The 124,342-nt window shown below is 41.3% G+C and overlaps 1 protein-coding gene across 1 annotated transcript; it reads right to left on the minus strand.

Moving 5' to 3' along the window:
• Window positions 1-202: 202 nt before the first annotated feature.
• Window positions 203-84,185, minus strand: LOC118771299 (double-stranded RNA-specific editase B2-like). The gene is made up of 10 exons (XM_036519253.1): window positions 84,136-84,185; window positions 33,492-33,578; window positions 31,316-32,217; window positions 17,050-17,164; window positions 9,223-9,391; window positions 7,927-8,081; window positions 6,395-6,563; window positions 2,771-2,952; window positions 1,516-1,703; window positions 203-379 (listed from the first exon to the last, which is right to left on the minus strand). The coding sequence occupies exons 2-10, from the start codon at window positions 33,565-33,567 to the stop codon at window positions 203-205; spliced, it is 2,133 nt and encodes a 710-aa protein (XP_036375146.1). The 5' UTR covers window positions 33,568-33,578; window positions 84,136-84,185.
• Between the last annotated feature and the right edge of the window lie 40,157 nt (window positions 84,186-124,342).

Below are 124,342 nucleotides of genomic sequence, written 5' to 3' on the forward strand. Positions count from 1 at the left end.
AGCATGACAGACACCCCTTACATCGTTTTCCCTTTTTTTTGGGTGGAGAAAGAGAGGGAAACCAGTGGTCCTTGGTGAGGAGGAATGGGCCGGCCCTGAAGATGACGGACCAATCAGGGAGAAGCCCTCGTCAGGAGAGTCAGTGGTCCACCGCCCCCCCTCCCCCCTCCCCCCTCCCCCCTCCCAATGCCCCCCCACACCCTCACACACACAGCAGGAACTGCTCCTGCTCGGGCGGCTTCTTCACCCAGGTCCCCAGCCCCGCCTCCTGCAGCGATCTGACCAATTGCTGCTTCACGCTTTGGTAGGTTCCCGCCGCCAGCTTGGCCTCGCAGTACATCGGCGGCATCTCCATGAGGCTTGGCGCTCTCACACCGAGCTGCGGAGGAGATGAAGGGAGGGGGGGGACGGGGGGGTGGGCGGGAGACAGAGCGGGGAAGAAACGAATGAGCCGGCACCAAAACGGGGCAACTTCAGCAGCTGCGTAATCGCCCCCATTCAAATTTCACCAGCAAATGAACACTCTCTCTCTCTGCTTCTGTGCATTTCCTCTGATGCAAAAAAAGAGGAAAAAGACGCAAAATGGGTGAGGGACAGAATGGAGTTTAGAATTACCGTGTTTATTCTTGCATGAGATACCCAGCACAGGGAGAAATGTCTGTGCGAAGCCATTCAGGCATTTTTCAAAATGACTGTGATTTTTGTAATGTCGCTCGGTTTCAACCAGTACCACTCGGAATAGCGATGATACGTTCTCCATACATTCCGAGACGGGAATTAAACCCCTTTATTTTGCTAATAGAATAAACCGTGAAAATAACAGGATTCAAGCTGTACCAGATGGAGACACAACGCTTGATGGTCTTGCATGCATTTGGAGATGGATCAGTCTTGCATTAAACACCGTATAATGTGTAATATTCAGCTTTGAATCTGGACTGGAGTACCTAACTGTCAGCACTGATGAGGTGCTAGGATGGGGTAAACTACAGTTGCGCAAGGATGACGGTAAACTATAATAATTATTAAGACTGAATAAACTACAGTAGTGTAAGGTCGGGGTAGACTATAGTGGTGCTAGGATTGGGGTAAACTATATCAGTACTAATGGGGTGAACTGAAGTTGTGCTAGCATTGGGTTAAGCTACAGCAGTACTAGGATGAAGGTAAACAAGGTAAACAAGTTTGGGCAATGCACAGACACATATGGACTGAATCTTGTACTAAGTTATCAGAGTTGGAAGAGCTACAGACACCACTTCTTTTGGTGATAATGATGCGGCTAAGTATAGAAGTTGAGACACCGTTCCACCTGGTGCCACAGCAGGGCACAGGATTATTATTACTTTAAGTGACAATGACATTCCTTTTAAGAAACACACTCCCGGACGGGATCTCGCCAGCAGCTACGGCGGGCTGGAGAAAAGAGCGTGACACGCAGAGGTCTCCTGCAGGGTCGTGGAGGCTCAGGGGGGCGGGTGGGGGTGACTCGGAGGCAGTGGCGGGGGGCCCCGCGCTCACCTTGTGGTAGATTCTCACCCAGCGGGCGAAGAGGGCGCGCTTGCAGAGCCGTGATGACCCCCCAGAGTCCTTCCTCCGCCCCGTGGCGGCGTTGAGGACCTCCAGCCCGCCGTCGCCCGCGGTCCAGTTGACGCCGAAGCTCGGGGACTTCCCCGCCTGCCGGCTGTCGCTGCCGCTGAGACCTGCGGAACACGGTGCGTCGCGGGGTCACATCCCGGGCCGAGGGAGAGGGCTCCTCTCCATCTAAACCACCATCACGCTGTGTCCAGCACACATCTGCAGTGGCTGCTTACTGCAATAACATCTCCGGACCGACCCCTGACCCCTGACCTTTTTATAACTTGTGCTGTTAATACCATATCAAAGGTATCAGTAACAACCAATAAACGTATTCAGGCAAAGAGACTGTGGGCCAGAATTTCTTCGTCTGTGTTTGTGTGCCAAGTCCACCCACAGACAGCAGTCAGTGCAAAGTCAACACAGACACATCCAATTAAGACTGGCACACATGCATCATACATTAAAGGAAGATGCGCTAGACTAATGTGGGCTTATTCGGGCTCATTATGAACAACAAAGTTATGCTTTTTTTCCAGTGTTTTGCACAGCATATCTTTATTTTTAATGCAATGATTAATTATTCTGGATATGTATGTAGATTACATTACATTACTGCCCCTTACCACTATGCCACGCTGCTGCTGTATATATGTAGACATGACACAGCAGTTGTACATTTACACATGTGAGTCACAGGGACTATTCAATGTGTCTTCAGTGGGGAGCCATTGAGTCAACTCACATCAACATAGCAGTCCCTGCTGTGCTTCCACTGCCTGGGAGATGGCCATACATCCCACCCTCCCTTTTACATTACATTACTACATTATTGGCATTTAGCACACACTCTTATCCAGAGTTACAATGTTATCAATTTATACATCTGGATATTTACTGAGGCAACTGTGGGTCAAGTACTTTGCCCTAGTGTACAGCAGCAGCGCCCCAGCGGGGAATCGAACAAGTCCTGTCCCTTAACCACTATTCCACATTGCCGCCCCCTTTTATAACTGCCTACGCTGGTCTTGTGTGCCGCTGGTATTGTGAAGAGTGTGTGCCAGCCCACTGCATGCAGAAGCCTCACCAGAACCAGCGGATTGACTGGCCCACCTCACACAGAGACAGAGGGACACTGATTAATTGTGACATCACAATGCATTAATTCTTCTATAACGGCTGTTAGCCTTACAGCTGAGGAGGGGTCGGTTCCGCCTGTAGGGCGCCGGCAGGTGGCCGACTCCCTCCAGCCGACGCGTCACCGTCCTGGCCAGGTGACCGGTGTGGCCGAGGCTGCCGATCGTCAGGCTGGACAGGTAAACGGGCTCCAGGAAGTGGGTGAGGAGAGAACCCTGGACACCGAGAACATTCCATCTGCGGGCAGAAGATGCAAGGACAGGTGTGACCCCAGGGAAAACCCGACAGTGCTGATGTTGATGATAATGACAACAGAAACTACATTAACACTGCTGCTACTGCTGCTGCTAATAATGCTTCTACTGTTAGGACATTATTTTCATTTTAGCAGACACTCTTGCCCAGAGTGACTTCCATACGTTATAATTTCATCAATTTATACAGTTGCCAATTGTGGGTTAAGTACCTTGCCCAAGGGTACAACAGCACTACCCTAGTGGGGAATCAAACCAACAACCTTTTCATTACTAACCCTCACCCCCTACCTCTACACCACACTGCTGCCCTTATTATTATTATCATTATGATTTAGTAGTAAGTGTTAATTTATTCAAGGATCCATTCATCATTCATTGTATCATTCAATCACTCATTCACTTATTCGTTGACTAATGGACTTACAAAGTGAAATTGGCAGTGAACGTGTTGCCAGTTGCTGAACCATTGTTATTTTGATGAATCAGTTTGACTATGACTACAGTAATTACTGTAGAATTGTGTCTTTCACACACCTCTCTGTTCACGATTAATTAGACGGCGTGACATCATTTCTCCTTCCCAGAGCAGCAGTCAGTCAGCACAGAACACTACCCCCCAAAGCCCCAAACGGTTCAAATAGAACCCCATCTATCAGGAGGGTGCTGTGCCCAAGGGCTCTGTTACAATTTCAGACGAAAAAAAAAAAGGCCCGGTTTTAATATATTCCCTTTCCTCCTAAAACGGCAACAATTCAGCCTGATGCACTAATTTCTCCGGGAGGCAGCCCCGCGAATGAGAAACATCTTTTAATCTCATGCAAGAGGAGACAGCCATCTGGCTGGTGTGAGAGTCCAAGCAGGGCGGTGGGACTGGGGCCCGCCCATCCCACAGTCAAGCCTGCGCACGCGGGCCAATGAAGTTATGTGTTCGTCTACAGAAGCCTGCAGCTGAACGCAGGGGATACTCCTCACACACAAGCACCCGGTGTAACGGTTTGCCTTTTCTTTGGCCGTGCCTCTTTAAGAGCTTTGACATGTTTGTTAAAAGAGTGATGAGGGAGTGTTCGGTAGCTGTGCTTTGTCCCCTTTTGTGGGGACATTGCTTGTTCATTTATCCCTGCATGGACAGTAATAACCGTGGCAGAACCTAGTGGGCCGTTCTTTTTGTAACTATGCTACTTTCTTTATTAAATCCTGAGGTGGACGGTCACTGCATGGATGTCTCATTGTTTCTTTTATTGTGTTCATGCCCATTTACAAGCTAGTTGAGTCCCACATTCTCTTAAGCCTCCTCACCTTACTGCCATTACCTGGGTGGTAGCGAGGAATCCTCAGCTAACAAGGACTGTCACACTGTGTTCATTAAGCATTTCACACGGTCAGGTGATTAGGTGTGCCCTCCTCCTGCTACTTGTAAAACAAGTTTTATTGTAGTTCATTATCGTAAAAATCTGTATCGAACCAAATGAGCTATCATTTCCTTAACAGATTATGGAGGCTTTCTCAGGTGGTCCAAAATATTAAACAACAGTGACAAATTTGGTGTCTGCCAACGGAACACATGTATGTGGAAACTCTGCCGTACGGATCTCTGGACCTCTGAGAGTGCCTGATTCAGAGACCCCAATTGAACTCGATCCAGGTCTAATTCACTTATTTACTGACTCACTTTGTCTGAATTTGTAATTTGGTCCTGGGCCAGAACCAATAAGGTGAGGTTAAACTAAGTAGGCTTATTTATTATTTGTTGATCCCATCTTTATTTTAGTAACTGTTTATTCAGCCTGGAGAAAACAGGTCACTACTCAACAACAGAATCATAAAATACCTCTGTTTCAGTCAGTAAAATGATTGCATCCCAGAAGTTCAGTGTGACCTATTCATACTTTGTCAGTTTTCAAATTATTTTAAAAATGTCAGTTAATGTCAAACGGTCCAAATGTGTCACAAAAATCTACAACCACATTTGGAAATTGACAATTCTTCAGCGCTGTCAGGGAAAAAAAAAATCCTAAATCAAACGAATGCAAAGCCCCAGGTTATTTGCTTCTCTCTCATCATAACTGATCAACTCCCCTTGAGAAATATTTCATAATCTGCTAATCGTTTTGGTAAGAAAGCAATATTGCTGGTGGCGATAAGGCTGGTTTGCTTTTTGCAGACACTGAAGGGCAGGATGCGTGTTGGAGTGATGGATGGTCGTGACACACTGTACACAGTTTAATCAATCGAGGATTTCTTATCTTCCTCATGCAATGACTCCACGGATGTAATCAATAGATGACTGACAGTCACAATCGCAGTGACCACCCCGTACCAACCAGACCCCCAACCGGTTCTGCACTGGACAGACATTTCTCCCACACAGAGCAAATACCAGACCGGTCCTCTTTGTCTAATCTTGCTTATAGTAGTGCAATATTTAAACGGAGGTCCCCTTTGACCACTCTTTAATAAAAGGTAAATCCTTTAATAAAGTTAAACCCTAAACCAATATATAGTGCTTCGCTCTCATCACCGAAATGCCAGAGTGCAGGGTCTGCTTTCTGACAAAAGTTTTCACAGAGAGTTTATCTAAAATGGGCTTCACCTCTGGATATGAAAGGGCCCCGGATTCCATCAAACTGCAGGGAAGCATGTTTTTGTGAGAAGCAAATTTTGGCACGTAATGTTTTATTTTTTGTTACCTTAAGCTGAGGTAAGAGTCACTGAAATGAATAAAAATGGACCAAAAAAGAAACACTTATAAAATGTTCAAATGTTCAAATCTAGGAATAAACTGACTAAACACTGTGGCCTAGGCGTTCCAGTCCCTTTTCATATATACACCATGGCTAAAATGCTGATTACAGGAAAATATTTTTTTCAAGTGATCTGAATCCTTGTTTTAAATTCATTTTCTCATTATTATGTGACTAATGTAAATCAAATTGGTCACAACAAAAAAATGGATCTATTATTTCCCAGGGTAGGAATGAGATATCTACGCTGTACTGTACCACGTGCTTAACACAACACAAGTAAACATTTCATCTCCTTATTGCAAAAATGCATTTTTCAAAAAAAAAAAAAAAAAAAACAGTAACTAAAATGTAGAAACATATAATCAAACCGAAGCAATGCAGAAAACATTGAAGAATGCCAGCTAGAAATATGGGCAGTAGTTTTTTTTTTTGCTGGAAATATCATGGAGGGCACAATTCAAAGCATGATGCTGCTCTGGTCACTATTATTAACAAATTCAGATCATGATCTCAGCACTCATTCACACTCCTGACTGGAGGAAGGCCTCTAATGATCTGGCTAAAAAAAAAAAAAAAAAAAAAAAAAAAACAAAAAACCACAGACAGACGGTCCTGAGGCTTCTCTCTCTGGCCAACGCTCAACCCCCACCCCCCCACCCCCCGAGCAGCTGAGCTCACCTGGCGATTTTGTCCGTGCAGGACATGGTGACGAGCTGCTCCCCCTGCAGCACCGCGTCCCACATTTGGGCGGTCCCGCGGGCGCGCACCCGCAGGGTGCCCTCCCCGGACTCGATCTTCGCCCGCAGGTGGCCGTGGAACCTCTTGGCGAGGCGCTGGTTCGGGCGCACTGAGAAGGGAACAAGGCCAGCGTGAGACCAGCCGAAACTCAGCGCTGCCCTTTAGCCATTATGAGATGTTATGTTATAATGAAGTTGGCTTGAAAAAGTTCTTAATATTTATTTTTCTTTTTATTCCATCCAATTTTCTGTTCACAACTCCTCCTACACCTGTTCAGCTACACTAACCAGACTAGCTAGCATGGAATGGCTTCTCTTGTGCTTTTGGTGTCAGCACCTCAAATTTTCAGGTATTCACAACTTTACTTTCCCCCTTCACTAACATGGATAGAATGTTGCAACACATGCGGACATCACAATGGGCCTGCTACAGCTGCCATAGATACAGACCATCAGTCAAACAAAAGTTAAGTAACTACTAGCTACTACCATAGTAGGGTTTTTTCGAGCCAACTTAAAGTTTGTCCTCAAACCTTCCTTTCTAGTTATCATTACAGTCAAGGCAGAGAGAGAGACAGAGAGAAAGACCTGTACAGAAGAGTGCAGCTTGCACCATCCCAATTGGATATATTCTAAAGTAGAAAAATTAGCTATACGGGGAGGGGAAGGAAAGCTAAGCTTGATGAGATAAATGAAAACAAAAGAAGACTCGTTTGAAACTACAACAGATAGATTTTGTAAACCGTTCACAGAGCTCCAAATTATTTGTATTCTGTTCTGTCTTCCCATGCTGTAACTACAAACCCAAGGAAAGTCAGTAATTGAAAGTCAGCAGGCAGGATTTCTGACCATTTCTTCTGTTGCTGTGGTCCTTCCTGATTCAATGAGGTCAAAATTAAGCCCTACGTTCTCCTCTAAAGTCTTACAGAAAAGGAAGGAAGGAAGGTATTATGGAACCATAATGCATAAGCAATTTTCTTATCTATGAAAGCTGAATGTCGAAAATTTGAAAGGTTTTACGAACCAACCCAAATGAAGTTCAAAGCTTTCCTGGGCAAAAGCCTTTTCTTTTATTCTACCAGGAAAAACTTAGCCATCAGCATAATGATACAGCACTGACATTAACAGAACAGAATTATCTGCCCCTACAAATATTTTGACAGGTGCCGAGAGAGAAAATTACTGCAATTCTAACTGAGAAAATCATACATTAAAAACACCACTAAAAAGCAGAGAGTGTTTTTCTTATCAACAAAGAATGAAAATACCATCTGTGTGGCGCACTTGCTCACAAGATTGAAAGGTTATTTTAAAATACTGTGTGAAAAGTGCTGATGTTGGACAGCCCTCAGCAACTATTACTGCTTAAAAGTCATAACGAGCGATCACGACAGGGACAGTAAATGTGTGTGTGTGTGTGTGTGTGTGTGTGCGTGTGGGGGGGGGGGCACCCAGGGGCAGGAGGTGTCTTACAGTCAGACGGGTGTTCGTAGGGGCAGTTGAGGCGGGCGTCTCCACAGGGCGATGTGCTGATGTACATATGGAACAGGACGTTGTCCCTTAGCCTGTACCCTGCCCCTTCCTTGCGCCGGACAAAGATGGATCTCTCCCAGTCCTCTGGTCGCTTGCTGCAGGCAAAGCATTTAATTAAAAAACGGGATAAAATAAAACAAATGAATATAACAAAAAGAATCAGAACAGTCCCAGAAGCCAGTAACAAAAGACTCCGCCCATATAGCCCTGTAATCCCAGTAGAATTCATTAACCCAGAGTTATATCAGAAAACATGGCGATCAACCATCGTGATGACATCACAAAGGCCACGTTGTTTGAAACATTACTGATGCCACTTTAAATAATGCACCGCTGCAGTGACTGTAATGTTGCGTGCGAATATGCAATTTCTTCAACATAAAATGGATGCACACTTCTGAAAATGGAATATTTGCTGAAATTAGTTAATTAAATTGAGTAGAAAGAGCGTTGTAGTCGAATCAAATGTGTTCTGTAACTCCTGCACTAATTAAATTCATGGTTATATTAGTGTTAATGGCTAAAAAAGCTTTTTGAAAAGCAATCTTCCATAAAAATGCATATACATACAGCCATTATAATAATGCAATACTCATGCAATTTGACACACACAGTGTTACTGAGTGCCAGCAGAGAGTAGACTTCAGAGGGTACAGAGAGTGATTTCTCAACACGTTCATGGCTCAGTCCATCAAATAATAAGTGCGAAACCATGCAAAAAAAACCCACGTTGAAACAGCCTGCAAAGATATCATATTACTCTCAAAAACATTATCCACAGAGCTATACACTTTACTCACACGTCGTGTACAAAACTGTAAGGACTAACACCGGTAGTTGTTTGCTGATATAAAATATGGCATACTGTGGTGTTATTCACAGTGAGTTATCTGCTCATTAACAGCAGATCTTTGGCATAAAGACTGATTTCAAACATGAGTTAGCACTGTGGGAAAGCAGGCGTGTCTTAAATATGCACAGACATGACATTAAAGGCAGTGGCTTGTATTGGTATTAAACTGCCATGTAAGATGCTCTGCTTACACCTAACAGACTACAGAAAATGAACAGTTTGTGAAGGCATTTAACATCACATTTGGTGGTCAGATGCATTGTTGCAAGGCATACTGGGAAAAAGAGCTTTTTTTCAGTTTTCAATTTCTCCTTTGTTCCGTAAATTTTGAGTGCCAACAAACCCAAGCATTTGTTTTCCATTATGAAATGTGCATGTATTACCTCAGAAACAGCTCCAGTTGAGAGTACAGGTAACGCACTAACGCCCTCCGAGCGATTATTTCTGCATGACTGTCATTGACAACGAGTCCCTGGTCACTGATGTATTCACCGTTGATGCATTTTGTACCAGTCGATAGTGCCACCACCTGAGCTTGTCTGATGTCCAAACCTGAAAAAAACACAAATGAAAACAAACACTGAAACAAGCACTGACAATTGCAGTGTGACATCATCATGACATCACTGCTCAACAGGTCAGTACCAACAGATGACTACACAGTCAGCTAGTTGCCAGATAAAGTAAATAGTTTAGAATACAGCTGAATAAATTTTAAATAAATTAAATAAAATTTAAAAAATTTTCAGTGTACAATTATTTCATAAATTAGCTTACAACAAATTACATTATGGTCATTTAACAGATGCTCTTATCCAGAGCAACTTACACGGGTTACAGTTTTTAATGTTATCCATTTACATAGCTGGATATTTGCTGAGACAATTCTGGGTTAAGCACCTTGCCCAAGAGTACAGCATCAGTGCTCCTGCGTGGAACCAAACCAGGAACCTTCCGGTTACAAGTCCTGATCTTTAACACTATGCTACACCGCTGTCCCAGTTGAAGAGATATGCATTTTATTTATTGTATATGGGCAGTGGATTAAAAAACAGAGCATGCCAGCGTGATCTGCATGATGCTCCGACAAGGCCTCCCGATTCACACGCTGCATTGGCAAATGTTACAGCGTGTGACATGGGCTCGCCTCTGACGTGTATTCCATCACCAGGCAACTTTAAGCTGAATGCAAAGCAGGCTGTGCCGCCAAATCTTTCAGAGCAAAGGTCAGGCAAACCCCTGGTGTGCTGCTGTTTGAATTTCCCACCATTTTGTTGGCATTCATTTGCCCCAAACAACCACTTACAAAGGATATTACTGTATAACTGGCCTACTAATTAAAAATGAGTGTAATTACTTTAAGTGAACATGACTAAAGCCCTCTCTGCCCCTTTACATGACTGCAGCTGCTAATTCACAGATATAACCACGCAAATGACAGCTACTCCTAAAACGAGCACCGTGCGTCATCTGAAGCATTATTTATGAAAATAAGCAGACATACAGAAGATTTATATTATCAAAACTGCCCCGTAGCTCATCCATGCTGTACTGATCGCTTATGCTCTGCACACCCTCATGGGTAAAGAGATTCTGAGATAGTGCTTCATGGAGTGCACTGTAAAGAAACAATAAAAAACTTGCAGCCATAACAGCTGGTGGAAAGGAATGAGAAATTGTGCTTTGCCAACAGAGACTGAACAATCTAGAGTTCTTGGATTAGAAGCAAAGAGATGTGCTCTCACTTTGCAGGTTTGTAGACGTCCTTACGAGACCTGATGCTTATGTAAGATATCATACATCCTGGATTTGCTCTTGCGAGGATGAGAAACCACAAAAACCCCCTGCTTACATTAGAAATTTCTCTTTCAAAACCATAACGGCAACAAAAGATGTTAAATAAAAAACAACTTGCTGTGTGGTAGATTTGTTGAAGAATTTAGGAGAACTTGGGAAGAAACTAAGTAGCAGATGCCCACAAATTGCAGTATAATCAGTAAAATATAAATACATGAAAATAAATAAATTAATAAATTGACATTTGAGGCTTCATATGATTCACCTTCACAGCAGTACCTCACTTGACAGAAAACAATGTAATGTAATCATATCCCTCCTCAGACATAATCCAGTACAGTACTGTGGATATCATTTTGAATTTTACAGCTGAGTGAAAACCATTGGTAGTATTTTCCATCGCCATGCACACAATGACACAGTATTGTTACCGTTTTGTCAGCTCTAATGGTATGTCTTCATTACATGTTTGTGAGGTGAGTGCTACTGGGAAACCTCAAGCAAACATGAAAATGTCATGTCTGCCACATGCTATGTTTTTAGAATGAATCAAAAACTTGACATTATATACTGATTCAGTAACATTCTGACAGAGAATAGCACGATTGTGTGAGTCTTCCTCAGCATGTTTAGCTGAGCTTTCTGTTCAAATTTGGAAAAAAAAATTGGATATATACAAGAGACAGAGTTCGGCATTTTGCTTGAGCCGGATGCACTGTGTAAGATATAAACTAGATGGTATCGAACGCAAGGCTGTGTCATCACTCTCCCCAAGCAAACCTAATAATGATGGTAGTATTGAGGTGGGGTCAAAGGCTAGCCCCTTAAAATCCTTCCTGGTTCCTTTCTCACACACTCTCAAGAAATCTGTCTGGAAAAATGGAAAAAAACCACAACAAAAACCTTGAGAAACCAGAATTTTCTAAAACATATTTGAGATGACTCACTGAGCATTGCACAGTGCTGTGTGTATGACACGATCTCCGAGAACAGTTATGAGTTTATAACATTTCTTGGCTCTCATTATCATCCCACACTTTGACTTAGGCTTTTCCTCTTTCTAAAGCCAAATCAGTTCTCTCCAGGTCTCCTAATCAAATGCTGAACATAATCAGTGCCTTGCTGATGAGTGGTTTACATTTACATTTAGTTGCTCAGCAGACACTCTTATCCAGAGTGATTAACATAAGTTAGACTTCTTCAATGTAACTCATAATGGTACAAAAGCAGTACCCATTCATGGAATCAAGCTGGCAACCTCTGGGTTATGAGCTCTGCTTAACACTGCACCACATCACTGCCCCGTTGCTGTGTAAACATACAATTAGAGCAGTATTAGACTAAACTGCCAATGTTATCCTAAAAAAAATACAATTACTATAGAAATGCAAAATTCCACTAAACACCTCCTCTCACACTCCAGAACATTGCAAATGATGTAAAATGGTCTGTAATGCTTCAGTCATACAGACCCACCATGTTCTTTGAGAGGAAATAACTACAACTAGAATAAATGCATCAAGCATTTGTTTGCACTTAGAGCTGGATAAAAGAAAGTGAACAGACACCCGTGATAGTATGGCAGGCCACCACAGCAGGTGATAATTGGACAAGAAGACACCAGAGTGACAGCTTGGCTGGTAGCATTTTGTGTTCCTTGCTGCCCCATGTATTCATCACCAGGCAACTTAACGCCCCCCCCCCGACATCACGTAAAATACCCAAAAACAACAAATACTTTTTCCTCTCAGCTACATAACCCCCCCCATACAGCTCAGGGGTTCTTTCTCAATAAATACATATGGAGCTCTGTACTTTTACACCACAAGGCAACAACACCCAGCTACCAGCCCCTACAGGCTCTACCCAGGCATCCTTTATACCTGGCCTTAACGAAGCCAGCAAGCCACACCTGGGCAGGTTGGCAATTAGCCTCAGCTGGGCAGGTGCCTGTTAGTGAGGCCACCACTGCCCCAGGTCCTAAAGCCTCCCAGGTTGGGGGAGACAGCCAGAAAAGCCAACAACAGCACAGAAAGAAATGATCCTGCCATATCCATTCCAGCATCACAACACCTTTAAGAGCACAACTGAAAATTTGCCTTTAAAGTTTAAATGCCATCTTCTACTCTAAATTATTATTTGAAATTATTATTTGAAATTATTTTTGAAAAGATCTAGCTAGAAACAGGTCAGAAAACACCCCGGCTTCAGAAAGTAAAAGTCCTGCCACGTATTTGTTCCACCCAAGCACTACACCAGCTGAATTTAATCAGCACAACTCTTCAGCCAGGTAGAGGAGCTAATCAGTGAAATCACCTTGTTTAGTGAATGGCTAGAACAAATACATGGTAGGACGTTTACTTTCCGAAGCTGGGGGTTTCCACCTCTGGTTTTTAGAAAACCTTGTACCAAACAAGGCAGAAAGAGGCCGGGCGAATTGGGAAACAGCAGCGTAAGCAGATAAGCCACATTAATACATATTAATATATATATAATACATTAATATGTGCACTTGCTGCTGATTTTATCTGAATAGGGACGGCCGAGACAAACACAACGAAAGTCACTTAGCCACGAGAAGTTATTCAAAATTTGCTTTAGAGAGCATTTGCAGCTAGTTCCCCCAGTCCAGTTGGGGACTGCGCACCAGAACGGATGAATTATTGAAAAGTTTGTTACAGTATACTGCACAGTGGCGCAGTGTACAAGCTAAATGAAATACGCCCGTGGAATTGATCCCATTGGTTTTCTGTCCTGCCAAGAATCAATGCCACCGTGCATTATTTTTTGTCAAACACTGATTACTTTAAAATGATTTCTGCGAAATAAACTCTTTGTCCTCTTTGTCCTTTTATGAAAATATTATTTATGATACGTGGACAATGCCAGTGTTTTACTTCAGGTTTAATTGTTTTTAACTATTCGGACACTGTTCTGTTTTCTTTCATTTCAGTCAGAGCAGATGTGCCATGGCTTATACTTGGAATAGATAAAAAGACACTGAAATTTACAGATTATGCGAACAAATGAACCCTGTTATATTTGCCTTACCCTTGCCATCCTACAGAATCAAAGATATACATCATAAAGATTAAGGGGAGTGCCAGCTTGTGATTTGAATTTATGAATCTGAGTGATAGTTACTGTACACAGTCAACAGAAACACAAATCACCCTGAGTTATACTCTTACCCTCAGTGCCACCGGAACTCTACCAACACAATCAATCAAAGGTGTGCCGCAGCTGTAATGCCTCAAAATGATTCCCAGAATTAATGAGACTGCCTTGCAACATGCATTCAAAATCATGCCCGCATCTAGAGTTATTTAGGCAGTATCCCATCAGGCTTTCGCACAGTGCGGCTGCAATCAGTGGAGAATTCTGTGATGATCAAAACGACTTCACAGCCTCGGTTTTTTTCTGTGATGATAAAAGTTACGACCACTTTAACACATATTCCACTTTGCTTCTTTTTTTCTCCGCAGTTCCACGAGCAAATTTAGACACATCTTGCGGTAGGAAGAGCGCGCAATCATTTCCCCGTGCTATCTTTCGCGAAACTGCCGTGGAAATCCCCTTTGTCCAGCATACATCAAAGGCGAGGTGTCTTCCTTGGGCTTTTAGAAGAAGAGTTACGGGAGGAAGAATATCCCACACACTGTGTTGACAGCCGAACTTCAACCAATTTAATGCATCACATTTGCCAAGGTTCGGGTCTAAAGGAGCTTCATCGGGGCCTGATTAGAGTGATATTTTACATCTGAAGCCATGGTTATAGAGAGGAGAAGAATGGTGCTCTGATACTGTTTCATGTGACAAATTCTTACATATCATTTACTGACTTTTTATGTAGTTCTCTAAACGCTGTTATACCATTAGAGTATTCACCTGTCTTAGACTGTACCCCATTTCTTGTGAGCTAGCAGAGTCCTGAAGCACTTTCAGCTACTAAAAGATTAATGCCACAATCATATTAATCATACATATGCTTAATTATCCAAATCACACAATCATCAACTACTGTTGCTCTAAAAAAAGTTTAAACACTGTAAGATTTTCTTGCCTGAGTCAGTTGTTGCAGACGCTAATGTCTTTTCACTAATGGTTGTTACCTTAAATGACCTCTATTAACACAATATATATTGAGGCTAGTAATTTCTGTAAATCACAAAGCTCTTTAAGTATTCTTAGGAAAATTGACTATTATCTCTCTCTACTGAGCACGAGAGTACAGTACATAGCTTGAGACATGGACCTCTTTCAGTGGAATCTCCCTACGACACAATGGCACCAGAAAATATACTGCCTCCTTTTTCGTTTGTGTTGTCCCTCCTGGACACGGCTCAATTTCCCTGTAGACTCTGATGCTCATTTTTGAATTCGTTTCAGTTGCAGGACGTGTCTAGCAGCTCAAATGTTCAGAAATACAATATGACACAGATGTTTTTATTGCATGTCTTGATGCACAAAATGCCGATATTCCTCTGATTAGACTATTACAAGATGAGGTTGTTCACTGTAATATGACTGTATAGACCACCCTTTTTCTCAATTATAGTAATGGAAATTTTCATTCTTCCATTTTATTTTTCTTTAGGCTTCAAAATACCTTGCTTGCTATAACAGAAATCATATTTCTTTGATACATGCATGCTGTCTATCCATGCATTTGCATATCAAAAAATGCAGAGCAGTAACACTTATGGATACAGCGAGGACAATGGACTCCTCTAAGGCATCACCAGTCACCACGGACCTCTAGTTAACAAGCTATCAATTGTGTACAATTACCAAATTCTTCTTCTACAGTTTTCTAATCACCCCAAAAAGATGAGCTTTGCCTTTGCCAGAGCTGGTCAAAAACAAATCAGGGAGTAACTGGCTATGAGGTGGAGAGATCAATCATGTACAGTGATCCAGTCCATTTCCACATATGATCATTACATTTCATGAACAACACCCCTGAACAGTTCTGATGAACACACAGGAGATCAGGGCCACGGAAAACACAACTAAGTCATCATCATTTTTAGAGTCATTCTTCTCTCTGTCTCTCTCTCTCTCTCTCTCCCCCTCTCTCTGCCTTTCTCTCTCTCCCTCTCTGTCTCTCTCTCTGTGTCTCTCCCCCTCTCTCTGCCTTTCTCTCTCCCTCTCTCTCTCTGTCTCTCTCTCTCTCTCCCCCTCTCTCTGCCTTTCTCTCTCTCCCCCTCTCTCTGCCTTTCTCTCTCTCTCTCTCTCTCTCTCTCCCCCTCTCTCTGTCTCTCTCTCTGAACTCACCTTCAATCCCACGCCTGTTTTACTCTTGCCATAACAAACTCACTCTGGGGATGAAAGTGTACCGTAACATATTTTTATTTTATTCAATTTCATCTGCTATGCTGTGTTTCACATTTGCTTTATAGATCTGCTATGTTGGGTGATTTTTTTCCCCCCCCCATGCACCGGTGCCTCACTCTGGTTAAATTGGATTATTTATGCCTCTTGGTTTCAGTCTGTTTTTGTTTCATGAAGAAAGCAAACTTCATCTAGCACCTAGCATTCAGCAACTTCGTCCAGGTCGAAACTGCTCTGCGCTCTACGATTGAGGGCGAATCGTACGGCTCGTATTTGTATTCTGACGGTGCACACAGAGGCTAGTAACGGGAACAAGGCCTCCTCTGTCTGCTGGCGAATTTCTGCGCCTGCTTGCTCGCCACAAATACTTGGGCAGACCGTGTCTGTGCATCCGCAGATAAGACACTTATTAATAAACAAACAAGCCAATCATAGGAGGCAGGCCAGAAAAAATGGATGAGATTAAGGCAGGCAGGATTTTATTGAAGGCAGAGTAGACGAACGAAGGCTCTCAGCCAATCCAAGTCAGACCTCCAAACTCCCTCCGGACACAGTGTATTCACAAGGCTATTGAGAAGAATCAAAAGGCGTCTAACTCCAAAGGGGCCGATTCTGAGCTACACTGCTGGGACAGTTTGTCCATAAAGCCTTACACTGATGGGCTGGATAAAAGGTACAAGTCATACACTTTGCTGCAGCCCCTTTACTTTTTGTAGCAAACAATATAAAGCCATGTCTCACTCTATTTTGACACTATGGTGTATGAAGGTGTACATTATATTGCATTACTGGCACTTAGCAGACACTTATCCAGAGCGAATCACATAGGTTACAATTTTTACATGTTATCCAGTTATACAGCTTGATATTTACTGAGGCAATTCTGGAGTAAGTACCTTGCCCAAGGGTACAGCGGCAGTCTCTCAGCCGGGAATCAAATCAGCAACCTTTCAGTTACGAGCCCTGCCCCTTACCACTATCCTACACCGTCACTCCTGTACAGAAATGCACTAGTCCTCTCTGTGCTACACTTGCTAAATAATTCGCTTTGGTGTAAAAGTCAATAAAATTTGCCGTACCTCTGGTCATTACGATTCCTGCCAAGACTTTGTGACGCGCATGCAAGGGAGAGCAGCTGTCTGCCAGCTCCTGGTATTTCTCTGTCACCAAGCGGAATACTGAACCTGCAAAGTCCTGCAAGACACAATCAGTTCTTTATTTCCTTTATTGAACATGGATGCGCAGAGTATTAATAAAAATACAATTTTTCAGTCTAGTCATAATTCATATATAGATCGCTAACCACCAAAATATTGTATTTCACACATATGAATATCAGTGCCGTGATGCAATGGTTGCGAGCTGTTGTTCAGCGTTCTACATAGGATAACTTGGTACTAGGAAGTATTCAGCATTAACATTTACACTTGGATGCCATTTCACAAACCCTTATTCGTTTATTTAGGCTCATGATGGAGTCACCTACTAATTTTTGCATGCTTAGATGGCAGTGTTTTCCACACCCACCTGAGAAACACATTAAGGGCAAAGCAGTTTATTTTTAAGTTTTTACTAAATATAAAGCAAAATATTGTTTCAGGTATGGTAAAAAGGAATAATTACATAGATTATCTAGTGTAAGTATAAACCCTCTTGGGGTAAAATTGCATCAGGACTGTCTCTTCAGTAGATATTTACTCATAATTCATTAACGTAATGCTGGGAATTCATGTCAAATGCCAATGTGCCTCTAAATAAAGTGAAGTAAGCATAATTCATTTAGATACATTATCCATTTGATGCAGGGTATTTATCTGTCAGAACTCACAGTAATGAAGACAAGATTTCTCAAGTGAGAACAAAGTCACCGGTGAGAATGGATTAGTGACATCCTTAAAACAATGGCCAAGCCTAGGTTTCACATGTGTAACATAATTCAAGTCAAAGTGATGTTCCTATAGCTACATGCTGACTCCATAACATATTTCACACACATGCGCGTGCACACACACGCACGCATACACATACACGTACATATACACACACACACACACACACACACACACACACACACACACACACACACTTCTATGCGTTGTAATAACCAGTGTAATAACCAATTTGTCCTTGGGTAGCCTTATGCAATCACAGACCATTCAACACTGCAATGACGGGCTGCTACTACATAGCCTGGGGGTCCCTTTCTATAGATTGAACAGCACACAACTTCAAGGACGCACCACACAGCAGGCAGTTTAAAAAACAATTACACTGCATACTGCCCCTGTGTAAGTCTCAGTAGAGCTGTGATTTATTTTCGCGGGGTTGCGATGGTGAGGACGTCCATAGCTCACGGCATGGTTAGAAATGTGGGGCCGAGGGGATGGGTTCACACCCATGGGTTTCTGTACCCAGAACAAGTTGGGGTCACATCTCATAATTCTGTGCAAACGATAATCAGTTATTAAGACAAAAAAATCATCAAAAATATTCATAACTTCAAAACTTCATAAACTATATCGAGCTTAAAAGCAAGTCCATCACATTTTGTATAAACACAAGCTTTGTTAAATGAAAATATACTCATTTTATAGACCTACCATACCATTTTATAGAGCACGTTGGATAATACTTTTTCTGTCGATATGATTAATTTATTACACATGACCGGCTGTGATATGCTTGGGTGACAAATTGGTAGCACTCAGAATATACTATTTATATGTTAAGATGCTATTTGTTACATCCTAATGTTATTTTTATAAAAATCTGTTGCTATTTTGATTCTATCATTTCAATCTAGATGACACAGATGTAAAAAATAGCATCTCAGGACACATGGCTGGTACCGCACAGCCTGAGCACTGCTGGTGTACCAGATGGTTTCTACCTTTTTTTGGGTTGTTATTCTCTGTTATGGTTAAGTGTCAGTCCAGAGTCACTGTTTTATTTGGTAGTTCTTACGGTTGGAGTTTAAATAGACAGGGTGAGCCACAGTGATCGCTGAGGTGTTACCCCGTCTGGGACAAGGCCCCCCTGATCAGCTTACACCAGCATTTTACATTTATTCATTTGGCAGAAGCTTTGATCAAAAAGCCACATAAGGAGTCAACAATATTAGAAACGCTGTTGTGTTATTGGCATTTAACAGACGCTCTTATCCAGAGTGATAAGTCAATTACAGTTTTTTACAATTTTATCCGTTTATACAGGCGGATATTTACTGGGGCAATTGTGGGTTAGTACCTTGCTGAAGGGTACAGAAGCAGTGCCCCCATGGGGAATCGAACCAGCAACCTTTCGGTTACAAATTTCCATAGTTGGCCAGCTGCACTCCTTTCCTCACCCACGTGAGCCTGTCAGGTGAAAGCCCCACTCCAGCCTGACGGAGTCCTGAGAGAAACCTCCACCTCTCGCTTAATCACCTCGGCGATGCTGGCTCTGCCCGTGTCTCGCCAGAGCCGTTCCGGCCCGGCATCCATCAAAGGCCGTAACGGCAGTGCCAAAAATGAGGCTGCTCTTCCTCTGGGGTGCCGAGCAGACAGGGCAGCTACCCGGTGGATGGGCAGAGAGAGGCCTGACACGCGTTTGACACCTCTACCCTACCGTCCTTCTCATTAGTGCATTTCTACATCATACCACAGTCACCCAGACAGAAACGCACTGCACTGACAAAAAAAAAATCCACAGGAAAATGATGAAATTGGCTTCCAAAGGGGCAGAAAATTAAAGAGAATTTCGGAAACGTTCAGAGGAGAGTTTCAAGAATTTGTAATGGTTAATAATTTAATTAATGTCTTTTTAAAAGGATGAAACAAGCTGTTGTTTTTGTACCTTAATAAGGCTGGGAGCACAGCCATTTGGGTGTTTTCCCTTTGGTTTTCTCTGTCTTTGCAGTATACTAAAATCAGGAAAGCATTTGGATATCTCTATGTGTGTGCATGTTATGATGAACATCTGATGTAAATATGATGAGTATAAGACTGCATGTAGCCTTACTGCAACAAAATGGTCTAATTAAGCTATGCGTTATAATCTGTTGGCAGACACACAGTATACGGTAATTCTTGATAACAAACAGCATTAAACAGACATTTTAAAACTACTGAGGGTGTGAGTTTGAGCTGCCTAGCCAGCTTTAAAATCTGCAAGATCAATTTTCATAATGCGCTAATCTGATACTGTAAGATAAAAACAGTTTACTTTTCACTGTTGAGCCAATCTTAGCTTTTCCCCCATTAATGCTTCCAGAATATCGGTTTGTGCATTTTCCTAAAGCTGTAGCAAAGATCAAAGCTTTTCTTCATGATTATTTTGGACAGTAGCCTCTCTAGCCATAAAAAACCCTCATTTTACTTGACAAATGAGGAGAAACAGCATAACTTCCAGCACAATGTGTGACATATGCCGGTATGTATTCCAGATGACTAAATTATGGAGGTAATTAATTCATAATTACTGTATGTAGTGATGAGTAATGAACTGCATTTATTGTTCCAGGGTAATTACATACATCCGCGGTACTCCAGTACATTTCAGCAACACGCTTATGAATGCAATCATGTTGCCTCATGTACAACTGCAATTTATTCACACCCCTGCTATCTTATCAGCGCTCTCCAGAGCTGTGATAACTGCCAAAAATGGGCCATTCCTTGTATTTATGTATGGAGCTATTTAGGAATTAAGCCTCCAGGTTTTAACAGTGCTTCGCCGGGCGCTGTATCTTCAGTTTTCCTCCTGGAGAACATACGGCTTTAAAAGCAATCATCTCAGTGTGCAGGCTTTGCCATGGAGGCATTTCAATATGTCAAAGTATGATATATGTCCTATTTACACAAACAAAGGAACAGAGGAAAATCTGGAAATGAAAGCTGTTTGAATTGGTTTTGAATGGATGCACTACAGTGGGAAAGGAACGGAATGTTGGAGCCTATTGAGGGCGGATTCTGGAATGATTTCATTAGAATACTGAATGATGGCCTTCCCCTGTAAACCAATCAGTTGTAAGTGTGCTGTTCTGTGTGATGTCAGCTGCACTACGTGGCTCAAAGCACTGGATTGCAGGCTCAGCAGTTTTATTTTAATCAGTGTAGACGTGTGGCTACACACCCTATACACACTTTTTCAGTTCTCCCTTTTCTCACCTGTGCTAACAAGACTTTAACTTCCAGTGCAAAAATGTTCTTCTGATTCTTTTTTTACTCAATACCCATTGACATGTAATATGCCCTTGAATGTTTTGGAATGGAGCCTTTAGGCCACAATCCATTTTGTGCTTCTTACATTTTTATTGTAAGTTATGTTGGTTTGGCTGCCAATCAGTTTTGACATTGCTTAAAAGTGACATGCATGCAGATTTGTAAGATTGACATGTAATCTTGTAACAACCAATAATGCAATAACTTTGGATAATGTAATAACTTATTTAGAATGCAATAAAATTTGCATTTATAATATATAGAGAGACAGATACTGACACATACTCACAAATGTGCGAACACACACACACACACACACACACACATAGACAATCATTTTTAACCCATTTTAGATAAGAATGTCTGCTAACTAAAGGCAAGAAAGAAAACACAATGAATAACAAAGCTAGATTCAATGTGTATCTGATACTACTAAACGCACAGAGAAAGAACCGAGAGAGTGTGTGCATATCTGCGGTGGACAACAATCGAAGCAGGCAATATAAATGCACTTAGTGTACCACAAATATCTAAACTAGAAATGTAAACTAAAGAGGAGGTGGACGTAAAGGTAACAGTGTAACATGGTGGGGGGGGGGGGGGGGGGTTCAAACTAGGCTTTAATAATTTTATAAACGTTACCTGCTTAAACTGGGGCGCATGTTAACCTGAGAGACCCACAGCGGGTCCAGTTTAGCCCAGCCACTTGGGTTATTAGAGGAGGGAACACAGGCACAAACGAGTGTGCGGCATAAATCACACAGATTGCAACCCTTGTCAGGCTTATTAATTAGCGATCAAATAAATACGTGGCATTACAGAAAAAAAGGTCATTTCAGTTATGCTGAGAACACATTTTTCCCTGCAGCTCCCGTGTCAAATTATAACTGCACACCGTACAGCAGCCAATGGGGTCACGGCCTCCACACTGAGAGCTCTGGATACACTGACTGCAGCATTAAATTGGTCACCTGTTTCTGGCCCAGTGAGGAGAACTTCCATGATTTATGGTGAATGCAACAACTTCACCAGTAAACAGCTGGATACTAATATAAATCGTTAAAGCTTGCATGGTTTGTCAGGGTCAAATTCTATGGCTGTCACAGTAAGCATGAAATACATCATGCGTTACATAGACACAGAGAGAGAAAGAGCCGAGAACAAATTCGAAGTCTAAATAGGACACCCTCTCAATAACCTTCATTATTTTCAAATACTGTATACAATGTTCAGGCACCATCACCCACAGAGGGGTTTGTCTGTCTTTCATCATTTTCTTTTATTTATTTCATAAACATAAAGCAGTAAAAAAAACAAAACTGTTTTTTTTTTTTTTATTTTGGACTTTTGGTCACACTGATTTTGGAATGACGCTGTGCTGTGCTCTTGCAACCGGAGATCAGATCAAGGATTTTGCCTGCATTTACCCCTTCAAATTAACCTTTAGCCGTACATAAAAAGAGCCAGCCCGCCCCCCCCCCCCCCCCCCTTTCCAAAAAAGGGGAGCTTAGTAATGTCTCAGATCCTGTAAAACACACAAGCTCGCGTTCATGCATTATGTATGACAGTCTGGAGAGAGAGAGGCCTTCAAAAAGCGGGACACGACCCCGCTGTAAAAGGTATCGGGCGGAGGCAGGAAATGAGAGAGCACACGCGGCGTTTTAACAAGCCACGCTGTCACTCTCAGAAAGCCGGGGCCTGCCTCCGCCTTTGCTCGCCGCGAGAGCCGCTTCCGAGACGGCTCATTAATCTCCTCATGATCCGGGAGGGCCTCCGTCCCCACCGACACGCTGGCCAGACAACGGGTCAGGTGATAACACCCACGATAGGCCCAGTCGCCCACGTCGGTGGGCCCGCTGTCACTGACTGTCCTTACTCCATCATATGGCACTGTCACTGACTGCTCTTCATACCAGCATGGATATGCAATGGGGACAACAGTGTGCTTCACTGAAAGAGAGCTGGTGGTTATTTCTTAGCATAAATCTTGGACTAGACCCTGCACTCCCACTGTACAGTAGATGCAGAAGACTGTCCGGTATCTTGCAAAAAAAAGTTATCAATTTACCAGTCATTTACGCACTGGTATAAAACATATTTCCAGTCTTGCCATAGACTGAAGGGAGGTGGACGTGACAGGAGCAACAATGATCTCGATAAAGAGTTAAACTCTCTTCCAAGACCCGCGCATATCTCATCAATTCAAATCTTAAAAGGTCTGCAGGTTTGAGTGGCAGCCTTCACATAAACAGAATCAACATGCTTCTGCACATACAAGGAATTTGACTCCGGTTCCAGTGTCCCTCTTGGTGCTTTCATGCAACGTCAAAGTGACAACCAGTGCAACAACAAATATCAGTATAAGGACAATATATTATATAATATAGTATATTAATTATACATATATAATATCAGGACAGTAGCGACACAGCAAACAACAACAGTGCAAGACACACACATGGAATAATGAATGAGGTTTGAGGATAAACAATGTATGAGTTTACTTAAGCTAAAAAGTAAAACTAATCAAAACAGACCTATACCTCATAGAATACCTCTCCTTTTCTTTGTTCATCTGTCAGACTAGCTTTGATATTGTTTTTTTTTTTTGCATTTTACAAAGAGGGTGAGGAGTAAATTGTTCAGTCCTTAACTACGAATCCTTCATAACCGATGCATGACTGATGCGCCACACTGCCTCATATTTAGGAGGCTGAAAAATCAAAGACAACGCTTTCCTAATGCCGGCAGACGATTCATTCCACCAGTGAATTTCGGGAGAGGGAGAACGAATGAGATTCAACAGCTGAGGAACAGCGAGACAGAAGAGGCAGTCGACCGGAAGGCGACGATTCCGACACGCGAGAGGGAGTTGCACAAAGAAACAACACGCCCGAAAATGAAGGAGAGAAGAATGATTAGCACAGCTGTAGGAACGGGTGTGTGGGTTTTTTTTTTGAGGGGGTTCGAGCAGCGGGGGGGATCCGATGGCGTGAGCCGAGCGGCGGAGTAATGGGAGAGACGCGAGACGGAGAGAAGGACAAGCCGAGCGGAAGATATCAAAGGAAACGCTCTCGAGTTCTGCAAATCGGCAGACGCCAAATCCCACTCGCTCCGAGCGCGTCTGAAGGGCTGTGAAGGACCGCATCTTCAACATCCCTGAGCTTATGAGGAAACGGGAGGCAGCCTCGGCAATACGCTACGCGCAGACTGAGGAGTATTCGCAACTGATGAGACGAGAGCATGGAGGCAGACATACTTTTGCCTGTTATTACTTTTCAAAAAAGTTCATACTCCCCCGCGCCCCCCGGTTGTCAGCACTTCACCTGCTATGCTGATTTATTTCATAATAAACAAATGATACAGTTTATGAAATCCAGGATCTATGACAGAAATAAGATGTGCTATTGGTAGCAAAGTCATGTTCAGATGGCTATCAAACCTTTCTGCTCATTTAGCACCTGGCAAAACATAGCTGGGTGCAACACACAACCAAGGTGTCCAGTGGCATTCAATGGGCCTTGGCTTCCTAAAGGCTTGCAGCAAGCCATCTATCATGGAATATTGATGCAGTTCCACTGCACTGCCACACCTGACATTAAGGTGTTTTTTTTTTTTTCCCCCCATTCAGCACAGCCAGTGAGGGATCGTGGTGAAAAGGCACGCTCCACACTGTTTGGAAAGCAGGGCCGGCCCTGGCGACTTCTCGTTTGAGCGGTTTGTCATCTCTGTTTTGCCTCTGCTCAGCGTTTATCGGGACCGAAGAGGACAGGTCAGCTTTTCCCAGCCGCGTTTCAAACATCCGTTGTCAGAAATGTCTCCTGCATATTAAATATGGCACTCTTGATACTGCTCAAAATTCGATTATTTACTGCTTCCATTGAGGAAAAAAAAACATATTCAGGAATTGTTTCAGGCCACAAAATAGTGGCTCCCAAAATAGCATGAGAACAAGAAAGCCTGTAAGTGGATTCTAAGAGACATTAAATGGCACGAGTACACTTATTGCCTTTATGTGTTGTCCACAAAAGGGAAAACTTTCATGGAAAATAGTGAAAAAAAAAAAAATAGATGCAATTTAAGTGTACTTGGATGTTCCAAACAAAGATTTGGGAGAAGAATTTTCAGACAATCCTTAAACAATTAACCAAACCAAAACAAACCAGTCCCACCCACAACTATAGAGATCCCACTCATCAATTCCTTTCCGTGTCAGCTGTTCACAGCACCCCTCCTCCGCCCCATCTCCGCCCTTTTCTTTTCCCCGATTATGATGTCCACACAGGGGGTCAACAAATTCGGCCCATGGCCAGGTGTGATCCCTTCTTCAGGCTCCAAGCCAAATAAAAACACCACTATAACCACATCACATGCAACCTCACGCTTTGATGGCTTTGTATGGAAGTTTATATCTACTGAATGAAAGCATGTTGCCAAAACAACATGGTTATTTTGTGAGCAATAAAACCACAAAACATATACTGTATTTTGTTTAAGCATGCATTACACTTTGACTGCATGTCTTATTTGGCATATTAGACACTTCTCCAAGAACTTTCTGTATCCCAGTAATATTTGAACTGGGACTGAGCCTCTCCTACCTCTCCTTAACTGTACTTAAATATTGAGCAGTACTGCCTCATTTTGCCCCCTTGCACATTCTGTACCTTTAGAAACAATTTTTCAGTCTAAGCCTTGCATTACTAGTTAAAAAACTTCTCCATGCTGCCATCATCAGCTCTCTGTGATACCTGGAAAACAAAACATGCATGATATGCCATTCCGTTTGGTGATTTCAGCCTTTGATTTTGTTAACTGATTTCCCTTGATTTCTCAAACCGTGTAAAACATACGCCAGCGCTGCAGAACAGCTTTAACAGCCTTAAAGGTCAAATAAGAGACGGTCCATTATGAGCCCAACCTTTTCATGAACAAATTGCTTCCCTGGAATGTGAAAACATTATTCTATGACTGGTAAGGAGAGAAAAAAAGAGATACTTCATCATCAATCGAACAATACAATGGAACTGCAGTTCTACTTCTCGAATCTGCTAAATGTCATTTCTTCTCTTGCCAAAAATGAATTAAAAAGAAACCATAGAGGATGTCCATATTTAGGTTCATAATATTTTCAGATACTAAGAGGACACTGAGGTGATAATTTATTCATGTACGGACCCAGTGCTATACAGGTCATTTTGAAATGATCCCACAGTCAGAATGCCCTGAATAACAGTCCCCCATGTCTGATTCTTACGCCACCTTGTTCACAACAAGCTTTTTCACACTGTTTCACCTCCTCATGAAATACACATAAGCTTGTTTCTGTAAGCTTGGGCTATCCTTATCCCAAAAAAAAAGAGGTGTTGATATCACCTGTATCTGCAAACGTCTGACAAGGTCACAGGTGATGGGGGTGTTAAGCAGTTTCCCCTCCAGCCTGATGTGGTTTTCGCATCTCCACATTCCGAAGTTCCACCTCTTTAAATCTGCACTTTAGAACTGTGCTCTCTCGCTAATTTTGCTGCTGTAATCTTAATTAATGAGTCTCGCCCAATGATAATGGAGAGGCTATTTATATTTTGACAGATTGGGAGTCAGAGATTAAAAAAGCAAAAACACCCTGCAAACGGCTTGCGGGCAGAGACTGGTCACCTTCATGTGTGTGAAATTGTTTTTAATGCAGATTTTTGAAATTACTCGGACCATGCTCTCTAAATCAAGACGACACCTGAGGTTTCGTATTTTGTTTTGTGGCGATGGGGGCTGAAAAATGCACAAATGCAAGGTGGGGGTGGGGCTGGGGGTGGGGGCGGGGGGGGGGGGGGGTTGTGGGGGGGGCAGCATCCCACACGCTCATGTTCAGTTCACTCAAGGTCTAGATAGAAAATTGAAGTAATGATAGAAACTCTATCTCCTTTGCCATTTATTGATATATTAACAGTAACCAAGGGGGGGAGGAGCCAATATGGAAAGGTCAGCTACCTCACACATTCTTATCAGTAATAACACTCAGTTCTGAAAATTTCCAGTCTGGAAAACCAAAAACACTCACAGCCCAAGGGAATCATTCTTCTCTTCTATATCTTCAGATGAAGTACAGTTTCTACCTTTAAAATGGATTTTGTCTTAGGCAGGTCATAGTTAAATGTTGGAGAGTTTATTGAAAGGCAGCTGGACTAGTTCTGTGAGATACCAAATCAAATAGAAACTCTTCAGCTGGAAGTACAAAGCATTTCTACCTTTTGTTAAGGTCTATTTAATAAGTGTGTGCTTGGAACTGTAATTTAAACTACTGTAATTATGCCCCTATGGTTAATTTTCAAATGCATACTTATTACTCTAATATTTCAGACATCCACCATAGATTCATTCTCCTACAGAACATACATATGGGTGGAATGTTGAATATTCATACGCTAGTTAAGCGATTTCACTGAGAGGACATACCCATTGGTCTCATTAATTGCCATATTAATTTTTCAGTTAACGCTGCATTGGATTTTTCAGTTGGAGTGACACACTGGGCAGTGGCCAGAGGGGTCTGGTAATGGACTTAATTTGGCTCTCCTCATTATCGTAGCACGTTCCGAAAGGAGAGGTGTGTGTCTGGAAAAGTTTGGACCAGAGGAGGAAAACGCTCCCTTCGGCTTGCAGGTGCAGCGTGTTCTGAGCGGGGCTATCTGCGTGTGTCATTATTTGGAGCTGGGTGGAGATGTGGGTGTGCGCGTTGCACAGGTGCGCGCAGTCAGCCCGAGGATCCAGATCTTTGTGTGGAAGAGGTAAAACGCTGGGTGTAAAAGCTATTGTTCGTTTCTGCCAGAGGAGGATCAAACTGGCGTAGCAAGCTTCACCCCAAGATACCCCACCAGAATTCTGCATTGCTGGACTGCTGGCTCTCAAAGTGCATCATTCCCGTTCTCTTTTCACCCCTCCCTCACTTCATTCTTTCTTTTACATCACTCCATTACTTTAAAGTCGTTTTCTCTGTTGACACTGGTTTTTGAGGAAAGTATTCATCCCTTCATGGAGTCTGATATGGTTTTTTTGGATAAGGGAACCAGGCTGCCACCCACGCCCTCTACTTTCTTTCTTGCAAGCTTGGTGTTTTGCCTTAGAAGTGGTGTTGAGCGGAGATGCGCCTGTAACCTACCAAGATGCGGCATTACCATTGTATCCTGGGTAAAATGCTTAAGTCACTTCCGCAAACATCCAGCTGTATTAAATCAAGTTGAATGAGCTTAGCAGACGCTACTACCCAGAGCGGCTTAGTGACAAAGCCCACAATAATTACACGTTATCCATTTAAACAGCTGGATATTTGCTGCGGGAAGTACCTCGCCCAAGGGTGCAACAGTATCGGCCCATCTGGGAATTGAACTGGCAATCTCCGGGTTATGGTGCCTGCCTCTCACCAGCCCTCCACACTACTGCCGTACTGCAGATGTATGAATGGGCAACATGTCAAATGCGAGTGATGTATGTCCTGTTGCTTACGAGTGTCTGCTATGCTAACAATGTACACAACGGAAATACCCCCCAGCTTTGTTAGGGATACTAAATAAAGTAAAATCAATTTTCTGGAATTACACCTAATCTGCATGATCTGTTGAAGAAGTCACTTAACCATATGTTAAAAAAACACCCCCCTCCCAAATCATAGAGAGCTGTTAATAACATAGCAGATTTAAGCAATGTGGCATCTGGTTGATAACACCTCAACTTCAACAGATGGGTGCAGTGAAAACTCCTTATAAAATCTGTTACATGCAGGGATGCATACAATTACAAGAAGGGAAGCAGCAATAATTAGCATATTTGTATTACAAGATGTATTTTCACATATACCATAAATATACTTGTAATATTACTGAATCCTGCTAATTTACCATTTAAGCTGATATTTTATTGCTCCTGCTTTTTAAACACTATGATCTCATGTTTACTTACTTCAGTCTCACTCATTTCTGTCATTCTGAGTATCACTTCCTGAATTATGAGATAAATTATTCTGAACAGAACTTATGACAGCTGTGTTTACAGAATAGCCTTTGGGGAAGGTGCAGATGCACACATGTACAGTAAATTCACACTGAAGGTAAGCGGTTGGTTAAATATTTCTGCAGAAGGGTGATGCCGTGCCCCCATATTGAAATTATCAGTGCAATACTTTCATCAAACTTATTGTCTCTTTTCATTTCGTTGTATCTGCCTGGCCTCAGTTATCTGGTGAATATAAGATGCCCAGAAGCAGTGGTTTCAGCTGTACTGTAGGTTGGGACTGAAATCCATCCAAATATGTTATACCTCTTCCACAGACATTCACATCAATCAAGCTAAATACTATATGTGCTAGTGCTGTTGTTGTGCTAGTGCTGTTGTTTATTTAAATATTTAAAAATCTTTTAATGTATATTATGTTGTGTTTTAATAAGGGTGGGTGACAGAAAACGTTTAGTAATTGAATGTGTTGAGGGCTTTGAAAGTTTGGGAACCCCTAGTCTAAAGGAAAGAGAGGGAATGTCAGGACTGCCTCTTTGTGCCCTACATAATGTAGAACAAAGCAGTAGTTTCCTGCATCTCAGGGAGAACAGAACAGTGGTTTCCTACATTCAGAGAGAGCAAAGTAGTGGTTTCCTGCATTCAGAGAGAACACAGTTGCGGTTTCCTACATCTCAGGGAGAACAGAGTAGTGGTTTCCAACATTCAGAGAAAACAGTCGTGGTTTCCTGCATTCAGAGAGAACACAGTTGTGGTTTCCTGCATCTCAGGGAGAACAGAGTAGTGGTTTCCGACATTCAGAGAAAACAGTCGTGGTTTCTACATTTCGCAGAGAATGGAGTGGAGATGATTATTCTGATGGATGAACCTAACTCCTCTTCTCCAAACCATTCAGCTGAGACAACAACTGAGGGATTCCCTGTCTGATATATGTCCTTCCCCACTTCAAACAGCATTCCCCAAGAGCAGCCCAAGTGTCTGACTTTCAACACTTTCCACAGGCAGCGCATTTCCGGGGCTAAAACAGCACGACAAATCCTCTTAAAAATCCCTTTTAAAACCATAACGAGAGGAGAAAGGAAAGTTTCTCTGAGGCGGACACGAGCAGGTTTGTTTGGGTGATGCTGCCAGAGAGAGGGAGGGCAACATTTGCCAGGCGGTTTCTGTAGACCAGGAGAGAATTTTAATAGGACATACTCCATTTAGTAACACGCAGAGCAACTCGGTCACAAAGGACGAATTCAGAAGGGCTATTTAGAGGACTCAGCCTCAAGACTTTAGGTGTACAGCAGTCTGGTAATCCTTCAATATGTACACACGGAAAATGCCATGAGAATAAAACAATGGTTTACTAGAATTTACAGTTTGCGCAGAGCTAATTCCATTACTTCATGTTGAAATGATTATCTACAGGAAAATGTTATTCACAAACTGCAAAAGCAAAGGTATTTATTCACAAACTGCAAAAGCAAAGGTATTTATTATACAGCTATGTTTAAAAGACAAAAAAATAACAGGAAACAGTTCCCTAATTCCAAAAGACAATTATTTCTCCGCTTTGAAATTCACTGGGTAAATAGGTCTGTCCTAAAAGCCACTGTGAAATTTTCGAAAACGAGTTTCCCTATTCTGACTTCCATCTACATATTACTCATTTCAGAAAGATATTGGGTTGTGGCTCGACTGCTTGCTTTTTGCCTCGCCATTTCCTTTGAGCTGGAAATTGAATTAATGCTTAAGAGATTGAGATGCCACACATAAACAAACCAAAAAAAAACACTCTCCCAATTACACCTCAATAAATATACACAAAATCTATTTCAAAGCTATTGCATTTTCTTCTGGTGTTGGACACAAGAAACGGGTACAATTTTCCTCATTAACTTAGCATGCTTTTTATTCCATCTAAACAGATCACAGCACTTTAGACTTTATTTGTCAAGTTAGCTTTCCAATTAATGGAGGAAATCTGCATGAAACTCAAAGACATGTTTCCGTCCAAACTCAGCTAACTGGCAGTCCTCAAATGCTCTCCCACTCTCACACCTTATCACTGTCTAAAACTTGGCTCTCCCTGAATGGCTCATTATTGACTGCCATAATGAACAGAGTATCTGCCGGGTGACCAGTTGGCCATGCTCACCTGTGGTAAATGTGGGCCCTTGGTCCTGCTGGCCGTGTGCATGCCTCTCCTCTCTGGCCCCAGCCCAATGCCAAACAGGGCCTGCAAAGCCGCCTGTGCAGCCTGGGTCTTTGCCAGCTTCTTGCTGCGCCCACACCCCTCGAATATCCTCCCATCAACCCTCACTGCCATCACGAAGCTCCTGACCCGCCCGCTCCCGGTGCCATCCGCGAGGCAGGCGTACCTCAGGCCTGGCCGGAGCTCGTTCAGCAGCGCCACCGGGCTTTTCCCGCCCTCCGGGCAGGACGGCGCCCCCTGCTGGTTCGAAATGGCCTGGACCTGCCTCAGGTCCAGTGTGTGGCAGGCCACCCTGCCGTGCCAGCGAGGGAAGCCATCGCCGCATGCCAGGGGCTCGAACCCTTTGAAGAGGGTGTCGGGGAAGTCGGCCTGGTCGGAGGTGAAGTCGGTGGCAGGATCTCCCAGGCTCCCCATGGAGAGGTGGGCCTGGGAGGCGTTGGGGAACTGGATGAAGGACTTCAGGGCAAGCTCTGCCGCCCTCATCTTGGCCTTCTTCTTTGTGGGGCCCGTGCCCTCGAACGCGAGTCCGTTCACCTCCACCCTGATGGCAAACAGAGGGGCATGCACGGGTCCCGTCTGGGAAACCATTTTGTACTGCAGGCCGGGTTTCAGCTCGTTCAACTGTACGAGGGCGTTCTTTGGTGCAACGGACCAGGAGAGCTTCTTGTAGACCGTACATACTGGGCTGCCGTTTCCTTCCTCCAGCGGCCGCTTCCTTTTCAGACAGGAAGTCCCGCCTCTGGGGATGTCTGGGCGAAATAATGACTGGCGGTGCCTGGGTCCAATGGCACAGTCCTCTAGGTTTCCAATGTCCCGATTCTCCTTCACTTCTACACTGCTGGTACCTGAAGAAAAATAAGTGTCAGACCTGGGAATAAGTACAAAAGCATTTTTCACAAATGGACAACAAAATTACATTACGTAAAGAAGAGGCATTCATCATCACTCAGAATACTGCAGAAAAGATGTTAGAGGTTATTTACAATGTCGTTTTCATGAATGGAAGATAAAATGTTTAAAAAGGGAACATCTGACAGGTCTTAAAATACTGGTTGATGGGGTACACAGTAGTTCGCAATAGATCTGGGAGGAGGTGGTTTTGTTGTAACCACTGCCTCAGCTCTGAAGTTCAGGTTGAGGATCTCTCCTCCCCCAGTACACATTATGTATTGGTAGCTCCTAGTTTTACTGTGAGGAAACTTGCTTCAATGATTTCAAGATCATTTTCCTAACATACTGAGGAATTCACAGCCTAGCCCCACCGTAATTGTCTGATCTCATTTTACCATATACTCCAGCTCACACCATAGCAAGGAGAGTGGCCTGTTAACCCTCGGCAGAATCCATCTGAAGACAGCTGGTAACGGATAATTCAGTTACCAGGCAACCTTCCGATGGGACTCTATGCTACGGCCAACCAGAGATTCAGATTCAGGTATTTTTTTTTTTTTAATCTTGACTCCAGACACATCCTTTTGGCCTGGCATTAGACTCCTGCTCATAACACTTAAGGCCCTACTGCAACTAAAGGCACTATATACTTCTGTTTTCATCATACTGTGTTGAACTGTGAGATGTGCACCACAGAGGAAGAAACTCTCTTGTCTCAGTTACAGAGCTCAAAAAAGAATAACAATTTAACACTTGATTTCAGCGAAATCATAAAATTGCCCGGGGAAGTATAAAACACAGAATCAGCCATCGCAAGTCGGTCAAATGTTACTGCAATGTACGTTCCAACTTAGTTCATGACCCGGTAATCTTTCAAAATTATGGTCCCTTAATGTAAACCTACTGAACCAGCGATGGAATGAGCACTCCAGTCATGTTTAGAGTTTAAAAATGTCATATGCTCAGTGCCGATCTACAATTAAGATTCGCGAGAAATTGTAAAGAAAGTCAATGGTGCCACAGCATGAAATACAAAGCTAACAACATAAAATCAACCAAACAAATTCACATTTTATTCCATTAAGAACCTCTGAATAATGCTTTTGACCTTTTCGCTTACTGGGCAGGGCATGAATGGCATATTTAGATAATGCGATGATAAACATATTAAAGATATTCCACGCAGATTTTATTCAATAAGAAAGGCAAAAGGTGAAACATTACTCACTTAAAGTGTCTTCATCTTCTGTGCTTGTGGTCCCAGTGCTCAAATACTTGAAAGGACCAATGAATGCAGACAACATGCTGACTTTCTCTGAAATCAAGCCAAAGAGAGAGAGAGAGAGAAACACAATACCAAATTAACTTAATAGGACACTCCCTTTTTCAAATGCAGAGCATATAATATGAATTGCTGGGCCATTTAAGCAATGTCTTGCTGTTATTCGCCGAGCACTGTGTGTTCTTGTATCATTTTATAGCGGTTTCCCGTTAAAGACATCGTTCTGTTCGGTGGTTCCCATGAAGAGTGAAATTGACAGACTGAATGGGGTGCTCATTAGCCCTCGCCAGGGCCTATTTTGTAACGATCAATAGCTTTAATGGTTGCACAACAGCAAGAGAAGGTGATTAAAGCAAATGAACCGGGTCATTTTGACAAAGATGGGAAAACAGAAAGGCACAGTGCTTCAAGTTAATCACTGTCTGTGGTGTATAACAATCCGACTGCTGTTGCCGATGTCTGTCTTCTTCCTGCTTGGGACTGGGATAGCTGGTATATTTTGCTGTTTGCCGACTTTGCGAGAGACACCGTGCAGTATATGGAAGCTGTTGTTTTTTTGTCTTTTATCACATATCTGCGCTAGTGATGTTGTCCGATCTTTCTGTGGAATTCCATATTCCACATGAAAGTTCTGGAACTGTACAGGGAACAGCTCGTGCTTCCTGATATACTTCAGTATGCATTATTGAGTGAATATTCAGAACGCTGAAGGCCATGTTTTGGATGAAAATTTCTTTAAGAATAAAGCTCTTGTCAGAAACATAATGAATGCACGCATTCTTGCTGAAAAGAACTTGAAAGATTTTTTTCCCCACTGAATGATCCAGCGCTGGAGGCACAGTAAGGACTTCAGAATGACGCTCATAGATGCTTACTAAAAAGCAATTTGAGAATATATCATCCCAGAAACTTGGGCTATAAGCAGATATAACTTTTTAGTTGGATGTTTTGTGGCATTAGTATTATACAGTAAATTTACCAATTTATAGGTTCAACTTTAATAATGAATCAACTTTTTAATATCCATTTTCACAGACAGAAACTCATAATAAAACTGGATGGTATCTTTCAGACTGTTCACTTTCTACAACGATCGCATGCAGACTGTTTCTTTTCAAACATACTTTTGTTTTGATAATAATTTGATAAATATCACTAATCCCAAACAGAAAAATACAAAGAAAGCCACCAAAATAACTCAGGTCTCTGCTCAGATGCATTGAAACTACTTTGACACCAGCCAAAAAAGCACATCCAGGCAATACCATTTTTACAGGCAGCAAGATAACGAACTGAAATCCAATGATCTCTCCTTCCTAGCTCTGGACACTGGACCGGGAATTAAAGCTGGGATGTAAAATGGTTTATGCTGGTCAGGACACCATGGTTACCATCCTTTTTTCTTAGTGATGAGCACAGTGTGGGATCCATTATGACCACAGTGAGTCAGAGCTTCAGTTTTAAACGCACCATTTCAAAGACAGAACCCCCTAGAGCACAATGTCCCCATCACTCTGTTGCAGCTATCTGACTATATCCAAATGTAGCGGAGCTGAAGTGATTAGCTCGTGTGAGTCCTGCGTAAAGCCTTAGGTAGCGGGTAGCAGGTAGCCGAGTGGTTGCAGCGGCTACGTCACTCCCCCTGAGACCTGGTTAAGTAGCGTTGTCGCCGACAGGCTAACGGCAATTTGCCTTTAGCTCAACTGGCAACGACGCTGGCTTTAAGGGGTTGGCAGCGAGCAGTAAGAAACTCGCTCGCTCGCCGACCCACGTAACATCACATTAAAAACACAACGCAAGAGACCACCCGTTACATTGGTGCCGTGACTCGGATCACTGGCTAAAGCACAGCTTGGCCGCCAGTGGTCGCTGAGGAGTCAGAGGAGGTCAAAGGGGGGTGAGTGTAGCGGAGCTGAAGTGATTAGCTCGTGTGAGTCCTGCGTAAAGCCTTAGGTAGCGGGTAGCAGGTAGCCGAGTGGTTGCAGCGGCTACGTCACTCCCCCTGAGACCTGGTTAAGTAGCGTTGTCGCCGACAGGCTAACGGCAATTTGCCTTTAGCTCAACTGGCAACGACGCTGGCTTTAAGGGGTTGGCAGCGAGCAGTAAGAACCTCGGTTCGAAACTCGCTCGCTCGCCGACCCACGTAACATCACATTAAAAACACAACGCAAGAGACCACCCGTTACACAAAACCGCCTCTGAATGGAGTCATGGATAAAGGCTACATTAGCATTAGAAACAGAGACTCATCGGACGCATTGGACGCATGGACGCACGGTCCATTAGCTAAGTGCACAACACAATAAACACCATGGAGCCCTCCACAGTTTCACAGGAGCCTTGACACAGCAGTAATGCGCAGAAATTAAAAATCAAAAGGGTTTTACAGATTTGACAACTTGCTGTCCCTTGGGTCGGCCTCAGTCTGGCGTGGGAGATGACTGGAGATGACTGGAGCAAAAGGCCAGCGTTTTAAAGCTGGAAAATCATCAGCGTGTTTGGCGTTTCCTGTTCTCAGAGGAGTTTCAATCGCAGAGCTCCATTTCATGACTGCCCATGAAAAGCAGTTTTATCTAATTTTGTTTAAACCTCATTTATTGGGTCCAGATATCTTGTTTTATCGAGACAATGCAGCCCAGTTCCTGGTATATATGAATTTAAGACATTAAACATAAAAATAATTATAACATCAGCAGTAGAGTAGAAAATAATGTTTAACCCATAGAATAATGTAATTCAGTTTGCTCAAGTGCAACACAATAGGCCATTCAATTGCATCAGTTGGATTCATGTCTGTCTATGCGATAAAATGTATATTCACTGGTACTGGATGCCTACATGAAACACATAAGACCTGCACCCACACACTCCCATGACCTGACTGGACTTACACCTCCTCTACACACACCAAATCTACCGACGGGTACAAATAAAGTAACCTTGACCTTGACCTCCTCTGTTGCAAATGCAGAGAGCATGTGTGTGTGTGTGTGTGTTTGTGTGTGTGTTTGTGTGGGGCTAACAGCACCATTCATTAGGGACCGTGTGACAATGGGGGTGAAACAGTCATCCGATATGTCTCACAATTACACAGAGTCCTGCATGCTCCGTAACCTGGTGAATAAAGATAATCAGAATGTAATTTCACAGGGTTCAACCATGATCCTTTCCCCCCGCTGGACAGAGTTCATTTACAGAGTCAAACGAGGAGCTTGTGTCAACCCTCATTTTGCAGTGTAATTAAGGCTGAAGATTATCATGTTTTTGCAGCCATTAAAAAAAGTCCTAAATGTAATTCTAGCAAAAGTAATTAGATACATGGTGTTGTTTGACTTCTGACACATGCAGTAAATGTAATTTGAAAATTTCATTCTATCCATAAAACCATCCATTGTGACAAAGGTGCTATGTATATTACAGAAAATTAACACACACACACACACAGACACATATGCACGTACACATGTATGCGCACATGCACACGCACATACGCACATACACACACACACAGTGCCTTTGTAATGCTGAAGGGATATAAAGAATAAATGCATAAAAATGTTTAGATTTTTTGTCATCTTCAATGTCATTGTCAATGACATGAGACAAAGCTGAGAGGAACGTGGCAAAGATTCATTAATTCAGCAATGTCGTGGCTGCGGCACAGTGACACTAGCACAGTAGACTCCAACATCCCGTGAGGTTTCATCTTTTTTTCCCCCTCCGTCACAGAATTTAGTGTGTAACAAGACCCTCTGCCGTGATCTGTTTCCCATCATGCGCTGGGGTTTAGCTGGAGGGGAACCCTCTGTACTCTCTGAGTGACATTTTAACAGATGACTACGAGACACGGTGGAGGACTCTTAAGTTTCGACCTCTGGTCTCGTTGAGCCATATCCGACTGTCACCGAGAGCAATGATTTATCAGCTGTCACACCACTTTGTGGGCCAGGCTCAGAAAGTACTCATCTCTTTCCCCTTTGTAGGCCAGTCACAGGCACAAAGGTCCAGCAAACCTCCCTGTAGCCTTCTAAAATGGTAAACACGGTCTGGTGGGGCATACCACATAGTTACACTGCAACAGAAGTCAAGCCCCTTACTGGGCATCCTGTGGAAATGGGAGCACTGACTTTGAGCAAACATTTACTTCTGTCTACTTCCAACTGTACTCATCTGAGCAGAGTGTGCACTGGAAACAGGTAGCAGAATTCAGGTACAACTTTCTCCTCTCACAAAATAATTACAGGCCCAAACTTGGACCATTTTGCCTTCTCTTCCTTTTATTTGATTCTTCTCCATCTTCTCTCTGATTTTACTTCTCTCTTAATCTCACAAATCCCTCAGTTCAGCTTTTAACAGTTGTCCAGCGATGGACTGTCCTGTCTGGAGGGATAGCCCAAATTATACTTACCCCACAGCTAGCAGCTTCTGTTTCATTGTAGGCAATTGCTTTCATCTTAAAAAAGGAACCAAATCTCTTGCATCAACAGACCACAAGTCAGTACATGCACATTTAGTGATATAGGTCCATCACTCAGAGTATTGATATGACAAGGTTTTCAGGATACAGAAAGCCTGTGTCAATCATATGTAAATTACACACACATTTACAAAGTAAACTAGTAATTTAGTCATGGGGTGCATTAATCTGCCACTGGTTTTATGGAGAAATGTGTGAATGCTGGAAGTGTTTTTGTCTGAGGAAAGATTGAGCATGGCAAGCATGCCAATGCCAAAACACAGCTGTTATGTTTTCGGGAATGATCAACATATTTAACCTTCAAAGTTTTTTTCAAAATAATGTGGCACTGCAATTCTTATATGAAGCACACACTTAAAGCAAAGCACCGATTGATGATTTTGATAACCGCAGTTCAGCCAACCTGTGAGATCAGTAGTATATATCAGCCATAGACAGCCAGTCATTCAGTCCTTGATATACGTATGCTCAGGGTGCTGATGTGTTAGTTTCGGATGCAGCACTATAATCGGAATGCACAAATGGGTAGCGTAGAGGCTACACCCCGTTATAAGATGGGGGATAGCTGGTGAGTGGGCCCTAAGTACGCATTGGGAACGCAGTTCGGGGGGAGGATACTTTGATGTCGCTGACTTTTTTGTTGTTGTTGTTGTTAGCAAAAAAAAAACATGGGGGTGTCTCCTGAGAGCGGCTGTAGTGGGATGAAGCAAAAAAAAAAAAAAAAAAAAAAAAACAAGCCAATCGAGGCGCATTCACTTGGGGGATGAAATCAAACGAAGCTCCATCCACAACAACAAGTGGTGCGCGGGGTCTCCGTGCAAAGGCAGCTCGTGGGAGCCAGAGCTAGAACAACCCCCTTTTCTGGACGAGGAACGCCTGTGAAGAAAGAAGGAATTACACTCCGTCTTGAACCTCGCAAACTTTCCAGGGGAAAGCAGTTCTCACATATGGTCTGGGCCCCTGGGGCTGCTGCTCACAGGTTAGTTTCAGACAGTATGCTTTTGTTGCAGTGGTGTTGAGGACCAAAATGCACACAAATTAGAACTGCTGGCAAAAAATAAGGCCTGAAATAGTTTTTTTTTTTACACTTATTTTTGGTCTCAGTTTGTGATGTTGCCTTGCTGATGTCTCATCCCGCACCACGGTGCTGGGTTGATTAACCTTGAGGCAATGGGCATAAATGCAAAAGTTGCAACAAAGCAATGTTTGTGAGATTTGTATACCTGAGCACACGCCCCCTAGCGTGGTGTGGCGGCTTCATAAAGCTGTGTACAGAGGCCACAGAGAGAGAGGCCAGTGTGGACAAAGCCACTGTTTGTTCTACCTCTGCAATCTCCGAGGTGCTGCCCTCTGCCCTCCTAGCTGCCGAGGAATGTCCCCCTGAGAGATATCCCAAAATCAGGATACTTTGTTTTGTATGATTCACCCTGTAAGGGGGGTGGGGGTATCTAATTAATTATCTAATTCCCCTGTGTCGGTGCTCTTGTTCAGTCACCACCCAGCGCGGTGGTCACACCCACAACCAAGTCACAGACACGCAAACAGCTAAGACCGTCTGCGGAAACATATGGTATAAATCACAGAAGAGCTAACTGTGCCAGCGAAGATGATTGGCAGACACTGCAAAGAGGGGGTTCTTTTTGATGCTGTGACTTGCACAAAGTTTGATTATCGCTCCCCTGTACCTCATCCTTTCCTCGGTTCTCGGGCTTTTCGCAGTTGCTCTCTTTGCCTAATCTTGCCATGTTTCCTTGACAACACTGGTGATGCTGTTATTAGGGGAATCAAAGACTCCATATAGCCACTCAGCTGTCACTGTAAACAGCCAACAAAGGACGCACTTAGACGGCTTCCACAGAGACGGCTTCAGATTCTGCCAAAGATGCCATTACACATAAACCCCAATGAGCGTTTTTAGCTTTAGCTTTAATGCTCCCATGCAACAATCCTGAGGAACCAACTCGCCACTTATTTAAACGTATGTCAGATGAAGTCACTGAAAGCACAAATAGATAAATGCTTTATACTGTGGAACAACCAAATAATAACCTTCCATCGCTTAAATTATATTTGTAGAATGTCGGAAACTGAAAAGTGACTTAGAGTTTCCCTATTGCAATGCATTAGCCCAAAGCAACATTAAAAGCAAAGGGAGGCCTAATACTGGGGGTGGATCTGTGTGGTCAATCTTAATCATTTATCCAAAAAGAAGAAGTGGACAGTGATAATATTCAGCGCTTCCTCGAATTTCCTCGAGTGTAAAATAAAGATCTCCGGATTGTTCTAGCTGTTACAAAAATCATTGCCATCTTATCCAAGAGCTCTAAATTAGACAATTCAGGGAAATTCAGTGTATTCTAAGCAGTGTTCAATTTGTATGTAAAGAGCTAATGCACAATTAAATTGCAAAATTAACTCAAATAAATCAGACTCAATTTAAATAAAGTGAATCTCGTCTTCCATGAAATATGAATTGGCTGATTTGCAGTGTCTGCCTTTTCACATTGACAAGCAACAAGAAGTATGAAAATAAATTTCAGTCAATTACTTGCAATTTTTTTTTTCACCCTGTGACAAATAGGATTTATTTTCAGAAGGGGGGGGGGGGTGAAAAGGATATTTCAAAAGAAAAAACTTTCAAAATAGAGAACAAATAAGGCTCTCTTCCACCACGTCCTGTGGAAATAATTCTCTCCAGCCCAGCTGAAAATGGACTTTATACTACGTGCACACCTTCAAATAATTTCACCCTCTAAGCTGCAAGGTAGAGTGAAGTAATTCATGCTGCAGTTCCCTTGACAGCATTATCTCACATGCACAGACAAAAACGTCTCTTTGTTTAAGGATATAAAATGGTCTTAAAATATTATGGGAAAACCATGAAGGAGAGCAATCCAAAGAAAATTAAGTGCCACTTAACCAGCAGCAATGATACGGGCAAAAGGAAAGTCTAGCTTAAATGAGCCTTTTTTTTTTACATTACACAACAGGCAAGGCTAAATGAAGGTTATACTGTCCTCTTCCGCTACCTATATTCTGACAGGAAAACTAATTGCATAATTTGCTTTAAAATTAATGACAAATAGTAGCTTGTTGCCAAGACTTTTTCCAGTTCCCTTTTTTTTCTATTAGTATTCACTGAGGTATTGAATACAGATTCCCCAGGGTCTTGGGGAAATTATATTAGGTCCTTGCAGGAAAGTCATGAGTTTACCTTGACTGTGTTTTTTTTTTTTTTTTTTTTTTAATTCAGGGCACTTTTGATAGCTACACACACACACACACACACACACACACACACACACACACACACACACACACACACAGGGAAGTATTGCCTTGCACACTCTCTTGTACGCACTGCACCCAGCTGCATATGAAAAATGATCTTTGAAGCAACATGGATGTGCTATCATGTTCAGAACTTGTATCACTGTTTCTCAGTGTCAGTGAATCACCTGTCATCCTTTGAGGTTCAGAGCCAGTGAAAAATCTGTTCCCCCAAAAGACATATCATGTTGAATGGGACTCATCCTTCCGGCACACACAACTGAGACTGTCTTCCTACACAAAGCCAGGCCTGTCACAGTCTGTCTAACTGCAAAGCCTCCTCTCCATTACTTCGGGTGCTTGATTTAAGAAATCTAATTTGAGTCTTTCATTTTTGAAATAATTTCTGCATTTGCCTAACTCACATGGTGCGACACAAGCCTCAGGAAAAAGATCAATATTAATGATTTATTAATGCTTTATTAATGATGTAAATGCAAGCAATTTTGTAAATGATAAGCACAAAAAAAGTCAATATAAGGACTTGAGAGTTTGCTATGGACAACTTCTATTGAGGAGTTTCAGGTGCAGATCCAATGCTTAAATCCTATACAGTTTGGAGCAAAATATGTTTTTCTTCTAAGAAAAATGTTTCGCTGCTAAATGTTTCACCGCTGCTTTCTCGTGAATACACCTGAAAGTGGAAACTGGAGTTTGGTCTTCTCTTCTGCATGCTGTGTAAACCGCAGGTATTTATGGGACCCATAACACAGTATTGACACCAGATTAAAACCCTGTTTAACGGTTGCTTCCTGCTCAACGGACCATCAAAAACCTTAAGTGTTACATGCCAACGTGCACTCTGGAAGAAGCTCCATTATCACCTATAAATATCACGAAAATGCAAAATCACATTAGTGACAGCTTTTGATCTGGCTCAGTAATTTTATGATGATTTATTCTGTTTGAGGAGAAGAGCAAATCACTCCAATAAATTTGACATCATACTGACAAGTTGCCTAGTTACAGTGAACAAAATGGTATGAGAATGTGTTTGACAGATGCGGTCATAAGCCCAGAAAGAGCATTTAGAACAAATATTCCAAAAAAAAACATTTTATTGAAGAAGAAGGAAGAGGCATGATTGCATTTGGTGTTTGAGCCAAACACCCCATGTCCAAATTGGTGATGGTGGAAAACAGCGTCCAAACACTGGAACACCTGCTAATCAGGGCCTCTCAGCACTCTCCTGGACTTTGCTAATCAGTTTGGGCCAAACACCTGAAGATATAGGCACAGGCCAGTTCAGCCAATCAGCATCCAGTTCACAAATCCCACTTCCTGGATGCTATCAGCATTAAGAATACAACAAGAAAGCAGTGCCCAGCCTCACAACAGGGTCTGAGCTTTCAAAGAAATCTGTAGAACAGTAATGACAGGTATATATACACACATACACCAGCTAATGTTGCGTCATTATTTCATCATAATAGACATAATTTCTGCTTTGTTTTAGGTGACGGCAGTCACGGTTTTATCATTGGAGGTGGTTCAGGTGAGTCATTCGCTCCCCCGCTGTAAGGAGTCTGAGATGCATGAAAGGCAGAGCAATTCAGGATCCCCAGAGAACTCCTCTTCAGCTCTCCAGCCTATTAGAATTGAAAAATAATACCAGCAGTAAAGAAACTAAGCTACACATTAAAAAACTGAGGTTGTTCTTCCATGAATATCCTTGGAAAGCAATCAAATTTTGTAGATGCAATAAAAAAAAAAACGAGCCACAGTATGGAATACAAGCTGAGACCTTCATCAGAGTTGATTAATAATAGGGAAGACTACACCTACATTGCTCCTCAGCTGTGAACTGTCATTGATCCGTCACCTGTCAGATGGCCCCAAACCAGAGGTTCATCCAAACAGAGATGATAATACTGTACCACTCCTGTAAGAGCCATATCTTTTCTTACTCCCAGACCTGTCAGGACAGCTGACAGTAACTTACGTGTTGAATAATTATGGTGAAGCCAGACTGGTGAATAATACATAAATTTACTCGCACATGAATTTGGTTGCTGTTTTCTACTTAATTATGTATTTATAAATATTGATATGGATTCATAATGTCTTTAGAAGGACATCGGAAATGTTATACTGAGAAACGTGACAGAATTTGACTAAGTGTCAGATATTCTTGGCAAATGAGGGAGAATAATCAAACTCATCAGCTCTCCCACATTAATACACAATTGCTCTCTTTTATATTTAAAGAACTCCAAAGAAATGCATGAATCTAGTCTGATAATAAAAAATGTCAACAGCTCAACTTGTGAAGAGCTCATTAATCATTGACACAAATGAACAATGATAATTTTCTTATTTTCATACACTATATATAATTTCATTGTTCATCAGCCTGTTTACTTGTAAGTTGTTGCCAGCCAGCTGTCTAATTGTGTTTAACACGTTCATGAACTGACATCTAAATTTGTTACCTGAAGGTCTTACATTTATTACTCAAAGTTAGACACAGAGAACAGTGAGTAGACTGGTATAGGCAGTGTTTCCCTTTCTATACTTACGCTTCAGGTTTTGTTATTGAGAGTTTCAGGAGACACGGGAGACCTTTAGTGTGTGGAGCGCAACTGTGTCAGTAAATGCACTGGTGCAAAGTACAAAGAGGGACATCAATTCTTCTGTCAGGCTTTGTGTGGTCTGCCACAGGTCATCCTCAGCAAGAAAACAAATGCTTACAATGCCTAATCTGAAATTAATTGGAAAAATATGTTTGTCATTTAGAGACGCTGAGCTTTATGGGTACTCAGTGGACTAATTAGAAATCAAGACCTGATAAGCGTTTATCATTGTGTCAGAGGCTACGCAGGCAAGTGCTTGCTTGTCAGTTGGTAGCCCAATTAAATGAGCTTTGCCCATGCACAGCAAATGAACCCTGATGAGCCATGTGATCTCATTAAATGACTGAACACTGAATCCATGCTTTGAGTTAGAGCTGCTTTAGGATGTAGCAGACATCTGCCTTACCTGCACATGCGTCCTCACTGGGTCCTCAGAGGTACCCCTGCACCCCTCCTCAGCACTACTACAGACCCACCACACACATCTACATAAACACCTGACCTGTTCCCCACACTGATTAACCTTGATGCAAGTAACCTCGGTGAGTAATCAGTTATGTTTGTCGGTTAATTGTTGTTTGGAACAGACAATAACAATGCATTTGCAAGAGCGATGGAAACGGGCAATTCTTAGGTCAACTACTTGCATACAGAGTGGTAAACAGAGTCCAAGCAGATGACCTGAGACACGCTGGTCTGTCTACCTCTCTAAGTGAACTGTGCACTTATTTATACATGAGGAATTTAAGCAAGCGTTGTGCAAGTATTGAGAAAAACCATCTGCCTAAGTTTGTTTTTGAAAGCTGTCACTAAAAGGGGACTATGCACATTGCTGTTAGATTGCATTAGAGACTCTGGTTCTTTGTATATTACATCCCAAAGCCCTTAGGAGATTCATTAGCACAGTATGCTGTGAGAAATGGTACAAATGTTGTTCATGTCATCCTCACTACAGTTAAACATGCGATGATTGATCTCTGTTACCTTTCTCAGCAAATACATCCCTGTAGGGCTTTGCAAATGTGCTAGTATCAATCTCTTCCCATGTTGCAATTCCATTAACATCTCAGAATCTGAAAAAGCAAGTCCTCTCCTCAGGGATCCCCCCCCCCCAAAAAAAATCCCCTCTGATATTTATGGTGTTTAACCAGTAAATGTGGTTTGACGCCATCTCAGTATCTGACCCTGGGAAGGCCTCCTGGGGTGCAGAACTGCAAAATGTTTTCCCACTATACTACAAATGATAATTCCTGGGAGCCTAAGGTTTAAGCGCCAATCCTGGAGCTTCAGTGGAGCAAAATTTCATTTGTAAAACACTTTTACAGCAGATTTTCCCCACTGTTTGCCTCCTTCAATCGATAACAAAGCAGGGGATAAACAACCCTGAGTCCATGAATTAAAAATCAGGAATGATTCGATCTCTGCTTATGATGATGCAAAACTGTGATATTAATTTGTGTTGAGTGTCACTCGTGCACCTTTGGCTGGCAAGTCACTCTGGTGTATCTGCCAGATAATTGACTGGAAATGTACTGACTGTACTGTTCCTTCCATATAGCACTTGCCAGCCCATGAAGAGCGCTTCAGCATTCTGTAAGCAAGCATTCACATATTCACAAACAGCAGCTCACTTCATTCAGTTTTCATTATTCAATTCATGCAGCGATCATAAGGAGAAATTTGTGCCACTGAGGTACTGGAAACATCGCTAAACACAGTTTCGACTTACAATGTACATAGCATTATCAAACGTGTGTTCAAGCATATACAGTATTGTCTTACTGATGATACATGTCTGATAGCTTATGAATGGACAACAACAATTTCAGAAGCAGGGACAGCTGCTTGCTCAGTTGATACCCTTAACTGGTCCACTTTGCTCAGTTATAAGCCCTGGAAATCCACCTTGAACATACTCTGATGGTATTCTTTTCATCTACAGCTTTATAAACTCTAAAATCACCTGTCCACAGTGTGTTAGCTATGGTAAAAAATATCTAAAGGTAAAGCTTCTTGCAAACAGTAACAAGCATATTTGACTTCAAACTGTCTGAATATGATAACTACTATTCATTTGCTTGATCCTGATCATGATCCAGAGCGACTTGTATAGCTTACATTAATCTTTTACAAATATTATCCATTTATGCAGCTGAAAATACCATACACTGAAGCATTTCAGGATGAACACCTTGCTGAAGTGGAAAAGAGCACAGACATGTTTGCAAATGAACCTACAGCTTTGGGGTAAAACCACACGTCTATTCAAGCGCGGATCAGCAAGCACCTCTTTGCGCGAGATGCAACCGGGAGAGCTGCAGCGTCAACAGAGAGAGCTATCAGTGACACAGGATGCGTCTGCAATCTTCTTCATGCCTGACCGCCCAGACAGTCCATTCAGAGCACCACCAGTACTTCCCTTCACAAGCTGTTAGCATCCGCATGTGGGGAACTGAGCACCGTTCTCTGTCCCAAGCTTCTCTGGCAGGCCGTGAGATGCAAACAAACAATCCCAGTGTCAGTACCCCGGCCCCCTAGCTGTGTTAATGTTCTTTCCTGCTGTCGTGTTGGTCCATGTGCTTTTGTTTTTCCTTGTGCTCCAGCCCTGCCCCGTTCTCCGCCCTGTCCCCGCCCACCTGATCATCTCCACCTGCCTGCCTGCACACCTGCTTCCCATCACCTCATCAGCCCAGCCCTTTATCAACCCTGCTTGTGTCTTGTCTTGTTTGCCAGATCGTTACAGTGTTTTTGCCTGTCTCGGTCCCGCCTGTGGTTCCCTGTTTGGGTTTTCTGGTTTTGCCTCGCCTGCTCTTCGACTTCGTCTTTGCCTGCCGTTCTGCCCTGATTGCCCGATCTGCCTGCCTTCACAGTTTGACCCTGCCTGTTCCTGTTTGGATCCTTGTTTTGCCCTTGGACTGCCTGTCTGGTTATTTGACCCTGACTGTTTACGACGGCCTGCTTGTCTGACGATTTTGTTAATAAAAGCCTGGAATCAGAGCACTCGTGGTCCGCGTTTGAGTCCGTGCCTGAGCCCTGACACCCAGACCCCTGGTTAGAGCAGTTTGAGAAACTGCTCAAACTGCGGTGGCGGCAGTGTAGCTGTCACCCTCATTCTTACAGTCCCTGGGTGGTGTGTGTGTGTATATCTACTTCAGCACTGTGCTCCTGGGTTTTCCCGGCTCAAGGGCTCTTGTGCATCACAAAAAAATCCATCTTTCACCTGGCAGATTATTCTTTAAACAGAGCTTTCAGGTCTTCACACATTCCACACTGACTGGTCATCCTCCCATCACAAGTCACCAAAATTCACCTTCTCAACAGGGAAACAGTTTTTGTCCGATCTAGTGACTGATGTATGGTAGTGCACTTGGCCTCCCTTATCTATTCAGGTTGCACAAGACACACACTGGTCCAGGAGTGTTGTTAGCCTGGTCTGACACTGTTGCTGATTCAACTTTAATGGACACACTTCTCTTCTTTTATGCTGGAAGTCGCTCTGGATAAGAGTGTTCGCCAAATGAATGTAACGTAATGTAATATAAATGTAAATGTTCTGGCTCTTCTGGTTTCCAGCAATGGCAGAGGTGATGCCATCATTAGCATTACAGTGACATTCATACGAGTGATACACTAAGCTGCAGTCACAGGCTGGCAGGACATCAGACTAGAGCTGAATGTGGCCTGTGTGCCTTTATGCTTAAGCTGTCTTCATTGCAAATACTGATTAATTGAATTTTTACGATTAAGAATATCAAAGATAAGGCCCTACTCTGTCCTCTACCTGCAAATGCTACTCACCGACTGGAGGCAATCCACAGTGTTGAGGTAACGCGTTCTCTGTGTGCAGAATTGCTGCCCCAGTGCCACACCCCGCCGCATCAAAGGCTAAAGTAAATGGCGGGCTTTGATCATAGAGAACAAAGATCTGGTTGCACATTAACAGCTCTTTGTGTGTGGTGAAAAATCCTTCTCATCCTGTTTCCGCTCTGTGAGATTTTCTTTCAGAAAACGAAAAAAAAAAATCAACAAGGTGCTATGGTGAGGGACACATTTTGTGTAACATTTTGTTCAGCTGGAGGAATCTACAAAATTCATTGCAAATAGTTGATGCTGTTTTTTTTTTTTTGCGTTTTGTTCAGAAAATCACATCTCACATCATTGATCATTTATCATTGAGTATCAGAAGATGATTCACAGTAAGCACCAAAGGTCTTGATGAATAGTTTGATTTGGTTTATTTTGATTAAGAATTCCTTTTGATCCCTTTGATAACTAATACTGAAATACGTACATGTTGCTTGCATAGCTGAGTTTCAGTTGTAATTGTGTAATAAAATGCATGTGTATTAATAGTAGATTACTTTGTAAGCCCCTTCTACATTTATCATGCCATGTTTTTTTACTGACAGTGTCTTTGCATTCCACACAATTGTGATGTCATAAAGATTTCCTGTACTGTACATATCCAACTGTTGCCCTGTAATGAAAAAAAACTGTTGCATGCTAATGTTTAAGCCTGATTAAGAGTGATCTTTTCCATCCCTGATCAAAACAACTCTTTAGACAACACTGATTCTCTAGAATCAAGAATATATACACACCTATTGCAAGTACGAAGGCTGCTCTCTTTTCAGTTTTTTGAATATGCTCATGGCCTTTTGAGTAAACCTCTCCTGTCCACATTCCTGTTTGGATAGCAAACACTCCCTGGGATGTTGAGCAAGCATTACGTGGAAGATAAATAACATGGTTGCTTAGCAGCACACAAATATTAAACATGAGCTGGCTCCTTCACCATCGACATACAGACCGAACGGGAAAATGAAGTTAATGCCTGGAGTCACTGCTCATAAGATGGGAGATGATAGAGGGTGAATCTGCAAAAAATCTCACATATCAGCCTTTTAATTAAAAGTTGGAGACCACCTCAGGTGACTTTGGTATTTTAGAGTAAGCTTGACTTCCTAATTTTGGGCAACATTTACAGTGACTCTAAGCAGTCAGCAGCGAGCAATTTTGTTTTGACAAAAACTGCTTTAATGATGGCAAAATATGAAGCTCCAAGATGAACGCTGTTGAGAGCACATTTTCCAAAAAAAAAAAAAGGCAAATGCCTGCGATGATTTGAACTTATAGCTGGAGGTGACGGATGAGAGAGATAAAATATTGTCATCACTGCTTTCGCCAATGCCTCAGCTTTGATCTATTTGATCAGTGATGATCTGTGATATCATTTGACCAACGGGCTCAATGCCAGGTACTGAGGCCATAAAGAAGAGCAGCATTTCCATTATTCAATTTAAGCTCTTATCCAGAGCAACTTAAAAATGTTACAATTTTTTACATGTTATCCATTTATACAGCTGAATATTTACTGGGTTGTAGGGAACCCTTTGGTTACAAGCCCTGCTCCTTACCACTGTGCTACGCTGCTGCCCTTACATACAGAGTGCAATGTCCTAAAGCGCAGTTTTTCACCTCCGCACAGATGGACACACTGACCTCACCCTGGGAGAGGAGGTTGGGACAGCAGGTGTAGCTTTCTCATGTCTTCAGAGCCCATGGGACTGAGTAAGGCTAATCACATAGTTACTCATTCATGGGTCACCACAACTCTACTTCTGTCCTCCAGGGTGAAAAGTGAAACTAGCTTTTTTTTTGTTGTTATTTATATCTTTCTGTTTTTTACCCTTTTCGCCCAACTTTAGTTGTCGGCAGTTTTGCATTTAAGGTTATCATCACTGCTGAACTCACTCAGAAGTGTGGGGTGAGGCTCATGCAATCCTCCAATACACACACATACCTTCAACTATTTTTCACACTACAACTCCCACAGTGCACCAGGAGGCAAACGTTATCTGAGTAAGTCATGTGCCCATGGGAGTCCCAGAGAGTGAGGGAATCCCGCCCAATTTACCCAGCACTCTTCTTGGTGGCAAGAAGCTAATGCCTTGTGCCGATGTGAACTCTCTGTGCAAAAGCAGCGTTTTACTGTAGACAAGAATGCACATCGTACCACGCATGCTATGTCAGTTATCTCAACACACGAAGACGACAACGCACCCAATTCCCTCAGATTATGCGCGTCTAACACCAGGACTCACGCTGCCATCTGGACTTCCAGAACGCTGTGCTGGTTTATGACATCACAGTCCCCGCTTCCAGCCTGTGCTAAGAGGGGGATTCGCTGGCGGCTGGATTCCAGGCCTTCATCCATGACTCATGTACTGCAGGTGACAGTGAGAGACGTGCTTAACGCCCTCCATGTAATGCACTCAGTTCGCCTGCGGGGGGAGCAGCCAGCTCAGCTAAAACCATTGGAGCACCTTGACAGCAATGTAGCGGGCTATGTGAGAAACTGCTGACCCTACTTGCCTGTTGACTGACTTCTTTCCCTGTGTGCTGTTTTCTCCAGTCAACACACCAGAGACATCTATCTGGCAAGGTCAAGGGTGGAAGGTTGGGGAGGGAAATGTACAGGCTTTGGTACTGGCTGACACACCCATGATTTATCATCTGAAACATAATTAATATATACAGTACCAGTCAAAAGTTTGGACACGCCTGATTGAGATACTGAGAAACATGCATTCAAAGACATTTTGATCTAAAGACTTATGTTTAAATGCTGGAAATTTGTTTCTTAGACAATAGTGACGTTGATGCCTATACTGTATAAGAATTTCTTTCCAAAAATTTTTAAAATTTCGAACAATATTTTTTGGCTACTTTGAAGAAGATAGTTTTGTTATGTTTAACACTTTTTTTTGGTCACTGCACAATTCCATTTGTGTTATTTCACAGTTTTGATGTGTTACTGTTATTCTAAACTGAAGAAAATAGTAAAAATAAAGAAACACCCTTTCATGAGTAGGTGTTTCCAGACATTTGACTGGTATTTTACTTGAACTCAACATACAGGCAATAAACAGTATCCCCTTCATTGCTAACGCTGTAATGAGTCTGTGTTCCTCCTCCCTGTAAAGTGTTCTTTGAAACTGTAAAAACCTGCACACGAGTAAAATAAAACTTCCTAAAGCTCGCAAGCCTTTCAGTACAACATTCAAGCTTTCTTTAACATTAAAACATGGCTGTTGGAGGCCTCCCTTCATGCAGCAGGAGAGACGGCCAAAACCAAGATACCCGACCTACGAAGGATCATGGCAAGAACATGGTGGAAAAAAAAAACTCAAAGGTGATTGGGTCTGCTGAAGTGTCACTAAGCGTTCTGGAAAATTTATGCACTCCGCCAAGGTGACTGGGGTATACAAAACCACCAAGCCGTTCAGTACTTTGGGAAGTTATGCTGCAATTGTGTCTGATCTGCAGAATGCATAAAACCGCCTGAGAGCAAGACTGCTTCTTATGCTGTAATGTACCACAGCCAACTACGTAAACCAATGTCACAGTCAAAAGCAGCTAAAAATATAATCTATCTTCTGCATCACTACGAGGGACCAAGGAGCCGATGAAGGGAAGGATTTGCACTCTGTCTACAAAGCAAAAGGGACAACTGCCCCAGAGATACTACAATACCCATAATACATCTGGCAACGGATTGCATCAGGTTCCACTTATTCAACCAAACCCTGATCAGATACTGCTACCTTTATAAAGAAGATACAAAACACACCTCCAAAGTGGTCTAGTGGTTTAGTCTTTGTTTCATCTCAAAGCACTTCAGAAAGAGGAGTATAATATCAGCCTAAACAGATTCAGCTGGGATTTTAAAACATCACACGAGTCAGAATCTCTGATGGATCTTGTCAGAGCTTGTAGTCTTGTCACTGAGGTACTGATTGTAGTCTTTAGATGTGTTTTGGGAACAGTTAGCCGGGGCATAAGCCTTAAATTTTCAAAAAGCTTCACTGCAGTAGTGAGGTTGTACAAAAATAAAAAGGTTTCCTGAATGGTAATACAAAGGTTCATTTAACATGGAAACCCACAGATCATAGCAAGTCTATCATTGCATCTACAGTGTATTGAGTCCCAAGAGCTCTTGTTGTAAAAAAGTTCATTTTTAAGTACACTGGTATCATTGCTGACACACTGGGGCATCTCTTAAAAAGTCAGACACCTTTGCCGTTGCAGCCAGAAACACTGCAATTTAAAGAGACACAATGACGTTTAAATGGAGTCCATAAGCAATCAAAGCTGTTCACGTTTGTTTGGGGGCCTCATTTGCCGCAGAGGCCGACATGAAAATAACAGGATGTCATACGGACACGTGCATTAACTGCACAAATTGGAATTACAATACCTGCCATCGACTGAAGGAACTACCACCTTCCACCAATTTGCAGAGGGCAGGGACCAACTCAGTCATCATCCGTGTCCTTTTAAGGTCTCCGTCTCCCTAACGAGGGAAAGGGATTAAACCAGTTCTGATAATGGGGGAAAGTGCGTGCCTCTGGCAGCATGCTATTAGCCAGCCGACTTATTTGTTAACCGGCCGGATTAATGCCCTGTATTAGTATGTGAGACACCCTGCCTCCTCGGTGAAGGGCATTTTTGGGCTCAGTGGTTTGCTCGCTTATCTGCTGAGGAAATGATTGCCGGTATTGCTGGCGAGATAAGGTCAGCCCGAGCCCCCCACCCCCACCCCCACGGTACCCCCCCCTTCCAGCAGATCAGCAGAGAGTTTATTTTGTAAGACAAGGGGTACTTCACCTTTGAGCCCCTCAAATCTTCTGGACCAGTAATCCCAAGAGAATAATGATCAAATAAGACTCTCCCCACACATTCAGAGGACAATTATAACATACAATAAAGGGGCACCAGTCAAAAGACTGCTGGTTATCTCCTGATGGGTTTGCCTGATAACAGCAGCGTTAATTTTTAATGTTTTTTGAATAACCATTCTGAGGAGGAGCCTTCTGTGGTGCCAGTCCCAAACTGCTTGGCATTGTGGGTAACTGCATGTCAAAGACAAAATGCTGCCACTTAATAGTAAGATGATTCTCTCTTTGGACCCTTATTTTAGACCACTTAGGACTGGATTACTCTAGTTAATTTTAAAAATGTATTTACCACTCAGAAGAATGTATTTGATTTAATATAACATTCACATAAAAGATCACCTTGTTAATTTTTCCAATAAGCCTGTACATACAAGCACATACACCAGAATCTTATTTATTCTGCTGAGAATATATCATTCTTTTGCAAAAAATGCAATTAATAAGAATAAAATCTAGTGCCTTACAAATAAAAATTGTTTTAAGCAAAAACAAACATGTTGATGTAATTGTAAAAATCATATTTCACAGACACAAAACAAATGTGTTGTATGATATTCTGCAGGAGTACAAGGGCGGATTTATTGTTCCTGGGCTGGAGAGCCGTAACAACAGTGGTTCCTGGCATTGAGCACATCCATTGGGAAATAACCAAAAGACTGAAATATTGGTTTTAAATGTCAAAAGAAATTCAGGTCTCTCTCTAAGCTAGAGCCTTGTATAAATGAAAAATAAATACAATTACAAACAATTCAACCAATATTTTTTTCCCCCCAAAAGTAAATACAAAGTTTGCCTGCATTAATGAGGCAATTGTTTGCAGAAATTAATTAGAAACAAGTATGCATTTTTGTATATATTAATAATTATTTTTTTCCATGCTGTTGGACATTTGCTCTGTCTTCCAGGATGTTTGTCACATTTCCAGATGCTAAGAAACTTTCAGGATCTGGGACAGCGGCAGCCTCACAGACAGGCACCTGCACAGCTGAGGGGGGCCGCGCGATTGGCTGATCAGCGAATCAGTGTAAAGGCACTACCTCAGGGATGGAGCGAATGGACACAGACACTCTGTGGGTCAGCGTGTTGCCAGCCCTCCAGCACCCAGGACTGAAGGCCTGTTTCCTTCCTAATTTTGGTCATAGAGGGGAAATGGAACAGCCAGCATTTCATCAGTTCATTCTCATGTAAGAGTGATCTTGTGCAATTACTGTTCAGCACACTGGCCACTGGGTGAAGCAAGGCATTATAAAGATATGTGCATATGCATATACATTTACAGTGTATGCCTTGAATATGCCATGGGAAAAATACACACAAGCATATATATTATTGCATATCTATATTATTTTATATATTATATATTCATATTCTTAGATCCCTGTGTAATTTTTCTCTAGTCTATGGCACTTCCTTTGACTCAGGATCGCTGCTTGTCATGTCAGGTTTTTGATATTCCGTACTAAAAATCACAACAGCTGTACTCGTAGCTTAAGGTCTTCTCTCACGTATGCCAAACAGAACATCCTAAATCAGATGCTCCCGGTATTGCTCCGTGCTTTCGCAGTATAACCAGAAACAATTCCGTAAATCTTAAATTGACACAAGTGCACTGTATCTTATTCCGTTTGAGCATTGAAATACAACGGCATCTGTTAACCATAGAGCAGGTGGCTTTCTGATTAATTTTACAGCAATCTCTTACTGTACCAGATGAAATGCTTCCAGGCCTCTGTGGCATTAAGCTAGGCACACTCGCCTCATGAGAGTGGTTTATAAAAAAAAACTATTTTTCCCATCTGGCTTTAGGAGAATTATTCAGTATTTTAGTCTTTTACTTAAGCGACAAAGTGACCCCAGGCCCTTTCATAGCTTTTAAAGTAGAGGACAGTAATGGTAAAAATGTGATTCGTTATGCACTTTCATAATTCCAAACCCCAAACTCATTTTGTGCCAACTTCTCACTGCGCCTGTTCCACAAACGCACATCCTGAAAGCCATGCCCGACAGGACCCTCGCTGTTACGGCACCAACACTATCAAGGACTTCCAGGTCAAACTACACTGTGAACGGAGCGGGATATATTCAGCGGATGAAGAAGAACAAATAAAGCCAATATTAAGCCAGAGAGTGTGATTCGAATTTGAATATGTATTCCAAACTACATGCGTGCATATCGCTCAATTTATTCTGTAGATATAAATAATAAATGCTTAACATGTTTAACATGACCACTTACAGCGAATACCCAGAGCATTTATAGCCTGGTCCCACAGACGCTGAATCCGGGGGGCAAAGGCAGAAAAAGGAGAGAAGAGAAGACGCGGTGAGTTAATGTCACTTAATGTCAAGCATGACATCACTGATGCATAACGGGAGGAGATTCAGTCTCCTAATCATTCATCTTCACACACTTCTGATTTAATGAGTCCTGACTGAACGTGCTGGTGATCCAGCCCAGTGATTCCCTAACCATTTTGCAGGGAATGCTTCTGCCAAGGGGCCAACGCCACGCACGGATGTGTCAGCCTGCTGCCGAGATCCTTGCGTTCCTGCGGAAAGCTTCATGTCTGGCAATCAGACATTCACGTTTCATCGCCGGTACTATGCGGAGATCGCCAGGGTCAGGGTGTAACTGCTCCGCTTCCAAAAGCACAAGATCCATGCCATTGTTTCCATTTCCATAAAGGGGAACACTTCAAAATGGTTTATACTGCCTCTCCCACGCTTACTAACCGTCAAATTACATTCATTTCGTTCACTCATTTCATAACATGTATTAATGTTATGTAATGAACAAACGTAATGTAACCATTAAAATTAACATACAAGTCATGCATAAAAAATACTCTCTTTAAAAGTTTATTGAATGGAAATAAATTTCTGATGTGGTTATGTAACCAGTTCTACTCAATGAGGATCTTTTCATTTGAGCGTTCACTCCCTTCCCACTTATGGGAAACGAAATGGGATATTTCCACACAGACATTGAAACAGGCAAGTGGAACGATCATTAGGCCGATGAGGACGGGGATCTGGCGCGGCCTGTTGCCGCTGAGAGCTGGCACGCCTGTGTTTGGCTTGGCCGTGCTACCGAAGACACAAGAAGAGGGGAAAAGGGACTTTGCGATTCCAGGAGATTTTTAATTTGACAGGACGCGGCTCCAAATTCCTCTCTCAGTCTTCTCTCACCGAGGACCGCTGCCCTGTTCCTTCTTAAGCTAACACACTTTCCAATTTATTTCTGGTGACGGCTAAGACTTTCCCGGATGGCGAGCCAGTCTCTGAGTACAGATGGACAGCTCTGAACAGTGAGCACTGAACCATGAATCTACTGAATGCGTTAACAAAGTAACACAATGGCACAAGACATGATAATTTGCAACATTTTGATGGCTCCATATAAAACGGTACAACGGTGTGATATGATCAGTCTGGTTAATGATGATGAATGCAATGCTTTTTCACATCATGTGATCATATATTTCCCAGATAATCATACATTATATCAAGATAAAAACAAAAATTAAAATTCAACTTAAATGAAAGCCAAGCCAACACAATAATCTTCATACTAACTGGAATTGACCCTTGTGAAGTGGCATGCCAAATAATGATGTCTCCTCTTTGCCTGCCGATTGGTCTTTTTGTACTGCATATTTCATTTCAGGTGCAAATTTAGCAGCTTGCGAAACACATTTTTAAAAAGATACAGACCAAACATTAGCATGTTTACAGCACCACAGCCAGAAACAACCACTCAGATCTGATCTCACATCTCCGATGACACACCTGTATTTATCAGGCTTTCCATCAGGCAGGTGGGGCTGGTTAGCCAATGGCTAGCTACCAGACACAAAGTCATGAAAGTTGAGGGAACAGTTCTCCTATGAGTACATCTGTGAATCGCTGATCACGATTAAGACAACAAATCCCCCATAAACACCAGCAAACATTTTGATGCCAGATTTTTTTTTTTTTTTTTGGTGGGTGGGAGTGTGGGGACAGGTAAAGGCTCTCCTACACAGCTCCTTTATACTAGTATGTATTTTTCATACTATTTTCCTGGCTTTTGTTCTCTTAATTAAACTGAATTTGGTCAAATAAGTTTACATTTTAATTATTGTACATGTTCTTTTTTTTTCCCGAAAAGCTTCATTCCAATTAAAAGATCAAATCATCTGTTTTACTGTTTATTACTAGACTTAGACTTCAAAATAGTCATTTTTTCCACTGATCTCAAAGACTCCATATCATTTGAGCCATTAGACGATTGATATTTGTGTCTTTGATAATGAAGAGCAGCAAAACCTCAAAGAGCATTAAAAAGTTACACTCGCCTTTCAAACAAGGTAAAAAAAGCTACTACTTATGACTGTGACTGGAATGGGTAGAGCATGAGTTGTGATGAATTGAGTGACAAATCAGGCATCACAGTTTTCCTTTCCCAAAAAGCAAAGAACATCAATCTAAAGAAAAAAAATGACTCATATTCTCCTTCAAATACACACGCACCATCCTCAGTGATCTTTTTTCATACTTCATGATAATATGTTGACGAAATTCTAAAAAAAGTGCTCAACTCTCATCTTCGTTGTTTGATAGCTCCAAAAAAATTAAATTTAGATTTAAAAAAAAAAAAAAAATGAAAACTTCCACTTAAGCACTATCCACTTAACACCCGCACAAACTCCACACTTAAATTTAAGTAAGTGAAACTCTGCTTTAAATAAAAAAAAAAAAAAAAACAGCTCTGATATACCACTGGGACCAAAGAGTAAAATAGAAAATACTCCCATATTCAATGTCTCATTAACTGCTGAGTTGTCAAGGAGACAAGGCAGTGCCATGTTGACACCTTGAAATTTTTCCATCTGGATATTGGAAACGACATGAATAATCTCCTGGGAACTTAATTAGTAAGCATCAAGCCAGTTTAAATATAAATGAGAATCATAATTGAATGAAAAGGAAGTTTCTGTATTAATGCCCCCTGCTTTATCACTTGTAATTGTTTGGGGACAAATGTTAGTTTACAGTTTACTCATATCTGTTTGTGAAATGCTACTTGGGAAACCCTGAGGATGGAGATGAAAAGCAGTCTTTTCATAACCAGAAAAATACTTACTTTGGCAAACGACTGCACAAGTCCCTGCATTTCACATGTTCTTCCAAGGTTTTCCATTTTTAACCAATGAGAAAAAACATTGCAAGCAATTTACAGCAGCTTTGTGCTGCCATTTCACAACATTGGGGATTGCCCTAATCTGCGCATGCGTCTTCACAACACAACATGACTTTTGGTTCTCTTGGTCAAACCGCAAGCATTTCAAATGACTAGAATTATACAGAGGAGGCTTGGAGGGGACAAAGCTGCCATTGCTGGTAAGCGACAATGCCGAATGCCACCCTCACCTACTCTGTCTCTACCCCAAAGTTTGACTGGGTTTCATGTTCTCCCCACAGGTCAACACCCAGTGACAATGATCACATATACTGAAAACAATATTGGGTGAGAAACATGCAAATGGAATCACTCGCATCAACAGTCCAGGTGGACAGTGCCCTGACATATGAGGCTCGGTATTAAGACAGGAACTGAAGGCCCCTCTTCTTATTGATTGGTAATGTGAATAAAGAGCACTGAGGCAGTAATCACTAACCACACAGGTCCTCTCCTGCAATGCGTACCCGTACAATATAAATCTGCTTCTCCTGCAGAAAACGCAGTACATTTGAGTACATAAAAATGAACTGGATGCGGACATTTTAGTCTCTTAAGAGGAGTACACCCCGTGATCCACATTGGGACTCAGCCTCGGTTAAATCCACACCGGAGGCAGCAACAGCAAGCTCCTACCAGTGCCCTCTCTCAGAGAAATGCTAACAGGACGTGGGAAGGGGGTGCAGTACAGTGGTAAGGAGCAGGACTCGTTACCAACTGCCACCTGTAAAGGCTAAGTGACATGTTTGACCTGGGCAGTCCTAGTGAGCTGCAAAGCTGTGACCCTCAGTTGTTATGACAAATGAGAACACATTCAGGACACTTCCTACGGGGAAAATAAGGAGATAGACAACAAAAGCTTTCTGCTATGCGCTGTTGTGCATATATTATTATAGTTTTGTGGTATTATGGTTTGGTGGGCATTAACCACATTAAAGCAATCAAGTTTGACAAAGGTACCACTGTACCCAGAGTAGACAGTTATCACAACCAGAGAATGGTGTTATCAGGAAAATATAAAAATAATGTTCTAGAATCAGAATGTGAGATCGCTAACATAACAAAACGTGCTGTTTTGACTGCCTGTGTCTACTTGTGAACATGGGTCTAAAACCTAATGATTCATTCTTCATTCTTCTTTATCCATTTACCTTCAATGTGTTTCTAACCGTCTCCTTCAAACTGCCCACATGTTGTGATCATGCCGACTTCTGACACGCGGTTCCCGTGAGGTGACATTCAGTCATATTTCATTTATACCAAGATGGCAACATTAAGGAAATGCACAACGTGAAATAACCCAGGGGGGAATCATTATGTTCAATAAACAGGCAGCATGTAGTGTATTCTGTAGTGGTAAAATGCTGGGCACCAGGCTGCACCGAGGGGAAGATATCTTTCACCACTCATCCCTGACCGCATTCCTTGGGAAGCAATTTTCCAATCTGAAGTACATGGAAATGAGCCTCAGTCCTGCTTCACTACATATCTGCATTTAATACTTTTTTTTTTCCCAGTGGAAAAAAAAAGTCATATAGCAAGTTTTGCTATGGAATCCAAAGTTCAGTTGGTTATGGAGTCTTCCCTATAAAACTTTATTTAACAAACTACTGGTGCAAACCTTCTAAGTATTACAATGGTAAAAAGATACAGGGATGGGAATGTTACATTATATTTCAAAGGCCAATTTGTTGTCAAACTCAACTTTGCATCTAGACAGAGTTGCTCACAACCTGTAAATACTGACTGTGACCTGAAAAGCAAACTGTGTAACATGCGTGTGTGTGTCTGTGTCCATTTAACAAATGGTTTCCAAATGTGACCTGTTTAGAGACAGAGAGTATTTCCCATAAATGCCTAAATTGTTTTCTGCTGTTTTGTTCAACTGTTATAAATTTCAGTTCGTCAACTTTCAAAACCAAATTTCAGTTAGTCATCTGGCTATTTTATGTAGCCTGTGACTCTCCATCCTAGACATGACGCCATATGAATGTAATGGGGAAGCATTACATGTTAATATATTTGCTTATGGAAAATCAACACATAATTCAGTCTGTATGCTTAATTTATTTCAGGAAATGCCATTATGAAGTTATTTGCACTGGCTAATAGTGATACTGGCATCAGCTACTTAAAATGACAACAAAAGTTCATAAGTAGGAGCGTGTTTCACATCAAAATGCATTACTGGACTGTATTCAACAGAAATAGTATTTATGTGATGTTTTCTCTTTTATAGCAAGACATTTCTAAAGCATTCAGGCACACAGGAGCAGTACTCCATTCATCAGAATAAACCCTCTCTTTAAAACCTAAACAAAAGGTGTGTGTGTCTTGGTTTAAATTTCATATCTCTGCAATACGCCATTATAACCTGGCTATTATGATGGAGTATTTGTGTCGTGGGCGAGGAAAGGCCAGGCTTGTATTATACTGCCATTACCTGCACTTCTCACTGCATGGCTTCCCATGTAATGCAATGCATACAAGCACAGTGATTTAAAATTCATTGCTTTGGCTTGTCAGACGTAATTGAGGAGATGTTGTATTTACCATCTGCCTGGAGTCATGCATTATGAGGTGTGAAACGCTGACCCGAGCCAAATCAAAACACTGACCCGCCCGATAAAACTGAATTTAGAATCGGAAATGCGCTTTTGCAAGAATAAGACAGGAATTTTTCACTACTAATGTGGTTCGAGGTTTTAGTTTGAAATTGGTATGGTGTTGGTTATTTTCAGAATATGATTTCTCAGAGGAAAATCAGATTTTATAATAACAGGTTTAAATTAAAATTCAATTATGGTCTGAAGAGCAACAGTTTGTTCACGGTTAATCTAAAACACAGTCCATAATGTCTACACCAGCATGGCCATTCCTGGCAGTAATCTCAACGTACCTTATGTATAATGCTACTTATCGTAAAAATGGTTCTGAAAATGATAATTATGATAGATGATGGAAAAAATAATCACTAAATGCACTCAAATAAGCTTTTCCTGTGAACAGACAGAGAGGTTACAGGGTGGCCAGATCTTGTATTGGAAATGAGTATACATTTTCTGCAATTTCTGATCTACAGTCTGTAGTCCTGATTGTTCTTTTGTGCTTTATGTCCTGCTACATCTGTTTATGAAGAATATTGAGCTTTAATAGTGGCACAGTCAAAAGGATGCAAAGACACAGATCAGGGTAAAATGTCAGTTATTCAGGGCATTGTTCAAAATGTTCTTCATCGCACTGATCAAACAACAGTGACAGAAAAACCGTTGAGCATTCAGTTCAAAGAAATAAATATATGGAATTCACCTTTTGTTAGGAGGATAATAGGAGAAAAAAAAACCAGCATCCAAGTCCACAAATGAAGACGGTAATTATGAACGTGAAGCCTAATGCCACACAAAAAAAGAAGCCATTCACGGCAGCTGAAGCGCAAAGGCAGTCTTTAACCCCCCAATTATACCTCAGAAATGTCACGAACCAATTTTGCCGGAGGCACATCGTTCCAGTCCCTGAATTCAAGACCCAAACCGGGCCATTACCATTAAAAAGCGAGATGAATGCACAATCCGTTCACTTTCCCAACGAACGAGAAAAAAGGGCAGAGAAGCTCTAGAACAATAAACATCTTTGTGTGCGGAACAATGCCGATATCGATAAGTTATGTGCGTTTCAGGGCCCGGGCTGCTCTGTACCTGGTGACAGGGAGAAGTCTGCTGAAAGGCAGGGCAGAAAGCAAATATAGAGGGGAGAGAGAGGGGAGAAGTAGGTGAGTCTGCTGTCTGATGGCTTAGCCAGGCTTCACAGTTCCTCTCTGAGAGGATACAGTTACTACTGCTCTGGTAAAACCTGACTGCGGTGTAGAGACCGGTTCGATACGGTACACTTTTGCCACGTCGCGGACACAGATTTAAAAGATGCTGTTCTGTCGCTCGACGATACTCGTGTTTGACAAGACTCAATAGAAGTTGGGAGAAGTTAGCCGAGTGCCTGGAAACTTGAGTTTGTTATGAGAAGTTTCTCCTAATCAGTGCGCCTTTGAATGTACCGGGACCGAAGAGAGTAATATCCTTGATTAATTGCATTCAGAGGATGTTCAGAAGACTTATTATCAATCGCTTACAGCTCAGCAATTGCTATGATGTTAATTGCTGTAGTGTACAAGAGATATTTTTAGAACCCGCCTCTGTCTCCAGAACATCATCATAAGACAGATGTGAGGAGCTGGTTTACTTTTCTGAGGGTGGGGTGGGGGCATAAAAAAATAAACTTGAGAGTTTCCCATCTCTCAAATCCCTTGCAATTCCCTTGTGTTAGCTGAAAATCTTAGTGAAAGCTTGGTGGACAATTCTGACCATGACTCAGTGAGACCATTGGGCCACAGGGCATTTCTGGGTATTGAGCTGAATGAATTTCACACTGAGAAGAATTATTGAGAATATTGAGTCTGTTATAGTTTTGTTAATCCATGTCTAATCAGTATTAACCAGAACTAAATAGCACAAATCATGAGAAGAAAAAATAACACATTAACACAGCACTTTAGTCCAGGCTTCACAAGCTAAAATCTGATTGAGTCTCAAATCAATCAATAGTTTATACCATACATATATGCTCAAACATCAAACTGTCCTGGAGTGTGTTGTTTCAAGGCTACAGAAGTGAACTTGAAAGTCCAAAAATAATTCAGATGGTTGTGTGTGTGTGTGTGTGCCTGCACGGTTGGTTTGGGGGGGTGGGGGGGGGGGGGGCTGTCCTCACCTTTATGCAAGAGCTTTGTTCATACCTAGAGATTCTTGAAAAATACAACCTTAAACACCTCACTAAAACATCCATAAATTCCATATGTATCCATTTTTTGAACATCATCTTATAATTGGGATGAATGACTAATTAATAGGAAAACAGAGCATAAATAGTTAATTTACAGTTAGCAGGACATTCTGATATACCTATTTATACTGAATATTGATGATTCTCTGCTTATTATAATTATACAGATGGAGAGACAAATGATGCTGAAATTTTATAATTACCATTTCAGATAATGAATTTCATATCATCGTAGTATACTGACCAAGACTGATTAATTTAATGAAAGAAAGTATCAAGGGTGTGTTTAATAAAAGAAAGAAAAAAACAGATAATGCAGTGCAATAATTATATTTATCATCAAAATCTGGGGATTGATCCTGACCATGCCAGCATAAAACTGCTTGTCCTAATTGCTGTCTGTTGCAATTATCTTCTTTAAGTAAAAGAAGAAAATCTATTATTTAATATATTAATAATTACTATTACTTTAAGACTCAACTGAATGTCCCCACTTTGTTCTTTCCTTTCAATTCAACCCGTGTGTTTGACTGTCTAATTAGGGATTGTGTTCACATTCATGTATTAATCTTTTATTTCAGACCACAGTACTGTGAATGGTGGTCAGTATTTTTCATTTGATTAGGCAGATAGCTAGACCCCCACTGACAACACAAAAGTGCACTCCAATTTCAACTGCCAGAATCCAGATTTAGAGTGTCATTATGTCTGCCTAGTGAAGGCTGAGACATTTTAGAACTAACTAACTAACCCCATTAGGAGGTACCTGTTAGTGAGCAATATTCCACAAGTAAAAGATTCTTTTGGCCCTCAATACTACGTATTAATGTAATTTTCAAAGTCGAAACAGTCCAATGGTATGTTTTATGATAGCGTTCACAATTCTGCTGTAACACATTTTAGTTGCCATGCAAGGATACCACCAAGATCTCCCAGAATGCACCAGTGATGTTTGTTTTCAAAATTGTATATTGGAGCAAATTGTGATGCACCCTATCATGTCAATAACACAGGTTACACTGACAAATTGAACTGTGGAAAGCATGACCCATGAACAATTGCTCGAATAATCCTAAATACTTCATAAACAAAACGAAATGTTTTTCATGCGTTTGAATTCCTTTGTGAGGCTAGCCTCAGCGGAGGAGTGCCATTCTGTGCCTTCTCTTCTGCACACACTCCATTCCAACACCCTCGCAAATGCGTTTTCTTTTTCTCTTGGGTGAGCAGCTGACTCACGAAGTCTGACTTGGAGGTATGTGGTAAATTTCACTTTCTGTGTGGCCTGGAAGTCTGAAAATCGGTGACAGAAGCTGCAGTTCTGTGTTCAGAGTGAGTCTGTTTTCATTCTGTAGCTCTGAGTCTGACATCGAGGAATTATCCCTGAGGGAGGTGCCGGTCACCCATAATGCACCATGGCATCCCCTGACTTACAGGCAGCCAACCACACAGAACATGCAGGGAAGGATTAAAAAAGGAGAAGTTTATTCTTTGAACGGTTTCAGTTTCAACTCAGGTTTATCCATTAAAACCTGGAGGGATTACCTTTAAAAGACCATTTCCCATAATAGTTCCACACGCAAATCTCCCCTGATGGACATTTTCACTGGATCTAAGAAGAGCAAAACTTTCAGACTCGAGTAAAATGTCTGATGACACCATTTGACAAAATAGGTATATATTTTCTCAATTCACTCAGTGTGGACAGAGAACTTCTCATTCCAACACAGAATATATTAAACCTATACAGATTTAACTTCCAACACTTCAGTTTTCATAAAACAAAAAATAAACTTTTCATTAACTTTTCACATTGAATCAGAATGCAGAGGTAGTGTTATTTTACTAAACTTTATTGCATTTAAATGTATAATTCTTATTTAAAACAATCATATTTCCTAAATTCTTCGTCATATGTTCAGTGATTTTTTTAAAGCTTCGCAAAAAGAACAGGCACAGCGGTATTCAAGACAGGTGATTTTCTCAACACTCATTCCTACAGTGAGCCTGACGATCAGCACTGAAATAATAATAACACAGGGAGATTTAAGTTAAATTTTACCGCCGACGCGTAAAAGTCAGCATGTTCCTTTTTTAATGAGGGTGGCATTCAGCCCTCCTCCAGGCCTCACGGCCCCTGTATGGAGGATGCACATTGGGAACAGCTTGGGACTCATCTTTGGAGACAGTCTCCACCCCCGGGGACCTCCCAGCACCACTGACAGCACCTTGCACCTGCGCTCGGGTCCTGAGAGCCAGGCGCAGAGCTGTCCAGGCCCGTGGGAGAGGTGTGTGTTTACCGAACGCCTTGCACCGGGCACACTTCTAAAGCCTTTATTCATCGCAGTCAGTGCCACGTGTTATCAGCTTCATCCAGGCCATCTACAGGGCAGAGATGCACTCTTGCTCTGACCAGACGGCCCTGTCTCAGAGAGTTTGCGTCAGGGCATCGCTGAACTGCCCGGTGGCCGGAATGACAAGGCAATTGAACTCAAGCACTGACGACAAGGACACAAGCACTGCTGTCACCCAATGACACTGAGGGCGCACCTGGGAGGTATCTCAGGAGGGTCGCTGGGTTTGATTGACTACAATGTGCTAAATAACAATCTGTTCGATTTAAGATATAGTAGGTGTTCCGTGCTGTGGGTGCTCTACGACCTGCCCATTAAACGTAGGTTTGCGATGTTATAATCAAACCTTTTCTGAGAAATTTAATGATGTCCTGTTCATTAGAGACGGTTCATTTTCCACATGAGCAATTTACTGTTGTAAACAGGCACCAGTCTAATGGACATTGCTCCTCCATGGCTAGAGTAACACAGAATCCAACATCACGCACGGAATGTTGTCAAAGAGATCTGATACAATTCTGACTGTGCAGCTCAAACCCTCAAAACACCTGCTGCCCTTTATACAGATAGTTACTCCTAACCTCTTCAGACCCCCTAACATCTGCTACTTGTATTACTTGTATTACTTGCTGTTTATTTTACTTGAAGTATCACATTATGTTGGTGTTGGTTTCCTTTAGTTTCTTAGCTGCCTAGTCAGGTTGCATACATTAACTTATGGCAGGACTTAAATCGGTAAGTGTGAGCATAACACTGTTCGAGAGTGTTGTTAGGCTGGTCTGACACTGTTACTCATTCAACTTAAACTTCTGTTCTTTTGTGCTGGGAGTCAGTCTGGATAAGAGCATTTGCTAAATGAATGTAATGAAATGTAATATAATGTAACGTCTCCTAACCTTATTCCTATCTACCCCCCAGCCACATATAAGTGGTACGAACAAGCAGACGTTACAATTAAATTAAAGCAGTTTTTACATGTTGTATTTCTGTTTTAGAAAATCAGTAGGTTTTTACATAGCAGAAACATATCCAGGGCAAAAGAATAAATCAGAAAGTAAAAACAGCCCATACAGGTCTCAGTAACACCGACACTACCTCTAATTTTTACCTACTGATTTTCACTTTCTGCTCAGGTAGCACGGTAAATGCGAATCAGGTGTTAAATCTGGAGTTCGCCGCAGCCTCCCTAACAACACATACATCACAATAATGCTCCCGTGTCATATCCTTCATTCCCTTAATCACTGCGCATCTGTGTGCCTATGGCTTCCAAACTCTGGGTTAAAGCAAACAAGGGGCCCTGGAAACAGGAGCAGCCCTGCTTTTCCGTTCAGCGGGGTACGGCACAACCACTTCCTCTCCGTCATGTTTAACGGCTTAAAACTGAGTTCAGCTATGTAAATGAGTGTTAGTAAACATGACATTTGTCTCTAAGCTGTTATTACAATACTGAGTTATGGATGGAAGAGCTACAATAACCAATTGCATATTCAATCCAAATCTAGCCAGCCAAGGTAAAATAGGTAAGCAGCCTAACTAAGGTACAGTAGCTACTGTATGTATGAACAGCCAGTACGCAAACTTGTTAAATGATTGAAACAACTCTACATTTGTAGTTTGCTATATAGCTGTTGTAGATGCACAACTAGCCTCTTTTTTAAATCCATGAATCTTTACCTATATTTACATGAAACATCTGAAATTTCTGGCATAAATGACTGTCTTTACTTAGTCATACCTTCACATGATCATACAGTTAATTAAAAAAAACAGGTAACAATTACCAGCCCTAATCCAGCAAACAGGAGTTGTGAATGGGTGACTTGTTAATGGGGTGGTAGTATAGCATAGTGGTAAGGAGCAGGACTCATAACCGAAAGGCTGCCAGTTTGATTCCCCACAGGGAACTGCTGTTGTACCCTTGGGCAAGGTACTTAACCCCGAATTGCCTCAGTAAACATCCAGCTGTATAAATCGATAACATGTAAAAACTGTAACCTATGTAAGTCGCTCTGGATAATTGTCTGCTAAATGTCAATAATGTAATAATGTAATGAGCAGTGGTGCCATCAGGCACATACTCAGGCCTGAGCCAGGTTGCCGATAAGACATGAGTGCGAAACTTCAAGGCTCTGCACGATATCCCTGTAGCATCTTTTATCACTCCAAACAATATGCGCCAGCCCTTCAGAAAAAAAAAAAAAAAAAACAGGGAAAAAAGTATAAAATCTCAACCTTAATAAAGTCTTGTGCTGCGAGTTAATTCCCTTGCTCAGCCTTACTGCTGTTACCGTATTAGAACAGAAGTCAAATCCAGTTTCCAATTGTTACCGTCTGTGACCAGAATTCAGACTCCACCGCACAAGATCCTGCTCGTTTTCTGCTTTAATAAGGGACGTCCACGCTCCAGCTACATCTGTGGTTCTGCACTCCAGGCTTATTAGCTGGCCTATCACTCCACAGGCACCAGAAAGTCTGAGTATCTCCTCACCTGCTGTCAAGTGGTCTGATGCCTGTTATAACCGAGGCTGATATTCCCAGCCTGGCCCTCTCTCCATGCGCTTGTTTTCTGTGTGTTTAGAGCATCTCTAAGTTTGCCCTCCTGGATTCAAGGAAGGTCCGGTTTCATCATTCAATAGGAATGTCGGTGACTTGGTTATGGTTATAGTATACATTGTCCTTGGCACTGGTATGTAATGTGTTGGTGAGCACAGCAATGTCTTCTTTACGAAACAAAATTGTAAAATTTTCCTCGGTGCAGATTGCAAGAGAACTTCAGGTAGAGCTCAGAAGGCCTCACGCAAAAGGTGAAGAACAGGTTTCAGTGCCTGCTGTTCTGAGGGGAGGACTGAGCTCTTGTTTCCTGCGATGACTACACTCGTCTCATATGCCAGGAAACATCATCCCTCCGGCTCTCTTCATGCGTATGTATACAGATCAAAACCTGCGTAAGATCGCAATCCCAATCCCACTGTAAGGCCAAGATCAAACGGGTTTATCTGAATCAAAAATAACAACGCAGCTCTGTGAGAGACTGTCACAACTTTCATCTGAGGTAATTTCCATGGGCATTCAGTGACACTCTTTCTGAAACTCTCATTGTCAACATAATGCCCACCGTTTCCATATTTATGACAGGAGTTTTACATTGTACATTTCAAAACAGGTATTGTGACAGCTGCAAAGTAGAATGCCTGAAGTATATACTGTAACTTCATATCTCCAGTATCAGTGTCATCTCCTGGTAACTGAACATTCTTAACATTCTTAACATCAAGTAACATTCTTAAATGAAAGGTGTTGATATTTGTCTCCACACAGTAAGTAATCAAGGTCATGTAAGTGTTGTAAGTGTGAAATTAATATGAGGGGAAAAAAAAGCAGGGGAATATGCTCTATTATGCACTTGGAAGGACGAAGCGCTCATGACCAGGCTGTTCACACCTTGTGGTTTAATTCAATAATCTGCTAGAGCGTGTGAAGGAAGCAAAAAGAATATCAATTTAACAAACAATTTAATATGCTGGCATAGTTCTCTGCAGAAGCGGTTTCTGAGTGCGCAAATGGAATGGAAACTGTATTTTTTTCCTCAGTGAGAAACACTGGCAGGTTGGGATGGCTTGTGCTCCATAGTAAGGCCCTCCAGACCAGTACACGCTACCACAGATATTCTGTAATGACCAGATTTTCACCTCCTGCTTTCCTTCCATGCTCTGTCCAGGAGGTTCTGGTTTTTAACAGGAGGTTCCAGTGCTGTCTGCATTCCTTTGGATGTTCTGTTATAAACCACGCCCATTCAAGAATGTTCATAGTGAGCCAGCCAATCAGAACACTTGTAGCTTCAACGTGGAAGAAGCAGCACTGTCACCATAGAATGCACTGAATAAATCGAACAGATAGTCAGTTAGGTATCTGTGACGTAACTGTGAGGAGGGAGAAATTTGAGGACGTAGGCTTTCTCTCTTGAGGGCTACTCCCACCTGTCAGGGAGGCTTCACGGGTGCCAGGGGTGGAACCAGAGCAGCCCACAAAGCCACGGGAACCAGCACGTCAGTCACCAGGTGGCTGGAAGACAAACTACCTTCTGGCCGATTTCTGAGTGAAGCCAGCTTCTCTGTACAAACCCCCTCCAGCTGGGCCTGATGAAATTACCAGCCAGTGTGTGAGGACTGAGAACTCCGTCAGGAGACATTCTGTGCTCGAATCGCAGCGAAAAATGTTATGGAACATCTATGATGTTTGAGGCACATTCCTTTACATCATACATTTTTTTTTTCCTCCTCAGCTGATTTGATGGAAGGCCACTTGAAACAGTTCACATTGAGCTTGTCCTCACTACCGTAATTGGGCTACCATTCAGAATTGAATATTCTGAGAGGGGCTCTATAGCGATACTGTCTGCTCTCTAAGGATCAATTCATCGCTCATCACTTCAGCTCATCCATATACTCAGGCAACACACAGTACAATTCAGACCAGCAATCACTGACTTCCATTTGGCCCAGATGTTGCTCTCGATCATGTGACATGCTGTGAGAGCATCACTACATACACACAGTGCCATGAGGAACTGCTGTTTGTTATACTGATTCTCTGGTATTATCAACAGACCATTTTCTTTCACTGTCTCTGAAACTTTCACCTTTTGCTGATCAACAAATCAGCCTGATGAATTTTAAGATTGAAGAAGATAAAGACAATCAACCCAATCGTACATGTTGACTACAAGCAATTACTTTAAACTTCAGCTAGTGATGAATGGTCCCAGCACTGAAGCAGTCTGGACTGGAGACATTACAAATTCTCCTGAAAGACATTCAGCAATTATAAACCAGGCCTTTTTGATCACGTACCCATGTACTTTACCAAAATACCCACAGGCACACAAGGCAATCAGTGACCTAAAAACTAAACATACACCAATAGATTCCAATATTTTTGTTCAGAGTGAGATTGAAGTGATTCTTCAGTCTAAACTTCACTTTGTAGAGGGCTGTTGTTACCCTGATTAAACTGTAAGCACAATTATCTGAAATTCGACTGAAAATGACTGAGGGAATTTTCTCTCACTTGATTGAAATGGATTAAACAAAAACACTTTTTTTAAAAAAAAAAAAAAATAGGCATTTGCTATGAGGAATTTTTATACAGTATGTCACATGTGGTAACTTCATTCCACTGTCCAAGACACAGATTTGTGAAACGACAAAAACAACAGCCAATCACTTGAAAGGAGTCCCTTAGTCCATTACATGTCAAATGTTTACAGTGCAGCTGCATTGCCAATAGACAAGTAGAGAGTACTTCACATGCTCTTATTTTAGCATGGCAAAAAAAGAGCTCTATTGGAAGCAATCAGGCGGTCAGCTCACAGACCATAATACCTACTCTGTACCAGAAGTGCATCATGCATATAACATAACAGCGCTTGTCTGAGAATGTCCAGACCCTCTACATTCTCTCTTCAGTTTGACTGACAGGATGGAGGTGGCGGGTCAAAGGGAAATTCCGCAAGATTCGACTACCACTCCTAACCCCGGGGCGCCTGGGCGATTTGGTGCGAACGCCACAGTTTACCTGCCTTTAACGGCCTTGAGGATAAGGGGAAAGTTTCCACTGCGCCAGGCAATGTCAGACGAGCTCCGAAGGGGTTCGCTTTTCCCTGACAGTGACAAACAGCAGTAAGAGTCTGTGGGGTCTCCCGGCGCAGGAGCACAGCTGTGATGCTGTCCCACTTTCAGACACCGAGGACCCCACCTGCTCGTCCGCCGCACTGACACATGATAAAGCGAGGAACGATAGAGGGAATTTGCCTTCCTCCTCTTCCTCTCATTGGAACCCTCCTCCGGCTTACTGACAAAAGGCAGCCACCAAGACAAAGGTCAAAGGTAACATCGCATTGAATGTCTGCCAGAAACACAAAGACCATTAACTCAACCAGTGTTCCCTTTTGAGGCATGTTCTAGTGCAGGGGACCCGTTTCAGCAAACCACCTATTTAAAAAACAGACACGCTGAAGAGAAAATTACACCTATTTTGCAGATCTGTGTCACATATTATTTAGGCCTTTAAAACGACACCTGTGGCTGTTTTTTGGGAAAAAATCTGGAGTTTTGTTTACAGGTACAATCTTTCAAGATGTACATGTAACTAGAGCTTCTGGACAGTATACCTGGGCATTTGGAAATGAAATCCCGCAAAAAAATCTTTATTTGGACACACCAGTCACACACGAAGTTAGTAGCCCCAACAAGGATGTATAAATTATAAACCGTATGAGCAAATACTGAGTACATACGACAAATACGTTACCTGTTCTTCCATTTCTTATAATTGCCCATCTAGCTACCTTAACTAAACAGTGCCTTTTAATATCTCTTAAAAACCAATAGCTTCTGTGTTAAAACAAAAAAAATGATGTTCAATTTTTACTTCTTACAACACTTTACATTTCAGTTTAGACCTTTCACCTCACAACAAAGCACTGCTGCAAAACAAATCACCTTTGTGATTTGCACAACTCATACTATTGTGGTGGCAGTAATGCACCTCGCCAAAGTATCAAATCCAGCGAGACAGTATCGGCGTTTGTTTCTGAGCGCTACAAGATTACATTTCACAAAATTAGAAACGTCTAAGAGCATCCAGTCAGCTGTAAAAAATCCCGCGCAGCACCTCGTCCTCCCCTCAAAGCCGTGTGTAAATCACTGCCAGCGCCACACCGATGTTATGAGACACTGGCTACCCGGGAGCGCAGATTACAGTCATCAAACGCCAGCTGAGAGATGGCACGGAAGCAGCCCGGCTTCTCCCCCTTTACGGCGTCCTCATACAGAGCCCATAATGAACGCGCTGCTCTGGGCTGCGCTGTAATTGCCCTGTTAGCGTTGCTGATTTACTTCACATTAAATATCTTACACATCTTAAATAATCTCTGGATTCACAATGATCTGCTTTGCATTACTTGGCCGCGCACGAAGTGGGTGGCGCTTTCTGGCCAGAGGTACCACTTCAACTGGCGCGCCCCTGTGTGCGTCCCTCTCCTCCAGCTTGTGTTCCGAAGACTCAGACCTCTGGCCCCTTTGCCACTGGTTACCAGCCTCCCTCTCCCCAGGATCCACTTGATGAGAGACTAAAGCTTCTTTGACTCACCCCTTATTCAAATGTAGTCTCACATACAGTACCTGTCAAAGGTTTGGACAGACTTTAATGTCTTTATTTTCACCATTTTCCACATTTTAGGATAATAGTAAAGACATGAAACAACAGAAATGGAAGTGTGGAGTGACCAAAATGTGTTCTAAATAAATCAAAACTCTTATATTTTAGATTCTTCAAAACAGCCAAAAAAATATGTATTTTTTTAAGATTAAAAGCTTTTTGGAAAGAAATTCATACACAGGCAAATGTAAATCATGAAATTTATGGTCTAAGAAACTAATTTCAAGCATTTAAAGCACTTTTAGATCAAAACGTCTTTGCATGTTTCCCATTATCTCAATCAGGTGCGTCCAAAATTTTGACTGGAACTATATGTTCATGTGTGGAATGACTGTCAATAACAGTGATCAGTTTATTTAGTGCAAGTACCCCTGGATGGGGGTTATAACATGCATTTTAACATGTGCCCACCTACAGTCTGGGAACCACTACTCACAGAGTAAATGTTCTCCCGGGTGAGGGGGGAAGACAGGATTACTGTGCAGTCACTTTGAACATTAGCTCCCACCGAACACATTTCCTACGCATCTGCCATTCCTACGCTAAGGACCTTTTCAGTCGCTGCTGTACTTGCTCTCTCATCTTTGCCTTCTCTTCTCTTCCAAAATCTCCGCCGTTCGGAAATCTACAGCAGTGGTTCTAAACCCCACAGCTCAGTGAGAGCCGGTGCTTAGTGTGCTGAAATGAAGTATGGAAAACACTGGAACTGAAGACATTTTTCCTGCAGTTTGCTGTACGTAAAAAAAAAGAGCGGCAGGTGTTAAATGGATCATTCCACAGCAAAGACCCTTGGCTTTCTCCCTGCTATGGTCATATTTCCTCCATACCATTCTAATGTACCAAATTTCACTATGAACCACTCACTTAAAGGGCCCCTGAACTGCAGATGTGATGTTGGGCTAACAGACATGTCTGTCGGCCACCGCCATGGCTCATGAATCCAAACTCGTCTTCCACAGACAAGATGCAACGCTCACTCAGTATGTTCCATTCTACTGCAGTCAATCTGCAAATGCACCCAGCAACAAAACAAAGGGGAGTATCTGTTGTTTTCCCATCATACCTCTGTATTCTCCAGAAGAACTGCCACTGCAGGTAAATGGGCGGAGGCAAATTCATCTGCAAATGAACTCCCGAGTTTGATGGAATTTTCCTGGTCCGATATGAAGTAAGCCAGGCTAAAAAAGAACAGTTATTTTAAAAAGTAAACCTGGATGCAAATCACTTGCAAATAAATTTAGTGTGAAAGTGCCCTAGGACTGCTATTTATACATAACACCCTATTATTAGACAGTGATTAGACACTGAATGACTTAACGCTTAGTAGTTTACTTGCTTACACCCCCATTTGCTCAGCCTCAGATCAAACGACTACTAAGTTTTGTATTCCCCTGTGGCTGCAGGCAGAATGTGAATGAAAGTTCTCCTTTAGAGGCCAGGACAAATCAAAGGTAACCCATGGGTGGAGGTGTCTGAAAGATTGGTTTTCCTATGACAACTTGTTCTGATCATGTAGAATGATCTGAAAGGATGTTTTTTTTTTAAAAAAAGACATCACATTAGCCTCTACATGAACCTGCCCCTGAGTTGTCAGTTCAGTCAAAGAATAGGTTTCTGTCATTATTATTCAGCAACTTCAGGAAAAATATATATTCACTGCAGTGTTTAGAAATACACTGTTCAGAACTTCACCTTCTGTGTCACGACTCTGCTGCCAGGTTGGAAAAGAGGCACATGACAGAGCGGTGAAATCAGTGGACATCTGTTAACTTATCACAGGCGGGACGCTAAATTGAAAATGGATTGCCTAATCTTCCACAAATCTGCATCACCATAACGGAGCAGCGCATTTCAACACCTGCTCACTGCATGGTAATAGGCGTTCTTAGCAGTTTGCCACAGGGCTACGCAGTGGCACTGAGAATATCATATACAGGTTAGGGAATCCTCATCTCAATAAAACTACTCATGGGACACGGTTCCTATGAATTAAAATAAATATATGAAACGTAATATTCTTTGAGAGGACCGCAGAATACACTACTCACATGTGCCCACATGGTATTCAAGAGCGTGTCTTAATTTAGACACAGACACTGCAGCAACCGAAAACAGAACCTCACATCGAGAAAATAAAACTGCACTCACGTAAGAGAACTCACAGAACGATTAACAGTAAAAATAATTATCCCTCCTCAATTACGGCATTCATTTTAGTGCAATCCCTGTGATTAGAGTTGCATAATGTAATTACGTTTTATTGTACTGGTCTCTCCAAATCCATGTCCATCATACAATAGGTTTAGAGTGATGGTTTCTAATGCATTTTTCCAGATTAAATTATTATTACTCCCTCTAGCTCAGTCAGTCTGGTGCTCACTTATGAAAGAGGTCACAGTCCTGCCCATCTTACAATGGTAACCTAGTATCCAACAGCCCTGTTGTGCTGAAGCTAAACCATTCTTTTAGAATACTCGGTGACAGTGTGCTTTTCCTGCCTCACACACCTGGTTAGGAAGTTGGTTACATTAATGCATTTGCTTTTTAACTAACCCCAAAGTTTCTACTTCAGGCCTGTAATGTACAATTTACCTGTGAAAGCATGCACCATGCACAACTTTAAAAAGGAATGTTCTTTGCATCTTTTCCTCTCTTCAGTATAGAACCTGACACATAAAGCCTCAGAACTCTCCTCTCAGTGAACACATTCTTGAAATGTACCTTTACTGTTTACTAAAATCTGAAGTAGTACAGACGAAACTAGAGCCATTTTATTTAATTATCTTCTTCTAACTTAAGGGAAAAGTGTTAACAAACGTTAACTCTGTGGGGGAAATCAGATGGTCTCTGTCTGTTTCTGGACTGATTGCAGACCTTTTCACAGTCCTTAGTGATGCTGCCACAGTGCTATTTTGCTCCAGGCATATTTGACTGTAATTGCAATTAGAGAACCCTGGCAGGGATGTATTGTAGTGTGCAAGCCCACATTAGTCTTAGTGTTCCATGATGGACAGGTGTCAAGCACTTATGGGCTCAGCTGGTGGGTTTAATATTTGCATCTAATAGGATGGCAGAATAAAGTGGGATGGGCCAAGGTGAGATGTTTGTAGGGAAATTCCTGTTTGTACCAGAACTGACGGGGGACTGAGAAATGATATACTTTTAGACAGAGAAACAATACGCTCAGCTTACCGTATGATACGCTTCATGAAAGAGAGTTCATGATACAAAATTATCATGAAATAATATTTTCTGACAAATAATACTGAAAGGAAAACATAATGCTATATAAGTTCTCTTTTTCTTTGCTTTACTCATATATCAACTTAAATGAGTGGTGGTAACATACTTGGAAAAAATACTGACTTTTTCTATCTTGGTCTTATCCTAGTTGCATGCTATGCTGCTATCGTTAGCAACATGTGGTGGTGCTATAAGAAGAAGCCATTCAAATGGCTACAAAAATGCAACAGCCTTCAAGATGAGTAATGCATTGTATTTAACTAGAAAACATCTTAAAAAGCAAGTTTGAGCAAAAGGTTAAAAGGTTGTTTGTTCTGTACTAGATTTTTTAATCAGCTAGGAGTGGAACTGTGCATGATTATTTCTCTCTAAATATTCATAACATGAAATATGGAGGCTGAAAATGAATAATACATGTAATAAGCACAATGTCACACAAATGACAATTCTGCAGATTTTATTACAGTCTGATATTTTTGCTTTTGTAAACTACTTTTTGTAATGTTTAAATATAACGGTTTTGTTTATAGTTATTTAGTTTTTCCTAGAATGTTGCCCACATAAAAAGTACTTGTTTTGTGGCTTAATAAAGATTCTCGTTTTAGTTATTTTCGATGCAGAACTAACTATTATGAAATATGCAATTATTGCATTATGATCGACTGTCAACATTGCCACATTTCAAATGTTCAGGCATCCTGTTATTTTAAGCAGAAATAATTGAAAAATGTGAATAAACTTTAAACAAAAAAATCAAGACTTTTTTAAAAGTGTCAACAGATCTCTTAATTATAATTCCACTTTGCATCCACTCTCCAAGCTGTACAGTGGTGACAAATTTTGTCTGAATTCTCTTCTCTGCCACCCCTGATGACACACAAAGGCTTCAGCTAAAACACCAGCTTTCTAAAAAAGAATGCGGCAGGTGTCACTGCCTCTTATTTAAAGTTTCTGCTGTTTCGTGAGCTCTCTCCTCACTGTGGCTTCAGACTCCAGCTGCGCAGAAGGCAGGGAGAGAGGTGACGAGACAAGATAACATCTTCAGTGGGAGTTCATGCGGCAGACGTTGGGAGACCCATTTAGGCATTACTTCCCACCGCTGGTCTGCAAGCGAGGGTTATATCGAAACGCCGTGATGCTGTGTGTTCCATCACATTAACCAAAATACCAGAGAACAATAACGCTCTTTGCTTCTAGCTTTCCGTGGGTGGATTTTTTATCTCTGTTAATATCGTTGTATTTTTCTACAGCAATGTCCCATAAATCTAATTGGACATGAATGCATTATTTTAGGGCCCAAGATTTGGAGTCACATAGTAGAAACTGGCAAGCAGCAGCCTACCTAAAGGAGGATATTAGTGCAAAATGTGCACATGGAATTGAATGAGTTCCCTGAGCAAGATGTCACGGCTAAAAGGAAGCAGTATTCCCTGCAGAACAAGTCAATCATGGCGAAATGCATCCTCTTACGATGGCTGATGCTGACACCTAAATCGGTTCGGCAATCCTTCTTCCAGAGCAGTGCTGAACACTTCACTGCATTCTCTGTTACTTTCCAGGCATGTACACTCCACTCCTAGTTACACCATCTGAATGGCATAAGAATGCAAACTTTATAATCATATCTTTTAATGGCTCAATTAAAATGCTCTATTAAAAATATAGAATGCGCACATGTATTACTTTCTTAATGATGGAATGCATGGATGCATAGTGCTTAATGAACATTGCTTTATAATACATGCATGTGTGTTCTTTGATCCAGTACTGTAGGTTAGTCAGTGAGCGTTTGGATGATAATTCCAGTTTATATTAAAGAGCTGGTGATCACATAGCAATCAGCAAAAATGATGAAACATCACCTACAATAGTGAGGCATTATCAAAATCCAGCAAGATCACACAATAGGGATAGCGATAACACAGTAGAGCTCAGGGCATGAGTCAAATGCTATCCAACTTCCCAAGCTCGCAAGAGCAACTTTGTCTATGGCGATTATATACTGTATGTTTGGTGATGGCTGCTTCTGTGACATTGCTTCAATGCGGGGAGATGGGGGAATGTGCCGGCGATACAGGAGCAGCGATACTCTTTGAATGTGTAATTCCAACCACAGAAAGCACCACAATGGTGCAGACCACTCAGTGACCATGGCTTTAAGAAACAGCCACGGTCACTGAACAGAACACGTCAATCCGACCGGTGCAAACCATGCAAATTCCGCGAGGGGGCTGCCAAGCTGAAGCCACCCCCGCCCCCCTGGCGAAATTTCACAAGAAATCACGGCAGAACAATTAATCACAGCGGCGCAACAGAAGCACGAAGCACGGAGCGATTCCCGTTTGTTGACACTCGCTGAATGGAAAGGGCATGTGTAATCTGACAGAATGTTGAAGGCAAAACAGCAAACGCTCCGAACTAATCTCGCAGGTGCAAATTTCGAGGACAGCTGAGATACGACGAAGGAGAGTTTATTTCAGACACACTCCAGAAAACGCCCTGGCACTTTGGGAACAAGCTGATGTTCTGCTCAGTGGTTGGCAGAATTTCAAGGGGATTCATCTTTGATCTTTAAAAAACAGAAAAAAAAAAAAACAAGAGACTCCATTTACAGAAAAACAGGGAAAACACTTGTACTGTAATTCAAAATATTAAATGCACAATAATTAAATATTCAATGATTGAAAGTGGAATATCGTGTGATGGAATGTCAAACTGAAGCAAAATCTCCACCTAATTAAAATGAATCAAAGACAAGCCACTGACCTCATCATTTTTGCACTCCCAACAGGTGTGTATTTATCAAAGTAAACTGCAAACACCACTTACACACCATGTGAGTTTATGAAATCAAATTAAATTACTCAAACTCTACAATATCAGTTTTCATGAACTAACAAGTAATCCATTAATCCATACAAGGACTAGCAAATAATCTATAAATACCAAATTCCACTGACTAAGAAGTAATCCAGACTTGTTAGTTAGTAGATGAAACTTGACAGCTACATTTTCCTTTTCTCTGTATTTTAGGGACACTGAGTATTTAATGACTGATTATGTGTAGTAACATAATTACTGGAATAATTCCAGAAAATAAAATGTGTGTTGTATAGTGCAATTTGAAACCCAGAACACTGCTATTATGAGTTAAAATAATATTTGAACCTGAGAAACACGCACAGAGATATGATCACAATGTGCTGCACCACAAGTCACCGTGGCCACACAATAGGATATTCATTGTTTTGAGAGCATTTTCTTTTTAACCTCATTGAGGTGATTACCTCAACAGCTTAGCAGTGAGAGTGAGACGTTTAAGCACAAAGCGCGTTTTTTTCCCCCCCCTCACTGAACCTTAGACGGATATTCAAAGACCAAGTCTTAAAAGCCAAGAGGGGCTATTAGGGGATAATTACTAATTATGGTAATTTGTAAAGTTGTGCTTCTTTGTTTCCATGGTCATTTGATCCAGAGTTCTCCTGAGAGAACAGTGCACGTTCCCCCAGCTAAATGCACAGCCAAGGACACGGTAAACCGATGAACACTAACACGGGAATATGTGATGCTTAACGAGGAATGAGACGGTAAACGAGATAGCTTCCTTTCAAACAAGGTGATGCTAGCTGACGCTAATGACCTTCATTAACCTTATGCAGGCTGGGAGCGTTTAGCCATGTTGTAATGTGGATACCAGCACGAAACACAAACACTACTTTACAAAAATAAATATATAAAAAGAAATAAGTGGTAACATCATTTGATTAAAAAAAAAAAAAAACGCCTAAGAATGAATTTATGTCACAAAATGTTTACCAACCATTTCTTGATACCTTAGGCCACTAAGAGTTTCATGGTGTCTGTGTGATGAGTCATGTTAATCTCTTCATTTTGCATTTTTCATACCAGATGAATGGTCATTAGAACTTCTAATCACAAACAGATCGTGTAGATGACTTTTTTTCCCCTCAATGTAACTTCTAAATGAACTACTGAGGTAAAAAAAGGTGTTTGCTGCTTTCTGAGATAATGAGCCTGATCTGTCTGTATATGCAACCGAAGCCATTTTAAAAAGCCCGTGGAGCATAGCAGGTAGGAAACCTGTAACCAGATCATCACAGGTTTGAATCCCAGGAAGGGCACTGCACCCCTTATGTATGTAATGTGCATGAGCTCACTTGCTTCAGTTAACAGCCAGCTTGAGAAATGGGTAGTATGTAAAGGGTAAGCTATAAATTGCCCTGGATCAGGGGGGTATGCTCAACAAATGAATATTGCAATGCATGTGCATATTGTGTCTGTAGTCTAATTGCAAACGTTTCCTTTAATCCATCTGTAGCAGACTTGGGCTGTGGCATGATTTTAAGCATTTTAGTTTAAGACATTACAAGCATGGGCCATCAGCTCCCACAAGACAGACAGACACATATGAGACAAGCAGACCAATATGTATCATTAGCAGGTATCCACACAATGCGCCACTATGTAGGTTAATGAGTTCTGTATTTAGGCTATGAGATCTAGCAATAATAAACCAGTTCCATGACAGTCGACAGCAGCTACGGTTGCTTAAAGGAAACCAAATGCAGAGCTCACTGTATGGTTTCTATGTTGCGATTTTACTGCCTGGCTTGGTCTTTGTTAGAGCTTTTTTGGTTTCCAGCAGAAACACCACATTGATGGACTCACTTTTTTTTTTTTATTAGGGCGCTCTGCGGCTGAGTGGAAATCCTGTACGCCGACCTCTGGTTCGGATAATCTCAGGACACCCTTCACCAATGGGAGTGTGTAATTGCTACATAAATTACATGACACTTGGGAGACATCCTCTGACCTCCTGCCGTCTCTCTGAAGTGTTATTGGGCTACCATTTAAAATAGTTCTGCATGGAAGCATTGCTGTCCCCAATTTAGCAAAAAGCAGAAATGGAACCGTGCATGGGATGTCAATCCGGATGAGGCCTTGCAGACGGCATCATCTAGGAAATTGGAAACGCTGGAACCATCGGGCCCTTCTGACAGTTCCCGGTGCCCTAATGTCACGAAAGGGTGGGTGGTTGTGCTGTCCGGAGGACAACATGTTCAGCTGAATCATAATGAAGGCCTCTGACCCCTGTCCTTCGAAGGGGTGTGTCCTTGAACTCAGGGGTAATATCACACTAAATTTGCCATGAGAAGTTAACGCTAAAGAATAATGCTGTTTGGCCTCTCTAATGCCCCTGCTATGCACAGATTAATATTTCATTAATCAGAATGAGCAGCTATTTACATTACATTATTGGCATTTAGCAGATGCTCTTATCCAGAGCGACTTACATAGGTTACAGTAATTTAGTCATGCATATGATAACTTTACTGACGCAGAATATCTCGCCAGCATCTCCTTTCTTTTTCAGAACACAGGCTTTCAAATGTGTTTATATGAGATTAATGAAGAGTAAACCTCAAATCCCCATCCTGTTTTTCATACCCACTTGAACTCTTGCACGCAAAAAAAGAACTTAGATTAACTAATGAAATAAAGCTAAATCGGCTTCCATTCATTAAATGATCACAGGCTTTTTAGAAAGACCCACCATTAAGCAATCTACAGCATTTGATACAGATTAGGGTCTTAACTATCATGTCTAAACAATCCTACAATCTATTGTCCAAGAGGACTACATTAAATTATCATATGGGCCTCCACAATGATGAGTATGCATTTCACACAAATATAACTGTTAAAATAATGTGCTAATGGAGGACCTGGTATACATTTACATAGTTTAGTATGTATATTAAATGTTACCATGTGTCAAGGGAGGGAGGAACAAAACACAACTTGTGTACCATTGTACAATGCCATCTACAGGCCGGAATGTGTTTTTTGCATATTACTGGTATATAATCATCTACATAGAAATACTAAAATCTCACATTTACAATTTCTTGTGAGTCTCTGATCCAAGAAAAGCAGACTGTTTGCACATATAGAACTGAAATCCATGTACAGCTCGGTACTTTGATTAGTCCCCATTAGTGCTCTTTTGAAATGTTTAGAATGCAGATATAAAGATTTCAGTGGTTGATATAACATGAATCAAGGACATGTTTTTAAATTATACAATGGAAAATGGTGTGAATACATTTAGATCCAGACCATTAAAAACTGTAAAATGCTTTAGTATCACACTGAATCAACAATACTGTTAGACAACAAATTTTTAATGTGTTAAGTTGGTACATTTCCCAAAATACTCTGTGTGTGTGTGTGTGTGTGTGTGTGTGTGTGTGTGTGTGTGTGTGTGTGTGTGTGTGTGTGTGTGTGTGTGTGCACACGCATGCAAGCAGGGACATTTATGTATGATTGGACACAGAACATTACAATCTCATATTAGATATGCAAATAAATTTGTGCCAATGATATTTTATTAATTGCCTAATCAATCTCCATAATACAGGCAACATACAATCTTTCATTTGCCTGTATGCACAATAAAGTCACCTTTTGAGAAAATTGGCAAAATATCAATGTCGAGTCATCTAACCGTTGTACCGTCTTGACCTAACCTTGGTTTACACAGCCTTTCTGATAAAATTTGTTAAATTTAAAGACATTACTTCTCACACATACAAAACAACAGCATAATTTACAAGTCACAATACCATCAGCAAACAATGAGCTGAAACTAAACTGGACATCTTTGTTGTACACATACCTGATGAAGTTGACCTTGTTATACTTGTTGTGACTTAAATAAATTAACATAATTATATTCAACATAGCAAAGTCAATGAAGACTTGATTTGTTTCCATGCTGAACATTGTTCCTTGGCTACTATTCTTTCATATAATTTGTTACTTTTGAAAATAGCAGCTAGATAGATAAAATATCAGTTCAAACAGAGCTAGCTAACTACAAACAGCTTTGCAGTACTTAATCTTAGGTAGCTACCTATATAGCTAGCCAAGAATGACATATTTGCCATTTCAGAACTTTTCAAACTCATGGAGACAAGTTGCAGAAAAAAAAACATCTGAAGCTTGCACCACACAAGGAAGTTCTCAAATTTTGAGAAAAGGAGTAAGATTAGCTGGAAAGCATTAGTTTTGGCATAGCAAAACCCACGTCAATTAGTGTAACAGACTATTGCACACAACTAAGAAACACACCAGGACTCAGATTAATTATACATTTAGCCAGGTGGCTAAAGATGTGTCACTCTGCTTGGCTAACTAACTACATGAAATGCTAGAATCTAGCCAACAAACCTGCCAACCTTGCTACTAGCTCGCCTTTTGACAAAGCCAAGGTAAATGATTATGTAAGTTTATGTAAGAACACATTTAAAGGGGAGGGGGCAATGGGCCAACACGTTAACTTCATCAAACACAAGGTCATAGCCATAGCCCCAGTTGGGTGGCTGCCATGATACCCCAATACTGCCTCCTCTGGTCTATTGGAGGAACAACTCAATTGATCCCCCAGTAAAGTTCAGTAGAACGTTTAAAACATCCTGGGGATTCTTATTATGAAAAAGAGTCTTGAACAAATAAACGTTGATATATATTTGTTGATTATTTATTTATTTACTTCGACATGCATACATTCTGTTATGTATGTATTTACTTTGACATATAGTATTTTTACTGATACTCTATTTTTATGCATTACATTGAGGTTTCATCCTTCATTGCTTACTGAGGCGCATTTTTTTTAATCACTCGCACAAATAGATATATAAATGGAACGTGGAGTATGTAAGTATGTGAATTCCAAAAAGAAATAGACAAGGAAGGGTTTATGTTTGGACCGCATCATAACACTACAAGCAGCTACGTAGGTGCGTTCATTAGATACTTTTGAACGTATTGCTTTGAACGAAAAACTATGACAGGTTATTAGATCGCATACTGTTATGCTTACTGATCTCCTGTCAGTGTAAGACTTTCTGTGCTATGACACATACAAGACGCATACTGTGTAATACGTCTGGCAAATGACATTAATTATTGTCGAACGACAGAAGCACCTGCAGCATATCGTGGGCGGCTCACCAGTTGAAAAGTGACTAGTTATTTTGTGATATAAACAAGGGAACATGGTCATTTCTAAACAAAAATAAACCACTTGAACACCGCACTAACTGCACAGATAACCCAAAGTGGTTTTACGACGGATCTTGAGCCACGTTTCTAGGTACACAACGAGTTCTCTCATGCAAACACCACATTAAAAAAAACACAACACAAAAAATATTCTGCTGAGTACACAGTCACCTTTACGAAAGAAGGCAGTTTAATCCAATTAACCCGTCTATTCGTAAAGTCGATAAACTTTATGTAGTGGAGCCCGATAAACCAAGTAAAAACATACTCTGTTATTTACAAATTAGAGGGAGCCTTTTTTATGTATCAACACGAGTAACATAGGCAAACGCTGATTTGGTTTATGGAGTGTTAGTGTAGGTCCCACCCCGCGCAGTTCATTAACGACACAGATCATTCAAAGCTATAACGCACTAATGTCATTCTGCTTTCCTTTGTTTTGCCAAGGTGTGCCTGATCTCCGGCAGCGGTATCTTAAACCGATCACGTCTGATTCAAAAGTTTACCTTTTCTCTTTGACCTCCTTCTCCTTCTTCGTTTGAACTTGCATTTCAGTTGGCTGCTCTGAGTTCCCGGAGAACGGGTGTTGTTTCCAAGAACTGATGCCATCGCGACAAGTGACATGGGACAACGGTCGAATTCGAATGACCTCTTTCGCCTGTCGCTTCTGCGTTATTTAGAGTTGTTTCGCTTTACTCCCAAGCTTTCCTCCCGGAGATATCGCAGTTGCCGCACGGCGAAGCGCTCAAAGCAGAACTACATATATCACGCACGGCTGTACGCGCCGTCTCCTACTTTCCGCACCTCTAGTTTTTGGCACCAGTCACTTTGAATCCAGCCATTCAGAGAGAGTGTCTGTTCGCTGCAGCAAATCCTAATTAGACCAAATCTTGACGGTCTCCAGACTCTGACATCACCACCAATACCACTAGCCCCCAGCACCTCCCTCTCGTCAGCTTGCAAACTCGACTTCTCATTTGTACTGAGGGAAATGAAACGCAGACAGCGCTGTGTCCAGGAGCAATATATGTGGCGCCTTTCAAAGGACTGTGCGCGTGAAAAATATTTCAGTTCATGCGCAGCTTTTAATACGACATGGATTAAAAACACAAAAGCACAACAAAGTACACTTCCTAAAACCCTCATTGTTTTTTTGTAGATTATCTTACAGTATCCATCTTCCCATTTGCCTTTTACATTTGGTAATGCTTGTATAATAATATATTATATAAAACATATTTATAACACTGGGATGTCACGGCAAACATTCAATAAACGCATACCCAGAGCTGATGACTGTCAGGACCCAGAAGCTGTACCTTGGGATTCGAGCTTAAATGCCACCAGGACTTACTGCTCCGTTGGAACACGCCACTTTCACCCCTAAGAGTTCAATGCAGACATTATCTGACCTTCAAACATGGAGGTAGATGAACTGACAATCCAGCAGGAACATAATATTGATGTGTACAGCGTTTTGACGTAATAGGTGCAGAGACCCTTTCAGGAGGCATTAGTATTTGCTTCCACTCATGGTCATACATTCATACTGTGCTCCCAGCAACTGTCAGAACAAGACCAGGTGCACAGTGGATTAGAAACTGTGCTTCTCCCATTCCCAACCATAAATAAATAAGTGCAGATAATATCGCTGCACATCAAGGACGTGGTGACGTTAAAATCTGAAAAATATACATTGTCAAATAACTAATCATACTTAACAAAATGGCGTCAGGTGGCCTGCGAGAGAACTGCTGAACCCGTGCGCGACGCATCGCTGGAATGGAAGCGTTTAATGGTCGTCAAACTTACGAAAAACATTCCTTACACTTTCAGCAGCTTAGGAGCTGAACAGCAGGGAGAAGGAGGCGGTGCAATGAGGTGCACGCACTGCAGGGGATACACTTGCTTAACAGAATCACAGCCGGGGTGCAGGGGGAAGGAACTGCCACCGAGCCACCGAGGACAGGAGGGGGGCATCGCTTTTTTTTTTTTTTCACAGAACGCTCAGAAATATCTCTGTAAATGCAAGCTGAGGAGACGCTGAAAGAAGCCTCCACTTGTATGAGGTGGTGTGACATGCAAGTGTCAGAGAGACCTACTACAGGAGTTGGGGAGCAAGAGCTTATTGGTCACTGGGGTCCTTGTCCTTGTGAAAGTTTTTTTCTTTGTTATGGAAGACTTGGTTGTAGCTGTTGCACATGGTTTCTTCCATAATAGTTTCAGGTGGTAGAAAGAGGATGTACCAAAATGAAGAAAATGAGGCATGCACCTTCTATTTCATATGATACATCAAACATAAAAAGACTCAGACAATAGAGAGGCAACTTTCCTTCCACCATCTGGCCCAGAATGACCTGTTCATTTTTACTAAGTAAAGGACACACATAACCCAGTCCACAGCAGGCACCTCACACCTTTAGAAAACTCTTCCCAGATCAATGTTTAACTAGAATTTGAGGGTAGTCTTTAAAACGAGCCTGTCATCTGTTCCTTCTTGAGTGAGACACCATATTGTGGGGGTATATTTTCAGACAGAATACCTCAGCTTTGGGGGAAAATAGGGAGAGCTCTCCGTGGTGCTGATTCTCACGCATGCAGTAACTTGAAGTTACTCAACTTTAAGTTAACTTCAACATCCGTGATCCTAAAACTGGGGCATGCAGTATGAATACATTGTAGCACGTCAGTAAGCAACTCATCTGAAATTGATATATGCTTGATATGTGCTTTATTTATTTTCTCTCAGTGGGACACAACTGACAGCACAAAATCCAAAGCAATAACTGATTATGTAGCATATGCTGGATTTTTCATTATTATTGCTTATGCTGAACTGAAGTCAGTGATGTAGTACAATACAAAATTAATATCTGAAAACATTCCAGTGAAAAATTATTAGTTCAGAGTCGGTTTGAATTAATTGTGGATCTTAATTGTAAAGTATATGGATAGAATGGAGATACATGTCATCTACCAAAGCTCAGCTACCTTGTTTTATTCCCATAAGTCTTTGCTCATCTTCTTGTTTGTATTGATAAGGAATGATACAAATGCTTTTACAGAGGGAATGAATCTGTTGAATGATATCTGAAAATGTTAACATTCTGCACCAATTAGTGAATGTACTTCACGGGGGTTTGCCTTACCTTTATTTTCATTGTGAGGTTTCTTAACAGTGATCCATCTTTGCCTGCTGTGACAGAGCTCTTTTAGTTTCAGGTTTTATGATGTACTCTTGTCTCTTTTTTGTTCTCTCACTTGCCATTTCCTCTGTTTTTTCCTCTGTGGATCGGTCTTTGAGCTCTCTCCTACACAGTTCTGACATTCTCTGAAGTGCTTCTCTTGCATCAGTTGGAAAACACGAAAAGTTAAGACGCTCGGTAACCCACACAACTCAATTACATGGAAAAATTCCACTGCGTTATAATCATAGTTACTTATTGTGTTGTCAGCTCTGTGAACATGCTATTCTCAAACCAAGTTTTCCTCCACTGCCAGGATGTATTTGTCCTAATTCTTGGAGTGGAGAATGGATAGAAAAGTAGCATAGACATAGGGTTCATGGGAATTATCTCCAAAATAGGATAAGGAATCAGGGAGTTACATGAGTGGCTTGAAGTAGATTCACTTGTCTTCCTCTGGAGCGTCACTGGGCATGGCCCCTTGGGGATCCTGAGGACACCCCAAGACACAATGAGCCAATCACACCTTTCAAAGCAACCTGAGAAAGTGTGGGGATCTGGTATCTGCTGCAACGCGAAATGATTATGTAGCTTCCCCCAACTGACCCACTGCCTCTCACCAAGAAAAGCAGATTGAAAACGGCAGAGTGTGTGGATGGACAGTTGTCAGTTATTGGGTGTTACATTACATTATATTACTGGCATTTAGCAGATGTTCTTATCCAGAGCAACTTGCACAGGTCACAGTTTTTCACGTTACCCATTTATACAGCTGGATATTTTATTGAGGCAATTCTGGGTTAAGTACCTTGCTCAAGGGTACAAAGGCAGTGCTCCAGCGGGGACTTGAACCAGCAACCTTTCGGTCACAAGTTCTGCTCCTTACCACTACGCAACAGTGCCGCCCTTCTCTAGAATTGCTGTAATTTTTATAATCTTTGTGCTTTTGTCACTCTGACGAACTAGATCCAACTTCCTGTGATATATGAGTAATTCTGAATGCCTCTTTATTCTGACAGTCACATAGTGAGCTGAAGACATCCACAATGACTACCTCTCTCTTTAGGAGACCTGTTTTACTGCGACTGGTCTCATCCTCTATGCAATCAAATGCCCTGATATGCATAGTGCTCTAACAAACAGTTGTTTTAAGCCGTTTGAAAGGAGATTATATATGATCTGTGCCCCCAAATAAATGAATAGTCATTTTTTTTCTGCCACTAATTAGCTTAACGGTTTTGCATAATCTTGCCAATTCCATTTCTGCTTGCCATTCATTGAAACTGCGTTCTTAATCCTTGCTTGTTTCAGTCATTGTCTTCGGCACGATCGTTATCACTGTAAATATTCTAATTCTAATTATCATAATGAACCACTTGTCTGTGAAATGGCACGGATGACACTCTGTGTATGCCTTTTATTGATCTGTGTTTAATTGAAGGTGATGATTTTTTTTGTTTCTGAGATGAAATCAGCACCCCCCCCCGCCCTTTCTCAGTGTGGATATTGACTTTCTGGGTTCCTGGGAGGGATTAACCCCGCGTCTCCTTATCTACAATCGGAGTTACTCATATGGGGATTCTATAAAGACTCAAATCTGCCTGCATCTCACCTCAGCGCACATCTGACTTTCCTCCCTCCAATTCTGCCTGTTTTTTTGGCATTGCACGCGCCGTGGCTCCCAGTTTAGTACCCTCTCTCCCAAACTTGTGGGATATCATCAACAGCAGTCAAGACTTGGTACTGTTGAGCTGCTGAGAAACATGTCGGTTGCTGTTTAGCGTTTGGATTCCACTTCCATACTTGACTTTTAGTCAATGTCCTTCAGTATCATGTTCCTGCTTTCTTGAAACTTTAACAACTTCAAGGTAGCCTGAAATAATCACCGAATGAAATTTTATCAACACATGCAGTGCTTTTTTGCGTAACAGTATCAGCAGCTGTACAGTAGCTAATACACCGGAAAGAACTAAGGCTGTCTTTGAGTAAGCAGCTGTCTTAATTCCAAGTCTGAGCAAAGTTTTGTTTTCCGTGGGTTTGGACAGTTTAGATTGCAAGCATCCAGTTCTTTTCATGAAGTTGTACAAACTAACGTCACCAAGTTACACTTTTTTAATTTTGAGTTTAATCGGCCGGTGCAGTAAAACCAGAGTCAAACAGTTTATTGTGGCATTTCAAAAGAAGAAAGCAACTTGACTGAATGCTTGGAAATACCAGATGGTATCAGATAAATGCAGACAATGGGGTCAAAGTCCACGTAAAACGTGTCCAAAACAGGGCTAATAAAACACCACGTGGGTGGAATAGATATTTTGCACAAAGACATTTGATTTAACCCTATCAGCTTGTCAGCTACCTCTTTTTTGAGGGTAGCAAGTGCTGCACTAATCAGATGCAGCTTGATCTCTGAATAAACTGAATACACCATTTCTTAACAGTGGTACAAGTAAAGGTGTGACAAGGAGTGGAGAGAATCCAAATGCAGAGGTGACTCAGGACACAAGAGATTTGGTTCCAGTAAAGACAGCTTTTTATGTGAGACCCACTAAACAAAAACAGGCTCGGTACAAGACTAGGCATGGCAACTCCACAGATATAAACACAGGGCAGAGCTTAAATCAGAAAAAAAAAAAACACAGATTGAAACAATAACTAACTGGCACAGGTAACACATTAACTAAATGAGACATAGAACAGACATAGAATACATAGACATAGAATTATGTGGCCATTTGGTTTCCAACCTGGGAAGCAGCAGCTACAATATGTAGCTCACCTTGGTGTCTTTACCTGGGGATATATTACCTATATTAGTCTATATTCTGGAATTCTAGTACTCTGAGATGGTTTACTTAGACTAACAATAAGGCTGCATTTAGTCAAGGAGGTTTACTTTGAATCGGTTTGCCTTAAATAGAGCAAAAAAAGTGCATTTAACTAGCTGTCCTCCCAAGTTTAATTGGCAAATTAACACTCATGGAGCAAAACAATGTTACTAGCCTACTTAGCTGCTGCTGCTAGTAGAAAACCGCGTCTATGCTCAGGAGCAGAGCTTAACAAACCAAAACAAAATTATAACCCGACTCAGTACAATTCAAAATGCCTTGGCTTTAAAGTCAACACTGCACGTATTTCCAAAACTCACAGAAGGTAAAATGGGAAGAAATCTTGTGGACAGAAAAAACATCATTACCTACTTCATTTACATACATTTCATTTACCGTGGCCTGGGTAATGACTGCTTTTGCTCCGAGGCCATAAACATTTCGGTGGCAGTCATTTCGTTGGCCTCATTAGAATTGCACTGGGCACCAATTAAGTGAGGCACAGCGTGTGTCTGTATTAGTGATATCATGCTATTTGTTCATGCAATGACAAAACAGCAATGAATTTCACATTATTCTAATCTTTAACCATTCATGACGACTCAGAGTTTAATTAAAAGAATAGGTATATGTGGGTGCGTGCTTGGTTTGACTTAGCCAAGGAGAGGCACTCTGCCCAGCATAACATTATTGTAAAGGATTTTTAGAGCAAATGTTAAGTATATCAAAAGCAGATCTATGAGTGATGCTTCTGTAGAAATCGTGTGCAATTTCACTGTGCTAGATATTTGCAGTTCTGAAATGGTGGCAATATGTGCAAATCCAACTGGTTCATCTGCAGGATAATATGGTCTCTTTCAGCCCCCAGTAAACTCTGGCCATGGTTATAACATTACAACTAAAAGAGAACAAGACTAAATCTGATGCAAAAATGTTCAAAATCTGAATTCATGAATTTTTCATTCATAAAGTCAGAGATTAAATGCTGTAAATCATTTTAAATGTAGTCCATTTAATGTCATAATTTTTAATATAACAAAAGTGAACAGAGCTTTGCTTTGACACAATGTTTCTGTGGTTGGCAATCTGTGAGTGCCAATCATAATTAGAGGGATTAAAGGGGAATCCTACTCAAATGTATATTCTTTTGTTTTCCTCAAAGGCTTTTCATAGCTTAATAATTCTATCTGCCTGGCACCTACTTTGCTGGAGTACTCCAGGGATAAGCTACAGTTACAGAAATAGTTTAATGAAATGCATATCAGAATTCTGAGCCACACCACACTGGCATGAAATATTTCAGGTATCGCTAACTTAGTGTTTCTTTAAGAATCTGACTATATGCATGTTCATTAAGTACACGGTCTGCAAAATGTCTTTCTGTCAGGTAAGGGGTGTGTGGTACATCTTACCCAATAACAACTGACTACTGACAAAAAGGTCCTAGCAGTACTCATAAAAAAAGCAGTACTCATGTCAATACTTACATTTCTGCCTTTGATGACACTAACTGAGCTTTATCAAAACACTGGAAATTTTTACACTGGAAATTATACTGTATAAAGAGATACCTATTCAAGTAAGGGTGCCTTTCTCTTCTTCCATTTTAAACTGTATGACATGGATATATATTTTGTTATTGTTGCTGTGTTATGATGTGATAACAATCACAATTCATTTTGTTTTTGCAAAACATATCCAATTATTACTACTAATGTGAAATCAACCCAGGTTGGGACCAAAGCCTTTTTCCCTGCTCACACATTGGCTGAGGAAGTGAAATTCATTAGAAAATTCATCATATTGAACAGCAGAGAGACCAGCATTAGACAACCTCCTAACAGCTTCTCCATAACAATAATCTGCACTGTAAACTGTGCCAAATCGGCTGAGTTGTTCAAAAACTTCACCCCCTCGCTTTAACTGAAAAGTATGAGAAACAAAATGCATGTAATCTCACACTAAATTAAAGTTTCTTTCATAGGTTACTTTACCTCCCAACACTTCTGTCACATCCTAGGAAAATTTGCTGCCATCCAGCTGTGGAGGTGTCACTGGGTCAGGGAGTTCCATCGGTGTGAAGGTGGAAAACATCTGATGCACAAGACAATTCTTTTCAGACAAAATTACGTCTCTAAAAATATACCAGAATAAGCTGTCTCTTAAAAAAAAAAGATGTATCTAATAGAAAGAACTACATGCTGAGAATTGTGTGGCTTTGCATTTTAAATGTGCTCTGAATTTCGCATGAAGACATGTAAAAAAAATTCCCTGTTATTGCAGTTGCATTTGTTTTTTAAAGTAATTTCCACATTCAGCACCACCATCCACCATCTCTCAATAAAACTGTATTTTTAGGACGTTATAAAATTGAGGTTATGCAATGCTAGGGCCTAATCATAAATACTGTACTTAGATTTTTGTGTCCATATTTCACAACAGACTAAGGATTTTGACACCTTTTAAGGATCTTTGAATCAAAAATATAGTGTAAGACACACATCCCAATCACACATTAAAAACACAAACAGAGGCTGCTAAATAACATTAATGAAAAATATTCAACATTTCAACTGCAGTCTATGACACTGGCTACACTGAGGGTGTCTATGCATTTCACTTTACTACAGGCTCTGACAATTTTATATTTCTCATAAAATCGAGATGGGCCACAGTTGCCCTGATATTCTCCCCTTAGATTTTTCCCATTGCTCTCATCTCTGCCGCTCGACCTGAGCCATTTTCTGTAAAATACGTAATAAAATCAACAGGAATCAATTGCCATGTGCTGGCATAAGAAAAAGCTTTATTGGACAGAAGAGACTTCTTAGGCACTAGGTAACACAACCTTCTTTTCTCTTGCTTAGCTCCATAGTTAGGCCATTGGTAGATATAGATAAGATGCACAGGTATGGAAGCTAAAATTTAGAAACCGTATTTTGGCACACACCAGCACAGCTGTGTCTGGAGAAGCGTTTTCAGTTTTAGTATAACACTTCTGTGGGGGTACAAGATGACTGACAGTGACAATGTACACAGAGGAACGGAAAGCTTCTCCCGAAGACTTCATATCCAATGAAAGAATTTAACAAACTAATATCAGAAAGCTTTAAAAAGTTGCCCTACGATGAACACTGCACCACGCTACCTATGCAACCTTTATAAGTCTTTCTGTACTTTGCATATGGATGCATTGACCAGTTTATACAGACTTTAAAAGTACATTATGTTAAACTATCTACCATGGCAATACTACATTGATGTTAAACAAATAAGCCTCACATTCATTACATAAATTAACTGAATCATTTAACAGCGGTACCTGAATTGAATCAAAGTTATTTTTGTTTCAAAGCACTCTGCAATCATATGGAGTTGCAGGTAAAACATGATGTTCCATGAACTGGGCTAGTTTTGTGCAAGCTATCCATCTCATCAACCAAAACATGGGATGGGAGGGTAAAGCCCCACAACTTCTACAATTTCATCCAGTATCACCCAGTAACGTTCAACGGTCCTGTTATATATTGAACAGTTTTGGAAAAGCGCGTCGATGATCGGATTTTACTTTTGGCGTGTGCACTCATGACTGACAGTTAATTACATGAAAGATTATTTAAAACAAGGAGGTTACCAATTTCATATACTGTTCGATTCATATTATTTATATATATTTTAGGGAATATACTGTATGAATAGTGACAGAAAGCACCACATTTATCAGGTTGTGAGGATTTCCAGAGTTTTACATCATGGATGTAATGATAAATGGTGATAATTGCAGTGGTGAAATGAATGAAATAATGACAACAATTCTATCAAAGTCCTCATTCTCTCCAACTTTAACATAATATTTCTAAATATGGTTCTCTTACTTTCAATACCATCAGCTGAGCTGTTCTTCTCTAGTGTATATCACCTTCACCTTTCCTCCTATAAAAACCTAGTTGTCACTCAAACACCCTTCCCTGCCACCCTCATTTTATTTCTTATTTTTATAAATCTAATAATATGAGCAGACTGTAAAATGTAAAAAAAAAAAAAATCTGATCATAAGAGACCGTTAAAAACTCCATGTTCTGAACAAGATGCTGGAAGTTTGAAGAGAGGTCTTTTTTCCTCAACAAACCCAAAGAGGTTTGATGGTTTTCCCCTCTGAGGACATCGTCACTGCAAAGATGACACATTATTACATATTCAGTCATGTATATATCATCAGAGCTGTATTCAAAATACCAAAAATAACCAGTTGCAGTAAACAGAATACTGCCGCTGCAGCTGCCAAAATAAATCGTCTTTTAAATTTTTGCTAATCACAATCAAGTCGTTTATCTAGTTTTGTGTTTTAACTTAAATCAAACAAATATTAAGCAAAAAAGGGTGTTTCCTCTATATATATCAGATACTGTGCAGAAACCAAGTCAGATTTCCGAAGTCAGATTTCTTCTTCTTAACAGGCAAAACTTTTCATTCAAATTCACAGAGCTCCTTTCAGTAATCTTTTTTTATGGTTTTCCAAAACCTTGTTACCCTGTGGGTATACCTATATACATATTCCCCGCTGCCATGTTGGCTGTTAAAGGCATCTTCCTCAGCTCAGATTAATCACAAGAGTACAGAGTTTAGTCATTTATCATGAAATTCTACTTGGGTTTACACTAGGGACATGCTTGTGTGATTCTATCACATAAAAAAGCCAGGAACAGCAAAAAAAAAAAAAAAAAAAAACACTTTCTTTTGGCTTCTTATAATGAAGAGCACACAGGGACCCATGTGGGTTTCAGTCATTTAAACCAGTGCTTCTAAATTGAGGTACGTGTACTCTAGGGGGTACCTGCGTGAGGTCTGGACATTGTAACCATAATTTAGGGTCATGTCAGTACCTTGTCCAATCTATTATGTTTTAACAAGCTGAAAGTTTACACACCTGTCCAGCAACACCTGAGGGGCAATATACTGTATTTCAAAATGGGCAAGCGTCCAAGTATGCGATGTAAATTCCTGGTAATTTCATCAACCTTCATTTCAAAGCCATCCATAGGTGTTACAGTATAAGAAGTGAAGCGCTTCCATACAAGATCCAAGCCTTGAGAACTGGGTCCAGTAGCCCAAGAGACTGAGATTTCCTCAAGACCCCCCACCCCACCCTCCAGAATGGTGATGTGGAGACTGCCCCCCCCCCCCCATGTCCTTTTTATGTCAGAAATACACTGTTAAGCCGTCTGCATGATTACTTACCCATGAAACTGCATTTTCTTATGTTGGTACAACTGCTACCCAAACCTTCTCAATGGATTCCTCTAAAAAGTCCTCCCATTAACTTGAATTATACAGTCCTTATGCCACACTCCAATCCTTGGTCCACCCAAAGTATCCCCCAAATCTGACCTTAAAGAGTGGTGTGCAAGCCATGTGACGGTGCAACATGAAGTTTGGGGGTCATTTGAGCTCACAATATTTCATTTCTGTTGTGTGTATTGGAAGTTATAAGCAGAAATTGTGCCATACAAGTATAAAATTTTGTTTCAAGGTTTGCGTGATGATTTACAAAACACAAACACTGTACTTTTAGCAATACTCATGTCATAACTAGGGTAAAAATTTCAAAACCTTTGCCAGAGTTTGCAGAGGAGACATGGTGCCCATGTTTCAAGGAAGTAGGTGGAGAAGTGTTCAGAGCCCAGTCAGGGTAAAGGGAAGTTCCTCATTCTCGATACACGCACCCTAACGTCTGTGACTGTGAGTGCTAATTTCACCGGAAGTGCTCAGGCTGAGTGAGTGCAAACTCCATTTGGGATGCAGCTCTTTGGTTATTTTTCCTCATACGCTCCACTCTAGTATTGTTTTTAGCATAATGTACCAAAACTGCTTTGGTCACATGTTGTGATGTGTATAAGGTCTTAAAGAAAACCATATAATAGACTGGAGTAGAATGCTGCAGTACAAGACTCATGTTATTTAGCGTTAACGTTCAGCTGAAAATTACTTTTCTGTTACCTCAGGAGTTGTGAAAAAAAAACTGAAGATTTGTTTCATTTTATTGCTATTTGTTGTGGTTCGCATGAAGAGCCTTGTTTATTTCCTGTGGCAGTGTATTTGAATGAGGCATCTTTGGCTGATGTTGCCGGGAGAGACAGAAGATCTCCTTCTGCTTAGCTTGTAGCTAACACAGCTGGAGAACCTTTTGGAAAATCAAACAAATCGCTATAGGTGACAAGCCTTACTCTTCAACTGCCATTAATACTTTTTTCCCCTTCACTTTCTCAATTTTAATGCTTGCCTTATACTTTATCCACTATATATATAGAAACCCACATAAATGCCATTGTTAAAATATATATTATACTGTATATAAATATTATAATATTCACATCAACTCTAAAGGGCCAAAATGCTTTTATAGTCTAGTGCTACCGCAAACAATAAATAACACAAAATGAAATAATGTGTGAAAAATGATTCTAATAATGTTAATAGCGTGTGTTTGATTAATGTGAAGTTGTGTAGCGTGTTTGTCTAATGACTTCATCAAAAACTAAGTAACCCTTCACATGAAGTTAAATTACATTCCACAACCATCTGTTTCACAATCATCTCCAAATATGCATGGAATGGTCTGCTGGTCTCACAGTTAATAATCACATCCAGACTGCATTTGGAACATCACTACAGTTTTGCCAGCCAACTTCCAAATACCTAATTACAGACTAAAATCTCTGACATTCAGGTAAATATTTAGATATTTATTATGCAACACAATTACTGTGCTTTACAAATCTTGAAATTAACTAGCCACAAATTTTCTTTTTTTTCTTCGAAACCGAGTTTTGATTGATGAAATTCAGAGAGGTTATTTCTAATGAGCCATGTCTCTTGGCGTGGGATGAATCTTGACCTTTTTCAAGACTTTGGCTCTTTTTCAGCGTTATTGACTTGCCTCATTAAAATACAAGGAGCATTTGGGAGACCATCATAAACACACAAATGGTGAGAATATTAAACACCACAGATCCAAAGGTTTTGAAGGAAAGCTTAGTCATATTCAACAGATCTGAACCCCTTACAGCCTAACTTGACATCTGAGTATAATTTAAGTGCGTGGTGACATGTTAACAAGCAGTGGTGCAATTAATTGCAAGGAAACAGAAACACAGGCTTTATTTTTCTTTGCCTGAACGTCTAAATGGTGTCTTGTTATTTTCTGCCCTCACCGCCTGTAAAAAAGCAGCACCCTGGCTATGATGCATTACACAATGTGTTTGAAATCATTTGGATCTTCTCTTTTTCTAATCAAGTCGAATGATCCCCTTGCAGACTCTGTAGTATTTAATGGCTTCGAATGGCCGATTTGAAACCTCCATTTCTGATCTCGGCCGTGACATTTGTCTCCATATATCATCTGTTCTCTGCATGCATGAGTGAAAGGTCACTGACAGCGACCTTCACTGAAGCAAGTAAAATCAAGGTGACTGTCAGATACCTTGAAATTTTCTTGCAGGTTTTTTTTTTAATGCAGATAACAGCTCTGCCAATATTGGAAGAATTTTATCTCATCCATTTTAACTGTACACAATAACTACTTTTGGAAGATCAAATATTAAAACTGCCTGACTGCTGTATGATATTAATTTCAGTTATGTTTATGTTTATGTTGTTGACTGATAAAATTTTATTCGTCAACAACAACATGCAATCACATGACTTCAGTGGAATGTGTTTTCTGTGTAGAGAAATCCATCAAACCTTTATCTCCGAAAACCTTTAAAGGTCTAGTTTATCATGAAGAAACAAAATGTTGAAAAAAAAAATGCGTGAACTTTTTTTGCTTTACTGTAACAGCTTTAGGTATATTCTGCAGTGGAGTAAGCATGTAAATGAGGGAACATCACAACAAAATGTAAACAGATTGTATTTGTGGATTTATGAGGATGTTTTTATTTTATTTTTATCATTTTTTGTGTTTTTACACTTTGTTCAGATATTTTTTTTCCAAATTGAAATGAAACTATCGATTTGTGAGCTGTACATACTAGCAATATAAAAATGTACCAGTGCCTTTCGTTTTTATTTTTTATTTTTCCATGATTTTAAAAGTTTTAGAATACATTTACCATGCAGGTGTAGCGCTATTATTGCCTCTGCCAGTTTCATAGCCAGTTTGCCTGCAAAATATCAGGATAACGATGGACGTGGCAATTGGTTTTGAGGTTTCGGGATTACAAGCAACGTCACTGAACAGGTGCGCAGTTCTATTCATGTTTTACGAGGAAGAGAGAGATCAGAGCTGTTGGTGTAGCTGAGCAGAGAATACAATGTGTGCTGCAGCTTGTCCCAATAACAAAACCACAGCTGGTTTGCCAATCAGTTTGCTTTGGGTCTGTGCATTGCTAGAGTATTTCAAGCTCAGGGTAAATTTGCTTTAAAAATCCATCCATCCATTTCCAGTGCTGCAATGAGTGGAAACAAGTGTAAGGAATGTTACTATGTAAATATGCACACAGTTGACTTAGACCTTCAAAGACATTTTCCATGCAGACAGATGTCACCAAAGTGAGTGAGTGACTTTATGGAACAAAAATTACAACATAAAGATGTGTTTTTACCTGTTCTGCATTATTTACATTTTATATAAATATAGTTAACTTGTACAGCACCTCTCCAACTGGAGTTAATGAAAACTTATTTGATTTTCTACCACCCGCATATGAGTGTGTTCCCATCATAAATGCTCACAAGGACTGAGTGTGTGTGCGTGTGTGTGTGCAGGTTTGGGGGTAAGACAGTTGAAAGATATGCTGGAGGGCATGGTTTTGTTATTATGGCTGTACTGACACAGAGGGAGCAACAACACTGAACTGAAACATGTTTCTTAGCTTATGTTTGCAAGTTCTCTTGGAATTTGTTACCCATAAACATCATAAACATGTAGTATCCTCAAGACATTCCCCTGTCTAAACTGGAATCCTGGAAACAATCCTTGAATTCTCTTCAGTCTTGACACCAAAAAAAACATGTACCCTTTTAACAAATGTGCATGCCTTATTCTTTGAACTCATGCATATGTAAATATAGCACTAAAGTGTTAAAGTAACACTCATTATGTTGCAGTTAAATATGAGTGCAACAAAAGCTTTGATATCACAATGAAAGTATTAAGACATATCAAGGGAAATGGAAAAAAGGAAAGGAAAATTAATTTATTTTAGGATTCAAAGAACTCGACAAATTGTTTACTTCATGCTTTGATGTATGTACAGAAGGTCATCATTGCCATATTTATATACACAAACATAAATCTACACTCCCTACACCCCTGCTGTGTGATTTTCAAATCACAATATTCATTTACAGGATTAAGAACAAGTGATATCTGAATATCAAATACATATTTCCTCATCTCCCTGCTTCTGCTATCCAGAGAAAATGTACCTGTGTGTCGATGTACAATGCATAGGTTAAGTGAGAGAGAGAGGCTTGGGCCAGTATTCACCAGTACTGTACACAAACACACACATATTTTTTGCATGATTTTTCTTATATCTTCACTAACACTGGTATTCTTGAATCGTTCTGAAATAACTGTTGTGAATATGAGTTTGTTGTAAATACTCTGGTTACCCTGAAAAGGTGAAAAAAAAAACAAAAAACAATGAATTTCACTCATTGGGGTACTGTACGACCTGTACTACAACCTGTACTACAATTTTCATGTCCCAATAACTTGCAGGCGTTTTCGTCATCATCATGATAAAAATACCATGGTGTTGTACTGTGTCAATGTACTGACCAGGTTGTTTGTATGCTCCACATGCTCATATTTAATGAATAATATTAATATGGGAACTATTCATAAATCAGTCATACATTGCTGATAGCGGATCTGTGCCCAGCACGGTCTTCCAGTGTCTACAGTACCGTAGGTAGCGGTGCCACAACAGCCCGGCGACCAAGGCGTCCCGCGTAGAATGCAAATTTCTCTAACCTCTCCGACGCGAAGGTTGACCTCCGCCGCGCTGGCAAACCAGCATGTTTGGTATGCGTGCGGTACGGGGGGGGGAGCCCGAGTAATTTGTTATTTTCGCTCGGATTTACATGCGCCGGCCTCTGAAGCAGCCGCTCGCCTGCTCCGGTCCATTTGCTCGGCACTTAACAAACGGCACATCTGAGTTCATGGAGGTGATATGATTGATTACTGGATATGGTGCTTCTCACCGGCAATATCTTTCTGGGGACACATCGAGAATCAACAATAAGCGCAGACTTGGGGGGGTAAAATGACTGTGAGGAATAACCGGGGGCAGCTCGAGCTGTTTTTTGCAGCGTACCTGTATTATATGGAGATGCAAACACATTATACAAAGCCAGACTCAGATTGTTTTCTCCAGCTATTTCAATAAATGTACCTGACTCATGGCATTCATTAGATGTTTGCCCACATGACTGTTCCACATGTTTTGCTGCGCACCCTGTAATTTAGCCCACACAGACAGACACAAAATATCATTCTGCCGGTGTGCAAATTTAGCATGTATTGTTTTTGCTCTGCTCTGCCATGTCTTGTATTACCCATCCTGCAACACCATTTATACTTCAGGAAGACAACAGGAAGATTAAGCTGCTTCATGAGAATGTGACTTTACCTTGCCGGATAGCGCTGAGGACATTCACCTCGGTCTGTCTGGGGGAGGGGGTGGGTAATTAAAATAATCACTGATAATCGCCGATTGATGTTATTTGAGTGGCACAGCTTGAGACCTTACCTTTCTTGCTGGAATTTCCCAGTTTCTTGCCTTGATCACATTATTGTTGCAATACCGCCCACAGCTACTCAACATAAGGCTGAATTTTGCTGCCTCGTTCATAGGGTTTTTAATCAGTGTAAATACAATTAAATCAGTATTTATACCAAAAACATATGTAAAATCACTTTTGTGTTCTACCCCACAATGTGCCAATATGTGGCACTAATTCTTTTTCACTAAATGTTCTTTTTTCCCCATGTCCTGAGATTAATTCTGAACCACACTCAGTCTCAAGCAGGAAGAACAGAAAGTTTTCAAGCATCTGCCACCTTACCATCCTTATCCTGCAGATAGCAGGGTCGGAGTCAGCAGCTGCCTGCCTGAAATTAATAGCGCAAAGGGTCAGGCGATTTCCATAATATTGCAATCAAGCCAACAACGTGATTGATATTCCCACAAAATGCTTCCTTCACACTATTTGTTATGTGTATGAACAAAACCATCCATTTTGCATGGAGTACCTAATGTATTCATGAAAAATATAATTAAAGAGGTTTGCAAGTGGTTTCTTGATGGTCGTCCCATTGTATGTGCAGACGTGCTGAAAGGGCACTATTGGTCATGATAAATAAAACTTGGTTACAAGACATTTCATCTAAGGTTGAACTTTCCCTGGATATATCAATGTTTATTCTTCTTTGTCTCGTAACTAAAAGTGTTGATTTAGTTCTCCATGAGGGCAGTTTAGCAAGCATGGCAGTCAACAGGATGAACTCAACCAAACATTTCCTTTGAACATAGTAACCCGTGTATTCATTTGTACGTCCAAACTGGTGATACGCGTTGATTGAATCAAAGGGTCTGTATTTTTGCACGTCTTGCAGATTTTGCAAATTTGTGAACACTGATGGTAAAATAAAAGCAAACTTAATGGTAGTGGCATTTCCCTGTGCCAAGTTCACTGCATAAACTTCTTTAAGGCTGTCTACCTCTCACTACACTTTTAGAGGCCGATTTAGGTAAGCTCTTCCTTAATTATCATGTTCTAAAATGGAGGTGTTTTGGAGGAATAAGACATGATAAAAAATAAGTGGAAAAAGTCAATTATTAAATGAGCCCACCGACGACCTTAACGGATCAGGTGAGTAACACTTGCAAATGAAATGCTGTTGAGGCATACTGTCCTGTATTCACTTCATTGTTAACATTAATGGTTTTATACCAGCTCTCTACAATAATTAAACACACTATTCAATTCTCATTTTGCACAAATTATATACACTCTTTTCTTGAAACATGCTTGCTTATTTGTTGATCAATAGGGAAATCTGTTGTGGCAGTGTAGCATAGTGGTTAAGGAGCAGGACTCGCAAACAAAAAGTTGGCAGTTCGATTCCCTGCTGTGGCATGCTGCTGTACCCTTGGGTAAGGTACTTAACCCACAATTGCCTCAGTAAATATCGAGCTGTATAAATGGATAACATTGTAAAAACACTGTAACCGATGTAAGTCTCTCTGGATAAGAATGTCTGCTAAATGCCAATAATGTAATGTTGTGCCCCAACACTGTTACTATACAACACCCTGGAAGGTTTAAATGTTTAAATAAAGAACACTAACATTTATTGAAAAAGAATGTGACATTCAGTTGATCTGAACTGTAATACAATAAGAGAGAGGCGTTACTGTTGACAAGGGTATGGGGTACAGTCCGAGGAAGGGGTTGTGCCTTGCCACGGGCCAAGATCGTTGACCTCCCGTTTGGACATCAGACATAAAAGAGAAAAATTATGAGATTGGGTGGAGGAAGGATCTTGTAAACAGGTTTATACTTGAGGATGAGGACTGGTTTCTTAATTGCATAGGGACTGTAAACATTCTCTTGAATCTTTGTTTGGAACTTCAATAATTGCTGAGCACTTCTTCCATTTTTGCATCAGTGCTTGTGTAAATTATTTAGCATTTTCCTCTGCTGAGTTATTGGAGGAATCCTATATCCAGTTGGCAAAGGGGAATTAGCTCCCATCATGAATATGTTATTTTTTTTATTTGTATTCCTTTTTAATTTATCCTTTTTCCCCCCTGCTTGCCCAGCAAACCCTGATCAGCTGAAAGGAGTGTGTGTCTTTAGTCTTGTGTTTATATGGGACACTTCACTGAAAACCTATATGTTCTTTCTTTGCTGAATGCAGAAATTTTTCAAAATATTCCTCTATGGCATTGAGTGTCTAGTAAAGGAACAACATGCTACCCGCACGTCATTTTCAAATAAATACATAAATTAATAAGCTTTTGAATAATTAGACAAATCCCCATCTCAGCCTAATGAAATAATTATGTACCGAAAAGTCGTAACTAGGGCATGATGCGTTCAGCAAGTTTGCAGAAACATTTGAAGTACATGAATGATGCATGGATCCCAGGCAGTCAGGCTTGACACCAGGAGAAAATACAGAGGGGTGCAACTGCAATCCATGGGGTGCACAAAAAGTCATAAATACTATGTAGACATTGGGATATAAGAAGACAACTGGGGGTGCGCTTATATCCATCTATTGCAATGTACCCCTATGAACCCCCATAGCACCGGGCCTGTGAATAGCATGCTCAGCTGAAGAGCTGCTCTTGAGCGATCATTCAAACAAGAATGGCATGTTGCCCTGAAGATTAAAAAAGCTCTTTAATTGTTCACTCTCTGTAGCCTCTAATTCGACCTAACAGCATGGTCAATCTTCACACGTAACTCTAACATATTTTAAAAACCCCTGCAGCTCTGAAATCTCTAGTCTGACAGTGTTTCATTTAAATCATACAGTAGCCAGTTGGGCCTTTGAGGAGGTGGACAGTATACTGACAGGGAATAGGAACCAAAACCTGGTTCTCATGTCAACACAGCAACATTATCACAGTGAAGGAGAGCCTTCAACTGTTTGTTAGTGTTAAATTGTATTGCAGACTGATGAATGTTTGAAGATCCTTAATTGCCTTTCCATTTACCATATAGAAGGATTGGCATTTCACCAGCTTCATTTAAAGCAGGTTAATTGCGATTGTCATCGTCTCTGTAACTGCATGTGAACCAGCCATTGGTTAATTAGGCAAGCGAGGCTCATTAAAGACTAAGTACAGGTGTGTAGCTGGAGAACAGAGGTCAGAGGTGCTGTGGCTGTACTCAGGCAGGTTTACCTTGTTTTGTGTTTGTACCCTTGATATAGTTGAGTTTTGTTAAATATTACAGCACCTTCACGGCCACTTTAACTGAAAGGATGGCCATGCATCGTCATTAATACCATAAAAGGAGCTGCACACAGATATAATTATGTTACAGCCATGAAGTGTTCTGCATATATTTAAATATTTCATCAGCGATTCAGAATTTAATTTAAAGGTCCTATACTGTAAAGTAGCAGGGCACAATTTCATATCTTGTCTCTGGACACGTTTTTCGGTAATGCTCAGCAATGACTCATTTATAAGGTGTTAATTTAGCGTGACACTGTTTGTGCAGTGAGAGCAGTTCATTGCACTCTTCTGTATCCGATTATGTCAAAAGGATCATGTTTATTCATTCATTTTTCCACTACGGTCTAACATTTGTATCATCAGGAATTTAATATTTATTTACTATTTTAAAATATGTTCCTTTGTATTCTACCAAACTGTGCCTAATGTACATTAAATATTTTTCCCCTACTCTGGATGTGCTATTAATGTCATCATGGTCCGTCAATGATATCAAAATTTAATTACCATCTAAAAGAATGTCCTTTCAGATTTCATATTCGGCCTAAATATACTTTTTTTTTTAACATTTTCACCCTGCTGTGGATGAGCTATTGACATCATCATTCATTAAAACAGGCTTTCCCTACAGTATACCACACAAACCCCCAAAACAACGAGTCAATCTATTTATAGTATATTCTGTACAGTATTGATAACATTATAATGAGTTTGCTTGTCCCAAACTGTCAGTTGGGCTTTAGGCTTGGGATTTGTACAGGTATATTTACCATGGGAGTTGTTCCTTAATTGCTCTGGAATGGCTGGGTGAAATATTAACAAAATCTTAGAGACTGACATCAGCCTGGACGATTATTAGCCAGGGCACATATCAGGAGAAGTTTATTTCCCATAAGACATGATTCACCGTCTGATGCATTCCTCTCTGAGGCCAGTGCAGGGATATAAATTCACCTACCTGTTCAACAGTGTCACAAACCAGTTTGAATCCTAGCTGAGGGCTCTCTCTTTTACCCTTTCTCCACAGTAATATAGGCAACATGTGTTGTGGTTTGTTTTGGCTTGGGCATTTTTGTGCATTTTGAAAATTCCAATAGTTGCATTGAATTTTCTGGCTGTCCAGTAGAGTGGGGGGTATATTTGATCCCTTCTGAAAGAAGTTAATATGTTAATTACCATCATCTTTTCCACCTGTAAAACTGTAGCGCTTCAATTTGGGACCGGTCTTTGTAGCACAAAATCACAGTATAGTGGTACTGAATTAGACTGAGCTGTACAGTCTCTTCTAAAAGGAATCAGGCAAATTGCATAGCACATCACACACATGATCACCAGAATCATAAAATACAGTTTTGATAATAATACACATGAAACTAAAATACAAGCCAGAAGAAAAAAAAAAACAAAAAACAAATGTATGACACACAAGACATCGTATGCACAGTGCAATAAAGTAAAAAAAAAAATCCATAAACATTAAATTTAGCAGAAAGTACAGCAGTTGGGCAAACTGAATTATAATTGATAGCAAAGAGCTGTAAAACAGCTAATGTTCAAAACAAGCTGTGTAAGCACTAAATGGAAAATACCATGACAACATCACATGGGTTACAAGAGGGGGAATAATGTGGGTTATTCAAGAAATATAAGAGTTGACTAAATTGCAATAGAAGTAATAAAAGCCTACGTCTGCTACCTTTGGTAAATATCCAATACAATTATAATCCAATAATGTTACTGTGTTGCTGATGATTTTTGAAAACTGCTGAAAGTAAACAGTATTATTATTACTTAATACCACAGAGGAAGAAACAGAAAAAAAGTGTGTGTCTGTACAGGTTGTGTTATAAGATGTGCTTGTGAACAGAACAGTCCAGAACAGAAAGTCACAAATTAGAAGACAGATGTGTCCCTGTTTGGCTGTCACTTTCTCTGTGTGAGTACTTTGGTGAAAATTGAAATTTGCTTAGTGTTATAATTGAAATAAAGACGGACCTGATTAGTTCATTCGTTCGCTCAGTTCTCAGACAAATTTTCACACTTCCTGCTTTGTGAGAAAACCTTTTTAGGAAAGTTTAAAGTAACATGATATGACTCTGTTGGACTAGAGGAACAGGCTTTGGTTATGTATATTTCCACAAAATTGCTGTGGTTCCTATAGAAGGTGGTAGAAAATTATCATAGCTGGGAAAGTACAGTAGTACTTGGGTATCGTATTTGTAACTTGTTAAAAACTCCAGTTATTGCATGTCCAGGATGTACATTCCTTCTCTGGAGAGTTAGAAAAGAGAAAGATCAAGATTTAGAAATGTGGGAATGAAGAGACAATATTTATCCTGCCAAAAGTGATTTCATAGCTCAAGAGGACCACTGGATAAAAAAGAATGAAGAGGAGAATGCTTAACAAGAATTCTGGAACACTATCAGATAGAGAGAGCATAGATCATAAGAATGGCATTGATCCAAAAAACAGTACATTACAGTAACAATGTAAGAAGGCAGTGCATTATCATCATTACAGTAATCAAGGCAAAAAAAAAATTCCAAAGTCTGCACAATCAGCAATGCAGTATATGTACTCAAAAAACTGTCAGATTCAATGAATTATACAGGATCCAGAAATGTTTTTGAGCCTTTGATTGTGAACCAGGATACGCCTGAAAATGATCTCATTTCAAATCAGGTGACATTTAGTTGTTGTAGTTTATTACAATGAAATTTCATTGTGAAACATTTTTTGTTGGCACATTACAACAATAAACAGGTCACATACGTTTTTTTTTTTCATTCCCAAAATGGAGCTCTGTAGCACACTGTAGGACCAGAGTTATGAGGATTCATCATTCTGTTATTTATCACTTTTGGCCACCAATGGGAGATCTCTTCATTATTCCTATAATGGTTAATTTATAGCTGAAAATATGTCTCTGTGTAATATCCCTCATCATTTCATTTTTCAAAAATATAATTGGGATTTGCCACTACAAACTTCAAAATCACGTACTATCAACATTGATCAACAACTCCTCAAACAATAAATGATTGCCATTGCAGGCGATACAAATAATAAAAATGAATTTCCTCTGCTGTTATTTAATTATGCTATGTTATGACTGCATTTACTTAAGACTTGACTTTATTAAAATTAATGGATGGAATATTGCGAGCAAGATAACAAGCTTATTCCAACTTCATTAGTATTTTACTGTATGAAACTGTAAAGTCAGTCTTTTCTGGAAAAGGCGTGTTGGAGATTTATGAACATGTTAGGGGGTTGTAGTACTCTCTTACCTGACATCTCTGTCTGCATCTTAGAAAGCGGCCACAATTCGGCTAAGTATGAAGACAAGCAAGTGTGAACCTGAACTCTTCACTATGAAAATCATGCCTGCATTTTAAAAAGCATGTCTTGTATGTTACCACTGTTCTTTACTTGTGTGTGTTATGCATTAGCATTTCATATACATATAAAATAATTGAGACTATTTATTGTTTAATTCCTTATATTTTTATATATCCTTTTGTGAATGCACTGTAGAGCCCTTGAGAGAATCATAACTTCACCATCATTTTGGAATTTGTGGAATCTCCCAGGTCATCTTTCTGGAAGTCACTCAGAAATGTGCTGAAGGAACACACCTTTTTCTTATCCCAAAGTATCTATACAACCCAAATGGACCAACTCAGGATTGAATCTCTTTAAACAGAACTTTATCGATCCAATGTTCTAGATTTCCAGCTGACTCTTGTCCATGTGGTTTCTTGTGTGTTTTACTCTGTATTACTACCTAGACGCCTAGCTCGTTGTGAACAGAGAAGCATTATAAAGCCAAGAACATTCTAGGGAAAAGTACTTACAGACGTGCCTCCTGTCTATGCATGTTGTGAGAGTGCTTATCTGCTTTGATGTACAGCCAGCCTATTTTCTCAGGTATTTAAATGTTGGAATTGAAAGAACTGACCCCACAATTATGTCCTGAATCTTTTTGAAACACCTGGAACGATCAGTTCCTTCTTTGATCTGTAGAGAAATATAGGGAGGAAAGTGTTCCTGTCTCTCTGGCACAGAGATGGAGTTTTTGACAGTTGTGCAGAAAGGATGTGCATTTCAGCAGGGATTTCTGTTGTTTCACTTATTGTAATTACTATCAGAAATCCAGTTTCACCCAGTTTTGTGTAGCAATTGCTATTGTGTCCATATCCTTCCTTGGTTCTCATATTGTGTCGTGGAACATTGCCTCTGAATAATAATTTTTTCATTGGTTGTTGGGAGGTCGCTTTCCACTTGGATCTTGATTGTGGAAAATTTTCTGACACGTGAGCACTTGCTCTTGAGAGTTACTATGACTTGTGAAGCAATTACTGTTGCTCCTAGAGGACCTGACCCCCCTACAAGATCTGAAGCATTAAATCTATGTGTAATCAGTAATGAACTGAGTCCCCTAATGCATATTAGTCCTTATCTTCCAGAAAAGATCTCATCTCTGCCAGTCAAGTAAACGTAAAATGTGAACTCCGTCCAAAATGGACGCTCATGGCCGTCTGCTGGAGGTGATGAGCTGATGCAGGAGTTATCTAAAATCCGATATTGGAAGGTATTGGTATTGAAAGACAAACAGAGGCAGAACACTTTGCCTGACCCCCCCCCCCCCCCCCCCCCACCCCCACGTTTCACATAAACCTGGGAGCCATTTGCTGCCCATTCTGACCAGAGGATGGCCTGTCACTTCAGCGGGGAGTTGCACTGCTGTTTATTCTCAAATCAATACGCAATCACTATGGATGATTCACTCCCTCTCCCCCATTTTGAAGATGAAATTATGGACCTGAGTGATACCGCAGCAATCCGCTGTCTATTACCTTGCTATTCCACCAGATAACTGCACATTGATTTCAAGAAAAACGCCGGCTTTTTTTCCTTTCCCCCCACTGCCATTTAAATTATCGTTTTGAAAAATGTCCTTTACAATATGACTGATGGCCAGAGAAAACGTTTCCCCCTAATAATCCTTTAATTTGAACTATGACAGCGCATTGAGGAGAATGTGGGTGAAAGTGAGGCTTTCAGCTCCTCTTCCCCAACTGTAGTAATTGATTCGGCAAATGACAGATAGAGGATAAAAGTGCTGTCAATTGAGGCAGCGGGGTGTGCCTAATTACTTTTGAGTGCCGTGGTGTTTATTTACAAGTGCGTCTCCATTTTACCTCTGAGGTTCGAAAAATTGTCCCTTCACATCCTCGGTTGGCCTTGCAGAGCGAGTTTGCCAGTCAGTGTAACACAGAGTGACATGACACCTTCTTACAGAAGAGTACTGTGGACAGGAGGCCCAGGAGCTCAGGCTCACTCCTAGGAAACCATGAGTGGCTCACCCAGGAGGAAGTGACATCGCTGTGACCCTACTGTGACATCACAGGAGCAGGAAACCTTTCATAGATGTGCATGTGCTGCTGGTGTTTAAGCACCACAATGTGTCACAGTGTTTGGGAGGTTCACGCCATGGTGAGGCGGAAATTCTGCTTTGTGGAATGGTTGTAGACCCATTTTTCTCCTTTAACCTCTTGAATCTTTAACACCCCTCCAATAAAAGGTCTCAAAAATATTGGCTGTGTGGCTAGTTTCACAAATCAGATCAGAAAATGCTGGTAAGGAGCAGGACTTGCAACTCAAAGGGCAATAGTTGCCGGCTCGATTCCCCGGGTTCTTAGCCCAAAATTGCCTCAATAAGTATCCAGCTGTATAACATGGTGTAAATGTAAAACTGCATGTTACAATAAAAAAAAAAAAAAATAGTTTCCTAACAGACTGGGGTTGAAAGACAAAAACCTCAGCCCATTGTTGTGTCCAAGTACCATTTTTTCTTTTTTGAAATGTGCATTTTTTGTTATTTATGAAGCATTACTGGTTAGAGAGCTGCTAATGAGACATCAAATACCTAGACACTCATTTATATCCCCAGTGCTGTTGTCCGAGTAAAAATTTCCAAAATTAATTCAGTAATGAATAGTTATGGGTATAGCTATGTCATAAGTTTTATTATATTTTTTTGCCAGATTAAAAATCCTTGGGTCTGAGTATCAGAGGTCTACATTGCAGCACTTTGCTTGAGATGCTGCCCATTAACCCAGCCATGAAAATTTAATGCTATCGAGTGGCAGAATGTTAGAACTGATGTTAAATGTCCTCTTTTTGCTTGATTGAAAGGGGAAAAAGTCCCTTAATTTCACTCTGTAGCCACTGATTTGCCTTGATTGCAGAATGGTTGTGCAAATAAAAATGTATGCTTTTCACAAATATCCACCATTTTCATTTCCAGCAATCTGCAACCCCTGCCTTTGATCACCAGCATTCAAGCAGTTGACCACTTCTCATTGATGTATGCATTTTTGCAGTCGTAATTTTCCAGGCATGTATTAAAATGGAGTAGGCAGTGGGAGGAGTGTGTGAGGTGGGCACATACGTTTGTATGTTCTTAGATCGTCAAAGATCCAGAGCTTTACAGTGATACTGGTACTTGGTAAGTCAGTACTGAGACGGAAGCTGCAGCCTCACTTGGCCAGCCAATGCTTTGCCTGGACTTTTGAAACGCCTCTCTCCGGTGCATCAGCTCATGCGAGCTGAGATCATCAGCATGTCAGTAGTTCTCCAGGTTACCCTGGCAGACGTGACCGCCCATGTGAAACAGGTCTACAGGAGAAACACAGGGCAGGGTGGAGGCAGGCGGCAGTGAGGTTAGCGCTGGTCGTGTTAGCCATGTTCTCAAACTGACAGCGGGCTTCTGCGTTAACATTAGGCCTCACACGAGCATTGAATGTTTGGAGCGTTGGAAACATGTCACGTAAATTTGCAACTTCTGAAGATGTGTCTTTAGCTTGGGGGTTTTTTGGAAACAATCCCTATTTTATGAGACATAGCTGCTGAAACAAACCTTGCATAGAGAGGCTCTGTTTGGGGGAAAAAGACTCGTCTAGTCTCAGTGGCAGGGTTCACTCCGAGGCCACTGTACATGATAACTTTATTTTATTCTTTATGATAATCTTATAAATCAGATTTCTACATCTTGTAGGCTTTTTTCTTCATAATAAGACATTCTATAGCTACAATGGTGAGATAAACACAATTAGCAGACTTTCAGGATGGTGGCTATACAATATTAAGCCACGTTACAATGCATCACAAGTGCTATTACAATGTACTGTAACACATTTGGTCCCACATTTTGTCCTGATGCATATACAGGTACAGGAGTTTCTTACTACACAATGTGTTGCTGGAAACCCTTAGATTGCCATAAATTCAAATCCGTTTTCCCTTAGACCCAAAGTTATGAGCCGCATAACATTCATACCTTAACATAGAAATGACAAGAACTTTTTCACAAAGAATATATAAAGGGGATGTGTTAAATATTCATATTATTGCTGTACTGCATATATATATATATATATATATATATATATAAATAAATAAATAAATATTCTTCCACATTTAAAGTACTGTATAAATATTCAGTATTGTGTGAGGCAGTGTACAGCGGTTCAAGAATGACAGGATGTAGACAGGAGAATGAAAATCATCACCTTTGCATTAGCTTATATTTAAAGGGTGAGCCAAACACTACTGACTACTGGATCAAATTGCACAAACCATCCTCCGCTTCTCCGGTGAGCTGCTGTCCATAGCTTTGGTGATCCCCAAGACTCCCCAAGGTCCAGTTAGGAATGACTGGCTGTAAACATTGCAGACAGCGTGTCACAAGGACCAGGGTGAAAGAAAAAGCTCCCTTTACTGGAGACTCAAGAAGCAAAAGCAGGTTTTGAACAGGAGTGCACACACAAAGCATGGCAATTCAAGACTGAGTAGGGCTTAAATAACATAACAGGTGACAACTAATCAACACATGTGCAAAAACATTAACTAGTTGAGACAGCAATCAAACAGGAAGCGAGGCCCCCCGGTGGTTATCCCAGGAAGCAGCAGCTGAGGACCCTGACAGGAAGTTGTGAGGCCACCTGTTGGTCTTTCAGGGAAGCAGCAGCAGCAGCAGCCAAAACCTGAAGGCTTTGTTCTCTTGACTCTCGGGGCGTATCATTTCCTCTCTGAATTTTTTTTCTCTGGATACTCACCAGACTTGACATTTAAGGCATTTTTTCACCTCAGCACCTGTGCCCAACCTCTGTCCACCCCAAGGAGGTGATGTAACGCTTGTGCAAGTCAGTGACTGAGGCATATTTAGACAGTTACCAAAAACACAAGGTCAACAGTCTTTGAACAATAAATTTAGCACCAAAATCCTGGAACATCTATTCACAGTGAGAAATGGACTGAAATTCCTTTTGTTTTCCGGTATATCAGAGACATTAAAACAGCTGTCACAGGATAATGAGAAAACCTAAGAGCACTAATAAACTGTAATGGTTTTTCTCAGCGGATAAACTATTTGATTATTAGAATTCATTGTAGCAGTTAATTATGAGTAGGTTGCATTTCCAGGCTAATTTGTATTTTCGTGTAGTTTGATATTTGCAAGCTTGAAGTCATTTTCAACACTTTATTAAGTGTTTGAAATTCTGCTCGCAATCTCTTAAGGTCTGACTACATCAATCAAGAGCTATTTAACAGAGAGGGGAAAATTAGAGGAATTGTGTGTGGGGTGAGTCACATCGGGGACGAGGTGAGAGCAGAACAGAATAAATCAGGAGAGGAAAGCCTCCATTGCCAGCAGTTCGACATTCAGCTTTCCTTATTCACCAGTGCCAAATGGTGTGTGTGTGTGTTTGCATATTACACTGACAGGGAGATGGTTACCCCAATGTATTTAGTTATGTATTATCATTGGAAAGAGAAATGTTTTATCCACCAGTTTTCCTGTTGAGGTAAATCACTTTTAGGAGCTTGATAGATTAGTATTGTTCTGTAGACAGAGAGACAGGCAGAGGAGGGATTCCAGGGAAAGGGAGTCCAGGCCAGAGAGGGGACACCCCAGCAGGATCCCCCTAATGTATGCACAAAAGTCTCAAACTGCAGCAAAGGTTTGGCTAAAGCCAGGAGCCTCCAAAGTCACAAACAGAAAGTGGTGATGCACCTGATCAAGGGTTATTTCTTGAAGAGAGATCGGTCCAAGGCTAATGTTTTTAACTTTGGCTGTGCGGAGCAAGACCTGGATTAAAAACCTTAGCACAGTACATCTGCTCAGTGTGTATGTAAGAGCATAACATTTTTAAGGCTGGTAATGAATTTCTGACTGTATCCCATGAAATTGCGACTAGATGCACGTTTTTCAGCAAAGACAGGTTCCCCTTCTTTGGCAGAAATTTCACCACTGCTTTTCTGCAACTAATGGAGTGGAGTTCCACTGTCTGGCAACTCTCCTGTATGACCCTACAACACCAGAACACACATTGGCATTTTCTGTTTTGAAGTCATAAAATATCTGACGCATGGCAACTCTGTGTTTTTACTTTTATTCATGTCTATGACTGCAGGAATAGAGCTTAATCCGGGTTGCTGACACCACAAGTAGGTTCATTACCACGAGGATATGGCACTAGCACTTAGCTGCCTAAACAGCAAAACAACTCTCATGTCAATAACTTTGCTAAAACAATGTCCAATGGCGTGGGCTGGATTTCAGTTGCTTAAAGCTGATATTTTGCCACCACTGTTCAAGTAATATTCCCAGTACGCTGTTCGCAAGGCAGGAAATGGGTTCAAACAGGAGGCGGTGATGACACACCAGGCAGGAAGAGCACTGTCTCACGAGTTCCACATTCCCCTCTGTTGATTCTTCACAAACGGGGATTTGCACTGAGAGGAAAAGCTGTAGGAAAAAATCTGTTAAACTTGTTATGCATAGTTGTGTGTAAGTCCATGATATGGTACCCTCCATGTTTAGGGGTACCCATGAAAAATATATATAGATATAGCTGAGGAAAAAAAAAAAAAAAAAAAAACAGGCCTATAGTCTCATCGTTCATTTTTAACATGTTTAATTCCTCAGTATTTCAATGCTGAATACTGAATTGCAGGGTTCTTATTTTAAACACACCCTACCAAGCTGTGATTGTGTATAATAGTCATGATTTATTTAAATGTTGCATTTAATTTTCTGTTCCTTGGGATCTGAGTGTTTCCTAAGATAATAGCTGCCGAGACAGCACAGCAGATGTTGCCTATAAATGCTGAGTTTCCTCTACATAATGGTGTTTTTTTTTTTTGTATAAATGAGAAGGCAGCGTTATGTGGTTTTGAAAGGCCTCTCCAGTTCAGCCCACAATTCCAAAGCATGTTCCTAAAATGCTGTTCCTCCGCTGAACCTCCCTCATCTGACGTTTGTGCCGTGTCTGACTCCTGCCAAATCCAAGCGGAGGCTCCCAGTTTGTAACACTGGGGGCATGTCCACGTATGGGTCTTCAATATGAAATCACGCTCAAAACCTGTGATTTCTTTCTCTCAATACAGCACAAATTGATCTGTTAGAGGATGCCATTTTGGTCATATATGCCACTGTGTTTGAAGACAAGACACCAGTCGAGGTTCCTTACAAAGCAAACGTGTGCATGTGAACACTTCTTAACTCTCCCCATTTCCAAATGGTGCATCAGTTTTGCGTTTCATAACGTAAAGACACACATTCATCAGCAGCTGAGGTTTACCATTTTCTAACTGAAAGAGCCTCAAAGTCAACATATAAAAACTCCCCCACACACACACACACACACAGTATCAACGTGGTATTACGGAAAGATGAATTACTGAAAGACTCCGGAGTCTGTGACCGTCGGGGCTGAAATAATCCGCTTCGGTGCAAAACTCCCCGTGTGGAATTGCATTCCCTGATGGGGGTGCCTATTGTGTAATTAGTGCCTCCATATGCAAAGGCGGCAGCGTGCTGGAGCATGAAGTCCCTAAAGGCCGAGGCACCTCCACAGCCAGTATTCTCCTCCACCAGCCCTCGCTGCAGGAAACGCACTCTTCAGAACGCCTCTGTCAGTGGAATTTTAATGCCCTAATTTAAGCCTGTTGTACTTGATTAACTTTAACTTGGTTCCTGTCCGACTTATGTCAGAGGCAGACCCTGGATCGTATTAGTTCATTATTGTAAATTACTCAGGACTCCTCAATGAAAGAATCGCTGTCTTGGCGACTATTTGAATACTAAATGGCGGTGTGCGTAGTTATGTTTTATATGGCATTTCTTGTTACGCAGAAACTGACTTTGACGGCTTTTCCCCCTACAAAGCTGATATATGAATGCTTGGTACATCCGAACATACATTTTCCCAGAGTTCCATTTTCTCTTAACACAATGTGTGCTATTTAATTAAAAATTTTTACTGAGACCGGAAAAAATAAGCTGAGAAGCTTATAATGGAGTTCTTACTCACTCGTGTCTATCACAACTGTCTGATCTGAAGATAATGTCGTCGGCTTATTTCCATTTCCAAGTTATTTTTGACGGAGGGAATGAGGTGTGACCTAATGGGACAGTTCCCACTAACAATGTCTATTGATTCAATCTACTTCCCTGACATCTCTCGGGCCGATGTTCTGCAAGCCGGGGCCACCCACCTTCAGACACCCAGATGGGCACCTTTCTCCCCCTCACTCCAACTCCGCTTTAACAATTATTCTCATCTCATTCTATAACAGAGGGGATGCTGTGATTCAAATGTCAATTTAATCATTTTTTCTTTCCCGAGACGCTCTCCAGAAAGATATCCACCCTGCGTGACTAAGTATGGCCTCCTTTTATGATTTAATCATAATTTTGCTTAAAGGTTTTTTTTTTTTTTTGGGAAAGTGACATTTTCTGTTCCCTTGCACAGAAATGTAATGTAATACAGGCAGCAGAGTCTACCAAGCCATCAAGAGGAGGATTCGAAACCATTCAGTAACAGACACTGACAGCTCGAAATGCAACCCCCTGATCCAACCAATAACCCTCTCTGATCGTGAGATGTCATTATTTGCCTACTTTGCCTGTGGTAAAATTGGACAAAGTTTTGATTTGTCATTATTACTTTAACACTAGAGAAAATACTTCGCGTCTTGTGAGGCTACCACCCAGCAGGCATTTTGCCAACTTTGACACTATTTTTGTAGGCTTTTGCCCCCCCCCCCCCCCCCAACTTTTGTCTAAGATTTGATACCTGCTGGTATTTTGAGGCACTTAAATCAGATCCCATATATCAGATTTCGTTCCCCCTTTTGAGATGTGTGACATCAAACAATTATATTCCATTTGCGGTGCATACGTGTCAAAAATCCAATATTGTACCGGAGTGCAGGCTGGTGTGCTTGATGGGTTTGCGGTTTTGCTCCAAGTCAGAAATTTCCATGCATAAACAGCAGGACACAAGCTCTCTCCCTCTCTCTCTCATGCCGTGCTGCACAGCTGCTAGCAGTGCCTCCGAGGAATGGCTTTTCGGCATGCTGGGAAATCCCGCAATTGATCAGTGCGATTGCCTTAATGTGGAGATGGCGGAGTTTGCACGTGAAACATAATGCAGTGTTACTGGAGGCAAACTCGGGCTCTGACCTGTGGTACAGTTGCAGTTTTGCTGGGTACCCAAACGAGATACATCTAAATATGAACTAACGAGGGAGAATTCACTGTACATGACTGGAATGGAGTAATCTCATGAGGTGATCTGTGTAACATACAACTTCTGGTGCTGATACCAGCCTACTGCTTCAGCGGTGTGGTCCTCAGGGCTTCATCCCCTTGGCTGCTATTTATAGCTCCTTATCAAACTGTTCTCATTGCATTGCATTATATTCTTTTAGCAGATGATCCTACCCAGAGCAACGTCCAGCACAAAAACAGAGGTACATCCATTCAGGTTGAATGAGCAACAGTGTCAGACCAGGCTGACATCACCCCCAGACCAGTAAGTGTGAGCATAACAATGTTTAAGCCCTACCACAAGTTAACTTGTGCAACCTGATTGGACATCTTAGAAACTAAGCATAGAAACTAAGGGAAACCAAATACAGAGTACCAGAGTCCTTAGATTAAATAATCTAAAACACATTCTCATGGTAATGGCCATCTATAGAGGGATTATAGGAGGTCTACAGGTGTTTAAAAGGGAAAATGCTGTTTTCCCTTGCGTAACCAAATGGGATGTTCAGTAATGCAAGGTAGCTCAATTATGATAAGCGGTTCAAGTTTACTCCCCTCCTGACCCGTTCCCGAATTGGCCAGTTTGCTTTAATACTGAGCCATTCCACTGGAGAAATTTCAGGAAGATTGATGTAAGTGCTCAGGGGGTTAATTTCTTTCATTTTCGTGGATGGTAAATGGTAAGACCCAGACTCTACAGGAAGCAATCAAGGCAGTCCGAGGTCCTAGCTGCACAGGGTCTGAGTGCGTTCACCGCTAACAAAGTGAATCTCTTTGATCTGTCAGTCAGTGGCTTTCTCATGCATCGGAGAGACGCATCAGAACGGACCAACTGGCAGATTTATCTGACAGATGTACTTTTGTTCTGTCTGTAAAATAAGCTTCACCGGTGATCGTGTCTGACAGATAGGCTGTCAGAGTTGTCACATGGGATATTCACGAGACCTGTTCTGGACCTTACGGTCCTGGGCTAGCCTCTGGGTGGCCTCAGACTCTGAATCTGAGCTCTTGTTTTGACCTTGTCTTCGTCTTCATGTTTCAGCTGTAACGTCACGAACCTGAGCTGGTCTGGCTGGATTCACGGGGCTCCTCGTGTTCTTGAGATGTCCCTCTCTGTGTGTAGCTCGTTCACACAAAACCGTGTGCGTGTTTTTTCATGTTAGCTAGCAGCTGTGTCTTAGCACGTTGGCCTAGGTACTCACTGTTCAGCTGACCTGTTTAAACCCACTCCCCCTGAGTACTCATGTCTCAGCTGATCCATGTTTACATCCACTGCCCCTGAGTACTCATGACTCAGCTGATCCATGTTTACATCCATTGCCCCTGAGTACTCATGACTCAGCTGATCCATGTTTACATCCACTGCCCCTGAGTACTCATGACTCAGCTGATCCATGTTTACATCCACTGCCCCTGAGTACTCAGCTGATTGAGTACAAGATTCAGCTCAGTTCCACTGCCCCAATGAAAGGCCATAGTGTCAAACATGGAAGGACAGGGTTTTAGTTTTTCTGACAGATGTGTGTGGTGGCGTATTAGGCGTCCTCTTTGACTTTTTACTAGATTTAATAAATGTGTACTGCCCTCCTCTTTTACAGAAAATGGATTGCCATACCCATGGAGATTTAAAATGGCCCTTATTCTTCTGCTTCATCTGTGAAGTGCTCTGCCTCACTTTGACAGAGCTCAGTGGTTTTATACATTGGGGCATTGCACCCCCTAGCGTCTAGATTAGGTATAGGGTAGATTTTAACTACATACCAAAACAAAGTAAAATGTTAATGTGGGGGAAAAAAAGCCTGACGGTCGTACATTAATTTTATTTCTAACATTGTCCTATTCTAGACTATAAGGTAACTAAGGTTACAGGAATGTTTTACGAGGAAAGATGATTAATACTTCTTTCATACGGATAAAGTAAGGGTGCCATATAGCCAAAGGGCGCTCTTTTGTCAGGATCGCAATAACTTGGAAAGAAAAATTGCACTTTTTGTCTGAAGTCTGGTTGAAGGCAGTGTTTTTTTGATGTTTAAAAATCGGATTAAGGATATTTTCTCACATTGCGAGGTTGAAGCAGTGCGTACCGTGTGCCTAATTATAATGTACCGTAGTGTTCCGGTGTGCCGCTGCGGTTTTAAATGGAAGTCAAGAACCTCAAGCAGGCAAAAAGCTTAAGGAAGCCAGAGATCTAATCAACCCAGAACAGCAGCGAGACACGCTCAGTGGGGCAGTACAGAGATACAGGGTACGAGAATACTGCACGACACACATTGAAATTAGCCATTATATTGTTATTCACGGCGGATTACGTAGGCCGCTATTTTACGTACCACAGATATAGACACATATATATACACATCCATGTGTTTGTGTACTGTTTGAAAATTAGGATTTTAAGCAATACTAGGATACTTGAGTATAATGAATAATATTCACTGGAAAACAGCGCTTTGGTTGTTCACATGGATCAAAATTGTGTACTTTCATAAACAGGCTGTTGCATTGTGGTTTGACATTAAAAATCAATACTTGCTTAAACTGTTGACGTAATTTGGTTGTAAAAGACACACAGCAAACATTAGCAGTTCTTAAAAATCTGAAATAAAGTATTTTGGTTTGCGGGATGCCTATGGAACTACTGCCCCCTAGTGTAATTCCTGTGTTTTCAACACAAGCTTTGCTCCGATGATGATGTGAACTGTATCACACACAAAAGATCATTTATCGATCGCTTTTCAAAAGAAAACCTTAAACGCGTCATATAATAACTCAGCAGAAAATGTACTCATCTATATTTAACGACATGCTCGTTGGTGTGTATTGAAATGACGCGTCTCGAGGACTTGTTAAAAAGCTGCGATTGCAGTTTACATTTCTTTCAGCAGAGGGCGCCATGAGCCCAAGGAAGGAACAATCAGCGGTGTCGCAGTTAAACGATTGCCTCCACTTGCACGCACAGTCAGGTAATGTATCTTGCTTTTACTACATACTATTCTCTGAAGTATTTTTTTTAACTGCAAAGCACACCATTCCCTTTTCCTTCTTTACCATTTGATTTTACATCCATCATTTCTATGCTTATAAGCTTTTTTTAATGCATGCTATTAGTAGATTGTTCCAAATGTGTTAAGTGTGTCAATCAATGCACATTCTAACTACATTATCGCTAATATTGACATCTAGCTATGAGTGTAGCAGATTCAGTCTGTGCAGTCTGGTCATCTCACAGTGAAGACTGTTTATCCAAAGTGGTCTGTTGTTGTGCATACTTTACAACAGTGCTGTACTTGTTCACGCGCGCACACACACACACACACAAATACAAATCTGCTTTATGGCTTGCGGCAGCAGAACATTCCATGGAACACGGACGTAACAATTGAACTCATTCAGCACTCTTCCCTGACTTTCCATTTCTCTCTGGTGCAGTGGAGGAATGAGAGATACCACACCACCTGCTCCCTCTCTCCTTCTCTATTGACAGGCAGTTGGAGACAGGCATTCTCTGGTGACAGCTCACAGCGGGGCAAATGTGCAGTTATGGACCTAATTAAGATACCACATTTAACAGCAGCAACAAGATTTGATGGGAAACTGATCAGAGTGTCAGAGAGGGGAGGACAGAGAGGGAAATGAAAGGTAGATGTACTGGATGGGGAAAGGGGACATGGAGGCAGGAAGATGCCAGGAGCCTCCCTCCAGCAAGCCTGTCACAGAGCACCTACTGGGGTCAAAGTTTAAGAAAGTAACCCTGATTCCTGTTGATCAACCCAAGTCTGTCTGAAAGCGTTTAATCTGCACTGGTCTTGAGCAATGTAAAGCAAGCAGCACTTTTTCAGTGCAAACAAATCTTCGTCTGGTGGCTGATAAAACTGCCAAACAGCAAATGCTTGGAGTACACCGGGACCGAAAGTTAAAAATAAAAATGTTAACTGAACGCAGGTCATAATATGGTATCAATAGCAGCATTGCATCCAGGAATCAAACCCAGCACCTACTGGTTAAAAAAAGCCTCATTTCTAAACCACTCCCTGCACAATGCCGCCTGTTGCACTGCCAGTCATTGGCCAATGCACTGGTGCCACAGGGCCAGCACATACTCTGCAGCACTGCTCACATGTTAGTGGGGCAGCTTCCGCCCCCGCCCCCCTCACTTGGCCGCCCTGCTACACGCTCTCCTCCTGTGCCCTCATTTCTGTGCCAACCCATCGATCCCCCCCCCACCAGTATCCAGTGTCAGGGGTGCATTCAGAGATGCTTTTGCCCCCTCATTAATATTTAACACCCCTTGAGTCATCAGTAATCACTGTCACACAGCGATCGCTCAGCGCTCCAGCCCTATATCTACTGCCCCATCCCCCGAATTCTCCTCTGCAACACCCTCAATGCGCCCCATAACGCTCCTCTAGATCTTTTCCCCCGGGTCCCCTCCCTAACCCCTTCCTTGCCCTGTTCGCTCCGTCTACACCCTGTCCCTTTCTCTCCACACTCTGTCCTCTTCCACCCATATCCTCCTGTTTACACATTCCCCTCTCAGTTCCCCCAGCAGCACCCCATAATCTCATCTCTCCTCTACACATCTCCCTCACTACACCCCCTATTCACTCTCCTATATCACCCCCCCCACATCCTCTCTTCCCCACCTACCTCCACCCCATACTCTCCTCTTCCCTATAACCCTATATTTTGGGTCACTCCCTGTGGAGAAGCTGGCTGACACTTCTCACAAAAATATCAACCAGAAGACCAACTATTTAAAAAAAAAAAAACACACAAAAAACCTGAACAATACTTTGTTTTAAAAACCAGCAAACAAAGAGAACCAGCCTCAGCACACAGCCAACTGCAGGGGGGGGGGGGGGGGGGGAAGAAAAAAGCATGAGCCACACGCCTGTATTTAATATGCCTTTAATTAGGCATGTGTGGCTCGTTAACCAATGGCTGGTTGCCTCCAATTAGATAACACACAATGACAATTACAATTGACAATTAAACAATTAACCTGTTTGGAATGAAGCTGATGGTACGAGATCTGTCCATTGCAGATATTAGACACCCACAAAACCTCTTTCTTGTCTCCTTTCCCCGGCTCTTCCTTTCTTCTCTGTCTATCTGCTAAATGCATCTCTCCCTCTTTCTCCCTCCATCCTCTCCTGTCCCTCAGTCCTTTCCGCACAGCTGTCTTACTTCACAATCACTTCATTTTCACTGAACTGTGTTCAGGTTGCCTTACTCCCCTGGTGGTGAAAAAAAAAAAACAATTAATGCAAGACCATGCCTACAAGTAACAAATTATATCTGACATAATACAATGCAACTGCTGTACCAAGAAAAAAAAAGTAAAATTGTTGCATTATTTCCCCTAATAATTCAATGAATGATTTGGCACGTGCTGTACTTGCTGAGACATTTGATTAAATAAATTCCGCACAATAATGAAGCATTACAAAAATGTACTGTGCTCATATATTCTCATTTATGAAATCCAAAATGTAATGAATAAATTTAGTGTATGTCAAACACATAACTTCCACAATTTTCACATGCGCAGTTTTACACAAATATTGTTGAGCACGTTAACTCTGTGATTAAGTATGCATAGGATTAAACAAATAGAAGTAACTGACTGATATATTGCCTAATATACGCAGTGCATTCTGGCCTACACCAAAACTCATACATTTATTACTTGGGTTTTGGGTATTACATGTCAACATACAGCAGATAAATTTGAATAAGGGCGCAGAGAGCGGTGGTGGATGGCCGTTTAAAACCCTCTCTGAGTTGCATGCCAGGGGGAAGTGCCATTTGCCTTAATGCTGAGGGAGATTATTGATATTTTGCTGCTGGACAGTGTTTGCTGAGGCAGCTGCTTTCTGTCCGAGTTTTACGAGAAAAAAGCCTCCCCTCCACCTCCCAGTATGTCCTGCTGCTGTGCTCATTACCCGGGCAGTAAAAGTGTGGCAATCACGGTAAAAGCCGGGTAAATCAACGTACACCAAGAGCTCTCTGGATATGAGATAAGTAAAAGCCAGAAGCGATGGAATCCGACCGCACACACATTCCGTCTCTCTCGCTCCCTCCCTCACTCACACACACAATAGAGAGTGAGGTACGTGTGAGAGAAGGTGAGGTGTCTGTGAGATAGAAGGTGTGGTATCTGTGAGAGACAAGGGAGGGTGTCTGTGAGGTAAAAGGTGTGGTGTCCATGAGAGACAAGATAAGGTATCTGAGAGATACAGGTATGGTATCTGTGACACAGTATAAGGTGTCTGTGAGGTAGAAGGTGTGATATCTGTGAGAGACAACATATCTGTGAAGTAAAGGGTGTACTATCTGTGAGGGACTAGGTAAGGCATCTAGGTAAGGCATGAGGTAGAAGAGAGACAGTGGGGTATCTGTATGGTAGAATGTTTTGTGTCTGTACAGTAGAAGGTGAGGTGCATTTCTGAGAGAAGGTGAGGTCACATGACCCTAGCGCTGAAGGTGACTTCTCTGGGAGGAGGAGTACTCTTTCTCTCCAAACCTGACAGCAGGAACTCCGTGATCGATTCCCTCCCAGACGGCGATAAGGAGTGCCAGATCCCCTGTGAGAGTGCACAGGTAAGGGATATATAAGACCTGGCCGCTGGGGCAGACTGACCTGAGATCAGTACACCGTCTCCCACGGGAACAGAAAGTACTCAAGTTACATCATACAGTGAGGTCATCCTGTTCCATTTTAGCCGCAGCAGACAGTTTTTGGAGCGCCTACTGTTTTGGTAGCCGTTGGTCAAAAAAGGAAACCCTCTCTGTATGTTCAAATGAGATACATCACAATGCATCACGGTGCAGTCTTCAGTAGGCACATACACAGATGCATAAGCCCCACCCCTTTTTCCCTTATGGCAAAGACAAGCTGGGAAACAATGTCTGCCAAGCAAATAAATAATGTAAAAGAGGTAATGTAAAATTTTCAATATTTGATATCTTCATTGTGTATAATTGTATACTGTATAATTCACTAAGACCTGCTGTGACTGTTTCAATATCGATTGTACTTGTCTGTCTGGGTCTCTATTCTAGAAGGAAATGTACAATGACTGCATAAGGAGACAGCATGGAAAAATACAAATGGTGCTTCTGTGTGCTGTAACTGCACCAGCTTCAGATGACAAGAAGACACTGTGCAGTGTCATTCAGTAAAAATCACTAAGAGGCCGATCCACTTCAGATGAATTATATTTTAGGGCAATAAAAGGAGTTTTCTCACACACACACACGCACACATGCATGCGCGCATGCACACACAACCACGCACACGCATTCTCAGGCTTTCTCTGCAATCAGCCTCCTCCTTTATCTCAATAATTGTTTGACATTTATTGTCGTGACATGTCGTGAAATCCGCATACTTCTCTTTTTAGCAATTTTGTTTCTAATGTTTATTGCCTTCAAATATCCCCTCTATTCTTGGCCTCTCCGCAGGATGACCAACATGCATTTTCATACAATCATAGTTCACACAGCAGCAATGTGGAGCTAACCTGCCTGCTATCTCCCCGCAGATGGACGCCCGACCGTTCACAGGCATTACACCAGCTGTTAACCACACGGCCAGCTCACGCCATGCGATTCAACCGTCCCAGGCTGTATTCAACTGACTGGAACATGCATAAACTTTAATCAATCCTTTTGTGGAAATTTCCTCCTGTCGTTCACTGTCATCAATAATGCCATTAATGTCTAGTTTATATCATCGTCAAACAATATGATTTGTCACATGCAGTGACCAACTCAATAATAACCAGTAATAAAGTCATAAAAAAATTCCACAATGTTCTACAAAGTTCCAGGATGAATCTGGACAGTTTCCTCACAGCACTGCAGTTCTCTTTTTTGCTGTCATTTGAAGCAGGGGCGTGAGTGATACTGGCGGTATTAAAAAAGCATTTGTACAGAGCAATAAAGCAATGAAGAATTTTTCTTCTGTAATGGCGCGTTTCTGAAAAGCTGGACCGCAGACAGAGTTAGTTATGCTAAGTGGGGGGCGAAGGCGAGTGCGTAACTGCAGGCGGCCAGATCGCAAGATTACAATGAGGGGGCTGGAGTG

Source organism: Megalops cyprinoides, chromosome 24 (genome assembly GCF_013368585.1).
Source record: "Megalops cyprinoides isolate fMegCyp1 chromosome 24, fMegCyp1.pri, whole genome shotgun sequence".
Lineage (NCBI taxonomy): Eukaryota > Metazoa > Chordata > Actinopteri > Elopiformes > Megalopidae > Megalops > Megalops cyprinoides.

Coding starts and splice junctions, on each gene's coding strand:
- LOC118771299 (XM_036519253.1), bottom strand. CDS start 33,567: ATGTTGTCTGCATTCATTGGTCCTTTCAAGTATTTGAGCACTGGGACC. Junction 17,165..31,315: donor AGGGCCCACATTTACCACAG/GTGAGCATGGCC, acceptor TGTGTCTTGCAG/GACTTTGCAGGTTCAGTATT. Junction 1,704..2,770: donor GAACCGACCCCTCCTCAGCT/GTAAGGCTAACA, acceptor CGTGTTCCGCAG/GTCTCAGCGGCAGCGACAGC.